The following is a 121896-nucleotide window of genomic DNA, read 5'->3' on the forward strand; positions in this document are numbered from 1 at the left end:
GAGAAGACAGTCATTGGGGCAGACCCTATTTTGAGCCCCGTGCCAGAACTGGCAAGAGATATTCCCAACCTCCAGAAACTCTCAGTCTAATTGGGAAGATAATTGCAGTATACTGTGGTGTGTGCTAGAATAGGGGTAGTTATAGCAAGGTGTGGACTCCAGAAAAGGAACTTGTCTCCCAGCCTCTGTGTGTGTGAGCATGAATGTGTGTGAGTGTGTACAATGGTGGGATGTCAGGAAAGGTCTCCCACAGAGGGTAGTAACTGAACCAAGTCTTGGGTGATGGGAAACAGTTGGCCAGGCAAAGAATAGGTGGGAGGCATTCCAGGTGGCAGGAACTGATGGTGTGAAACTACAGCCTGGCTCGTCTTCTCATTCCATTTTCTCACAGAGGAACCTTAAGGGGATTCTCCTGGAACTTGGCGCAAGCCCCACTTGTATTTTCTACCAAAGGTTGCTGTGATGGGCCCATGTGCCCAGTGGATTGTTGAGCCTGGCAGTCTCGAATATTTTTCAGGGACATTCCCCTGCTCTGATGGATGGTGTTCTAGTCACTATTGCTGAGTAACAAACCATTCTAAAACTTTACGACTTGAAATAACCATTTTATTATGTTCATGGAGTCTACGCGTCAGGAATTCAGATAGGGGCAACTTGTCTCTGCTTTACAATGACCGGGGCCTCAATGGGGTAGAAGGCTGGGTTAACACAAATGGCTGGGAGCTGGAACTATCTTGTAGCTCCTTCAGTCATATGGCTATTGCCTGGGCTGAGATGACTTGAAGGCTAGCTCAACCAGCTTGCTACATATAGGATGTCTTCCCTGTGTCTTGGGCTCTTACAGGATTGTTGCTAGGTTCTGAGAGGAAGTGTCCCTGCAGGTGATAACCAGAGAACAAGGATCTCAAGAGAGGAACCTAGATGGAAACTTCATGGCCTTGGCTGATCTAGCCTGGGATGCCATTCACTGTTACTTTCACTACATTCTATTGGTTACAAGTGAGTCATTAGGTCATCTCAGATTCAAGGAGAAACAGGACATCGATGCCACTTCTCAATGGAAGAAGAGTCGAAGAATTTGCAGACTTGTTTAAAACTGCTCTGGAAGATATCTATGGGCTACTTCTGCCCTCTACAATACACTGGAGACTTTTTTTGATGGCAATATTAAAAAAGAAATTTAAGAGTTTTTAATAGTGTCATTGATAGGTTTATTAGGGGGAAAGCCCAGATCTAAGAGTCATGGATTATTTGAATGACAGCTTGAACCACGACAGCCACTGGCAGCAAGTTTGTTCCAAAGGGAGCTTAATGCACACATCAGCTCAAATAAATGTCAGTTCCATCTGTTGGTGGGAAAAACTAATGCAAAAGGTAGTGCACATAAAGAAAGGAAGAATACTTAGAAAAAGGGGAGGGTGAGTGAGGCATTTTATTAATTAGCAAGATAAGAGAGGTGCCCCTTTTTTGAGACCCCCTTTGTAAAAGAGCCCCAGGAGGGGTCAGAAATTGTTCAGAAGTTAAGGTATGACCAACCACATGGCTTTAGACAGGTCACTTTGGTTTTCTGGCTTCTGTTCCTGTATTTGGAATGTGAGAGGGTCAGATGAAGGTCTCTGACATTACTCCTTGATTTTAAGCAAAAAAAAATGGCATCCAGTAGATCAGGGAGAGTTTGGCTAGTGCAGGGGGACATCCTTCAGTTCAGCAGGGCTTTGCCAAGCTTGCCAACATGGGCTTGGGTAGGAAACCAGCCAAGCAGAAGATTACTTGGTCCATACCCTCAAAATGCTACATGCCCAAGATGCCATTCTCAGCCAGAGTGGTCAGAGTCCCCAGGAATCTAGCACCATGGTTTCAAAGATGTGCTCTATTTATAAAGAATCACATCCCAGGGCACTGTTAAAGTTGACATTAAAAAGAAAAAAAAAAGAATTTTTCTGTACCTTCATGAAATTTAGGGAGAAAAAAAATTTGGCAATTACTTTAAGCTGGCAAAAGAACCACGTAACAGATGATTTTTTAAATCCTGAGTGTGTCCCTTAACACAATCCACATGGAATCCTGGCCAGAGGTTTCCTTCACGCCTGGATAAGCTCCCTCCTGAGTCTTCCATACAAGATTCTGCAAGGCCAACATGACCAGAGGAACAATACAGCACAGGAAACTTTCAGAGGCTTGAGGAGGAGGTAGAGTCACATGCAAAAAGGCTGGCCCCATTCCCTTAGCCTCAGGTTTCTAAGCTCCAGGTCAGGACCTAGAGGAAAGGCAGAATCTTGGCTAATGAAAAAAGCCATCACATAAAACAAATGGGGAGAGGGTGGCTCTGGCAGGGTGAGGACCAGAAGCCTGACTACTTGGCATTTGCTAAGGTCCCTCTTCAGATGCCCAGGTTTCCTCTTTGTGGAAGATGACATTTTCCAAAGATGGCTGCAACAAAAGCTCCCATTCATCCCATATGCTCTTCTACAATGTAAGGCAGAGTGGAACCTATGTCCCCTCCCTCTTGAATCTAATGGCCTGTGACTACAGCGGAAGTGACACTTTCTGATTTCTGAAGCTAAGTCATTGAAGGCCATTGAGTTTCCTCATTGTTCTCTCTTAGGATCTCTCACTCTTTAGAACCCAGTGACCACACTGTGAGGAAGCCCCAGACATAAGGCCCAGCCTACATGTAGGTGTTTTGCCAATAGCTCCCACTGAGATCCCAGTCAATAGCCAGTATAGACCCCCAAACATGTGACTGTAGGAACCTCCATTGATTTCAGCCCCCAGCCTTTGAGTCTACCCAGTTGAGACTCCAGATATTATGGAGCAGAGACAAGGTGTCCTTGTTATAACCTTTCCAAAGTCCTGATCCACAGAATCTGAGTAAAACAAAATGATTGTTGTTTTAAGCCAGTAAGTTTGGGGCTGTTTGTTACATAGTAGTAACCGATAGACCACTGAATTGGTTATAAACCAGCATTTCTTAAATTGTAGTCCTTTAATTTCCCACAACAGAATGGAGTGTGCTAAAAATGCAGGTCCTGGCAAAATTCCAGACTCGAGGGATTGGGATTTGGTGGGAAATAGTATCAGAAAATAAATATTTTAAACAACCACCTCCACATGATTCTTAGGCGTTGATGTGGTCAACTCCATTAGCACAGGGTTAGGGAAACAATTGTGATAATGACTGTTTTTGTTGTTTTGGCTCCAAGTTACAAACCAACTCTGGGTAATTTAAGCCCCAAATGAGACTTTTTGAACGGATGCAGACTTGCTTCCAACTTCTCTATGTAGCTCCTTCATTTTTCCTTTCCTTGCAGACCAATCAGCTCTCTTCCATGCCTCCTTGCATCCAGCTGTGGCCACATGACTAAATTGAGATGAATGGGGAAAAGTCATGTGACAAATTTCTGGAAGCCCTCCTTCAAAGATAACTGACACGTGTCCTTTTCCTCCTTTTCTACATTTTGCTGGCTGGAATGTGATGACGAAAATTGGAATTGGAGCAGCCATTTTGGACCAAGAAGTGATCCTGCAAACAGAGACTATGCACGATTGAATGACAAGACAGTAGGAATCTATAACTTCGAAGTGGAACAGGGCCACCATACCAACCCTAGGCTTCATTATTCTAGACTTTTGTGCATGAAAGAAATAAACTATGTTGTTTAGGCCACTGTGACTTTGGGTCATTGTTATTTGCAATTGAACATCACCTTAACTGGTACAAATAACAGAGAGAAAGTCCCCAAATGACTTGATAACTAAGGCCAAGGGCTGATTGGGGATTGACAAGGTCTCCTAGAACATGCTCTAGAAACATACCAAGAGAAGTCCGCTATCTGTTTTTAGGCTCATTCCAGAACCCACAAGGTTGTTTAATACTTTGGTAACAGACTATCTGCTGGTTCCAGGCTCCCACAAGGAGCTAGATATGGTCTATCAAAACCAGCTGGATACTAGGTGCCAAGGAGAGACTGAGGTCTCCTGGTAACAGGTGATGAGGGTCTACCTTTAAATTTAGGTTTGTGCAGAAGATCTCATTAAGGTTTAACTTTTATCTGATTACTTTAACATTTTTTTTAATAGTTGCCAGTTAATGAGCACTTTCTATATGCTAGGCAAAGTGCTAAGCACTTAGCATACATGATTTCACTTGCTCTCACAACTCTATATGAAAAAGTTTCTCCAATTAACAGTGTGAGAAAACAGGCACATAGGGATAACATGTAATGAGTCCAAGGCCAGACAGATAGCAAACAGAGGAGTTGGAACTCAGACCCAAGTTTCAGTGATTCCAAAGCTCAGGGGCTAACATTTTGGTGACCTTCTAGAAACCAGTTCTCTTTCCTTCCATCTTCCTGGAGCTACCTCTCTAAGCTGGCACTCTTCCTCTCCCCAGGGGGCAGAAACCTGGGATCCCAGCATACTTCCAAAGATCTGGCAACTTATGCCTTGGCAAGTTTCTTTATCAAGGCCATAGATGAAAGAGAACATGCTGGAACAGGCTGGGGCAGTGGATAATGCTCTGAACAGGGTTTGGAAAATATCTTTGGTCTAAGGCTCAGAGACAGTTGGAGAGAAAGTGCTATTGGCCTAATGCCACAGAAGCCACTTCTGAAAGAAAGCTGGATGTGCAATTGTGTCAAGCATAGTAGGGAGTGGATCCAGCCAGTGGTGACTGCTCAAGGGAAATTTTCAACCTTGAGAGCATCCCTACTTTCGAGTGAATGATTACTAGTTGTGCATTCTAGAAAACTAGAAGCCCCTCTTTCCTTTCACCTTAACCTTTACCCCATTCTCCACCTAAACTTCTTTACTTGGAAACCACCAATTAAGAGGCAACAGAGACTACAAGCTGCTAATTAATACTAATTAACAGGGCTACTTAAATGTTATTTTAAAAAGCCAAAAGTGTTTACCTATTATTAAATTGGAATAGTTAAATTGGAAAAGTCGTGCCAAGTTTACATGGCTGCCCAAATGTCTTTCCATTCATCACCTTTCTTTCCAGACCCTTCCTTCCCTTCTGGCCACTGTATGTGTCACACTGATGTTCTCTTCCCAAAGACAGAGACCCTACCTTTTTGATGGCTGGTGCTCAGCCACCTCTTCTACTGTGTCTGGAATAGAAGCTTTGGTGGAGGCAGAGGACATTGAAGTAAGTCTTCTGGGTATGGGAAACCTCAGAGGGTCTTCTGAAGGTGGTCTTGAGTGTCTGGGTCTTTCAGCCCAGTCTTCGCACCCTCACCCCAGAGCCTCCTATGTCCCTGAGTTTTTAAACATACAAGCAAGGCACTCCTGGAAGCTAAATCAGAGATTTCAAGTTTCTGGCTCTCCACCTTCCAGGCACATGGAAAAGTTGCATTTCTCGATCCATTGAGCTTGAGTGGGGCCATGTGACAAGTTGTGACCAATGAGCTATAAGCAGAAGATGAGCTTGCTTTCCTTCTGCCACCATGGAGCCAATATTCTAAACAGTGGCCCATCAATCTATGTCTTAAAGTGAGGGCCAAATAAAGCAGAACCCTCAGCCAACCCCAAACAGGTATATTGTATATGTGTGAGAAATAAATCTTTGTTGTGTTAAGTCACTGAGAATTTAGGGGACCATTTATTATTGCACCAGAGCCTAGCACTCATCACAGTGGTTTTTAACCTCTTGGTGTTTTGGGTCCATTTTCTAATTTGGGAATTCTTGTTAACATACTCGAAGAGATTAGAAATCTCATAGGAAACTAAACACATCAACTACTGGCGCAAGTATTCCTTACTCCAGGTTTTCAGCATCTTTGCAGGCACCCACAGCTACCACTCTTCAACTCTCAGCACGATTTGCATTGGTAAGTACTCACCCACTACAGATAATCATGATTTCCTTAGAGCTGGTTTGATGCACACCACCTCTCTTCCTCATGCTTCTAACCTTAATTCCTTAATTCCTTAATGTTCCATCTGACATGGTGCCAGGAGAGTTCCATTCTCCATCCTTACTCAATTGTCATGTGAAAACTCACCTCTATGCACTCTCAGTACACTTCCCAGGCAAGCTACCCCAGAGATCATAGGAAAGAAAGAATCACAATCCAAGATAAAGAGCTTGAATCACACAATGCAGTAAAGCAACTGGAAACACAGTGAGAAGCAGAGAGAGAGGTGGAGTATGTTCACACACATAGGACAGACTACAAGCTAGTGGAAGGAGCCTGATGCCTGAATCTTGGGGTGAGTGATGTTTTGTCTCTCTCTGTTCCCTCCATCAGCATTTCCCCTCTGAAGATATGGTTTATAAGACCACAGCTGAAGTTTGAGGTGCACAGGAGTCTGGAAGGTGCCTGGGGCCAACAGGGCACACATGCTCTATCAGAGAAATGCAGAGACAGCAGACCTGGCTGCACTTCTTCAGTTAGCCTGAGGAATAGCCACAGAGGTTATTTGCATTTTTGGGGCACAGGATACATCAGGCCAGATGAATATTACCAATGGATGGCTGAATATTAAGTGCCTCGTATGCCTCATGTATATTTAGTTTATTATGAATATTTAGTGCCTCAGGTACCTTAAATATATTTAGTGCCTCATGAATATTTTGTGTCTCTTGTATATTTAGTATCTCATGAATATTAGGAATCTCTTGCTCCTTCCATCTCTTTCTATCTATGTTCACCCATATGCTCTACTTATCTGTCCAACATTTCTCCCAGGTTACTAATTTACTCATCAATGACAAATTTCATCCATTCCACTTGTTTTCTTGTCTTCTATGGCACAATTGAATATTCTCAAACAGTACAGCAAACACACATTATGTCACTTGTAATAATAACTAACTTGGTCAGCATTTTATCACTCATTTACAGTGGTTTACAGAACACAGGATGCCTTAGCACACTGCCCTTCTCTATGCCAGGCACTTTCCAGGCATTTCTCATGTAACCTGCACAACAGCCCATCAAGGTAGGCCTTGTTATGTTTATTTTACATATCAGGACATTGAAACCCAGAGAAGTTTAGACACTTGCCAGAGGTCATGCTGCTGGTAAGAAGCACAGCCAGACCTTGAACTTAGATCTGTTTTAATGTTCTCTCCATTACATCATGCTTTTGGGCTTTCATCTCCACTGGAAGGTGGGTGATGTTATGCATCGGCTTCATGTTTCCCATCTTATCGCCTCCACAATGTCCACAATGGCCCATTCTGCCTCCCCAGCCCACTAATCCAATCTACACATGGTTTACAGAAAGACCATTTAACACAAATCTGATTACATTACACCCCACTTAAACTCTCCAATGACTTCTTATTGTTTTACAAATAAAGATCCAAACCTTTACCATGACCTATGACTTACTCCAAGACCTGCAAGGTCTGGCCCCTGCTGACCATCGCAGCTTTCCTTTCAACCTGTCCCTTTTGTTGTCTGTCTTCCAGTCACTTCTCAAATATGCCATGTTACCTCCCATCACGGTACATTTGCACAAGCGGTTTCTTCTGTCTGCAATGCTTTCCCCTCCTTTCTTCATCTACTTAATGCCTATTAATCCTGTACCTTAGCTTGTATGCCCCTTCCTCCAAAACATTCTCCTATTTTCTCTAGTCTAGGTCAGTTTCCTAGTTTACAAATTCCTACCCTGCAGAGTACTGGCATCAGCTTATAATTATATTTGCATTGGTATAATTATTGATAGCCCATTCGCTGAACTGTAAATGCTCTGAGATTAGGAACTCTGGGTTTTTGTTCCCACTATATCTCTAGTGCCTTTTCTATAAGTGTTTGTTGTTGTCAATATAGATTTTTTCCCTGAGGAAGTTGTCAGAGCCCCTGAATCAGGGACATCCTCAGCTAGTAGACCCTCTCTCAAGAGGGAGAGAAGGACTACATCTTTGTCTTACCTGGAATCAAACTGATGACCACCTGTGTAGTGTGACTTCAAGTGGTCTCAGAAACACCTTCCCTCCCATTACTTCGCTGGAAAATTTCATGACAAAATCATGCCTTTGGGATCAAGTTTTCTATGAAAATGCAAATCTCTCTGAGAGAACTTTTACATAAAGCGATAGCTCAGAATCATTTTCCAAACACATTTATTGAGCAAGTACTGTGTGCCAGAGACTGTGCTGGGCATTTACCATCCATATGGTATGCTAGTTATGTATTTCTGTATAACAAATTATCCCAAAACTTAGAGGTTAAAAACAACATACTTTTTTTTTTTTACCTCAGTTTCTGCAGTCAGGAATCCTGGCAGGACTTAACTGGGTACCTCTAGTTCAGGCTTTCATAAGGGAGGTGGACCACTTCCAAGATCACTCATGTGGTTATTGGTGGCCTCAGGTCCTCATCAGCTGTGGACTATACATATCATTTCCTCACCACATGGGCTTTCCCCAAAGCAGCTCATAACATGGCAGCTAACTTCATTCAGAGTGTTCGAGCAAGAGAGCAAGAGAGAGTAGACAAGATAAAAACCAAGTCTCTCCATAGCCTTCTGCCTTATTCTATTTCTATTCATTAAAAATGAGTCAACAGATCCTGCCCACACTCAAGGGGAGGGGATTATACAAAGGCATGAATATCAGGAGAGAGAGAACATGGGAACCATTGTGAAGGCTGCCTGCCACATATTAGTTCTCATTTTCTTCTCCCAGCAGTCTTGTAAGGAACCTTTGTCTTCATGTCAAAATAGAAAAAGCTGGTTCAAAGAAAGTAAGTTTGGTAGTTAAATTTTACGTGTCAACTTGGCTAAACTATGGTGCCCAATTGTTTGGTCAATCCCAACTCTACACGTCGCTATAAAGATATTTCGTACATGTGATTAACATCTGTAGTCAGTTGACTTTAAGGAAACCAGATTACCCTCGATAGCATAGGTCAGTGTCTTTCAATCAATTGAAGGCTTGAAGAGCAAAACTGATGTTTCCCAGTGAAGAAGGAATTCTGCCTCAAGACTAACACAGAAACCCTGCCTGAGTTTCTAGCCTGTGGTCTGTCTTAAGATTTCAGAGCCAAGACTACAACATCAGTTCTTGTCTGGGTTTCCATTCTGTTGGCCTGCCCTATGAATTTTAGACTCAAGACTGTAACATCAATTGTTACCTGGATTTCTAGCCTGCCAGCCTCCCCTACAAATTTCAGACTTGCCAGCCACCATGATTGTGTATGTCAAGTTCTTAAAACAAATCTCAATGTAAATATAAATATATATCTTATTGATTCTATTTTTTTGAGAACCTACTGATACAATAAGATTCCCAAGTCATGTAATTGGTAAATGGCAAAGCAAAGAGGTGGAGAAAGAAGTTGAGAGCACAAAGCAGTCTTTCAATCAACAAATATTTACTGAGTAATGTGGTAGATTGTGTTTACCAAAGATAGCTACCACAACATATCCAACCCACATATTCTTCTTATAATTTAATGCTGAGGCTTCTCCCATCATGAGGTGTGTCTATGTTCTCTCTCCTTGAATCTGAGTGGGCATGTAACTAACTACACAGAAGTGACACTATTTAATTTCCAAGCTTAGGTCTTAAAAGGTGATACTACTTTTGTTTACCCACCTTGAGGTGTTCACATTTGGAATTCAGCAGCCAGACTATGAGGCAGCCCAAAGGAGCCCTTGTGGAGGGAGTCCCAGGAAAGGCTATGTCTAAGGGTGCTAGCTGACAGTCCAGCTGGAGTTCCAGCCAACGGCCAGCATCAATCACCAGACAGGTGACTGCATAGGGCATCAGACAATTCCAACATCTGACTTTGAGTCTTCCCAACAGAGATCCAAGCCATTCTAGAGCACAGACAAGCTGCTCCTGCTATACTTTGTCTTGTCTGAATTTATAACATATAAAAGTCTTGAAGGATTAAAAAAAAGATAGCTACTGTTTTAAGTTGCTAAATCTAGGGGTGATTTGTTACACAGCACTAGATAACTGACCCTGCATCAGGGCTTGTTGGAGGCCCAAGGGATACACTGGTGAGCAAGAAGGACATAGCCCAATAGAGTTTTGTATTAGGCAGCTTGGGCTACTATAACAAAACACCACTGACTGGGTGGCTTAAACATTTATTTCTCCCAGTTCTGGAGCCTGGGAAGTCCAATATCGAGGATCTAGACAATTCATTTTCTGGTGAGGGCTCTCTTCCTGGCTTGCAGACAGTTGTCTTCTTGCTGTGTCCTCACATGGCAAAGAAGAGATCTCTGTGTCTCTTCTTATAAGAGTACAGCTTCTATCATTGTGGGGGCTCTATCTTCATGACCTAATCATCTCCCAAAGGTCCCACTTCCAAATAGCATCACGTTGTGGGGTAGGACTTCAACATATGAATTTGGGGAGACAGAAACATTCAGTCCATAGCAAGTTTACATACCAAATGGGAAAGACAGCTAAAAATCCCATAAACAAGTAGATAATTTACCAATGTTATTGAGAAGACACAACAAGGAGATCCGGAGGTACTGCTTGAGCTAGGGTAGTCAGAGAAGCCTTCTTTGAAGCAGTGCCATGTGAGTTAAGATGCGAATCTTGGGGAGAGGCAGACAAGCAAAGAGCAGGAGAAAGGCATTCTCACCTGAGAAAACAGCAAGTTCAAGGCTCAAATAAAGGCCAAACTTGAATGGGGTTTTTTTGAAGGATGTCAGCAACAGTGGCAGAGGGCTCTAAGGGGTCTGGTAGAAGTGGGCCCCACTGCCCAAGGCATGGATACACAATTTTATTTGTTGAGAATGAAGTGCCAGGACTCTTCTACTTGTCCCCTCACAGCCAACCTTTGTTTGGTGGTGATGGGGAGGGGGACTCATGGGTCAAATCCATAGCTCCAGGAGATTAGATCCTGGGAGGGGTCAGTGCAAGCTGCTTCAGAGTTGGTCCAGCCCCGCCCAAAGCCTGCCCTGTGCTGAGCTGACCTCTTCTCTAGGCTATGGGTAAGGGAGTGAAGGAAGGGGGGAGGATGGCGGGGCAGAGGGACTCCCACGCATATCAATGGGTTTTTTCTCTTTTCAGTAAGCTCAGCAGAACCCTGGCCTTTGTCTGGGGCCTTGCTTCCCTGGCAGATCTCATAAAGGGCTTCAAGCTGCAGGCTGGGGCTAAGGACAGGGCAATCTGGGCTGTCCTCACAATGGCAGGGTGAGGAGGTTAAAGCCCAGTGTCAGCTGCTCAGAATTTCATCCCTGGGTTTTTTTCTGCTTTTTTTGTTCCTGGTCACAGGCTTGATATTGATGGGGGCCTCTGCAGTTAGCTTCAGAAGAAACGAGTGGGGGACAGCAAGGCTGGCCTTGGCCAAGGTTACGATAGACTGGTGAACCATGGCTAGGGCTGGGGTTTCAGGACAGGGCACAGGAGAAGGATCTGAAGGCCTTGGTTGCACAGTCTTTGGGCTTTCAGACTCATCAATTTGTATCTCAGAGCCCTACTGTCTTAAGAAAGGAACCGACTGCCTCATCTGGTGGATAAGTCTCACATGGCAAGTTTAGTGGGGTGCAGTTTGAGGGAGGAAACTTGCTGTGTAAAGACACTGCTGGGAGACTGAAAAGACCACTCCTGGACTCTCTGGGAATTGTGAATACATGTGCTAAAACTACATATCCTCATCCACGGAGCAGGAAAGATAAATTGTGGTATAGTCACACAATGCAATACTATGCAGCAATAAAAAAGAACAAACTACTGAGACCTCAATAATGTTACTGAGCAAGGGCTTGTAGCTCTATGCACATAGAAGCCAATACTACACACTGGCTTTGAGGGGAAAAAAAGACTTTTATTTCAAGGTCAACTAGCAAGGAGACAAGAGGCAAGCCTCAAATCTGTCTCCCTGATCCAGAGTTCTGGGCGAGATTTAGGAAGTTTCAGCACCAGATCTTCCTGGAAAATGGACCTTTTGCAACTGAAAGGGTTCTGATGTTCAGTTTCTAGTCATGTCCCAATCCTTTGGTCTTATGGAGTGGAGTGAGGGGAGCAGTAAAGGGTTCACAAGTGTTACTCATAAGCTTTGTTTCCAGGTCTTGTTCGAAATAGACACCATGTTGTGTGCAAGAAGCCAGATGCAAATGAATGAATGTTGTTGGATCCCATTTGTAAGAAGTTAATGGACAAGCAAAACCAATCTATAATGCTAGAGTCAGAATAGTGGTTGCTCATGGGGGCATTGTCTATGAGGGGGCATAAAAGAACCTTCTGGGCCAGATGCTGGAATTGCTTTATATCTCAATCTGGGCAATGGTCATATATATCTATACACATATACAAATGCATCAAGCTAAATATTGAAGATCTATTCACTCTACCATGAGCATGTTACACTTTAAGAAAAAACTGAAAAGAAAAAATGACCTGTGCAAGAGGAGCTCTGCTTACCCCTTTCACACCTCCTGGCTACACAAGTCAAATGAAAGTGCTGGGTGTTAATTAGCCCAGGGACTATTCAAGGAACTAAATTCCAGCTGCATGAATGGAGGATTTCAAGTCGCATTCTCAAAAAGAACCTTTTGCTGGCACCTGGCCCATCATTTTGGTTCACCTCCTATCCACACTGCTCAATAGGGGGCTGCTCATGAGCACAGCAGCTGGAAAGCCCTCAGACCAATTACTAACCGTCCTTGAGGTTCTGCAACTCACATGGACAGGGCCAAGGCCAAGGCTATCTTCATGCTCCATGGCGCCACATTTACAGTGTGTTTTCTCCACTACTTCCTCCTTGTACCAAAAAGCATTCTATACCCAGAGCTTCTAAACCTTGCTAATTTGGGTTCCTGAACACATTTGCTGTTTTGATTGAATCTCTTGACTTTCTCCTCTTCATCCTTCTCAACTTGAATTATCCTCCCCTCTATAAATTCTGCCCATAGCAGACACACAGATCCAGAAACATATACATGCACGCCTCTCCAGAAGGGACTCCAGGCTGACCTTGGCAGTTTGAAGAGGTCCCTGGTGCGAAAATGTGAGTGAATGAGACAGATGACCCTCCCACTGGTCCTGCAAGCTAAAGCAGAGCTAGGAAGCACAGAACTTTTTCTAAGCTGGCCTGAAATTTACAAAGGCAATAGATATCAGTGCTCAGGCATCCTGCAGAAGGATGATGAATACAGGCAGTCTTCCTTTAGTGTTTCCTCAACATTGATCATCTCAACAGTGCAGAATTCAGTGAAAATCTGTAAATATTTTATTATGGAGAGATATATAAGAAATGCAGGACACAGTTTCTACTGCTGGAACTCCTCAATATTTATTGAATGAGAAAAAAATGGATGGAGGACTTCCAATTAATCGTGCAGTTATTGAGCATATTCACATACCTGCACTGTTTTCCCCAAAGCCCTCACTAAAATGACAGTAAGGGGAGACAGAGACAGAGAGAGAGAGAGAGAGAGAGAGAGAGAGAGAGAGAGAGAGAGAATGAGAGAGAGAGAGAATGAGAGAGAGGAAAATATAGCCATTGAAAGATGTGATTTTGGAAGCCAGAAAAAAAATGGACAAAAAGTAACTGACTTAGCAGACCAGAGAATGCTGGAAGCTAAACGCCTCTCTGCAGGTAGAAGCTGTGAGAAGCAACCCAATTCAGGCAGCAGAACCTAAGAAAGGCCAAGGAATTGGAGGCCCAGGTACTGCAGAAGGTACAGATGAGCTGAAAATGGGGCTTTTTGCACATTTGTTTAAGAAGCAGTTAGACTTCTCCACCTCTCCCAGCCAGGTCACTTCAAATCCACCCCCCATCAGAGCCTCTGCATTCACTCTAGAAATCGAACACAAAGGACTCTAGACTTAGGATACCATTCTCAGTTGACTGCAAGGGTGCATATTGAAAACATGGGTGCTGTACTGGAAACAGAGTTAATAAATGATGACTGTCATCTATAAACCACTAAGTTTGGGGGTGATTTATTACACAGCCATAGGTATTAATAAAGAAAGTAAAAGATGAAATCGGAAAACAAGGGATTTGAAAAACTGGAGATTGTACATATGGGAGAGAGATGAGGAGAATTCTTACTTGGATGCTGAGGCGAGATCCTATGGGGGTCACTGAACAGTAGGCCTGGAGAAGGACCCAGGCTGATCACAAAAGGAGCATGCAGGATTCTGGAATGTGGTATCAAAGGGGAAAAAAAGCAAGCTGAGCGGTTTGTTTGAAAGTACCCAGAAGAGATGTATACATCTTTGAAATGAATTAAGGATAGCTAAATAAACTAAAAGGGAGTGAGAGGTAAATATTAACTCTGATAAAAATAAAAATTTGTACAGTAAAGGGCATGTATTCCAAACATACCATATAACATTGCAGTGAATACATTTACATACTTATAAACACTAAATATTGGTTTAACAAAAAATCGTGCTATAATTTATTAGTACAATAGAAGCAAGATACAGTGTAGGTGTGGGAAAAAGGGGAGTTAAATTTGATTTCAAGTAAAAACCAATGGTGGATTTGTTTTTTAGGGCTGCCATAACAAATTACCATAGATTGAGTGGCTTAAACAACAAGATTGTATTGTCTCACAGTGTGGAGGCTGAAAGTCCAAGATCAATGTGTCATCAGGGTTGGTTCTTTCTGAGGGTTGTGAGGGAAGATCTGTCCAGGCCTCTCTCCTTGATTTGTAGATGGCTTTCCTCTCACTGTGTTTCTTTACATCATCTGTTTCCTGTGAGCATTTGTGTCCAAATTTCCCCTTCTTATAAGGATATCAGTCATACCGGATTAGGGCCCACCCTAATGCTCTTATCTTAATTTGATTATCCAAAATGACTCTAATTTCCAAATAAGGTCACATTCACAGGTACTGGAAGTTAGAACTTTAGCATTTTTTGGAGGGACACAATTCAACCCATAACAGATGGATAATGTCTGAGATCAATAAATCAAAAAACAATAGCATAAGCACATTATTTAGAGAAACGAAGGTAAATATAAGAATAAACATATCAGAAAGTCCAAAGAGGTTCCTTTTGGGTAGCAGAAATTGGGGTAGAGCCAAGGGGCTATGGCTTTTTCTTTCATAAGCCTGAAAGGACTGCCTGACTTGAAAACATGCACATTTCTCACCCATGTTGATTTCCACATTCATTGTCATTACTATTCAATTACTCATCTGTGGTCCACACATGACCATAAACCCCTGAAGGCTAATAATAGTCATACCAATATTTACATAATGTTTACTATGTATCCACCACTATTCTAAGCAGTTCACCAGTACTATTATTATCCACCATTTCAGATGGCAAAACTGAAGCACAGAGAAGTTAAGTGATTTGCCCAAGGTCATTGAACAGATAAACATTACTTCTATTTCTGATTCATTTTGGCATTCCTTATTCTACTGAGTATGAAATCACACCCATAGTAGGTGCACAATATGTTAGAAGTCGAAAGAAAGGCTGGAGAGGCCTCTTTGTTTGCTTAATGAGTAACCAGTTCCTCCTTATCCTGAACCAACCAAACCTTACATGACTGCACCCCTATGCTCCTCTCTTAGTGAAACTGTCTGCCATTCAAGCCCTGCCATCTGGGTAGGCATATTCTTTTCCATGTAGTCCATCCCACCTCACTGACTGCAGCTTATTGAGCTAGGGCCGGCCAATCAGAGGTTGATCTGGGAGCCATGTCATGACATGGTCTGATGAGGAAATAAAACATAACCAGTCCGGTTCTCCCCATTGGGCAATGTTTTACTTAGCTGCATATGCCTTTCAGACATGGAGAGAAGGCAGTGTCAGTTTGTCCACAGCTGTTGAAGTTGTGAGGACCAAAGAATGGCTGGTGGAGGAAGGAAAGAGAGCAGAACCACCTCACAACCTTGTGCTGCCTAACAACCAGAACTCCCTTTCTTGAGACACCTGATTCTCTTCTGGTCTTATAAACAACCTCCAATGTCTACAATGGTCTGTGTCTTGCATATGAGAAGTTATCCTTTCCAAATGTTTTCCTCTGAGTGTCTTCCCCTGTTTCTCTCTTCTCACCTTTTTATATCCCTCTCTCCTTCTTTAGTGTTCAAGCTAACCAGACATTACATTTTTAATGTACATTGTTTTTCATAAAGTCGTGGACCATCAGGACTGTGAGACACCTTTTAGATTAGCATTGTCCAATAGAACTATGCATAATAATGGAAAGTTCCATATCTGCTCTGTCCAATATGGTGGCAACCAGACACATGTCACTATTAAGCACTTTAAATGTGGCCAGTGCGACTAAAGGACTAATTTTTTATTTAATTTAATTTTAATCAATTTAAATTTAGAAAGCCACACGTAACTAATGGGTACTGGGTTGGGCAGCACAGTCGTTCGATTGATCCATTGCCTCTTTCTACAGATGAGTATCTTGTTGTGAGTATAAGAGCCTTGGATTATCTCTTTCATAACCTAGTGGCTGCCTCCTCAAGTCACTGCCCAGCACAGAGACTGGGGTGACTGGCTCCTGCTGAAAATCAAATACATAGTTGCTTCCTCATAACAGCAGACCAAGGAAGACCCTCAAAGGCAATTAATGCAAGGGCTTGTGTATAACAGGATTTGAGAAACAAGTCTGGTGATGGGGCTGAAGCAGGAGAATTTTGTAACCTCAAATTCAGATCTGCCTCTCCGATTTTACGGACTGCCTCAGAGGTTCAGCCACACTGCTTCTTGGCAGCCCAGATCTCCTATCCCCCACTCTCCAACCTCTTTTCCCAGAGGCCCCTCCATCAAGATGGTCCTGTTCTATACCCCAGTCCCTCAGAACCTCTGTCTGCAGCAGCAGATGGTAAGTCTTGAGACCAGTAATTTACAGTAGTAGATGTGTTAGCCTCTGGGACAGAAATGAGCTAGCTGCTCCTCAGACTGGTTTTCCAGACTTCATATCCCAGGTGTGGCCATGTGACCTTATTCTAGACAATAGCATGTAAGAGGAAAAGATGTACATCACATACAGATCTGGCCCATAGAAACCTTCCATGTGCTCTTTACCCTTCCACACCTTGGTATAGATGAGTCCAACAGAGCTACAATACTGAAGGAACCTACATCTATGAATCACCGCTGGAGAGGAGAGCCTCCCGTCCTTTGGAACACCTACTTTTGGATTTTATTCGGTGATAAATAATTTTTTGATGTAGTAAGCCACTGTACTTTGGAGGGTTATCTGTTAAAGCAGCCAGCATTTCCCTAATTATTACACCTCCAGGGAACATACTTCCCTCTGTAAGTGTCCTTATGTTGTAGATAGTAGGGATTAGGTTCACTCTGGCAGTGCAGTGAGGGGGATGTGGTCTTGTCAGTTGTGATCTGAGTTTCAGACCACAAGGTGAAGGCATAAATGCTTGGTGTCTGAGCTGAGCCCAAAACCGAGTCTGAATGAAGCCTTCTTACCCCTCACAGCCTGCCCTCCTTGTAGCCACAGTCTGACAGACCTTCTTAATGGAAGGTCTCTAACTGAAGTCCGCAGGAAAATGGAATCCCTCTGGAGGAGCAAAGGCTAGCAGCACAACCTCTCTAAGGAATTGACAGTCTTCGGTCTCCATGTAGATAATACATAGGCCATGTGGGGCTTCCTTCCTTCACAGTCCTTGGGCTGGACCAGTGGGCCTCAGACTGAGGGACAGGAAGCATCTTAGCTGCAAAGAGCTCACATGATTCATTCTAGTGTGAACAGCAAGGAGAAAGTCAAAGAAATTGGAATCACGATTTGAGTGAGGCCCAAGGTGGGTATTTCCTGGCAAACATATGAGGATCCTGGCCAAAACTCTCTGCCAAAATTTCTCGGCTCTGAGAGTCACAGATGAAGGGCAAAGAAACTTTCTGCCTCATTAACCAAACCAAGGAACACGAGAGGAGGGTCAGGCTTGGGAGGGGAAATACTGAGATCACTTTGAGGTATACAAAGTTCGAAGGGTTAGTGGGGTGCCCACATACATGCTTCTAACAGCTGGATGGGAATGGGGTCCTGAAAGGGCCGAATGGAGGTGCAAACTTGTGTCTGGAGAGAGGTGATGATGAAAACCACGGTCCCTAAAATCAGAGAGCGGGGGAGGGGATTGCCAAGAGAGCCAGAAAGAATGCCAAGAAGAGGCTTACGGAGGGGACAAAGTGGGACACTTGAGTCACCTAGAAAGTTAGACAAAGAGACGAATGAAGAGCAAGAAGACAGGGAGGAACAAATGCAGGAGAGGGGGTGTCAAGAGGAACCACGTGTGGGGAGAAGGTGACAGAAGAAGAAGTGGTCAGCCATGTGGATCAAGGAGAAATGTGGATCAAGGAGAAAACAGGAGGGGAAGGGACATAGAAAAGCCATTGGATCTGGTGACAGGAGTTCATTGGTAGCCTGTGAGAACAAAAGTTAACCCAGAAAGACATTCACTGGTTGACAAGGTGAAGCTAGGTGGAGATTTTAAATTTATAGCAGAGTCTGCAAAAAAAGACAAATTGCCCCTTAGGGATTGTGAACTAATTGTCATGAGGTACACCTTGGGCGGGGCCGGTCTAGCAGCACAAAACAGAAGCCCACTTGCGTAAGCCTAAGTAAAAAGGGAGAATTTATGGGAAGAACATGAGGCCATCTCAGAGATTCAAGGACAGGAAGTGCAGCTGGCCTCTGGGGACGGGAATCAGCAATTGGGATGCCAGCAGGGACCTTGGCAACTCCATCCTCTCCTTCTTTGTCTCTGCAGTTGCGAGGTCTCTAATTTCAGCTTTCCTCCAAGACTGCTTCTTTCTTCTCTCTCAGCCTTTTCTGCTGCTCTGGACACATGGTGGGAAATGGCTGCCTCGAGTGGCCCTTCTTGTCTATTACCTTCTGTCTTCCCCTGGCCCACAACTGTGCCTGGCACAAAGTGTTCAAGGAGCCAACAAAAACTGCCTAGAATCTCCAAGATGTCCCAAGGCCTAATTCGTGGGAAAGCATCTGATTGGTCCAGTCGGCTCAGATGCCCATCCCTTATCCAATCAGCTATGGCCAAGGGCAGGGTCTTGTGCCCTGGGATTGGAGGGGGGATTGAGGAGGAGCATCTTTGGGAAGGGGGCTCAAGTAGGTTTTTGAAGAAGAGAATGTGGTAGCTGTCATACTCTGATATTCCAGACAAGCTGCAGGCTCCTGATCCTTCTGGAAAAGAGAGAGACTCATGAAGTCAGGCTCCACTTTAATGATGGTCAATAAATAACTCCATGGAGGCCATTCTGAGTGAGATATGTGCATCCACAGACAAACAGCATTCCTGAAAATGAGACTTTCTTGTGCTTCCCTTCCTCTCCTCCATCCCCATCATCCCCCACGCACCCAAGGCCAGGGATACCACTCACAGAACTCATCAGGGCCTCTCGTGACATCCAGGAGATTTACCCAGCCTCAAATCTCATCTTCTTGGATGTAGCCTGACTTTTTTGTTTCCTCTGGTTATAGCCTGAAATGAGCAGAGCTGGATTGGAGGGTGCTGCAGGAGAAGGGGAAGCTTGGAGTGGTTCTAATGTGGATCAGGTAGGGACTCAACAAGAAGCAGTTAGGAGAGTTTGAGAAGTATCTATGTACAAAGGAACCATCAACAAAGATGTGAGTGTAGGGGAAACACAGGAGCAGCACAAGAAGCAGAAGCTGTTAGTAGTGGAGTTGTTCCTACCCCAGGCCCAAAGGGACAAGGAGAGATTGTGGTTACTTAAACCAAGAAGAGGGGGCAGAAGTAAGTAGGGAAGGCCACCTTAAAAGGAATAGGGACCTCCAATGAAAGGGTAAGTCAGCCCAGGTGTCTTACCTGGGTGAGTGCAGAAGGGTCAGCTTTCTGAGGCACAGGACAGGGAGGAGGGGTGGAGCATGGACCTGAAGGGACAAGTAGAAGATGTTGTGGACATCTGCTTACATAGGGGTAGTGCTCAATACTGTGGGCTCCTCCAGGGCCAGCCACTTGGCTCTTTTGCCTTTTGTTGCCAGCACCACACCCACTGCACAGCTCATGCTTTCAGCCTGTGTTTGCTGATGCCCTGAATGAATTCCATGAGCCTCTTTGTTTCTCATATTGGCAGTGTAGTGGTAGCTGATGGCATTCAGCTGAATGGGACCAGGAACTCTTCCTAACGCAAAGGTTTGGAGGATGGAAGAAGGAAAAAGGAAAGAAATCAGAAAAGCCCCAAAGATGAAGGCTAAATGATGCTGTAGCTATTCTATACTTTCTCTCCAGGAAAAGCAATAATAAGCTGTGCTGTCTTCTTTATTACAACCTTTATACTAGCAATAAAAGCCACCAAGACTGGCACATGTAGCGCTTTAAAGTTTACCAAGTGGTTTGTATGCATTATCTGGTCAGATCCCCTCAAGACCCTGTAAGATACACTGTATTATCTTCCAATTTTACAGACCAAGTTCAGAGAGTTTAGGTGACTTGCCCAAGGTCACCCAGCAGGTACTGGTGGGACCACAGCTAAGACTTCGAGTTAATTTCTATTGTCATTTGTGCTCTGCTGCTGATTATGAGAAGTCCTCTCATGCCCATTCCTTGATGGGCATGGTGTCCAGATTTGGGAACTCTGACTTTCAAAAGGTCGAACTGCAAACAGGGACCAGAATTGTCACAGAGAAACTGCGGAACACAGGGCCCCTTTGTTTTCTGCTGCCACCTCCTGGATCATTAATGTGCTTCTCTTCCTTTCACTCTTCTCTGCTTCAGATATAAGCAGAAGTAGAGGGGATGCCATCCCTACTTATTGCAAAGTTGTATAATAATGTTGAAGGTTTTAAAACTGGATTCACTTAAAAATGAAATTTTTAAACATGCTACAACGTGGATGAAATAAGCTGGTCACGAAAGGACAAATACTTTATGATTCAACTTATGTGAGGTCCCTACAATAGTAAAATTCATAAAGACAGAAGGTAGAATGGAAGTAGCCAAGGACTGGGTGGAGAGGGAGGAGTGGGGGGTTAGTGTTTTATGGGGACAGAGTTTCAGTTTTGCAAGATCAAAACAATTCTAGAGATGGATGGTGGTGATGGTTGCACAATGATGTGAATGTAATGAATGGTAAATTTTATATTATGTATATTTAACACAATTTTTTAAAACAGAATTTGGTAAACATTTGATGAGCATCTACTATGTGCTCTGCACTAAGAATTCAAAGCTATAAAGCATTAACTCTATCTTCAAGGATGGATCAGCCCGATTGGGCAAAGTGACATAAATATATTCAGTGCCATGTGGAAAGTGCCATAGTGCAGTGTGCGCAGGACTGAAGCTGGTCTATTACTGGCAGGAGATGGTGGTAATTATGGGGGGACAATAGTAAAGTCTTCCCACAGAAAGTAGTACATTAGTGGGGCTTTCCAGAAACTGAGATGATTTCATGTGTGTGAAAGTGGTTGGTAGGAAAGTGGGAGAACTGGAGACATAGAACATTCTAAGCAGAGGAAAAATAAAGAAGTGTGAAATAGCATGCTGTACAATGTGGATGAAATAAGCTGGTCACGATATTCTCCACTGATAGGTCTATGACAGTGCTTCTCAGAACATCTGTGGTGAAGAACGTGTGTGTGTGTTTGTGTGCGTGTGTGTCTGTGTGTGTATGTGTAATTTCCAGTCCATCCTAGACTGATATGTGGTCATACTGTGTATGACTTTTATGAAGTTCATGCCACATTCCACTCACTGTGGAAGTTTGACCTGATCCATAAGAGTCCACTGATGACCCACTTGAATGTCACAGCAAAGTCAAGCTACTTTCAAGGTTTCAGAATAGTCGCTCTCAATTTCTGTGGTTATCTTATTATAGACCAGCACTGGTCCACGAACAACACTATGAGTACCACTGGTCTATAAGATGGTAAGTCCCTTAAAGTGAGAAACTACTTCTTTTCATTATATTTCTTTGTGCATGCCTTCCAAATTTTAGCAAGACCACCCAAATGAAGCCCTCTCCTTGCCCAAAAAGAGATGCCCACTTGTTAATTAGCCAGTGTTTCTCCAGTGTTTTAAATACGTAAAGCTCTGCCACTATTAAATACTATTATTATTATTAGCCTCATGTCCACTATAGTGGATGTCATTTAATTAGAACTGCATAATAGGCAAATCTGCCTTAATTGGCTGGATGTGGCTAAGAAACCATTTCACATCTGTGTCTGCAACTCTCTGTTTTGTGGCCATCACATCACATTCTCTGGCAATGGGTCATTTTGGAGACCTTGGGCTGGGTTCAGGGAAGGTTATCTGGCTACTGATTAACACTTAATTAGCACCTTTTTCATGTAGCACAGCAGTGACTTTGTAAATTTAAAAATTTCAAGGGACCACTTAATGTAGAATTAAAGTACAAGTGCAATATTTAAGATGCATGAAATTGTTTTACGCATTACAGCATTAACTAGCTCTTAATTTATGCAGTGCATGCCAGCAAAGGGCAATTAAAGTGTAGCAGGGAAAAAATTATAGATCTCTACGTTGTCCTGTCTTCTTTTCTAATGATGCTTTTGAAGGCTTTTGCTATGTTTGTATCTCAACTCATGTTCTAAATTTAGGAATAAATGGTAAATTCTGAAGCTTGTTTGCCCCACAGGAACTGGCATTATCTTTAAAATGAAAGTCTTTCCAACCAATAAGTCCCTCCAGGGCCGAAAAATCCACCCAGGCCTCAGTGATTGGTCCAGGGAGAGGCACATAACCCAATGAAATATCAGGAGACACTTGCTGGAGTCTTATGGGAAAGTGATGCTGGCAGTGTTTTCCTTGGTAGCTGTTAAAAGGAGTGGTTCTCTTTGCCCCTGGTCAGTGTGATATAAGAATGTGAGGTCTGGAACCATGGCAGCCATTTTGTAAGTGGTGTGGAGACGTTGTTTGGAATTTGGGAATGACTCCAAGACTATGGGAGTCCATATGACAAGATGAAGAGAAAGCCAATCTTGGGAGATATTATGAGAGACATTAGATTGGAACTTGTCTGAAGGCAGTCTGACTTCTAGACTTTTGGATTATGTTAGAGCCTATAAATAGAGTTCACATTCCCACCTCCCTGACTCTGTTTATGCTGTTTCCTTTGACTAGAATGCTCTTTTCTCCTTTACATCCTTCCAGGCTAAGCCTAATGCCATCCATCTAAAAAGCTTGCCTTGATCTGAACCATGTTTGGGATGATTAGAACCATGATTCCCTCCTCTGGGAGGGTAATGCCCCTTACTTGAACCTCTCCTTTGGCAAGGAGCACATGCACTGCCCTGAAAAGTATAAAGCTGCTAATGTGACTCTCCATCTCCCCTATGAGGACCTAAGCTCTTGCTTCTGCCCCCAGCATTAGTATCTTACATATTGAGTCTTCAAAGTGCCACAAACCAGTTCCTAGAAAGGAATGTTAATGATATTAGGATGACAGTCAAAAGAGGAGAAAGCGCATACAAACGAGCATATGGTCTTCTTAGTTAAAGCCAAAAACTGGGTAAATGCTGCAGCTGGGTGGATTTCTTCACCCATGCAGCTGCTGAGAGCACATGAAGACTTGTGATAAGAAGGGTGAGGAGTCACAGATATGAGAGCCAGTTAGAATTCTATTTGTCTCTCTGTTTATAACTTACGTATACTGATACCGTCTCCAAGTGCAAAGCCAAGTATTAGGAAAATAAAAGTATCTTTATCACCTCCTCAACCCCACACCCATATCCTCTGTCCCAGACAGAGTTGAGCTGCTTTGATACCCCTCCAGCTGCGCAGAGTCTGATCAGCGACAGCCTCATGGTCCACCCTAGCACTTCTTGGGGTGACTCTGACCAGCTGTCAGGAGCCATCTTAAGACTAGAGGTCCGCCATTATAAATTACCAGGAAGGTCACGTAGCCGGAAAGAACTTGTTCTTCTTTTTGCATAAGTCACTCAGCACCTTCTAACTAAGCAACAGGAAGCCGCAATACCCGCAGGACAGAACGACGCTGATGCCAGCTGGCCAATCAGATCATGCCATATACTCCTCTTTCCCTAATCAGCCCTACCCCTTTCTCTTATTTCCTGTATAAAAGCAACTGCTGCTCAGAATAAAATTTGAGGCTTGATCAGAACACTGTCTTGCCTCCACTCTTTTCTCTCGTCCGTGTTACCCCTCTTTTCTTTAGGTTGGGTTCTCCTCGGTTCTCCCACCAAATAACCGGTCCCGCGGGCGGGACAAGTGGCGCCCAACGTGGGGCACGAGTGCAGAACCCTTACCCAGGCGGACTACGAAATAACAGAGGCTGCAGCTCGTTAAGGAGAAGTTTTTCAGAGAAGACTGCCTTTCACCGCTCATGGAAGGTCCTCGTCTTCGGCTCACCGGAGATCGCCGTCTTCGGTGAGTGTTCATCCGCCTTAGTTTAGTTTCAACACGGACTGCTAGGATCATAAGTAACAAATTTTAAACGGGGAAAAGAGTTGAGCATAACTCCCTCTGTCTTCTCTAGGTCCTCTTGTCTTTTCCTTTTTTTTTCAAAGGATTTGGGACCTTTCTCTCTAGCCCGCTTCTCGGCACAAGCCGTCCACCCCTGAGGTTAGAGGCTGCTTTTTCTGAGTTGGGAAAATACAGTGTGTCAGTCGACTTTAAGGCAGAAGTCGTCCACTCAGAGGGCATCCCGGTCGTAGACCTCTCCCTCCGCCCTGGAGAGAGCTGTAGGTCTGCGATTCGCCTCTTGAGAAGCCGTGTTGGCGGATTGTACCAACCGACTGCCCACGTCGAGACCTCTGATATAATCCCTCCTCTGGCGCCTCTGTAAAAGAGCCTTGTCTATGCCCAAAGGCACAGCCGGCGGGACGTCCGTAGGCATCGCACCCCAGGGGGTCCGTGTTAGCGGATTGTACTAACCGGCTGCCCACGCGGGAGAGAAGTTAAGTTCCCTTCTCCTCCTTTTTGCCTTGATACCTATGTTCACTTCCTCAGTTCCTATCCCTCTTTCTTTTTAGATAAATAAAACAAAAAGATGGGACAAACCTTGTCCAGAGAAGCACTATTCATAAAAGACTTAAAACGCTCATTCAAGGAACGAGGAATCCGAGTAAAAAAGAAGGATTTAGTCAAATTTTTTCTCTTCATTGATGAAGTCTGTCCCTGGTTCATAGTAAATGGCCCCGAAATCCATCCAAAAAAATGGCAAAAGGTAGGCAGAGACTTAAACGATAAGTTACAAAAGGAAGGCCCTGATGCCGTCCCCGTCTCTGCTTTCTCTTATTGGGGACTAATTCGAGATATTGTAGAAACCGCCTCCGATGACCCCGAAAAACGACAACTCTTGTCAGTAGCGGAGTACTGCCTTAAACCGCTGTCTCGCTCAGCATCCGTTGCTTCTCTTCCCACTGAGAAGCCCCCCTCTAGATGTCCCTCAGTCGTTATAGACATGAGCGATCCCTCTCCAACTAAAGGTATATACCCTTCTTTGCCCACAGAACATCCCCCTTCTCCTAAAAGTCCTCTTACCAATCCCTTACTAACTAAAAGACCACTCAATGACCCCTTAGATCCTGGTGATGCCGCCACCTTAGGAGATGAGGCCGTACGATATCATAACCCAGATTGGCCTTCTACTTGGCTCCCACCCTACAATCCACAGTTCTGTGCGCCTGTTCTGCCATTCCCCGCCTCCAACGGCAACAACCTTTCACAAACCAAAGATAAGCTTGCTGCACAGATGGCCGAGATAGAGAACAAACTAGCCTCCCTTCAGGCTGCTTTACAAGAGACTGTCCTTACCGCCCAACGCTTGCCCATAAAACCCTCCAAAAACCCCAAACCAAAAACCCTCACCTTCCCTGTCATCACCCGATCCCAACGACCTGAATCTCCCACCTCTAACACCGCTGATCCCCCTGATGCCCCTGAAGGTGGAGAGGACACTGCTGACAATAATGATGAAGAAGAAAGCAGTGACGACGAACTCCCTCCCCCCGCCCCGGAGCGTAGAGAGTTCCATAAATTACAGTTCAAAAACTTAAAAGAACTAAATACAGCTGTCAGGACTTATGGACCCAATGCTCCTTACACCTTATCTGTCCTCGAAACACTGTCTCGAGGGGGACACCTTCTCCCTTGTGAATGGCTCCGCATAGTCCAGGCTGTCCTCACCCGTGGCCAATATCTAACTTGGCGGGCTGATTTCTGTGACCGCTGCCAGACTATAGCTGCTAATAATCTTAAAAATCCCCGCTCTCATTCTTGGACCTTTGAAAAACTTACTGGTCAGGGGACATATGCCACTGAAGAGCGACAACGAAATCTCCCTATTGGACTCCTTTCTCAGACACATAATGCCGCTCTTGGGGCCTGGAGAACTCTTCCTAGTTCTGGCACCCCCACCACACCACTCACCAAGGTTATCCAAGGTCCCCAGGAAGATTACAGTGAATTTGTCAGTCGCCTTCTAGAGGCTGCTGAGCGCGCTTCGCAACGCCGCTAATGACAGGTTAGTCAAACAATTGGCTTTTGAAAATGCTAACGCCTCCTGCCGGGCCGTCCTCAGGGGTAAGACCCGGGACAAGACGCTCGATGAAATGCTTCGCTTGTGCCGAGACGTTGATCCATTTACTTCCAAGGTATCTCAGGCCATTCATCTAGCGGTTGGTGCTGCAATCCAGGCCAACCCTGGCCAACAAAAAAATTGTTTCAAATGCGGTCAGCCAGGGCACTTTGCCCGTCAATGCCACGGTTCCCATGACAAACCCAGGGTTCAGGGCCCTTATAATAAAGGACCTTCTCCTCCCTCGACACCTTGCCCTATTTGCAAAAAGGGCCGACACTGGGCTAGAGACTGCCGCTCCACCACCGACATACTCGGTAACTCCATCACTCGCCAGCAGGGAAACGGGCAGAGGGGCCAGCCCCGGGCCCCTCAGCCAATCCCTTTTCTCAGGGCCTCGGGGAACAGCCAGATAGAACAAACTCAGCCCCTACCCACCTTTCCCCAAAATCAGTCCATTCCCTTTACAGGGCCACCCCAGGAAGCGCAGGACTGGACCTCTGTGCCTCCTCCGACATCATATTAGAGCCCGATAGCGGGACTCAGGTGATCCCCACAGGCGTTTTTGGGCCCCCTCCCCCTAAAACATTTTTTCTTATCCTTGGAAGGGCCTCCTCTACCTTGCAGGGCATCACCATTTTTCCCTCTATTGTTGACAGTGATTATTCCGGGGAGATAAAGATATTAGCCAGTAGCTCCAGAGGCCCACTTTATATACACCAAGGTCAACGCCTTGCTCAGGCTCTACCCCTACCCCTCGACACATCTAATCCTTCCCTAGGGCCTTCCCGAGGGGCGTCTACGCCTGGTTCCTCTGATATTTTTTGGATCCAACAACTTTCTCGAGAACGCCCATACCGCACACTCAAAATCAATGGCAAAAAATTCAAAGGCATCCTTGACACGGGCGCTGACTCTACAGTGCTTGCAAAGGCCTCCTGGCCTTCCTCCTGGCCTTGCCTCCCAGGAGCCGGTTGACAGCTACAATCAAGAACCGCCCACCGCGCCTGCTGGTCTGCAGTTCTCCCTCCTCGATGAAGAAATAAACCTTCCCTGGTATAGCAAAATATGGCGCTTTATCCGTAGGACCTAGCTCCCGCCCTTCGGGGACGGCCTGGTAACTGGAGACAGGCCCGCCTCTTCCGATATAAAACAAGAGGCCTGGGCACCGAGCTGAGTGCAACGTCTAATAGTGCAAGGGAAGGTCCTTACCTGACCTGCTCCAGAATTCCCTGAGAGCATGCCTGGCTACCTAGAGGTTAGCTGACATCACTCTGCCACTCCCAGCCTTCGGGAGGAGTCAGGCCACTGCTCCCTCACTCGGTTAAAGCTCACCCCCAAGACGCAGAGGCTGGTAGTCAAAGACGGGTAAGAATCCCTCAGGGCTGGGACCAACCTAAGACAGGGCATGATTGCATGACTTTCATGTGCCGATGACGGGTAAGGCCCAGACTGGTGAGGGGTCGCCTAAGACAGGCACAGTCTATCTGCGCCTCAGCAAAAAAGGCTTTGGCATTTTAAGAAATAAAAAAGGGGGAGATGTCAGGAGCCATCTTAAGACTAGAGGTCCGCCATTATAAATTACCAGGAAGGTCACGTAGCCGGAAAGAACTTGTTCTTCTTTTTGCATAAGTCACTCAGCACCTTCTAACTAAGCAACAGGAAGCCGCAATACCCGCAGGACAGAACGACGCTGATGCCAGCTGGCCAATCAGATCATGCCATATACTCCTCTTTCCCTAATCAGCCCTACCCCTTTCTCTTATTTCCTGTATAAAAGCAACTGCTGCTCAGAATAAAATTTGAGGCTTGATCAGAACACTGTCTTGCCTCCACTCTTTTCTCTCGTCCGTGTTACCCCTCTTTTCTTTAGGTTGGGTTCTCCTCGGTTCTCCCACCAAATAACCGGTCCCGCGGGCGGGACAACCAGCAGCTGAGCAAGGCACTGGCACTCAGGGCTGATCATTTCTGCCCAACATCGGGCTGCTCTAATGGGCACCCTTTGCTCGGTGCTCCAGCTGAGTGGGCAAAAACTTTTCAGATCAGTATTGCTGCCTGTCAGCTGTACCTGTCCAGTCCTACTTCTGTACTTCTCATTTCATGGGTTCTCCTCCCAAAGAAACCCTTGGCACTCCTGACTCCCTCTCAATGCCTGCTTCCTAGAGAATCCAAGCTGTGACACCCTCCCTGGAGGTAAAAACTGCTAACTCTTGGATGTGTCTTCTTTCAGACATTTTTTTTCTATTCATTTATGTATATATACTACCTAAAGATTCTTTATTATTCATTTTGTTTTTATACAAATGAGATTGCATTGTGTATGCAAGTCATTCTACAACTTTAAAATTTTAGTACATCTCTGTGAACAGTAGATATCAGTGCACCTCGGTATGTCTTAATTTTTATTTGCTGTATACTATTCCATGGTATGGTTAGTCCATTGTTTACTTAACCATTTTTATACTGATGGGTATTTGGGTCATTTATACTTTCTGTTATTATTAATAATACTGCTAGGAATGTGCAATCAGTGGATTTCAAATAACAATCAAGCTGAACATGATTCCAGGCAGTATAAAACAAGCACAGCAAAAGGCTAAAAGAGGACCTGTATTAAGCATGCCTTTTATTTTCAGTGTTCTGATGCTTGGACATATGGGGGCCTTGCTTATTCCTGGCCAATTCCTATAGATAGTAAACAACTCAACGGTGAGCATGCTTTCAAATGCAAATCAGCCAATCCAGAGCCCTACTCCTAGCAACCTCTTCTATCAGGTCTCACCCTCCATGCCACTATCCACCTGCCCTGATCACCCTAGGGCCAGGTCACAGACAACTAGGGACAGTCCCTGTGCCCCAGAGCCCACTGAGATTTCTCCAACTAGCCAATCCAAGGCCTGCTTATCCTGCCTCACCCATTCCTTTCATGGAAACCACAAAAATGCTTTAGCTCACATTTCCTCCTCTTCCTCTGCCTCCAGACTGACCCCAGTGTTTCCCCATGTGCCCCCTGTGGACTGGCATGCCCTGTAAGTATAACCAATTACCTTTCTATGGCAGTCGTCTCCTGATCTGTTTACCTCACCATACCTGAATAATAATAAGGCCTAGATTTTAAAACAGGGTTTTGTGTTGGCAAGGTGGAACAAACATTTTCTTTTTCTCTTAAAGGTTCCATAATGTTTTTGTTTGTGAATTATTTCTGGGCAAATGTGAAGTGCTAAATGTGCTGTGTTACTTAAGTCAGATACAATAAAGAACTTCCTGAAAAACCCTATTCCTGGAGTATCTTTTAAATAGTGTCATCAATGGCAACAACACCTTCATGAGTAGATTCCCCACAGAGCAGAAGCAGCCTCTCCAGTTGGCTGAAGGCTTTGAGAATTTACCAATCACCAGGGCATGGTTCCACCTCTTGATGAAGGAGGCCATGAGGTTCCCTCCGGCCACAGTCCCTGCAGACAACTAAGGTCATCTTCACCTGTGTTGCCCTGGGGCTCTGGGCCCGATGACGTGGGGCATCTTGGCAAACGCTGGTTTGTGTTCACAGCTGCCTGCCAGGAGCCGGAGCCTGTCAACTCGAGCAGCAGCAAGGGAAGACGTTTCTGACACAAAACCTCAGGGGAATCCGCGGAGGAGCTGGGCTGTCATTACTTATTAACAATGGGCCTGATCCCCAGCCAGGCAGGCCCAGGGAAATAGCCTGTAGGGAAGCCAGCCTTCGCTGGATTAACACTTTCTGGGCAAGAGAGAGCTGTCTGGGGGCGGCGGAGGGGGGGGCAATAGTCACATTTTCACATGTAAGAGGGGCCATTCTTTCCATGTTAGATGTAAACACACTCTTTTCTTCTTCTTTCCTCCTCCTTCTTCATCCTCATTCTTTTCTTCGGTTTTCCTGCCTCCTCAGGTTTTAAGCCAGCAAACCCACAAGATATGGGAGACTGCTAGTTGGGAAAGGAAGATTTGAGAATCCACACTGCCAGAAACCTCAGTATGGTGCCCTCATAGAAGGTATGGGAAGAGGGAGAGGCAGCTGGAGCTAGGGTGTAGGAAAGGTGTGCAAACTAGATGGTCATTAAAGCTGGTTGTTGCCTCTTTTCTCTCCTCAAGGAGTCCTGGAATCCAGTGTCAGCATGTTGTGTCCCAGCTCTGCAATCTCAGCTGGGCAGAGTGACTCACCCATGACATTGCAGGTCCCATTTCCTGGGGAAGCAGATGCTGGGATGGAGATTAGCATGCAGGACATTTTCTTGGGGAGGATTTCTAGGGTCAGCACCTAGAGAAGGGAGGGGCTAGAAGCCAAGCAGGCAGAGGAAGAAACTGAACTACAATGCTAGCCCTAGAAGAGCCTCAGCTGACCCCTAAGAGCACTCTGGAGCTGGGTGACACTTCAGAGTTGTTCGGAGTAGGGCTGTCGGAGCAAGCCCTGATAGCCTTGCAGGGATCAGCCCCTGGGCATGGGCTGCTCCAGAAGCTGGCATGACCCTAGGCAGGGCAGTTTCTTTGGCCTTGAGGAAGGGCTGACAGCTGGGGATAGGCTGCAGACAGCACTCTCAGCAGTGGAAGGTGTAAGTCCTTCTTTCCTGAAGGGAAGGCCTAGCAACCAGCACTCTGCCTCCTGGGTGGGTGAACTGAGGGTTCTCCAATCAAAGGAGGACCATTCCTTAGGATTTCTGCCTCCCTACAGAGGTCATCCTGGCCTCCTTTCCTGCTGTATCTCCTCCTGTTCTCCTTTCATCATTCCTGCCGGCTCTCCTCCCACCGTCCTGCCATCCCTCCCATTCCGCTTCCCTTCCTTATTCCCTGCAGGGGTTACACAGGTTTTCAAAGTTTTAAAGGCCAATCCAATCTGGTGGGCCAGTGCAAGTTTACAAGCAAGCGGAACTGCCCTGATTGAGGTGGAAGGCCAGGGAACCCCTCCCTCTGGCCATTGTGGTCTTGCTATAAAACTTTGTAATCTGTAAAGGGTTGGCTGGCTGAACAGGGAGCATTTTTTCCCTCTAATTGGGTGGTTCCAAACTTCACTGCAGGGGATGCTAAATTGTCATAGGCATTTCTATTTCATTTGTGTCAACAGGAGCAGGAAAATGACAGTTGTGATGTGACCTGTAACGTAAAGTAAATTCCGGTGGGTCATTCGGCGTGTTGGTATGTATGTGTAAGGTTTCATCTGCTTTAGGAGAAGGCAGTGGGTCTAACTGAGGACAGACATTTAAGAATGGTTACTTAACACTTTATCCAAGTCCACGCTCCAGAGCCCTCCATAGCCTAGGCATTAACCAGCACCAGAGGTTTTGTTCATTAGCATAAAGGGCCTTAGAAAGAGTTCTCACTGGGGTTGGAGAGAGATGGACTGGATAGGAATAGGAGAGGCATCCCAGATCTTGCAGGCACAGAGTAGGAAAATGTGGCATGCCCTGCGGTTTGTTCTTGTACGAATGGCATCGTGAGTGTCTTTCCTAAGTGGTCCTACGAGCATCTGGCTGCTGATTTGGTAGATTTTTTTCTCCGTGGAGTCGAACTAGAAAGATAGAGAACCTCACTGCAAGGATTCCCTCAGGCAAACTTTTCTGCAGCAGCTGCCAGAGCTCTGAAAAGGAGAGAGGGCTGGATCTTCACAGAATTTACAGAGTTATAGGACTGCTTGGTGTAGCTTACTCAGAACTTGACCTGAAGACTTCTTTTCACAGTGACCTAGTGGCACAGTGTGGGGAGGGGTCCTCCACCTTCACCCAACTCTAATTAGTCATACCTACACAGATTTACCAAAAAGAACCTAATTGTTTTTCAAGACCAAACTAGTTTAGCTCAATTTGCAAGAGCCAAAAACCCCACCCCAGATCCTCTATAAAACCTTAATCGGCTTTGAATTCCCATCTCCCCGCATCAATTACTACCGTGTACCCCAATGTTTTCTCATGGGATTAATAGGGTTTTAATGGTTGTGTCTTCTGTCATAACAAGTTTTAAGGACTAAAAGTACCTTTTTGCTAAACACTTTCAAAACAGATTGGATCCACAAATTGAAGACTGATCTCTTGGGGTGAAGGTGGAAGGTGGGGAGGGGAGTTTTAAAAAATCAACAGTGCTCAGAAGTGTCTGCAGCTTTCCTAGTATTTGTCAACGTCACAGCAAGGAAGCCTCTGGCCTTCATTAATCAGTAGAAGCTTTTAAGGGCCGGTGTACACAGGCACTGGGACAGGCAGAGTACAAAGCGAACTGCATGGATATGTTCCCTTGTGTCTCTACATTTACAGTTCAGGCTGGATGATGACACGGTGACATTAGATTAGGAGCAGTCGCCAACCGCACACACATCCTGCACACAATTGGACAATCAATGCAAGACACATTGGCAAGGTAATTAGATTAGATACATATATCTAATGGCTTGGAATGCTGATTGCTTACCGAGGAAAAGAACTAGGGCTGTGAGTTATATTCTCGATTTGGGTTAAATCTTCTCTCCCTATAGGCTGGCCTTGAGGAGTGGAGTCGGAGTCACTGGGGACCAGAAGGTTCTCATCCAGCAGTAATGTGCTCACCCGTATGAGGTAAACCCCAATGCTTAAGACCTGAGAGCACAATATCATTTCAGAACTATTCTGATATTGGATGGCATTGTGTTCATAGAAGGTGGATTCAACCCCATAAGATGATTCATAATTACCCTAAGCCAATCATTCTTTAATGATTTAGTTTAGGGACATCCCTGTTCTGGCCAATAGAACCTAACAGAGATCCTGGTGGAACATTTCTCAGAAATAGTTTTCTTCCTGTAAAAAGAGAAATTTTTAGATTGATGTCATCATCACCCATTCACATTCTTCCTGCCTTTGAATGTTGTTGTAAGGATGTGAGATATTGAAGCAGCAGCAGCAGCAGCCATTTTATGACCATGAGGGGATGACAGAATGAATAGAAAGGTAAAAAGAGCCTGAGTCCTTGATGACCTCTTTGGCTACTGAACTCATGACCAGCTGCCTCTGGGCTTCTTGTCAGAGATGTTAATATACCCTTACTGTTTAAAATTCTTTTTGTTGGATACTCTGCTAAGAGCATCCTAATGGGTAAAAACCCCATTTAATAATTGAAAAAGCTAAGGCCCAGAGAGATTAGGTCATAAAGTTGGTTAATGAAAAAGAGAGGCCTATAATCCAGGGATTCAAATTTCATCCAGTGCACTCTTCTCTGCCTCTTAACTCAGCAGAGTCTTAGAGAACCCCTGGCCTCCTCAAGGCCAATGGTGCCAATGATTGGACTCTGTGTGCCTGCCTCCTTTCTCCACCAAATTAGAGCTGGTGGCTTTCACCTGATTGACCTTATTGGCTTCTCACTAATGTTCTGTTTAGAGAAAAAGGCTTTGAAGCTTTAAAATCTTTTACAACCACTGTCTCATCCTGCACCCTTCAATTAACAGGAGCCAGCTCTTTACCCCACTACAGGGGAAACTATAAAGAAAATGTTTTTTTCTATGAGGAAATGTGTGTGGGGGATATAATATTCTATTTCCTAACTTTAATCCTAGATATTCCAGCAAACTGCTCACTCCTGTGCTCACACACACAGACACACACATGCATGCATGCACGTACACACACACACATGCATGCACACACACACAAATGCACTTCAGGAGCACACACATGCAGACACATCACTCACTGGATTTTCATCCTATTAGGCTCTCTGGGGTTATCAGATGCAGAGACAAATTGAGGCTAGTACAGGTTCTGGGGTTTACAGAAGCCTCTGGAGGGCTGAGCACGAGCAAGAACTCCAACCTTGGTTCTGGAAACAGCCAGCAGCCATGGGTGGACTTTCCATCTGACTTTATCCTTGGCTGTTCCAGGCTCTGGGTCCACCTCCATTTTCGAGACCCAGCTTCTCTCAGCTTCTATCACTCCTTCTCAATGTATCCAGAATTGGCAACCGTCTCCAAAAGCAGATCTGATTGGGTGGCCTCCTCACCACACTGCATGGCCCCACCAGCCTAGCTCAGGCTAGACAGATTTCTCAAGCCAGGGCATCTCTGGTCTTTCCCATGGTGCAGATTCCTAATCCAATCAATGGTAACAGGATCACAGAGTTGCATTGACAACTATGCAAAATAAACATGGCTCTCCTCAAATTGGTTATGAATCTTGTAAGTGCCTGCCATTTAATCAGTCCTGTTACAGCCTTCCAAGAACAACTGGAAATTTTCTTCCTTTCTTTCCCTTCCTCCTCTATGCACTCCCTTCCTTTCTTCCTTCCTTCCATTGCTTTTTCATTCGATAAACATTTCTTCAATGCCTACTCTCCCAGTTACCTATTGCTGCATAATAAATGATCTAGGAGCTTCAAAAGAAGACCATTTTGTCATATCTCTCATTTTGGGTGTCAGAATTGGGGTGGGGGCAGGACTTGACTGGGTGATCCTTTTTCCCCTCGTAGCATCTGTTGCCATCACTCAGCAGTATTCCTTGGCAGCCTGGCTGGTGTGCAGAATCAAAATGGACCATATCTGGTGCTTCGGCAGGAAAGGCTAGAAGGTTGGGCTCCTTGGGCTGCTGTCCCTCTTCATGTTCCTTAAGGCCTCTCCACCTGGTATCTCTAGTAGGTGAGTGGGACTTCTTACATGGTGACTCTAATGGTGAGTGTTCCAAGAGACAAGGAAGTAGAAGCTGGCAGTTTCTTCAGACCTGGGCACCAAAATTAGCACAGTGTCCCTTCTTCCATATTCAATTGGTTGAAGAAATCATAGAGCCCACTCAGATTTAAGGAAGGAGGGTGCCTAGACTCCCTCCTGTCAATGGGAGGCATGTGAAAGCACTGGTAGCCATCTTTAATTTGTTACTTCTTTTGCTGGGAGTTGTGAAAGGTGCTGTTAAATAAAAGACAAAATAATAAGAATACTGCCATTTTGTTCCCTTTTTACTTCCTCTGGGCTAAGTCCATATCTGGTGTAGGCTTTCCCATATCCTTAAGTTACAGGAAAAACTCTGACATTATAATGGGAGTAGAGGAGAGATACGGGAGATAGAATCTGGGCAGGGCAGGATTGCTCTCAAGAGGTAATGTTGACTAGGGGTGAGATCCAGGAGAGAAGAAACTGAAGCTCAGACTGCTGGAGCTAAGGGGTGGGCAGAGAGGGAGGCACTGTTGTCAGTTGTTGGAGGAAGGGAGGTCCTTGAGATTGTCTTAATCTGAGAGACTTCTAAAGTCAGAGCCTAAAATGAAGATTTAGGTGCAGGTAGTTAAGTTGGGAAGTGACCCCAGGAAGCATGGGGAAGGGCTGGAGAAGTGAGATGGAGAAGGGAAGGAAACCAACAAAGGGCTTTATCACGTTGGAGCCTGGGAGACTCCAGGAGACCTACTCCAATGTTGTTGACCGAAAAGCAGTGAAGCTATACTGTTTATACACCAACTTCCTTTTCTCATTAATCAAGAGTTGATCCTAGGGTATTGAGCTCCCAGCACCTTTACCCTATTCTGCACCAGTGGCCATCCCAAGACAGTCATTTTGTCCAGGAGCTCTGCCTATTGGTGGCCTTCAGGGTGGCTAAGAGTGTCTGGGTGGGGCCCTAGAAAGTGTCTGCTGAGATGGTTTCTGATGAGAATTTTTATTCCCTTTGCAGTGGATATGCACAGGGCCTCTGTCTCACATACCTCCAGGGGGTGCCCATCACAGTCTGTCCTATATGAAAGATGCCCCCATGGATGTGCAATGTAACCTTTCTCCTCTGCCTTCCCACAAATTCATCATTATAGCCTTCATAACCCAGGAATGCTTTGGGAGCCAGCAAATTCTCTCTGATGTATTTGAAGAATGCCTAGTTGTAAGTCAAGGTCAGCTCTGGGCCAAAACAAAGACACAAGCAGGGACAAGAGGCACCTGCAGTTACCCTGTACATATTTGTCTCCTTGTAGCCCAGAGTCAGGAATAAGGGAAAAGAAGCATCTTCAGAAACATGAGGACAACCTCTGGGACTCACTCTTACGTCTTCCAAGGCTTAAGAAACAAGGAAGTACTTTGTCCACTGAGGCAAGACCAAGTTAGCAGGTTCATTCACCCTTTGTGAGATCCATTTTGTCAGCCATCTTCACAGCCCTCCCACCTCCCAACAGTGTGGGGAACAGAAGAGGCACTGGATGTCGAACCCTGCATCCCAGTTTAGAATCCCGTCTCTGCCATCCCCTAGCTGTGTGACATGGAGGAAGTAACTTGTCCCCTATAAGTTTCTGTCTCCCCATCCAGGATCATCTCTCAGGCCTCTTAAAACTTAGCAGGCTATGATTTATAAATCTGAGCAAGGAGTGAGATGACATGTATCAGTGAACACTGAGGAGTCAAAGTACTATACAAACTGAAAGCTTTCACATGATTATGGCTGCTGTGGTACTGCAGAGCACTCTGTGGAAAACAGCCTCAGCCTTGGTTTATTCTACTCACATAGGAGCCGCACCACCCACCCCAGCCCATGCACTCTCATTCTGCCTCTCTCACCCCTAGCAGCATCTCCCTGCCCTTGGTTACTCCATGAAATCTATGTTGAGAGACTCTGCTTTTCTAATGCTTTCTTCTTGACAGAGGAAGAGGGCTCCCTTAGTTCACCCATATGCCCTTAGGTGCCTCAGTGGACACACTAGGGGGGTTCACCAGTTCATGTCCACAACCATTTCTGCTCCTTACACCAGCCTCAGATCCACTGTTAAATCTGACCCAAGTATCTTGTTTTTGCCTCTTCGCTTCTTTCTGCAACTGCAAGTGCTTTATGTTTTTTATGAAATCTATTTGTATAATCTCTGCAAAGTATGAGATAAGTTCAATTAAGTTCAGTTAGGCCCATACCATGTATGGACAAACCAACCTAAATGAATTATTTAAGAGAGCCTAGGATAAGGTTATGACAAACCAGTAGTTTCTGCTCAGCTGCTTGCCTTTTTCCCTCACATCCACTCTCCTTGGGCTTAATAGGCAAATTATTGAAGGTTTGGGGTGGGGGCAGGAAGCTGTTTCTAGCCTGCAGATCTTGCCTTTTAGATAAGGTGGGGATAAGTCAGTCAGAGCTATCAGATAATGGGCCTCTTCCAGAGACAAGGGAGTGATGGATTTCTCCCATTCTTTGATATCAATGCTTTGATTAGTTTGCATTTTACAGTGCCTTTCCTCTCAGCAACTCAAGGCCTTTTGCAGAATCTTATGTAATGGAAAATAATTCTGCAAAGTAGGCAGATAGGCAAGGCCAGAATCCAGAAACCTCATTCCTCATAGACACACACAGCAATCCTGATGGGACCCATCTGCATTGGGGCAGAAGAATTCGTGGTACTTTGAGGCAGTAAGAGAGCCCAGAGACAAAGTTTACACAATTGCCTTTGTTGAGCTCAAAGGAGGCCCCTCTCCCTGTGCTTGGGTGACTGGCTGTTAAATAAGAAAAGGTGGGACTAAGAGAAGTAAGAGAGGGAGGAATGTGGCAATTATTAAAAGGAAGAAGTCAATAAGTGCATGAACGGGTGATCAACAACCTTGGTCACTCAGGAAATGTAAATTCGAACCATTATGACCAACAGAATGACTAATACATCAAAACAAATCAAAACTAATACTAAGTGCCAGTCAGGATGTGAAGCAACTGGAACTTCATATGCTGTTGGTAGAATATAAGATTTAGCATAGCCATTATGGAAAACTGCACAATAACCACTAAAGTTAAACAAATGCTCACTCTATAACCCAGCAACTCCCTTTCAAGGTAAATACCTATAGATAACACATATGTTCACCAAAAGACCTGTAAAATAATTTCCATCATACTATTCAATTTGCCAAAAACTAGGGACAAACCAAATGTTCATCAGAAGTAAATAAATAAATTCCGGTGCATTTATATTGTGGAATATTATGAAGCAATGAAAAAGAACAAGCGACTTACTTATACAACATATAGAAAACTCTCATGTACAGAATGTGGATTAAAAGAAGGAAGACACAAAAGAGTGTGTTCTGTATAATATGTAAAGTCCAAAATCAGGCTAAAGTAATCAATGGTGATAGAAGTCAGAAAAGTGGTTACCTTTTGATTGGAAGGCAGAAAGGTACCATTTGGGGAGCTGGTAATGGTCCATATCTTGATCTCAGTGCTGGATACACATGAGTTTACTTTGTAAAAATTCACTGAGTTGTACATTCATGATGTGTGTACTTTACTATATGTATGTTACACTTCAAAAAAGGTTTGCAATTAGGAGGGAAAGGGAGTAAGGGAAACACAGACATTCTCAATTTGTGAACAGGTTGGATTCTGACTATCCTTGAATCCATTTGTTCATTAATTCAGAGGGATCACCACCCATTCTACCTGTTAGTGGCAGCAGAGTTAATGTCCATTCTTTTCTGGTGCTTAACTTTCCATCAAATTTTGTGAGCCAAAATATCATAACTACAGAAGCTTCTATTTAGAGTAAGGCCAAACGCATTAGAGATTTATGACCTTATTCATTCACTCATTCATTAATTTAACCATTAAAACCAGGAAAAATTATTATGTGATTCTAGAAATCTCTAGCCAGAATAATTCATTTTTAAATGTTCTCTTATTGGCAATAAGACATTTAAGGCCATGTGGGGAAGAAGTCAAAGCTGGGTTGGGGACCACCACTGCTATAAAAACTGCCTTCACTTCCTTTCCCCTAGATTCCTGGATTGGGGGTACTAATATCTGCTAGAATGGAAGGTGACAATGTAGTGATAGCCTTGACAGAGGGTGTATTAGTTTCCCAGGGCTGCCATAAAGTACCATAAACTGGGTGGCATAAACAATAGAAATGTATTATTTAACAGTTCTGGGAGCTAGAAGTCCAAGATAAGGTATCGAGAGGGTTGGTTCCTATTGAGGGCTGTGAGGGAGAATCTGTTCCAGGCCTCTCTCCTATCTTCTAGTGGTTTGTTGGCAACCTTTGGCGGCCCTTGGCTTGTAAAAACATCACCTCAGTCTCTGCCTTCACCTTCCTGTGGCATTTTCCCTGCATGTCTGTCTCCAAATTTCCCCCTTTTTTATAGAAATTAATTTTTCAATTATAGTTGAGACACAATATTATATTAGTTTCAGGTGTCCAGCATAGTGATTAGACACATATACTTTATGATAAGTCTAGATCCATCTGACACCATACACAGTTATTACAATGTTATTAATTATATTCTTTATGCTGTACTTTACATCCCTGTGACTATCTTTATAACTGGCAATTTGTACATTTTAATCCCTTCGCCTTTTTTACCCAGCCCACCAAACTCCTCCCATCTGGCAACCATCAGTTTGTTCTCTGTATCTATGAGTTTGTTTCTTTTTGTTTGTTTTGTTTTTTAGATTCCATAATAAGTGAATTCATAGGGTATTTGTCTTTCTCTGTCTGACTTTCTTCATTTAACATAATACCCTCTTGGTTCATCCATCACAAATAGTAAGATTTCATTCTTTTTATGAGTGAGTAATATTCCATTGTATATTTGTACCACATCTTCTTTATCCATTTATCCATCCATGGATAGCAAATTTCTCCCTTCTATAAGGATACCAATCATATTGGATTAGCGCCCACCCTAATGATCTCATTTTAACTTGATGACCTCTATAAAGACCCTATCTCCAAATAAGGTCACATTCCGAGGTACTGGAGGGTTAGAACTTCAACATATATTTTTGGGGCATGCAATTTAGTCCAATACCAGAGGGGAATGACCACTCCACCATCACCACCACTGTGTCTGAGGCACATCAGCTGGAAAAGGCTGATGAGAGGCCAGCAGCTTCTGAAACATATGGAGAGGAAAAAGCAGTTGACCTGAAGAATAATTAAAGGTTTCCACCTCCAGAGGCACCAGCAGACATTTCATTCAAAACTGACTTCTTCCTGAATCTCTCTGCCTGAGCATGCTCTCTGGCCAAGGAGATGCTAGCTGGCAAGCTACACCAGCCAGAAGAGCCAGGAAAGGAATCCCCCTCAACCAATGAGTGGCTGAAGTTGGCAGATAAATACTCCAGCTTCCCTGTCCCTTGATGGCATGATCCTGAGGCATGTTTCACACAGGCTCTTCATGGGTCCCCATGGGACTGAGCCCCAGTTGCCTATAGTAGGAACCCGGTCACTGACATAGCCTTTATTGGCCTCCTTCTTGCCCTATCTCACTTCCCTCTTCCCTCACTGTGTATCCTGGATCACCTCCCAAAGAATGACTTGCACTTAGATTCTTATCTCAAGGTCTGCTTTGGGGGAAACCCAACTAAGAGTAAGACCATACAGTCACACACCGGTCTGCACTGAACCTTTTATTAGCCAGCGGTATGGCTTATAGGTCTTTTCCTATCATCGACACATATTGAAAGACTGTTTATTATTCCACAGTCTGTGTACACCATACTAAATTTAGCCAGTCCCCTTCTGGTGGACATTTATGTTGCTTCCAGGTTTTTTTCTGTTATGAACAATGTAGCAAGGAGCAGCCCTGTACACATGTCAATTTGCAAATGGGCCAATAGATCAGGAGAACTTTCCAGAAGTCCAATTGCTGGGTCAAAAGCTAAGGGAAAAGTTTTGATTAGGACCCACCCAGGGGTGGCTCTGGAGCTCAAGATATGAGGTGACAAGAGTATAGTGGCTTGCGTCTGTGAACACTGTTCGTAATGAGGAGCTAGCATGCCTGAAGAGTGCCTGCCCACCCAGAAATTGTAACCATGGCTCTCCGAATTAGAGGGGACCTTCTGTATGCTCTGACTGTGTGCTGGGCAGAAGACCCCCTACAGCAGAAGGGCCTTCCCCCAGAGTCATTGTCTTCAAGTAGAACCCCCACTATCCTTTTTCACATGCCCATACCCCACAGCCATGTTTGTGCCATAGGTAATTCTTTTTCAAGCAAAAGTCTTCAGTTTTCAGATGAAAAATGACTTGTTTTGAGAATATGCACTCCTGAGATCTTTAGGCTCCTCCTTCTGTCTGAATATTGAGAAGAAATTAATTTTTAGGGTAGAAGGAATTGATGAGGAAGCTGAGAACTGGTCCACAGTGTGCACAAAACAGTGTCATATATAATTTGGTCACTCTACTCACTCATGAATACTTACAGTGTTTACCTGCTCATCAGCCCATGCAGAAAATAAATTTTAAAAGTATTAAAATACTTATTTATTCCTCTCTAGAGTTATTTGTTGCCTGTGGGCTGCTTACTTGATATCACTTTAAGATTCAGAGAAAGGTGCCCAGACCTTGCTCTTGGGACTTGAACTAGTGAGATGAGATGACAAAGTCTGGAAGCAGCAATGGTGGCAACCAGAAAGTCAAGGCTGTTGATGGAGAGGAGGGAAGGGATTCTTCTTTCCTTGTATTTTCCTTTGTCCTCTTTCTCTTGTTTTTCCTTTTCATCTTGTATTTCCTTTGTCATTGGAGATAGGGATCAGGGTAAAAATAACACACATACACACACACACACACACACACACACACACACAGAGGAAAGCAGCAATTCAGGACCCGAACCCTGGGAAGAGTCTGATGCCCACACCCACCTAACTCCAACTTCAAGGTCACCATCGGTGTCAAGCCAGGAAAAGCAGGACAGTTAATCACCTCAGCAACCACAGTTATGAAGGGTGGCTTATGGAAAGGTCTATCCTCCTTTGCCCTTGTGGAGGGCCCAAGACTCACCTGGACTCTAAGGATATTCCCTAGGCTGCATGGAGATGATCCCCATTCTGGAGGTGTGAGTTATGGGGTCTGGAGAGAGATGTGGCAAAGGGAGCTGGTCCTCCCAGGCATCCCAGCAAAAGTAGGAAGTTGACCGCTGACTTTATTGCCAAAGGTGTGCAGTTCAAAGGAGGGGTACAGTCAGAAGCAATTAGGAGGAGTAGTGATGCTGACCAGCATTCTTATTTAATGAGCATTTACCCCATGCCATGCCAAGGTACAGATAACCCCAAGTTCTCTTTCTTCATATGCAGGGGAGACCCCTGTGCCTGAAGAATGCATCTAAGGATTCTTAGATATGCATGGTCTCCAGGTAACTGTAAATAACCTCTTTTTCCAGCTCCTATTGGCTCCATCCCCTCAGCATCTCCTATCTCCTATTCATCCTTCACATTCTTGCCTCCCCATTGTAGAGAAGCAGCATAGCAGAGTAGCTGTGAGCGGGGACTCTGGAGCCAGGTGGCATAGGCTAAAATTCCAGCACTCCCAGTGGCCAGCTCTGAGACCTTGGACAAGTCACTCAATTGTTCTGTGCTTCAGTTTCCTGATCTGGTTGTTGTGAGTGTCAATATTAGGAAAGTGATTCTAGCAGTGCCCGGCACATGGTCAGCACTGAATTGGTGTTTGTTAAATAGAAATGATTGCAAGGCTTTTTGCCTATGGAAGGTAGCAGGCTTTTGCAGAAGGTTTGGAGGTAGATAATTATAGTCAGTGAAAGACAAGAAGTAACTTCAGGATGCTGTTCAAGACAGCAACATAGGAAGATCCTGAACTCACTTCCTCCTATGGACACACTGAATCTATATCCACATGGAACAATTTCCTCTGAAAAAGACCTGGAAACTAGCTGAGCAGCACCTTCACATCTACAAATGAGAAAAGAGCCACATTGGGGCAGGAAAGAGAGAGTGAGGACCGTCTTTTCATAAACCCCACCTCCCAGCATAGTAATCCACAGTCAGAAGGGAACAAAAAATCATGAGCTTCTCCCTGAGGAGCAAAGTGCCACATTGGGCACCCTAACATTTAAGACCTGTGCCTGAGAGACCTGTGGCAGGCTGACCTTACCTGACCATTTCTTGTTCGAACAAGTTAGCTCCTGACTGCGCTCCCCACCCTTTCCAGGACTCTCCAACTGACATGATCAGTTCCTGAGGTAATCTGAGTACTCTACCTTTGTTAGAGGAAACCATGACCTCTCAGTTACATAGGGCAGAGGGTGAAATGTGTTTGGTGTGTGACTGCATGTGATTGAGATGTGGCCTTCCTATGAAGCGAGAGTTGAGCCCCCATCTGCAATTCCATGGTGAGCCTCATACAGCTTAGGGTGGTGTCACTGGATCTCCGTGAGGAGTCTTCTCCAGTGACCCACCAATTGCTAAGATGTGCCTGAAAGATCCCCTCAAGGGGAATGGCCAGAGACAGGTGAGCAAATCTCTGAGTGCGTGTGTGACACCAACCACGGGTGGAAAGATGGGTGGACAACAGAGTAAACAGACACCTTTAGGTTGTATGCTTAAGAACTTCAGAAAGGGTTTTTCAGGAGATTATAGAGTTAAACTCACCCTACAGAAACACCACATCTTTTGTGAGATTAACTGGCCCTCTTTTGGCATTGGGTGGCCAGCAGAGGGGGCTCTCTATAGGGAAGTCATTGCAAAGGTCTCAAGTTATTACCAGTCAACCCTGCCACCCAGACAAATTCCCTTACATCAATTCTTGGGAGACAATAGTTTGCACCCGACCCCCTTTGTTGAGAGTCTGCCTAAAAGAGAACTGTAGGGTCCTCAGAGCCTGAGACTTGGCGCCCTCCTGAGGTCAGTTGAAGGAAAGAAAACGTGTGTTGCCAGTAGATTCAGAAGTCAGCCAATCTTTGCCTTCCAATGGGAAAGCCTTGAAAGCAGAGACAAGGGCCAGTTGACATGGACACGGCTGCCTCAGGGGTTCAAGAGCTCCCCAACCATCTAGCCTCAAATTTAAAGGCCTTCTCAGCAAACCAACACAGCTGTATGTTACTCCAGTATGTGGATGGCCTCCTCTTAGCAAGAAAGACCTATGAGGAATGCATGTAAGTAACGCATCTACTCCTCAATATCCTCTGGGAAGCAGATTACAAGGTCTCTAAAAGGAAGGCTCAAATCTGCCAAGAAAGTGTCAAATACCTCTGTTTCCCCCTGTCGCAGGGACAACGCCAACTTGGCCCAGCAAGGAAACAAATAATCTGATCAGTTCCCATCCCTACCACCCAGCGATAAGTCTGCAAATTCCTCAGAATGGCTGGCTTCTGCAAAATCTAGATACCTAATTTCTCCATCCTGGCCAAACCTCTCTATGAATCCACAAAGTGAGGAGACCGGGAGCCCCTGCTCTGGGAATGTACACAACAGAAGGCCTTTGAGGAAATCAAATGGGCACTCACTAACGCCCCCGGACTAGGACTTTCAGACTTAATCAAATCTTTCTTTCTGTACCTTCATGAGTGCATGGGTGTTGCAGTAGGGGTCTTAACCCAACTGCTAGGATCTTGGCACCATCCCATGGCTTATCTCTCCAAACAGCTTGACTCTGTCGCGCAGAGCTGGCCACCCTGCTTGTGAGCACTCACAGCCATGGCCCTCCTTGTGTCAGGGGCAGACAAATTGGCTATGGGGCAAGGACTGACAGTCAAGTATCACATTCAGTAATAACATTACTGGAGTACAAGAGACAATATTGGCTAAGTAATGCCCGGATGGTCAGATACCAAGGAATGCTGTGTGAGAATCCACACATCCACCTAGAGGTAGTACGAACCTTGAACCCAGCCACCTTGCTACCCATAGGGCCTGGCCAGCCAGACCACGATTGCATTGAAGTCATGGATGAAGTGTTTTCCAGCTGACCCAACTTGACAGATCAGCCCCTCAAGGACCCTGATGTAGAATATTACATTGATGGTGGCAGCTTTGTGAGGGGAGGAGAACACCTTGTAGGATATGCTGTGGTGACCCTACATTCCACCACTGAGGCAAAACCTCTACCTAAGTGAACCTCAGCACAGAAGGCAGAGCCCATCGCCTTGACCTGCACTCTTCAGCTGGCAGCACGACTGTGTGCTAATGTATATACTGACTCTAAGTATGCCTTCACCACCCTCCATGTACACAGAGCCTTGTACAAAGAGAAGGGTCTAATCAATTCAGGGGGAAAATAACATAAAACATGGAAAGGAAATCCTAGAACTCTTAGGTGCTGCATGGGCCCCCAAGAAAGTAGCAGTCGTGCACTGCATAGGACATCAAAAAGGGGACGCCATGATGGCCCGGGGCAACCACAGGGCGGACCATGTTGCCAAACTGGCCGTGGCCAAGGAGACGGCCAGTCCTACAGCTCTAACTGCTTCCTCGTTTCCCTGTCCATTAGCTGAATGGGACCCAAGTGCTCGCATCAAGAAGAAGCCTGGTTTGAGACTGAAGAGGGGAGCCTCCTCCCCAGTGAATGGTGGAAGTTCAAGGATGGGAGAATTGCATTTCCTGGGACCCTAGCCCCAGTCTTTGTCAAGCAATTTCACCAAAGGACTCACTTTGGTCTCACTGCCCTAGAAACCACTCTAGGCTGGTACTTCTATATCCCTCAGCTCTATAGCATCTCCTGAGTGGTGTCTGAACAGTGCGAAGTCTGTGCCTGCAACAATCCCAGGCAAGGGCTATGTGCCCTGCTGGGGCTCCAAAGTGTTGGTGGCACCCCCTTTGAGGAAACTTGACATAGACTTCACTGAAAGGTCTCAATCACAGGGCCTCAAGTATCTCTTGGTCTTTGTATGCGCCTCTTCCATTTGGGTAGAGGCTTATCCCACCTGGACTGAGAAGGCCCAAGTAGCCGGACTACTCCTCCAAGAAATTGTTCCATGATTTGGCCTACCAATTACCACTGGCTCAGATAATAGGCAGCCTTTGTAGCAGAAATAGTGCAGCCACTAGCCAAGAATTTAAATATTAAATGGAAATTGCATACTGCCTATTGACCACAGAGTTTGGGACAGGTGGAACACATGAACAGGACCCTTAAGACTCAGTTGGGAAAACTACATCAGGAGACACATCTACATTGGGAGTAAGTCCTCACATGGCACTATTAAGAATCAGGTCAGCCCCAACCAAGAAGACAAGGAAATAGGTGAATTGACTCTGAGACAACAGCTTCAGGCCCTAGAGACCACCTTCCGGACTCTCAACCAATGGGTTAGGGAAAGGCTTCCTGTCAGTTTAACCACTGAAGTTCATTCCTTTAAGCCAGGAGACTCTGTCTGGGTAAAGGAATGGGAACATTCAGCCCCTAAAACCATGGGGAGGGGCCCCTTTACTGTCATCTTATCTACCCTCACTTCAGTTAAGGTTGCTGAAACAATGCCCTGGATACATCATGGCAGACTTAAACATGCAGCTGCAGAGTGGGAATGTGTTCCAAACTCTTTTGAGCCCCTCACGGCAACCTTCCATAAGAAAACACTGACTATGCCGACAGACCAAGGGTAAGATGTCGGCCCTACTTTGGTCACACTGGAAGCTGACCAATCTACGTGCGGCAGAAGCCTGAAGACAACATCTCGTCAGGATGGGACCCTAGCAACCTTTTTAGAGGCTGGTTCTTCACTTTCGGTGGCTTTAAGAACTTAGTTTGGGATAGTACTCCTCCTCCTCCCATGCCTATTGCCTCTTGTTGTCTGGTCAACGACCTCCTTCACAGAAGCTATAGTAAAAGGAAAAACTGCAGCAAAAATCCTCATGCTATGGAGGTACCAGCCCCTGCATCAAAAATTAGAAGAAGGAGATGATGCTCTCTGACCTAGTCCTGGGTCCGAGCATCAAAGGGGGAAATGTGGCAGGGTGACCCTGCCTGACCATTTCCTGCTCACATGAGTTAGTTCCTGACTGCACTCCACACCCTTTCCAGGACTCTTTGACTGACTCGGCAGTCTGAAAACTTGCTTAAAAGATTAAGCCAGTTTCCTTATAGTTTGGCAACCAATCAGTGTTCTCCTTATGTTCTCCTTCCTTATATGGAATATCTATAGTTGTGTAGGAATGCAGAAGTACAAGATTGTATAAAACTGCCTGCCATGTTACAATCGGGGCTCAGCCTTTAGATAAGAATCTGCTGAGCCGGTGCCGGCATCAATAAACGCTGCTTCCTGCTTATAGCCTCGGTGTCCCATCTCTCTATTTGAGAATCCCTCAACACCCTCAAACATCTGGCTTTGAAAACTAACAGGGTTTGTGTCCAGAAGACCCAAAGGGCTATAGCGAACTGAGAAATGACATCTAAAGGTCTTGTGGGAAGAAGCAGTTACAAATTAAACTTCTTACAATTTTCTGGCTGATTCCTCTCACTGGGCATCCTTTTCTGGCCTTCTCTCGTCTAAGCCTCCAGGAGCCACCATTTTGTATTTTTCTTCCTCTCCTTTTGAGACCTTTCTCCTTTCAATTTTCTTGCCCCAGTCTGGGGGAGTCTCAGCCTGCCTGTGGAAAACTCAAAATTCTTACTGCTTTGTTCCCAGAACAAGTTATCACCCTTTGTTGTTCCAACCTCTTCATTCTGAAGGCTGCCCTGCATGATCCTTCTTCATGAAAACACTGATGTGTTTTCCTGAACAAAAGAACCGTCTACCCTGGGTCTCTATCCTTAGTGACCTATACATGATCTTATTTAATCTGTATGACAGCCCTGTAAGCTGAGTACTGCTAGTTCCCCATTCATAGTTGAGTAGGTAATGGCCTAAAGATATTGTCACAAACCAGCTGGTCATGGAGCTGAGATTCAAATCCAGCTCTAACTGCTCCTAATTACTACCCCATACTGCCTTCACATACAAAAAAAAACTATTTTAAAGGAGACCAGAATTGCTGTACCTTACTCTCTAAGTGACCCTGCTCTAGGTTAGGCTAAAACACTATTGTTTCCATCACTACGGAAAACAGTAGGGACCTTCCTCAAAAAATTAAAATTAGAACTATGGTATGATCTAGCAATTCCACTTCTGGGTATTTATTCAAAAGAGTTGAAAGCAGAGACTCAGAGCTCTTTTTCACACCCATGTTCACAGCAGCATTGTTCATGGTCACCAAGAAGTAGAAGCAACCTAAATGCTCATCTGTGGATGAACAAAATATGGTGTATACATTGAATGGAACATTATTCAGCCTTAGAAAAAAAGGAAATTCTGGCTACAACATAGATGGACCTTGAGGACATTATGTTAAGTGAACTAAGCCAGTCACAAAAAGACAAATACTGCCTGATTCCACTTATATGAAGTCCCTAGAGTAGTCAGATTCATAGAGACAGAAAGTAGAAGGGTGGTTGCCAGGGGTTGTGGGGAGGGGGAAAAGAGGAATTGTTCAATGAGTATAGAGTTTCAGTTTTTCAAGACGAAAAGTTCTTATGATCTATTGCACAACAATGTGAACATATTTAACCACTAAATTATACACTTAAAATGGTTAAGATGGTTATATGTTGTGTGTTTTTTACAATTTAAAAGTTGTAAAAATTAAAAAAAAATTAAGACACTATTGCTTCTGAAATGCTTGATGTTTAACCCACTCTGACCTTGCATGTTTTGAAGTTTTGTTTGCAGAACACAAGTCCTGGACTGGTAGATTTGACTCCACCAGGAAATCGCTAAAGCTTCCCCAAGCCATCTCCAAGCAAGATGTTTCTTTATACCTCCTCTCCCCAATCATGTCGAGTTCAGAGACTCTTAATGTTTTAGGGGTCTGAAAATGCTTTTTAGAATCTGATAGAAGTTGCCATGCACTCTCCACCTCCACATCTCAAACGCATAGATGCATTGACACAGATCACTTTCAGAGGATTCTTAGATACCCTGGATCCTCTCTATGGTCTTCCAAGGACCCCTTAATGACATTCTATATAGATCTTACATAGAAGAACTCCCCCAGATTGGCTCGTAAATTTGTTGTTAATCATCTGCTTTCCCTCCCAGTGAAATCAAGGAAAGGAGAACTTCTTACAAAAAGGCCACGTGTGGCATCTCATACTACCAGAGAGTGTATTATCTGTGTGACAATTCACTCTAAAACATCTCTGTATGTACAGAGTGGTGTGTGTGTGTGTGTGTGTGTGTGTGTGTGTGTGTGTGTGTGTGTCTAAGTACTTACCTGAGGGGCAGTTAGCATTGGAAGAACATAATCAGGAACCCACACTCCAAAACTGGTTACTCAAGTGTTTCAAATATCCTCACCTAAATTTACATCAAAGGGCCTCTTAATGAGCATTAGTATCTTAGAAATATTAAGATATATGATTTAAGATTGCAGGCTTCTTGTCTAGGTGGAAATGAAGCTAGCGTAGCCACCTGGCACCCTCATAGCAACACTAAGCTGGAGTTTCATCTGGTCCTCTATCATCTCGCCATTTTCTGAGGACTGTGGTGCCTAATATCCACAGAATTTGGCTGACCCTATCAAGAGAACATTATTGCATCTCAAAGCAAACCCTGCAAGTAAAATGCCTCAGGAGGGCCTGAGGACAGAATGGGAGACTACCAAGCCTACAGGAACGGGTTATATCACCGTTCTTGTACCTGTTTCCTAAGAAATGATCATATGATTGGTTGAATTCCATCTGATGTTTGCTTTCATTCTAATATGCCATTTGAATTCCATTTGACAGTTGGTGGTGGGGAAGTACAAGTAGAGTCCCAACCTATCTCCCTGGCAGCAGGATCAGCTAGGTATACCCACATGCTATCCAAGTTAGATGAGGCTTTGCAGTATTCAGGAATTAAACTGTGTCATTTGGACTCAGTTTCTTCCTCTATCTCTCTTCCTAGCTCTGGCTTCATTCTTAGGCTCCCTGGTATTAGGAAGAAGGCAGCAGTATCACCTCATATTCACTCTGGTTCAGGTTTGGCATGGAAGGTAAAGATCATATTTTCCTGAGTGCTCTAACAAAATGTTCCCAAAGTAAGCCTAATTGCCATTTTGGCCTGACTTGGATCATGTAACCATCTCTGATCAATCACTGATGCTGGGAAAAGATGTTCTGATATGTCGGGCATGGGCCACATGCCACTCCAGGAAGAAGTGTAGTTAGAGGTGAGTGGTGGATTAAAGATGGCCACAAAATCTTTGCCACTATTCCCATTGAGAAATAGAGTTCATTTCTCCTCCCCGTTGAATCTAGGCCAGCATTGTGCCTTATTTTGACAAAAAAAAAAATACAGTAGATATGACACCATAAATTTCAAAGCTGTAGATTCTGCTTTTGTGTGCTTGAAACACAAACAAACCCTCATGGAATGCTGAGGAAGCTCAAGCAGCCATGTGGAGAAGCCAATGTGGGGGAGAATCAAGGAGCCCTGACCAATACCCTCAGCTCATCTCCCAGCAGGCACCCAGCACTATTTGCTAGCTATGTAGGTGGAGCCACCTTGGACAGTTCAGACCAGCTGGGCCTCCTGACACCAGGAAGAGCAGAGGAATCACCCACCTGAGCCTGGTCAACTCACAGAACCATGAGAAATAATGTATTGTTACTGTTTGAAGTCATAAAGTTTGGGGATAGTTTGTTCAACAGCCATAGATAGCTGATACAGAGTGGTTCCCAAATGGAAATCAGATTTTCCTGGAAATTAAATAAATGAATGCTAGATGGACAATAAACAGGATTTACCACAACTATCCACTTTGTGTAGTCAACTCTTCCTGGCAACTGATGGGTTCAAGAAGACATGGAATATTCTGTAGTAACATTTCCGTGACAACTTACCAGTTTTGCCAGTGAAAGCTTCCTGATTCCAGGCTAACAGCTACAGCAATTTTTAATCACAGCTGCTCCATTGGTGGTTCCTGGCCTTCCTGCATGTAGCAAAGATGGTGGCTCCCCTGGTGGGCCAGTCCTGCAGAGTTCTGGGAGTTATTGCTGGAGACTCAGCCTAGAATTTTCACAACAGTCCTTTAGTAGTGGGTTGAGTGGTAGCCCCCAAAGCTATGTCCACATCCTAATCCCTGTAACCTGTACGTGGAACCTTATTTGGCAAAAGGGTCTTTACAGATGTAAGTAATTTAAAGATCTTGAGATGAGGTCATTCTGGATTGCCTACGTGGGCCCTAAATCCAATCACAGGTGTTCTTATAACAGACAGAAAAGGAGAAAACAAAGAAGACCATATGAAGACAGAGGCAGAGGCTGGAGTAATGCAGCCACAAACAGTACTGACAGTCATTGAAAGCTGGAAGAGTCAAAGAATTCTCCAGTGGGAGCATGGCCTGACCTTGATTTCAGACTTATAGCCTCCAGAATGATAAAAGAATCCACTTATGTTTTTTTTAAGCCACCTAGCCTATGGTCATTAGTTATGGTGGCTTCAGGGAACAAATACACCTTCTAATGATTCTTTAAGCACCGACTTCCCTGTATTAAATCCCTTTCTGCTTAAAATACCTGGAGCAATTTGTTTCTTGCACTGAGCCCTGAGTGGTATAACTTCTTTCCCATCCTGGAAATGGAAGACTAGTCAAGCCAGAATACATATTGTGAGTAGGACCCAGGGACATACTCATATTTGAGGCTCATAAAATGGTGCCATCTGTGGTTCTGCTGTCAGCCTCACAGGCAGGTACATTTCTCCCAGTTAGGCAGAAGCATTGGTCCTGATAGAGTTTTCTTCTTACTGCCAGTGTGGCAGCAAGAGTTAATTCTTACTTTAAATTATTCTGCAGCCAGTACCCTGGCTCACCTCTGCTAAGAGCCCACTAGCTCCACAGCCTGGGAACATGGAGCCAGGTAGGGACCACTGATGTCCGCCTTTTGTTCCTTTATTCCACAGAATTTTAAAAAAAGAGCCGGAAATCACCAGACAGGATTGAGTCTTTATCCCAATAACAAGAAGAGGCTCTAGTCACAGTCACTTCTGAAAAAAGCAGGTTGTCTTGGTCATCTTTTTTACTCCAAACCAGAACTCTATATTTTCATGGAGATGTAGGTGGTTTGTGTACATGGTTATCCCTGAATCCATGTGTCTGTGTTTCTGTGTGTGTGTTTGTGTGTGCATTTCTGCGAGTTTGTGTTTGGTGTTTGGATGTATGTGTGTTTCTGTGTATGTGTGTGCAATTAATTGTGTATGTATATTTTTGTGTGCACAAGTATTTATATGTGTGTGGAGAGAGGATGTCAGCAGAAAAGTAGCTGTGGTTACTGTTAATACCATAAACTTGAGCTATTGTTTTCATAAATGAGAAGCTAGAGATGGTCTTTTGCTGCTCTTACCACCCTGCTGTTGAAATGATATTGCTGTGGAAGAATCCTTCCTTCTTTCTGCAAGCATTAATGTATCCACATAAAACAGGATGCGCGAATTCCACTCCATTGAAATCCAGGTGTGATCTGCTTCCTAAGCCCAAGCACTATAGCACTTCATGGCCTTTGTGTTTGAAATCAAAATCAAAACCATAGAAATCTCTACTAGTAAAGGTGACATCAGCACAATGCTTCTCGATAAATTCCCAGTGATGTCTATGTTGGTGGTTATTTATTAAGCACACCTTAAGTGCCTGGAGCTATTCCAGCCACTGGCTTTATTGAGAGAAGTCCATCCTAATTTGAACCCTTAGGAAACTCTTGACCTGGTGTAGCATGATCAACACTGGGCGAGCAGGGGGCGCAGGGAGTCATGAAGCTGCTGGTGGCTCAGGCCAGCTCTGTCCCTCCTAACTTGAGCCCAGGTCTCTGAAAATGGGTCTTCATGACCAAGCCCCTACCTTGAGCCCCGGAAAAAAATCTGCTTAACTCCCAGCTACTTCTAAAGAGACAGGAGGAGTATCATATTAATTTCTGCATTCCTTTAGAATCCTGACCCTGGATCCCCCTCATCAGGCCTGGAACCCTGCTGCCATACACCCTTCTACATTCCCAGCAGCATGCCCCTTCGTTGACCAGGCCACACCAGTCCTCTGACATCTGCCCATCTGGCTTTCCCTATACTCACTGCTAAGCTGGTGGCTGGAAGTGTCTGGAGCTTTGGGCCCGGCCATGTTCACTGTCCCATATGAATATTTCCCAGGACTGGTTCTGACAGCAGCACTAGCAGAGGCTCAGACTCCCTCAAAGCCCTGCCCACTAGCCAGACTGCTCTCAAAAGGGCAGCGTCGCCTGGAAACCAGCCCCGTGACCCCTAAACATTGCTCAGGACTGGGTGAACACCATGACCCTGGAGCTCAGTCAGGGGATTCTTCAAGTGGATTCAGAAGAACAAAAAGCAAAGAATAGAAGCCAAAGCCTGGGGTGGGGGACTGAGGAAAGTGGGAGAAGGACGTCTGAGCACCCACAGCACCAAATCCTCCAGAACCTTACCTTCTGCAGGAGGGACAATTAGTGGCAGTGTCTCAGTGCTCACCATGTACTAAGTACAGGATATGCAGCTTCACACCAAGCCTCACAACAGCATGAATTACTCCTGCCTGTGAAGTGAGGAAACAGAAACACAGCTTGTGTGACCTGCTCACAGTTAGAAAATGTGGTCTGATTCCCATGTGTTTCCCTCAGGTCACCATGCTGACACTCTGCTGTAGATGTCTCAGACCTGATGGTGGTGCAGGTCCCCCACCTGAGTCTGAACTGATGGAGTGTGGGGAGAAGGACAGATGGCTCTACCCCTTCTCCACCACAGCTGTCTCCCTTCAGTAGCACCTGGATTCTGGCCCCTTCTTTCTTCCTTCCTTGAGTCTCAAAACATTAAAGTCACCATCAGAGCCAGGGCTCCCGGCAGCCTCTGTGCTGATTCCCGGCAGCCTCTGCGTTGATTCCTTTCCCATTCATTAAGGGGTCTCTCTTGGATGTCTGTGTTGAGAAACAAATGTTCTCCTCTTTTAGTAAATTATGTGAAACATCACACACAGGGACAGTTGGTTAGAACACAAACCACTGCTTTCCTACAAGGTGAGGACACTGAAGGCACAAAACATATGCAGGGCTGCACATGCACAGTGCCCAGCCTGCCTGCTCAACATATCCTGGTTTCCTTGCATGGGCTCCTCTGCTTCAGTCTCCAGGTCAGCTGGGTACTATGTCTCCCTCCCTAATCCTTGAGGCAACAAGGTCGTCTTTCCAGCTGGTTACCTGGGCACAGGCAGGTTGGGCAGACACAACTCCTCCAGGTGCCTCCCCAACATCTCAGCTTGCTTGGCCTCTCCTTTCTGGTTCTTGAAACCAGAAATCTCACCAATGTGGCTCCTGCGTCAGAATAGGGAAAGGTGGGGAGAGTGGTGGATAAAGCAACATTGGGCTATAAACTAAGCACGTTATTGCACTCTTTTATAACCCCTGCCCTTTGGGGGGCTCTTTCTTCTTTGCCTTCAGGCTCCTAGACCCAGGCTCCCATCCTAAAAAAACCCTACTCTTCGGAATAAATCTTGTGTCAGCCATTTACACCTTAGCATGAATTTAAGTCAATGAAATAATTCTCTCTCCCAGGGAGATTTACATTTAAATTTTTTTAATGGAAATCATTATACAATGAGAGATTTGTCCCCATTAAGAGTCTTTTGGCTCACAATCCCCTAAAGCAGAGAAGCATTTTAGGAGGTACAATGCTTCCACAGACTGGAAATCCTACAACTTCATTCACCTGTCTTCTTTGCAAACTGTCTATCATAAGTCAACTTCTTCCCTCTATGCTCTCTTACTCTCTCCAGCCCAAATTGATTCTGGAGTTTGAAAGTTTTTGTTGACTGCCTTTATGATTCATAAAGTATCAAGATTTCAAGTCTGGTGGGAACTCGGAGATCAAATAATGCAAGTTTCTAGATGAAGAAACAGAAATTCAGAGAGGGAGAGAGAGAGAGAAAGTGAGATGCCCAAGATCCCACAGCAAGTTACAGCAAAGCTGGGACCAAACCCCAGATTTCCTGGCTCTTTGCAGAGCATGGGCCTGTACCAGGGGTCTGCCTTTCCAGGATTAATGACACAGGTAGCCTATGTGCAGCTTGGGAGGAATGTTTCCAGAAGCATTTGATCTAGAAAAAGAGGCCCATGGAGCTCCTTTTGTGACTACAAGGTCTACTAGGTATACAGGCTGGAGAGATCTGAGCAAAGCTCCCTGTTTTCATCGTCCAGACAAATACCTCTCCTGAATTTTGCAACAAAAGGCTTTAGTTTTGTGTTCTTATCAGCCAAAGCCCCTCATCTTACAAAAGTTGACCACCAAGTCAACTTTCTCAGTTGCTTACCTCCCCAGCCCACCCATGGGCCTCTCATCTATTTGAGATTAGCCCTCATCTAAATTTGATCTGAATTTATCCCAGAAGTATAGGCCAAAAGCAGAGGGCCAGAATCAATATGTGGTCTAGTGTATTAACAGGCACTGGAAACATACCGCCTGGGTTCAAATCTCATCTCTGCTATCTCCTAGATCTCTGTCTTTGAGCTGTTTACATAATGTCTCTGGGCCTCAGAACCCTCATTTGTCAGATAGGGATAACTCTGGTACCAGCCTCCAGGTCTGTTGCGACAGTTAAATGAAGTCTATACATGGAAAACACTTGGAAAGGTGCCTGCACATAGTAAGTGCTCACTTAAAGTTACTCATAATGCCATTGGTGCCTCCTTTCAGAACCTCCCAAATGTCTCTTCACTTTTCCCCTGAAACTAAGCACTATGAGCTTTGGTTTAAAAGGGGGATACATTAAAAGGACCCTGTGTGGAAATTTCTGAAATTTATCTGAGAAACTGAAATATACGAGCTATACTCACTTTGCCTTGACTAAACCAAACCAAGGAAACTAATAAGATAAAGTCTTGATGAGATGTGGAATGTGTATGTGTTTGTGTGTGCATGCACGTGCGTGTGTCAGATGGAGTTGTGGGATTTTCCCACTTGCTTGAAATTAGCATTATCCTATATCAGGTCATTATTACATAATCTTTTTTTGCCATGTTCTTTGCTTCTAATGTACAGGTTAGTGATGAGAAATAAAATAATGAGGAAAAGAAGGTAGCATGCTCCAGGGGAGCCTACGCTACATAAATATTTTAACTTTCAAACAAACTTGAATTTTGTGCACACCACTCTCTTCATTCTCTGCATTCTATACTATAAAGCACTGAAGCTATGTAGTTCTGAGCTGGCCACCAGCGTGGCCCAGAAACATCACCTCCTCCCCTTCTTCAGCCTCTGGGTACTGATTCTCAGTAAAGGCTGGGGAATCACTGTGCGGAAGCTGCTGTTCAGGCTGCTTTTAGAGCACCAGCAGCCATAGTTTGGTGTTTATAGGCTCAGGGTAGACTGAACAGCCAGCTGTCTATAGCAGGAAAGTCCCTTGGCTGAAAAATATATCCCCTACTGGCCTGTGGTAAATGCCTGAAATTCCACCATTAGCAATGCATTCCTTTGGTTATGCCACGCCATTCTCAGGCCACAATTTTCAAGTGAAAATGCCCCTTAAGGGAGTAACATGTGAAGACCATGACACTTATGATGAATGAGTGTTTCAGATCATTCCTGAGAAAGAAGGTAAGCATCAGCTGGGGGCAGGGGAGAAGGAGTATGGAAGAAGAGGTGAGGACATGGAAGGCTGAAGGCAAACTTGGACAGCTGGGTCATTATGACGGTTATAAAATATGGCTTTAATTTTCTGATACTCCTTACAATAAAAGGTGGGGTTTATGGCCTCTCCCCTTAAATCTGAGTGAGCTTGTGAATACTTCAACTAATAGAGGATGGATGAAGTACCTGATGTAACCTCTGAGGCTTTATGATCATAAAGGGCCATACAGCATCCCTCTGCTTCTCTGGGACACTCACTTTTAGGGCCCTGGATCATCATGTGAGAAAGTCCAACTACTCCAAGACTACATGCTAGAAAGACTACTCTGAACCTCGCCTGCCAGCCATCCCTGCCAAGGTTCTAGACATGTGAGTGAAGCCACCAGAACAATTTATCTGCCAGTGGGATACCACTAAGAGACTTTCCTCAATTCCTGTAGGAACAGAAGAGTTGTAGAATCAAATCCTGTCCAAATTCCTTACCTATGAAATTGTAAAATATAATAAAACAGTTGTTCTAGGCCACTCAAGAATGGGGTTTATTATGCAAAAATAGATAACTGGAATAGCCATGCACGCAGAACTGGCCTAACAGAGTCAGCTTCACAAACAGCTCATATAAATGCTTCTGGAAATTGGGGTGGGGGGATATCTAAACTCCCAAATAGAGCAAGCCGATTTATCAGAAAAATACTACCTCAAGTCTCTGGAAATAATGTCCAGCCCACACTTGGAGCTTGCGCCCCTGACCTACTACAGGTCATTTATTTGCCAGCCCACAAAACCCTCTGCATATCCATGGTTGGAAGCAGAAGACTTTGGGGAGTCTTGCTCACCTTCCATTAGAAGAAGATGTTGAGTTTCCGAGATGAAACTTGCAGCTCCTCTAGTGTCTAGGACAGGACCTGGTGTCCTACTCTTCAGATCCCTAGAGGAGCAGTGTGAGATTTTATGTGAAAATCATGGGCATAGACTCAGAAGCTGGCAAAGCCTGGGATCAAGAAGTAGCTTCTTCACTTCTTGTTCTTGTTGACTTTGGTCAAATGACTCAGTTTCCTCATCTGTGAAATGGGACAACAGATTCCAGTTCACAGGGTTAATGTGAGAGTTATTTGAGATGGTATATGGGACAGCTCTGGCACAGACAAGATTCACCCTCATCCCATCTCTTTTGCCCACTCCATGGCCCTTTCCACCTCACCACACAGGATCCTCTCCAGAAAGAGCCCTCTCAGTCTCCTTCCCTCATCCTTCCTCACCTTCTGGGCTGTTGCTATGATTGGGAGGTGGAATGAAGAGGTCTCTGGGAACACCGAAAATGAGGCTATTACCCTTCTGAGTACTCCCTGTGGTCCATGAGCCTCTTCTTGCTCATTCCCTAGGCCAGACCAGCTCCCTCAAAGTGCCCTCTTATCATAGAAGGCCACGGGGTATAGGCCTCTTATCTGCAGAATTAGCGGGTTTGGTTTTCCATTTTTACCCTGGGCCACCTCTGAAACAGTTGTCAGATGGGACTAGGACAGGAAATAAAGTAAATCAATCAAAAGTTCTCCAAACTAAGTACAGCCAATCCCGATGGTGGCCCCTTCAAATCTGTCCTCCAGATGGCTGAAGACCACAAATCAGCAAAGGCTCCTCTTGCACGAGGAATCTAAAAATTCCAGATCTATGAGATGGTGGAGGGTTGGGGGGAGTGAGGAGGGGACTGAACCACAGGGAAGGACCTATCTCCCAAGCCTGCTGGGTGCCCACCTCATCCCAGACCCAGCCCAGGGGGACCAGCGGCACATGGTAGCCAGAGACACTTTCCAGGCTCTGCTGGGCTGGGCAGGGTGGAGTTGGGTGGGCCCGCCCGGAGGCCTGCTGTCATCAGGAAATCTTTTCACTCACAGATGGGTAAATTCTATTAGTACACTATTCCTCCTCATGAAAAAGAGAGACTGTTCTTAAGGGAGAAAGGGTGGAGTTGGGAGGTTGCTGTCTTTTTTTTAAGGAGATTTGACAGACAGGAACATACTTTTTTTCTTATGTAAGTGGTAGCCACCAGGTTTATGCTCCTCCTGGAGCATTTTCCACACTCTCCCTTCCTTGCTTCCCCAGATCCTCCTTTCTATTCTGACTTCGTTTGTGCTCCCTCAGAAGTAGACTCTGAGAAAAAAAATTTGGGCATAACTGGTTTATATGGAGAAAATGCAGAGGAGTAGGGGAGGCAAAATGGGAAAAGAAAGGAAACGTTATTAAGAAGGTTACCCTTTGAAGTCTGATGAAGATGGTGGGCTAGGTAAAAGCAGAGTTTGCCTCCTCCCAGGTCTGCATTGAAATTACAACCAAATTATAAAATAATCAGTGTGGAGAATCACCTGAAGTCCAGCTGCTCATAACATGTACATCTGATAATATAAAGGAACCACATTGAAGCTGAAAGGAGGGGCAAAGTCACAAATCGAGCTGGACCTGCAACTGCAGGTGTTGGAGGAACTCTGGGAGGGAAAGCAAGGCTACAGAAGCTCCTCTGAAGGAGAGAGAGGTCCTAGCCTCATTCTGGGTCTCCCCAGCCCAGGGAAGAGGAGCTCCCAAAAATTTTGACTGTAAAAATCAGAGGGGATTCTGGGTGAGAAAGAAAGAGACTGAAACTCTAGACACCCCTTTGAAGGACCCATGCACAGGCTCTCTCACCTGTGGACACTCATCTGGGACACCAGTTGTGGGTCAGAGATTCAGGCAAAATTCATACATGGAAAGACTGCATGACCTAGCTCCAGAACAAGAGCTGGATGGGTAGCCACCATTGTACCCTAGTCAGGCCCCTCTACGAGGCAATCTACAGACTTTGCCAGCTTGCCCATGCAGATAACTCTCACAGGACCATAAGGAAGTGCTGGCCCACTCCACCCAACCTGCAGATTGCCCAAGACAGCTTGTTGCTGGGCCACTGCTAAGCCTTGCCTCCTATCAGGGTCAAATATTCATAGCAGGCAGCCAGTGCTGTAAGTGTACATTCTGGGGACAGTTTCAGGTAGATGCTGCCAACATGAACTTGGGTGGATCTCAGGGATCTGTGGGCCAATCACAGACAGCAGCTGGTCTTGCTGTGATCTGTGACTTTTGTGGGAACGCGAGAACGGTTACCAAAGTTGCAGCATGACTAAAGCTGTATTGACCTGACGGCCATTGTCTCCCTGAGACACCGCCTCACCCAACCCACAAATTGCCCCAGGCAGCCTATTGACAGACAACTGCCACCACCCTGCCCCTCCCCCACGTCTTCCAATCTGCACAGACAACAGACTTTGGCTAGCACTGGGAGGGCATTGCATGGAAATCAGTTGCAGGTAGGCCTTTGCTGCCTGCAAGAGTGAAAATATTTTGTCTGGGGAGCACAGGGGTCTATGGGACCGCCCCAGATGGCAGCTGGTCTCATTGTGATCTGTGACTACAGCAGGAACGCTCGGGCACAGAAGTTGCAGCAAATCTGAGGTTATATTGGCCTCATGGCCCTTGACTCTCTGAGATCCTGCCCCATTTAATACACAAAGTGCCTGCTGCACATTGATAGGCAGCTGCCTATGCCCTGGGGTGGAGCATTCTGTGAGGTCAACAGATCTCAGCCAGTGAAGTGAGCAAAGTTCAGGGACTACAGTGACAGGAAGATTCTGCTTCCAGCATGAGATAAAGTGTCACTTAGGCAAATCTCAGGGGTTTGTGGGCCCATCACATATGACAGTAGGTCATGCAGTGATATCTGACTTTGATGGGAGCCTGCAGTCCCAGCACTGGCAGCAAATCTGGTGCTGTATAGGCCTGATAGCATTGAGCTTCACGGAGACAGTGCCCCATCTAACTCGCAAATTACCTGTGGCAAGCCTGCTCCCAGACAACCAAGTCCCATCCTGTGCTTTCCTTGGGTCACGAATTCAACAGCAAACAACGGCATTCAGTTTGTGCAGCCCACGCAAAGCCCGACCATCCAGGAACAACTTTTGGTGGCGAGCCACAAACTCACACCAACAAGCTTTGGTAATTCTTTTTGTTTTTAAATAATTTATTTATTTTAATAAATTTCAGGTATACAGTACATTGGTTAGACATCTATATAGTTCATAAAACGATCTCCCCAATTGTTCCCTCTCTCTCCTGGCCCTCTATCTACCCTACATATTAATGGTAACTGCATTTGGTAATTCTTACACAGAGCTTGGGTGTGTGCAGGCTCGAGGTGAGCAGCAGCTGGCCTTGTTACAATCTGAACCTTGTACAGTGAGCCACAGAGACAGCGCTGGCATGTAAACTTACGCTGCAGAGGCAGGGAGAAATTTGCTCAATAGATCCAGGAAACCCCCAGGGTCCCTGCACCACCCCACATGCATATCATCCAGAGGCTCTTTCAGTTCCAGAGACTTATGAATAACTGACAGGAACTGTCAGACCTGGAGGAGCACTGGTTCCTCTGCTAAACTGCCTTAGGTCAGGGACGAGGGATAACCAGACCACTGCCTACAGCGTTTTCTCTTCCATTTACCTATAAATCCAGCATATGCAACAACCATCTGCGGATCGCTTTGCAGCTCCCACCAGGTAGCTCTAAGCAATCAAAAGTAGTGGTTGACCGTGGCCTATGGGGGAGCCCCTCACAAGGGACCACAAAACCAATGCACCCGGAGTCTGTCACCAGATCACAACAGAGCAACTCCTGACTAGTCCCGTAAGCAATATACACAAAGGGTGGTCTCAACAAGTATACAAGCCTACTAGGGCAAATCTCACTTAGTGAGGTCAGCCCCCACACAGTAACTCATCCCTGAGGGGACAGGCAATTCCCAGTTAGTCAACCTGAACACTAATTCCATCCACTGAGGTACTAACACCAATAAATACCTAGCTACAACAGAAAATCACATAGAACACACACAAAGATCATGTCCGGAGCCCCCAGCACAGGTGATAAGGGGAGTGTATGACTGGACCATACAGGACACCTTCCAGATAAGGCCATCTAGCCAAGGCTGAGAGATGAAATAAATATTCCTAACACATAAAAATGAATGCAAAGAGGCTATAAAATGAGAAAACAAAGAAATATGCCACAAATGAAACAATAGGAGAAAATCCCAGAAAATAAGCTAAATGAAATGGAGGCAAGCAACCTACCAGAGTTAGAGTTCAAAATAATAGTTATAAGGATGCTCAATGATCTAAGGGAGAGAATGGATGAGCTCAATGAGAACCTCAACATAGAGATAGTAAATATAAAAAGGACATAGAAATTATAAAAAAGAGCCAGACAGAAATGAAGAATACAATAACTGAAATGAAGAATACATTAGAAGGATTCAACAGTAGATTGGACAAAGCCGAAGATCAAATCAGCGAAATGAAAGGCAAAGTAGCAGAATACACCCAATCAGAACAACAAAAAGAAAAAAGAATTTTAAAAAATGAAGATAGTTTAAGAGACCTCTGGGACAACATGAAGCATAACAATATCCTCATCATAGGAGTACCGAAAGGAGAAGAGAGCAAGGGACTGAGAATCTATTTGGAGAAATAATGACAGAAAACAGGCCTAAAAGGGAAATTTATAACAATACAGGCCTACCTCAAGAAACAAGAATAAGCTCAAATAAACAATCTAACCTTACATTTAAAAGAACTAGAAAAAGAACAGCAAAAAAAAAAGTCCAAAGTGAATAGAAGGGAAGAAATAATAAAGATCAGAGCAGAAATAAATGAAATGGAATCTAGAAAACAATACAAAAGATTAATGAAGCCAAGAGCTGGTTCTTTGAAAGGATAAACAAAATTGACAAACCCTTAACCAGACTCATCAAGAAAAAAAAAAGAGAGGACTCAAATAAATAAAATCAGAAATAAAAGGGGAGAAATAACTACGGACTCCACAGAAATACAAAGGATCATAAGAAAATACTACAAGCAATTATATTCAACAAACTAGACAATTTAGAAGAAGTAGATGCATTCCTAGAAACATACAATCTCCCAAGATTGAGTCAAGAAGAAACAAAAAATCTGAACCAACTAATTACCACCAATGAAATCGAATCAGTAGTCAAAAACTTCCCAGGAAACAAAAGTCCTGGACCAGATGGCTTCATAGGCAAATTTTACCAAACATTCAAAGAGAATCAACACCTATTCTTCTCAGACTATTCCAAAAAATTCAAGAAGAGGGAAGACTCCCTAACTCCTTCTGAGGTACCATTACCTCGATTCCAAAACCAGACAAAGACATTACAAAAAAGAAAACTATAGGCTGATATCTCTTATGAACATTGATGCAAAAATGCACAACAAAATATTAGCAAAGTGAATTCAGCAAGACATTAAAAATGTCATATATCATGATCAAGTTGGATTTATTCCTGGGATGCAAGGTTGGTACAATATCTGCAAATCAATTAATGTGATACACCACATTAACAAGTCGAAAGATAAAAATCATATGATCGTATCAATAGATGTAGAAAAAGTGTTTGACAAAATCCAGCATCCATTTATGATAAAAACCCTCAGCAAAGTGGGAATAGAGGGAACATACCTCAACATAATAAAAGCCATATATGACAAACCTACAGCTAACATCATACTCAATGGAGAAAGGCTAAAAGCGTTTTTCTTAAGATCAGGAACAAGACAAGGATGTTCATGTTCACCATTCCTCTTCAACATTATATTGGAAGTCTTAGCCGCAGCAGTAAGACAGGAAAGAGAAATAAAAGGCATCCAAATTGGAAAGGAAGAAGTGCAACTCTCATTATTTGCCAATGACATGATACTAATAGAGAGAACCCTAAAGAGTCCACCAAAAAACTGTTAGAACTGATCAATGAATTCAGTAAAGTAGCAGGTTATAAAATAAATATTCAGAAGTCAGTGACATTTTTATACACCAATGATGAACTTTTAGAAAGAGAAATTCGGAAAACAATCCCTATTGTGTCGAAAACTATAAAATATCTGGGAATCAAATTAGCCAAGAAGGTAGAATACCTGTTTTCAGAAAATTATAAGTCATTTAAAAAAGAAATTGAAGAAGATACAAATAAATGGGTAGGAAGAATCAACATTGTTAAAATGGTCATACTACCCAAAGCAATCTATAGATTCAATGTAATCCCTATCAAAATACCAATGGCATTTTTCAGAAAGCTAGAACAAATAATCCTAAGATTTATATGGAACCAGAAAAGACCCCAAACAGCCATAGTAATCTTGAGAAAGAACAAAGTTGGTGGTATCACACTACCTGACATCAAACTATACAACAAGGCTACAGTAAGCAAAAAATCATGATACTGACATAAAAACAGATACATTGATCAATGGAACAGAATAGAGAGCCCAGAAATAAGTCCACATCTAAATGCTCACGTAATATATGACAAAGGAGGCAAGAATATACAATGGGGTAAAGACAGTCTCTTCAATAAATGGTGTTGGGAAAATTGGACAGATACATGCAAAAAAAAAAGTTGGACCACCTTCTTATACCGTATACAAGAATAAGCTCAAAATGGATTAAAGAATTAAATGTAACATCTAAAAGCATAAAACTTATAGAAGGAAACATAGGCAGTAATCTCTCTGATATTGCTACTAGTTATTTATTTTTCAGACATATCTCCTCAGCAAGAGAAACAAAAGAAAAAATAAACAAATGGGACTACATCAAACTAAAAAGTTTTTGCACAGCAAAGAACACCATCAACAAAACAAAAGACAACTGACTGAATGGGAAAAGATATTCGCTTATGATACATCTGATAAGAGGTTAATATCCAAAATACATAACGAACTCATTCAAATGAACAACAAAACAAACAATCCATTTAAAAAATGGGCAGAAGATCTGAACAGATATTTCTACAAAGAGGAAATATGGATGGCTAATAGACATATGCAAAGATGCTCAAGGTCACTAATCATCAGAGAAATGCAAATTAAAACCACAGTGAGATATCACCTCACACCTGTCAGAATAGCTATCATCAATAAATCAAAGAACAAGTGTTAGCAAGAACATGGAGAAAAAGGAACCTTCATATACTGTTGGTGGGACTACAAATTGGTACAGCCACTATGGAAAATAGTTTGGAGGTTTCTCAAAAAATTAAAAATGGATATACCTTTTGACACAGCAATTGCATTTCTGGGTATTTATCCAAAGAAAACCAAAACAATAATTCGTAGAGATCTATGCACCCCTATGTTCGTGGCTGCACAATTTACAATAGCCAAGATATGGAAGCAACCTAAATGCTCATCAACAGGTGACTGGATAAAGACGTTATGGTTCATTTATACAATGGAATATTACTCAGTCATTTAAAAAAATGAAATCCTACCATTCGCAATGACGTGGATGGACCTAAAAGTTTTTATGCTGAGTGAAATAAGTCAGACAGAGAAAGATAAATACAATATGATTTCACTTATATGCAGAAACTAAGAAACAAAAAGAACAAACTAATCAAAAACAGACTCACAAATACAGAAGACAATCTGGTAACAGCCAGGGGGAGGGGGTTGGGGAGCTAGGATAAAGGAGTGAAGGGTTAAAGAAGTACAAATTAGTAGTTGATAGATAGTCATGAGGCTGGGGAGCACGGCATAGGGAATGCAGTAAGCAGCAATGTAATGGCTAGGTAGAGAGCAAGAGGAGAGAAAGAGCAATCAGAGGGATCATGTCCTAAACTATATAAATGCCTAACCAATGTTCTGTATACTTGAAACTAATAGGAAAAGAAAATGTTAAAAAAGAAAGTTAGCTCCCATCATGCCTGCTTCAGTCTCCTACCTGAGGGTATGGGAGCAGAGATAATTATCTTCTAACATATGCTGTCTCTGGCTGAACTCTGGTCTTCATGGAGGCCGCTAGTGCGCCCTCTGGCAGAGGTCACCTGGGCTCACAGTTGGACGTCTCAGGCACGGATAGAAGCTGGGAATGCCAGAAACATCTGGGCAGGGCAACACCTGAGTCTGCTGCAGATTCCCTCCCTTCAAACCTGTTTCTCTGCCTTCTCTCTCGACTCTTTTATTCACACATGATCAGCTGAGTCACTTGCCACGATCTCTACGTCCATTTCTCAAGAACCTCAAATTGAGCAAAAGTTGCCATAATCCCCCAGATTCTCCTTTTGAGTTGCTGATAAGAAAGAAATGAAATCAGGCTCCCTGCCTTGGAAAAAGCAGAAACAGCTTGGAGAAGGGCAGACTGTTCCCTCGTGTGTGTGGACAGGACTGCCCTCTCTCTCTAGTTTCAGCCTTTAGAGGAGGCAGGCCCTGGCCACAAGTTGCCCTTGGCCGTCTTTCTAGAATGTCCCTGTCCCATTCTGTGTTCTCCCTAAATGCTCCAGAGCCCAAGGGTGAGCTTGGCATTCCCTCGGCCTTTTTTTTGGCATGTCCCGGACCTCACCTCACTTTGTTAAACTTCCACGCTCTGCTGAGGTGGGCCCAGCTGTCATTACTGTGGCCAAACCTTGACACAGAGTGGTGAGGTTTGTTTATATTTTTCATTTCCAAGGCTCCTTCACTCCCAGGAGCAGGAGGTACTGGGGAAGCTGTAATTTGCTAAACAGGCATTAATCTTCACATCAATCTCTAGAGGCAGGTAGAGCTTTTCGGTCAAAACACACAGGGTTGTGATTAGATGAGGCTAGCAGGAGAATGGCCAGGGATTTGCACATCCCCATCCAAGCTGTGGCTCCCCCGGCCCCACTGGCAGAGCTGCCTAATCTCACCCCAGGCTGTGGCCCACACAAAACGGTTTCTTTGTGGAAAAGCAAGAGAGACAGGTGTTAAGGGCAATTCCACTGCTTCCTCTGCCACCTCAGCCTCACCCCAGCCCTCCTCTCTTGGATGGGGTCAAGAGAAAGTGGCACAGCCTTGGAGGAAGATAGACCTGGGTTCAAATCCTGCTGTCACTTTTTTCCATTCAACTAATATGAATGAGTCCTTATTATGTTCCTGGCACTTTTCATTTCTGGGATACAGTGATAAATGTTGGAGTTTCAGGAAGGTCAATTAATAACACTTTCTTCTCCTTCCAACCAATTTAGAAATAGATATAGAAGTACAAAAAGTAAAGTTCAAAATGGCCTTTATTACAGAAGAGGTTATATTGGTGGATGTGGCTTGAGATCTGTCACAATTGTCTTGCTGACACTTGCCTCAGTGCTGATCTGAGCCACTCAGGTACAGGAAGAGCTGAAGACCACAGGGAGCTGAGATGATGTGGTTTTTGGAGGGGTTGCCTCCCAGAAAGTGCTGAGCCCCTTAGGTCCAAATTCTTTGCCCCAGCTCATGGGATAAGTCATTTGCTTCATTTGGGTCCCCAAAGATAATCAACAGAAGCATGTGAATGCAGGGGGGGTGCATTTGAGAGGGGATCCCAGAAAACATGAGCCAAGAATCACAGAGCCTGGCAGGTACTAGGCACTTAGTAAACAATCATTCTCACTTACCTGTATTCTGCAGGCAGTTATGGGTGAACCCAGGGAGTGGCAGTTAGGCTGCTCCACCAGCCTTGAGGGGTGGGTGAGCAACGGAGATGCCAACACTTCGATGCCCACATCTCTGACCAACAATGACATGGAAAACATAAGAGTAGGAAGGACAAAGTTGAGGTGACCAGGAAGAAGCAGCCCCTGCTTATGACTCAAGGAGGAAATAGAGATACTAAATGACTCTAGGATTCTACACTCCAAAGTTTACCTATAGTTCCTAGGCTGAGAAAGTTCTGACTGCAGTCCAAAATTAGTCTTCCCTCAGCACCAGAGATTTTATAGTGGAGATGGGGACACACATGCACACACAAATACAGATACATGCCAACATATATGTATACACACAAATATGTCTGCACATAACACAAATTACCCATATTCACACATATGCAACACATTCTCACATACACACACAGGCACACATACTGACATGTACACATACTCATTTACCCACACAAACTTCTGCTGAGTTCTGTGGTCTCATCAGGCAGTAAATGTCTTAAAGGGCAGCCCTGGGAATGTGACCTCTTCAAAAGCAATCACCCCTTGTCTGTGTGAGGGTCTGTACCCTCCCTTCTACCCATGTCTCCCACCTTCACACCTCCAAGAGCTAGTCAGGAGACTTCACACTGGCTTCTGCCATTTATGCCACAAATTTGCAGCTCAGGAGGCATTCAAAGTGAGGGTCTTTCTCCTGGAACAGGACCTGGTGACCCAGTGGTGGTAGCAGTCCTTCTCCCCTAGGTCAGGGAAGCTCCCCTTATGAGAGAAAGGTGAGAACAAAGCTCAGGGTCGGGCCTCTTCTGGGCAGGGCTCATGCTTCAGACTCCAGGACAGTGCTCACCAACTAGCTCTACACTTCCATATAGGACACTCAGAGGTAAACATGTCTGTCCACCAGACATAGCAAGAGCCATCTGCTGTCCCTGCATGGTGGCTATGGTTTCAGCACAAGCAAATGGTGCCAGGTACACGCCTTATCCAATGGGCAGTCAGCTTTGCTCAGAAAGGACCTGCGGCCCTTATTGCTAATTTGGCTGCAGCCAAAAAAATAAGCATTCTGGGGGCTAGCAGTTCTGTGGACGGCTAAAGGTAAAAGGGAGAGAGACATATTGCAGTCAATGACAGAAAGGGAGGCAAAGGACACTTGCTTTTACGACCCTGGATACTTCTGTCTCATAAGTGAGAAAGGAAGTGGCCTTTTTTTCTAGATACAACTGTCTTAGGTTTCCTCCTATTGAATGGCTGCAATGGGGAAGCACACTGGGTTTTTCAGACTGGCAGCATATAGAAAGTACAGATAAAGCCTAGAATGTGCCAGATTGGGCCAACGTGGGGGAAATTTCCATCATGCTGGCAGGAACGGAAGCCACCAATCAGTGCACTGGTCCAATACCCAACTGACTACCAAGGTGGGGGATCTACTCCATTGCTTGCATTAAACTCAACCCCTGGGGAGGCCTCTCCATCCATTAAAATGAACTTACAATCTGGAGACTGACCTCAAATTAGAAACAACAAGATCAAAGCTTTTTGAGTTTTATTCATTAGTCCCATACTCAAAAAAAAAAAAACAAAAAAAACAATGGGAGTGGAAAGGTAACTTAGTTTTGCTGGCAGAGCATCAAAGTCCATGTTGGAACTTGTTCTAGGCTGGGAAGAAGCAGGACGATAAAGCACAAGTAGCCCCACCAGAAGCTCAGGTGGGGGCTCCTCATGGGGACTACTAAAAGCTGGGACAGTGTGTCAGTTAATTTTGGTTGTGAAACAAAACAAGCCAAAACTTAGTGGCTTAGAACAACCACCATCTGTTTAACTCATGCAACTACGATAGTTTATTTGGGCTGAACTCAGGGAGAGGGGGAATGAGCTCTTACTAAACATGTAGTACAAGTCAGGCTCTGTGACTCTTGGCCTGTGGGCTTTCTCTAGCCTCAGGGCTTGAATTAGGCTGATGGTGAGTTGACATCCCCTAGGAGTAGTCCTCAATGAAGAACTGAAAGCAGTTGAGGGACAATTCAGCAGCTTCTGGACCTCTTAGGGGGATAACTCTGAAGCATGAGGTCCTTGCTGTCCCCCAGGGTCCCTGGCAGAATTGGGCCCCAAGTGCCCCCAGTGGGGATCTGCTCAATGATGTCTCCTTTATTGACTGTTTTCCATCCCTGGCCCACAGCCCATGGTCAGCCAGGAAGCTCTGATTCTAGGTATTGGCTATCGGGTGGCGCAGAGGGCTAACAGGGCCACAGCTATCATTCTCCAGCAGGCTGGCCTGAGCTTGGTCACCTGGTGGCCAAAGATTCCAAGAACAACTAGCAGACGAGCACCATCATGTAAGCAACTTTTCAAGCCTTAGGTTATGACTTGCCAAAGCAAGTCAATGGCCAAGTACGAGGTCTCTGTGGGAAAATGTGACCAAAGGGCAAAGACAAATTTAGAACAAATTTGTAGTCCACTAAAGGCAGTGTGGCAGTCATTGCCATCCCACTTATTGAGGAAGGGCTCTGAGCAGGTTGTGGGCTGATAAGAGACAGAGCTGTTGGCACTTATATCCCCAGCCCCAGATCCAAGCACTGGGTAGCCATATCAAAGAGGCTTGTCGAGTATGTGGATGGACATTGAACACACATCACTTCTGGCAGCAAGATAGGCAACAAAAAGATTTTAGCTTCATCCTGACTCTCCAAAGCCCTCTGTGTTCTTGTGGTCCTCATCAGGTGTCCTTGTTCCAGATTGGAGACACCGGAGCTTATGCCGACAAATGATTGTTTTTACTGTTTTTTTTTTGAACAATGGCCCATGTTTAAGGATTCATAAAACTATGGAATGCATTGCTAGGCCTATAATGCTGTGAGAGGCCCATGTAGAGAAAAACTTAAAAAGAAAATTCATCAAACTAATTACTTCTTCCCCCACCCCCGCCCCCACCCAGCCTCTCTTTCCATTTCCCCTGTTCAGAAAGATGTACAGCCTCAAAGGCTAGGCTGTTTTGAAGCCAAACCTCTGAGGCCTGCTTGTGTGGGAGGGGCATGAAATACCCTGGGCCTCCATCTTTCTCTGGATTTCGGGGCAGACAAGAGTTTCCTGCTGATTCATTTATTCCAGAGGCTGAGGCAAGACCAGGGTACCTTAAGGAGTTGGAGGAAGTAGGGAAGAGAGGGAAATATTGGGACACAGTAAAGCTCTCTGTTATCCATCTCTCTGAGGAAGATTCTATACAACCTCATGTGCTACCTCATGCCATGTCCCCTGAACCCATTTCTGGGTTCACCTACAGCAGTAGCCTGCTGACTGCTTCCCATATAAAGTGACTACCTCTCCTTTTCTGGCTTCCTGCCTGGGGTTTTCTGTGGATGCACAGGAGCTTGCTTGGTAAAGAGCCAGGCTCAGTGCTAGGGTTTGCCACAGCCACAGGCAACCCCAGCCTATGAGGGATGAGAGTCTGTGGAAAAACATTTCGGCTTCACATCTGTCATGGGTTGAATGGTGGCCCCCAAAAGATATGTTAATCCAGAAACTGAATAGGACCTTATTTGGAATAAAGGTTTTAGATCCATAATCAAGTAAAGTATCACAAGATGAGATCATTCTGGATTATCCAAGTAGACCCAATGACAAGTGTCCATAAAAGAGAAGAGAGGGGGAGAAGACACACAGAGGTGACATGAAGATGGAGGCAGATTGGAATGATGTGTCTACAGCCAAGGAATACCAAGGATTGTCAACAGTCATAAGAAGCAGAGAGAGAAGCATGGAATGGATTTTCCCTCAGAGTCTTCAGAAGGAAGCCACCCTGCTGACACCTGGATTTTAGACTCCCAGCCTCCAGACCTGTGAGGCAATACATTCTGTTGTTGTAAGGCATCCAGTTTCTAATACTTTGTTACAGCAGCCCTAGGACACTAGGACAGCTACCCTCAGTAGGATGATTCACAGACATGTTCAAAACAATTCCTAAGAGGATAGATCCCCAGTTGCTCACAGGGACAAACCAGCTCACTTATACTTCTTTATTAGCTTTTCCCCCTTCCCTGTCTCACTTACCCACTGCCCTGCCGCAGATTCCTAGGATCAATTCTAAATAAACCACCTACACCCAAGTCCTTGTCCTCTTTTGGGAGCACCCAAACTAAGAGCACACTCTTCCATACCACTCATTCTTTCATTAATTCATCCCATTACCATTTATAAGGGAGGCAGCACAGGGAGTGGCTATAGTAGACCAAATGATGGGCCCCAAAGATATCCTCATATTAATTCTCAGAACTTGAAAGTGGCACCTTATATGGCAAAAGGGACTTTGCAGATGTGATAAAGTTAAGGATCTTGAGATGGGGAGATCATTCTGTCTTATCCAAGTGAGCCTAGTGTAATCACCAGAGTCCTTCTAAGAGGAAGGCAGGAGGTCAGAGTAGTAGGAGGTCATGTGATCACGGAAGCAGAGATTGGAGGAATGCAGCCACAAGCCAAGGAATACCAGCAGCCTCTAGAAGCTGGGGGGAGCAAAGAATGGATTCTACGTTGGGACCTCCAGAAGGAACCAGTCCTGCCAACACCTTGATTATAGTCCCATAAGATTCATTTCAGATTCTGACTGCCAAAACTGTAAGATGATAAGCTTCTGTTGTTTTAAGCCACTAATTTGTGGTAATTTGTTATAACAGACATAGAAAACTCATACAGCAGTTAAGAATATAAGTGTTGGAATTGGGCATAACCAGGTTGAAGTCTAGGTTCTGCTACTCATTGCTATAGGCCTTGGGCAAGTTACTTATCCTCTCTAAGCATTAGTTTGCTCAGTCGTCAATTGAGGATAGTCATGATGTAGCTTCCTGGTGCTGCTGTCACATGCACCACAGTAGGAAGTACAGGGGATCAGTGGTCAAGTAGATAGTGATAATTCATCAAACAATTACTATCAGCCAGTGACTATGCTCCACCTGTTGGAACATCAGGTCAAATAAAACACAATTCTTGCCTTTGTAAATAAATACAATGCTGGTTTTAAAGAGATTGTAGCCTAGAAGCATGGATGAGACAAACAATGCCTGCTAAGAGGGGATTCCTGAGCCACTGCCCCAAACAGAACAAAGGTACTCCTTGGTGCTTAGATCATAGCAATTAGAGCTTCAGAACTGCACTTCCTCCACATTCCCCCCACTTGGCACAAAGCCTCAGTAGTAACAGTTGTCACAGTTGTAATAGCAGTGGTAATAGTAATAATGGTTACTACTATCACAGCTCTGACATCACCAATGCCCCATCCTTTAGGCTCCAGTATGCTGGTGGATGCTCAGCATCTCAGAAACCCTCCTCACTCTCCAGAAGTCACTTAGAATGGCAGCTATTTTGGGTTCCTGAACCCAATTCCAATGTGTGTATGAGAGGTGGGTCTCCCACATCACCAACATGCTGCAGACACCAGCTGAGTATCCTACAACTCAACTCAATTCTGACACTATCTACTCAGAGATAGCTTCAGATCCCACAGGTTAAGGGCTTAGTCTACTACGCTGCCTCCCCCCCAACCCCCACTTCAGAGATCAGTTGCAAACCCTGTGCTTCTGACCAATGGTTATAAATCAGTGGTTTCCACAACCTTCTTCTTCCTTTGTTTTGATTAATTTGCTAGAGTAGCTCACAAAACTCAGAGAAACATTTGCTTACTAGATCATCAACTTATTATGAAAGGATATAATTCAGGAACATCCAGATGGAAAAGATGCTTAGTGCAAGGTGTGAAGAAAGGCTGAAGAGCTTCAATGCCCTCTATAGGAGGACACTCTCCTAGAATCTCCATGAGTTCATCAACCCAGAAGTTCTTTGAACCTTGTCCTTTTGGGTTTTTAAGGAGGCTTCATGACATAGGTATGTCAATCAGATCATTGGCCCTTGGATATTGATTCAATCTCCATCCCCTCTCCCCTCGCTGAAGGTTGAGGAGTGAAGCTAAATGTTCCAACACTTTAATGGTGTGGTTGGTTCCCCTGAAAACCAGCCCCCAAAGTTAGGTTACCTAAGGGCTTTCCAAAAGTCATCTCACTAATTTAACAAAAGATACATTTATCACCCTATCACAGGAAATTTCCAGGGTTGTAGGAACTCTGTGCCAAGACCAAATATATATTTCTTATTATAAATCACAATATCATAGCAGCCATGCTCACTGCAAAGGTGGGCTCCCTAGAGTCCTAGAAACTCTGCCTCATCTGGGATAAGCCCTATGTGTAGTGTTGGGGATACATAGAAGGTTCCAGATGGACCTTAGAACTGTTCCTTCTCTCTCCTTTTTCCTTCTCTGAGTCAGATACCCACATCCTCCCTGCCCAATGAGTCTTCAGTGTAGGCCTTCGGTACACAGTGACACTTGCCTTTGATAAATGAAATGCAGTTGTCACCTTAAGAGATAGATCACTCTAGAAGCAAGAATAAGATAACCACACCAATGTAAAAGGGGGTTCCCAGGCCCCAGGCCAAAGGGACCCTTTCTATCTGGAATCAGGGAAGGCTTTGTGAAGGAAGTGGCCTTCACGCTAAGGACATTCAGGAATGGTAGCGGGATGATCTGAGGACAAATCACAAAAACAAAGACAGAGGCAGGAAAGGATTTGCAGAGCCCCAGCAAGGAACTGTCCCAGGTGATCTCCCTGTGTCTGGTCACAGAAAGAGGTCCCTTGTTACTGGTCCAAAGTCCACGTGCTTGATGTTTCTAAAGGCCAAAATTCAAAACCTTAGAGATTGGAGTAAAGAAAAGTTGATCAATCTGAGAAGGCGCCAACTGAAAAGATGGGAACCCTAGTAGTATCTCAAATCCATCTTACCAAAGCACAGAGTTCAGGCTACTTTTATGTTAAGGGTAGAGGAAATGGGAGGGGCAAGAGATGACTGACCAATGGCAAATATCTAGGAGCCAGCAGGGGTCCAAGGAAGATTGTACTGGCTGATGTGAGTCTGATCACAAGGTTCCTGCAAACCTTTGATAAACAAAACCTACTTCCCTTATCTCCTCAAGCTGCAAGCAGAATTTCTCGAATGATTAGCATGTCTATATGCAAGACTAAGCAGAAGCTATTAGCTTGAAGGTCATGGGAACAATGCAAGCTTGAACAAGATGGAGTCAGAGAGACCAAGCGTTTCCCTCTATTACACCCTAAGCCCATCCCCAGTTCTGGCCTTGCACACCCAAAGCTCTGGCTACCTTTCGCATGGCAGCAAAGACCTTTCACAGGCCAGCAGCCAGCCAGGAGGAGGAAATTACTCCAGGTAGCCAGCTCCATTTTGCTTGGGGCTGGTCTGGTTTGCAGGGGCCAGCCATGGAGGTCTTCAGGAAGGTGATACAGTTACTAGAGGAAAGAGAGGAGACTGGAGGTGTGCCTGCTGCCCATGATTTCTTTCTGGAGGGCAATTTAGCCATGGTTCAAAAGCTTTCAGATTGACCCAAAAATTGTCAAAGTCCTCATAGTTGATCATAGTTGACACAAGTGAGCTCATCATAGTGTAGATTATAATAGTAAAAACTTGCAAATGACCTAATTGAATCATAGGAGGTACACTTAATAAGTGATAATGTTTTCATACAACAGAAAACTGGACAGTCATTAAAAAACTCAATGTAGATTTTTATTTAGGAAAATATAATCCATTGTTAAGTGAGTAAAGCAGTTTCTGAATTAGTTCATATGGCATGCCTTAATTTTGTTTAAATAAATATGTTTATATGTATATTTGCAGAGATGAAAGTTTGATGACATTAAAGGGGAGCAGAGTTTGCCACCCCAAAATATGCCTCTTTGAGATATTATTTTAGGCTGGTTAATTTTAAGAAACAGCAGACCTGGGAGAAGCTCTGAAAATGGAGTAGTAGTTACCTTCTGTAAAAGAACATTTACATTTATAAGGAAAATCTTCATCTATAAGAGTGTTTCCCTTACTGTACCAGGCCTGCCTACGCTATCAATGGAGAAAGCTTGGGCTTAAATCCGCATAACAATCTTACTCTTGTCTACTGTGCTTTTTCTTGGTCACCTCCCATAACTGATTTTAGCTGAAGATGGTATTTAAGGTGATGGCTTCTACCATTTTGGTGAGTTAGTCTGTTCCTGGGTTTCTCCCATGTATACAGGAGGTATACATGTTATTAAACTTTAATGTTTTTCTCCTGCTAATCTGTCTCATGTCAATTTGTTTATTGGACCAGCCAGAAGAACTTAGAAAAGTGGGAGGAAAATTATTTTAACACCCCAACATTAATATGTCATTATTAATATGTCTTTAACATGTCATTTTAAAAGGTAAAGGTTTCTACTTGTATTTTCTCACCCATGATGGTATTTGGATTCTCCTATCTGGGCCTGCATGAGCTCCCAGGGAGAAATGCCCACAATGGGGACCCTGAGAGTCCTGAGTTGACAAGGTTTTGGGTCAGGATGGCCCACAGAGGCCATGAGACAGTATCAGCTGTAATAAAAGAGAGCCATGGCAGTTATTACCATCCGAGGGGCAAGTCCATGTTAAAATAGCACATAAGTCACAATGACCAGCTTAAAACTGGTTCTGCTCCCTTAAAACAGATTGATGATTAATACAGTGCTTGAAATATTTTACAGAGACAGCACTGAGCATATGTCACCTTTGTTCTCTAGTTGCACCTGAAACCAAAGTCTTGCCCCTCCCACGGAACCAAAAGATCTCAACATGATCAGAACGTGAACACCGGAACTCTTTCTAAAGCAAAGGGTCTGTTGTGCAGGAAGATTTGATGCTGAAGCCCCTTAACATAAATGGCCAAGTTCCAAGGTCCTCCAGTTAAAACTTGCCCTGCGAGCGCTTCCACATACTTGTTCCCTCTAACTCTTTGAAACCCTCTGATTATAAGCCATTGAGGAGTTCAGATTTTAAGTGATACAGCTTCCTATTCTTGTTTAGCACTCTGAAACTAAAGTGACTCTAATTTCTCCACTGTAAAACTCGGCGTTCAGTGTTTGGAGGACAAACTCTCTACTTGTTGAGTCACAAGGCCATAAACTCAGAGGGAGGCCCCAGGACAGAAGGCAGAGACTGGAAGGAAGGGTAGGGGGCCTGAGGTTGTGACCAGCAGTGAGGGACAGAGGTTTCCATATTGTGCCTAGGTTACCTGGGTGCTGGGGCCTTAAAGCAACCACACAGGCCTGGGCACAAAGAGCTGCTCCATGCTGTTTAAGCTTGGCACCCTCCATAACTCTAGAGTGAGAAAGAAGGAGTTAACATCCAGAATCATCCAGTGGAAGCAGCTCAGAGCGCGAAGCGTGTTTATGAAAAATGGGCTCAATTTGATATTTGGAGAGCAATGAAATTGAAATCATTTCAAATTTTAAATGCCCAACATATTGACTCCCACCCTCTGATAGATCATCCAAATTAGTTTGCAAGTTCTCCATGCCTAGCTCTATAAGGCGATTCACTTCTTTGCCAAAAATGTTCCTCTCCTTGAGTTGGAAAACAAGAGGCTTCAGTTTGGCGGGTCTCCCTGATCCCCAGCCCTGGGTGTGCTGCTGTGCATCTTCTGCACATGGCTGGAGGAGGAATGTGTTTTTCTTTCTCTCTTAGGTAATGAATTTGATCTAATGGAGCTGTCTAAATGCCCAGATACTATAGTGATAGGCACCCCGTAAACACAGAGATAAACAGGTAGAGAGATATATGGAGGTGAACATAATTTGCTTCTAAGTGCCTTTTCACTAGTGTAAATAAAGCAAGAGAATAAAGTTGTTGGAGGCACTCACAATACGAATGTAAGAAGGAAATTAAGTGTTAATTATAACATTAAGGATAAATGGAAAGCCCCATGCAGGTGTGTGTGTGTGTGTGTGTGTGTGTGTGTGTTTAGGAAGCAGGAGTGGGAGAGGTTAGAGGAAAGGTACTGGGGCCTGTATAGCTGTACCTATCTCCACAAGCTCAACCCAGGAAGTCATCTGCAGACAGTTTGTCTATGGTTTCCTGTGTCTTTCTGCCAGAAGGCATTCCTTAGCCCAGAGGATACACTTGGGGGTGGCTTGGAGCACAGAGGGTAGGTTGGGTGTTAATGCCCCAGGAATCAGGAGTGACTCTCAACCAATGAGGAATGGAAGTTGAAGAATAAATATCCGCAATTTCCTGGCTTCTCGGAAGGATGATTCCAGTTTCTTCTGAGAGGGTCCAGGGAGCACCACACTCCAGGTACCCACGGGGTAATCCACCCATTAAGAGACCTGAATGGGCTTTCCCCATTTCCCTTTCTCACTTCTAACAACTCACAACTTGCACCTACATCCTTCTCTCAGGGCTCCTCTTTTTTGAGGGTAACTTGAACCAAGACAGGCAGTTTTATACCAGCTGACTGATCTGGAAGTACAGCCTGAAGCTGGTGGACAACGTCACCAAAACACAGAGCCCCCCTCTCAGAAGGGGCCCATACTTGGTTTAACGTTCTGCTGTCTCCATTTGTAAGTTCTTCATAATTTTATATTTGAACCTGTGTTTCATAAGTGACATGGTAGGACAATGGAGCATGCGTGTGAACAGCACAGATATGCTGGATGACAGTTCCAGCTCTGGAGACAGCACAGCCCAAGTGATTCCCTGGCAACCCAGGGTGCACATGCAAGCTTGGGACAGTAGAAGCACAGTGGAGCCCCAAGGCCAAGTTTGGTGGTGGCGATGGGTGAAAGAAGTAGCAGTTGAGGCTGAGGAGAGAGGAGTGGCTTCACAGAGCCTTAGAGCTGGGATCCACTGTGGGAGGACAGCTTGACCACGAATGCCTGGACCCCATTCCTGCAACATCTGCACAAATATTAACTGTACAGCCTGAGCACCTAGACAGAAACTGCTGGAGCTCAGATGGTAAACTTTGTTAGTAAATTAGTTAAAAATCAAAGCGTACACATGGATGTTGCAATAAAGCATATCAGGGAGTTGGTAGAACTTCTCAGAGTTTAGATCTTAGGTTTTGAAAAACACAGAAACACTGCATGATAAATATCCACAGGCTTAGAAATAGAAATTAAACTTAAAGATCATCAAATTCAACTGAAAAGAACACTATTTTCATCAGAAGTTTCAGATGAACCAATTATTAACAAAGAAGACAATTTTTTAAATTGATTTTTTCCTTGTAATTGAAGATACAGTAATAGAATGCATAAATGGGCATTTTGATTACATATAAATCATGAAGCCACTTGAAATTTCTTCTCTGACCTCAACAAGTTACAGGAAATGTCAGAGAAAATATTTAAATGCCATTGTATAAATTTACATTTAAAAATAAATTCAGACTTATGTGAAACTGATTTGCATAGTTAAATTTTTTAAAATTGTTTTGTGAGAATCATTAGCTCCAGATATATTACAATTTTTAAATTTCAAAACATAATATATTTTAAAATAATCTATTAGATATTTATCCCAATGTTATCACAGCATATAAAAATACTCTTAACAGTTCTAGTAACAATTGCATCAGCAGAAAGATCCTTTTCAAAGTTAAACATTATCAAAGTTACCTGTAATCTTGCATTTTCCAAGAATAACTGATGTTGCTTTCCATTTATATTGATTGAAAATGATATTGTTAAAAGCATAAATTTTTTTAGATGAGGCAACCCTTGGTTGACCTCACAAATTGCAAGGACCTCGTCAGTTTACAATCCCTTATTTAATTTAATTTAATTTTATTTTGTTTTTACTCCTACAGCATCTGGTCTTCCTAGGTGGTCTCGCATCCAAGTACTAACCAGGCCCGACCCTGCTTAGCTTCCGAGATCAGATGGGATCAGGCTTGTTCAGAGTGACAGATGAATTTGTAGATCAGTGAGCCAGAAAAATATGACCAATCAAGATATCACAATAATAAAGTATTATTTATGGTATTACATAAAATTATGACAAAAATAATTGTTTTACAATTTGTAAATTTCTGTTTAATTTATGTATCGCTATTATTATTGTTTTAGAAGTCATAAAACATTTTTAAAAGAAAAATCTTTATATTTTAGTACCTTTAACATCGCTTTCTTCCTGCTTTTTGAACGAGGAGCCCTACATTTTCATTTTGTACTGAGCCCCACAATTTAGTTATACAGGCAGCCCCGTCTGCTGAGTTTGCTTACCAAGTTTTCCAAGATAGATAGTTTAGCCCTATGGCCTCTGGGCCGGACACTGACTTTCTGTCTTCTTTATCCAGCTGCAGCACTCCCTCCATCCTTGCTCATATGATTGACAGTAGTAATTGCAAGAGGTAAACTGTGAAGACTGAAGAGAAAGTTCTTGGACCTGAGACCTTCCTTAACTTCTGTTTCACAAACTAGGTCTTTGTCATCAGATCACTGGTCATTCAATCATTGACTGGATGGCACCCAAGTCCTTGTTATCCAGTCATTGGCTGCAGGAGCATAACTTTGAACAAGGAAGCTCACTGTAGCTGAGGACAATTCCCATTAAGGGACATAACTCATAACTGTGAGCCATCAGTAGCTGGGGGCTGTGTAAGTTGGCCCTAAAGAGGGATATGGGCAGAATATGACAGTATCTACTACAGTTCACCCCTTATACCATTTCGTTCATTTCCTTTGTTCCTGGGTCCACATATCCTCCTATCAGGGCTACTACACTATATGATCATTATTGATTTAGAGTATGTACAATGTCCTAGAGGATGGCATCCCATCTTTATAGAATATTATCTCCAAGCTGGTGTATCAGTGGCACTATTAATAGGCAGTTTCTCTACTTTATCATGTCAACAACTCCTGGGTGGTACAGTATGTAACAGAATCAGAGCATCCTGTGGTCATGTGCCTGCTCTCATGTCTCATTTGCTATAAAGAGGACCCTTCTGTTTGAGGCAATGTTATGTGAGATCCTATGTTAGTGAACCACATGCTCTGTAAGCCTTCAGGGAGTGGTGCTAGCTGAGGCCCGGCAGACAGGAAAGGTAAACCCATATCATAAGTATGTACTGATACTAGTCAAGATGAATCATTACCCTTTCCTTGGTAGAAATCAACTTGCTGCCAAGTAGACAACTGGTCTCCTTGAGAAATGGTGACATATTGGGAGTTTAATATCAGTTTCTGTTAATGACAGGTTGGATGTTCATCAGTGCCAGTATCTAGGTCATTTTTAATGAGGGAGATCCCATGCAGTTGGACTCATGAGTAATCTCCTTCACTACCACTGTGATACTTCATTTATGCAGCTATTATGCCACTGTGGCAGTATTGGGGTGGCCAATGACAGAGGATGGCTGATGTCAACTGGCAGAGTTGTTTTGGCTAGGTGGTAGGTCCTAGAGTCCCAGCTCATGATGGGTAGTATGATCACATCGTCACTTGATACCCCATATTTAGATGTGCCATGCAGGGAGCTGCTTTCTGAATAGTATGGCATGACCTTGCTACAAAAGCTAGATACATACAGCTACATTGTGATTCTTCTATTCGCATTAAAGTTTACTATAAACTCCATCCAGTGTCTTAACCCACTACAATTATTTCAAGTATTAGGCCATATAGCCCAAGCCACAGGGCCGCTGGCACCACAGCCTGGACTTGCTGCAGAGTTACTGCCCCACTCAGAGAAGCAAGCCTTCTGTATCACCCAGTTAACGGATATCCCCAAGTGCAGCACATGCTACCCCAGACTCTGAGGAGGCTTGCCAAACCTGGCAGTCCTCTCTTAGTAGTGAGATGAAATGCAATAAGTTGTCTTTTATTTTATAGATGTCCCAGCATGCCCCAGTCCACTGGGTCTCTCAAATCTTCACTGATGTGGTTGGTCCTAATTTTAATAGGTTTATCTCCTACTCTCTGGAGTTCATTTGTCTTGTCAAGACCTCTACATATGTACCACTTTTTGCTCATCTGCTCTGATTAACATTACATCATCGACAGGGTGCATCCACATGATATTTTGCAGAATGCCCAGATAGTCCAGAGCCCTTCAGATTATGAGAGAGGGTGGGAATGTTAATGTAGGCGTGGAGCAAGACTATCCATGTTTACCATTGTCCAGCCCACACATATGCAGACCATTAGAGATGGAAAAGAATGTATTTGCCAGATCTATAGCCATAGACCATGTGCCAGAAGTAAAGGTGTCATATTGGGCAAAGCAGATGCAAGTGAGGGTTTTGCTTGACTAAGTGATCTACTTTTATTTACCACGATCTATCCAGTTTTTTAAGGGCCAGACTGGTGAGTTAAATTGGGATATGTTGGGGACCACCAACTCTGCATTCTTTACATCATTGAGGGTGGCCCTAATCTCTGTCACCCCCCCCCCAGGACATGATACTGCTTAAGATTTATCCTCTTGGCTTGCCGTATGGCAAGAGTATTTCAAAGGCTTCTACTTCATCTTCTTTGTTGTGGTAGCCCTTACTTCATAGGCCAAGGAACCAATATGGATGGGAGTTCTGTTAACCACTGAGTATGTTAATTCCAGTTAGACATTCAGGGACCAGAGAAATGATTAGTGGGTAAGTTCATGGACCCAAAGGAACCACCACTATTTATTACCTGGCCCCCATGTGCTTCCCATTCTAATAAGGGGCCCATGATGGGGGTTTGTGTCTCTGGTGTCAATGTATATACAAACAATCCTTGAAAAATCTGCATAGTCTCATTTTTCTAAGGCTCTCTTACCCAAGTAAATGGCCATAGGACTCTTTGGAATAGGAATGAACCTCAATAAACAAGAGGTAGGAATTGATGATGGCTAAGTACCCCCAGTTTCCTTGCTCATTTGGGAGAACAATTCTGCTCCATAGTGTCTTCTGGAGAGTCCCTAGTGCAATTGTGCCCAAGTTGCCCACAAAGGTTACCTGCTGTTGAGTTCACCCTTGATTGATCTTCTTCCTTGTCCTGGCTCACTTCCCCAGTTCATCAGCATGCTTCTTGGGACCTTCTTTCAAGTGAACTACTTGTACCCACATTTTTGTCTCAGGGTCTGTGTTTCTGGGAACCACACTAAGACAACAGTGCAGACATAAGGTGACCTTAGAAGTCATCTCATCTCTTCTTGACCTTTAGGCACTTCCAGTCTATTTGCAAAGCTATGTGAAAAGGTTCCAGCATCCTCAGTGGCAACCCAGTATAACTCAATTCTCATTGTCACACCTTTGTATTTTATTCTCAACCCTCAATCCCTCCTGTTGGAATTTAAAACCACTTTATCATCTTATGATTTTTTTTTCCTTTTTCTTAGAGATAGAGAATAGCTGACCATCAACTTCAGTGTGAGAACCCCTTATATACTTGAGTGTGGGTGTCAATCTTTACTTCTCCATGCTGAATAATCCAGGTTCTTCTAAAGAGTGTCAGTCCTGTTTTCCAGGCTGTATGCTGTCACCCCCAGCTACTCACCATAGGCAAGCCTGCAGGGTTTGGAAACCACTAGATGCATGTTTTAACCTGAAGAAGTTCACAGAAAGAGGGGTGTCCCAGATACTGTAAATCACCCTCTCCCTTGCCTCCTCCCCAAAGCCAGAGAGAACAAGCCCCAGATTGCTGTTGAAGGCCATAAAACTTCTCCTCTTTAAAGCACCCCTTTGTCAGGAATGTTCATTGTAGCAGGCGTGCAAGTTCACCGAGGGCCCATAAAACTTTCCCAGGCTTTGTGAAGATGACCCCACAGTCCTGCGCCTTAGCAATCCCACTCTTGAGTCCACAATGAAATTGTTGCTGGGTTCACCCAGAAACAGACTGTACTCAATTCGCCTTGTGATTTGTTTGTTAGCTTTACAAATGGCTTTGAGGGTAGACAACCCCTCCTAACCCTGACTACTTGAGCAGTGGAAGCTCAGGGACTTCCTAGGGAACTGTGGGGGCTTTCGGGTCTCCATGGAAATTACAAAACAGTTTATCTTAGTGGGAAAATTGTTGCTGCCCTTGAAGGGTGAGCCAGCATTCAGATGGGACTGGGCTGTCCTGTCTCTGGTGGGCAAAGGTGGTTCGCCTCTTGCCCTCATCAGCATGCTCCAGGATCCACTCCCTGAGAAGCTACAAGGCCCTTGCCTGGTCATTGATGATGAATCTACTCCAGCAATCCTACCTGCCTTGGTAAGCCACATCTACACAACACCAATCAGCAGGAGGATGATATTGATCTCCTACATAGAGTAGTGGTTAAGAGCATAGGCTTCAATCAACCTAAAAGTCCATCCACAGTAGGATGGATATTCATACAACTGGATATAAAAGAACAAAGCAGAAGCATAGATCTTAAAAGTTCTCATCACACACAAAAAAAATTTTGTTAACTAGACTTAATGTGGTGATCATTTTATAATATATACAAATACCAAATCACTATGTTGTATACCTGAAATAAACATAATGTTGTGTCAATTATATACTTTTTTATATATCATAAATTATATATTTTAATATTAATATTTTAAATATTTTAAAAAGAACAAAGCATGACTACACACAACCACATGGACTAATCATACATTCTGCCAAGTGAAAGAAGCCAGATATATAAGAGTAAATAGTATACACTTCCATTTATATAAAGCTTAAAAACGGGCAAAACTTAATCTATGGTAGTAAAAGTAACAATAGCAGTTACCTCTCAGAGGCAAAGGGAATGGTACTGACTGGAAAGGGACACAAGAAAGCTCTCTAGGGGTGATAGAAATGTTCCATATCTTGCTTTGTGTGCTGGTCACATAGGTATACACACATAGAAAAAAATGTAATTGTGCTATCTACTTAAGCTGTGCTCTTTCCTACATGTAAATTATAAGTTAGCATGATATTAGGGGGAAAGCCCCAATTTCTGACCTACAGAACTATGACCAATAAACGGCTATTGTTTTAAGCTGCCAAACTTGTGGTAATCTGTTACATAGCCATAGTAAACTAATACAACTTGGTTCTAACTTTGGTCCTGCCTTTGGAGTTAAACAATTGTAGGTTAAAACCCTTGCTCTGCCACTCATTAGCCATCTTTTAATTGGGTTATTCAATCTTATTGAGACTTATTGTCCTGGGAATACAAATATGTACCTCATAATGTTGTGATCCTCAAATATCACAGTGCCTGGCACAGAATAAGGGCTCAATATATAATACTAAGTACAGGTGTTACTGGGCCTGGAGGGCAGCTGGTTCAGATTGAGACAAATCAGAAGCACCAGAAGAGAAATTTCTCCCTAGATGAAATTGATCGAATACTTGACTTGTCTGAATGTCTTCAGAGGAAATTTAGATACCTGGCAAGTTTAAAGCTTGTGTTACTGATAAGTATGTAGAAAACTAAGAAAACCAGAAGCTAAACAACTATTAACTCCAGAGGAAGGATTGTGCAAGGCAAAAAGTAAAAAAATAAAAAAATAACCATAATTCACTACATGGATCAGTTGTATAAAATATTTACAAAACATTTAAACATTTACTAAGACAAACACTGAATTGTGATGTAATCAAAAGAACAGTATAACTGTTCGGAGCATGAGGATAGGGAGAGAAAGGCACACATATGTGAAAAAAAGCAGGAGGAGAAATGAAAAAATTTAAGGAAAAAAATAGATTGATAGATTAACTATTATGCTCTAATTTGGTCATCATAAGTGAAAGATATTTTAGTCCTTTAATGATTTTAACTTGCGAAAAAAAGGTATAATGATAATATTTTAGGAGGGCAGCAATCAAGATTTGGGGCTAGTTCAGAGTCATCTGGACAAAAAAACATATTTTTCTGCAGGGTTCTAGAAAGCATAGAACTTTCTAGCTAGTGAAAAATAAAATTCCTATGTATTTTACTTTAGAAAGGTAAAAAAATAGCAGTAAATAAATGTGAAGGCATCTGCCTGTGTCAAATTTGTGATAGACAAAATGTTATGCAGGTGGCAGTGTTTAGAAGGAGTGTATTTGACATCACTCATTCCCCAAACTCTCCAGATCTGTGCTGAACATGTCCACATCCAGCTGACATTATGGCTCCGAGGGCCTATAACATAATAGGAGCTTATCAGCCCTGGGTTGGTTGATTCAAAATCATTTCCTGTGGTCAAAGTTGGGAGGCTATTTTTAATATGACAATAATAAACTTCCATTTATAATCCACTTTATAACTTTCCAAGTGATTTCACATACATTTACTGATTTGATTTTCACATGAATGAGTTATTGTTTTCATTAACTTTGGCAGATGAAGCTCAGAGAGGTTAAGTGACATATCCTCGGTCACACAGCAAATTGGAGGCAGGGCCATTGTTAGAACCGAGTCGTATTAGTTTTCTATGGCTATGTAACAGATTACCACAGTTCCATAGGTTAGGAGTTATGGCCCTGCATGCCTGGATTCTCAGCTCAGGTTCTCCCACGGCTAAAATCAAGGTGTCAGCCAAGGCTGAAATCTCACCTGGAGCTCAGAATTCCCTTTCAGCCTCATTCAGGCTATTGTCAGTATTCAGTTCCTTGCCATTACAGGATTGAGGTGTTCGTTTTCTTGCTGGCTTTCGGTCAGGGGTCACTGTCAGCTCCTAGAGACCACTTTCAGGTCCTTGCCACTTGGCCCCCACTATTTAAAGCCAGGAATAAAGAATCTCCGACACCAAATGTCTTTCAGATGTTGGATCCTTCTCATTAGGTGGAGCCCAGTCCCTTTTAAATACTTGCCTGATTAGGTCAGGCCCACCTAGGATAATCTCCCTTTCCTAAAGTCAACTGTGCAATACGGCATAACCTAATCACAGGATTGTCATGCCACCATATTTATAAGTTCCTCTCACATTCAAAGAGAGGGGATTCTATAAATCATTGACCCCTGGGGGCCATCCAGAATTCTGCCTACTGCAGGAGGTGTGCTGGAAATAGCATTCTCCCCACTGTAGCCAAGGCTTCCTTGACCACTCATTTTGAGAGTTCCATGCTCACCTCAGATTATTTTAAAAAAAAGACATATCATTATTAAAAGTCTGCTTAAAGGGATGCCTCTAAGCTGATGCATTATAGTGAGGCTGTTGAGATTGTGGAATGTGTCTGCTTCAGCTCATTACATCAAAGATTTATAATATATTCCAGGGTCCTATCTGGTCAATGCAAATTTTGATAGCCTGAGTTTCTTAAAAGAATCATTTGCAAGAAATAAGCCAGTCGCAGAAAGACAAATACTGTATGATTCCACTTATATGAGTGGTCATTGATACTAGAGTAGTCAAATTCACAGAAACAGGAAATTGAATGTTGGGCGCCAGGGCCTGGGAGGAGGGGTAATGTGAAATTATCATTTAATAGAAATGGAGTTTCAGTTTTTCAAGATGAAAATGTTCTAGAGCTCTCTTGCATAACGCTGAATATACTTAGCACTACTGAACTGTACACTTAAAAATGGTTAAGATAGTAAACTTTACGTTATGTGACTTTTTTAGTACAGTTAAAAATAAAAATCAATTTAAAAATAAAAAAGGAATCACTTACCAAAGCTTTTTGTGATCTGAAGTACAAAAGAGCTCTTCAAACAGCCTCAGGGGCAGGAAGTTACTAAAATATTGTAGTGGATGTGGAGGATTTGCTCTCTTGATAGCAATTCTACCCTCCTTCTTTGTGCTTTCTTATACTAGGGAGCCTGGAAAGCTAGGGTTCTGAGTTCTAATTAGATTGTACCAATCAGATGCTCTTATGGGTGACTCAGAGTGTAGGAGTAAGGCTGAAGCCTCTTGCCATTAACGAGATGGTTCCTGCAGCAGTTTGCCAGTGCCCAACACTAGTCTCACAGGTGTCAATTGGCAGTTGCAGCAACAGCGTAAGAGTTTTCCTGATCCCTGGATCACAGCTAAAGCAGCAGGCTCTGATGCCATCAGTCTCTGTAGAGCCTTCTAGTCTCCTACATTCCTGGTTAAGGTAGTGGTAGATTAACTGCCCTTGGCAGGCTGGTAGTTCTGTGGTATCATTCTGAGAGTCATTCCTGGAGGGCCAGCCCAAAGCCTGATCCTCTTTTCCTTACAATAATTTTGCAAACATTCTAAATACCTTTCTACTTGAAATAGCTAAACTTTTCTTTCTCCTGCAACCCAGCCCTGAGTGTTAGTTGCGGGTGATGGTCAGGCCAATAGATGCATTAGAATTTGATCATTCCATCATATTAGGGTTTGGTGACACTTGGTAGAGACCAACCTCTGACTTTTTCTAGGACTGTGCTTGGTATCTACTGTGTAAATGGAGAATTTAGCAATTCTCCACATCTGCCCACTTTCGCCCTGCCCCCTTACGCTGAGCCTTGTACCCAACTGGACCCCTACTGCCACTGGGCAGTGTTCTCTCCTTTCCCTTTCATAGCTTTTTGAAAACCTTTTTCCCTCTACTTGAATTCTCTATCTGACTGTAACAGACCCTAGAGCTGTCTACCCAAGGCATCCCCCCATCTCTTTCCTGCTAACAGAACCCAATTTTGCTTGGGTATTAGACAAAGATCTCTTAATTTTAGTTAATATGTTCTATGATGGGTTTGTGACCCAGTCCTAGCTAATAAGGGAGCCTCTTAAGGAGCTTCTGAAAGAATTTTTCTTCCTGAGAAGAGGTGAGAGTGGGGGAATTTTCTTATTGCCTGTCTATGATTTCTTCTAAAATAGCTACTTGATGCCAAAACCTACAGCAGCCATTTTAACACCATGAGGTGACAAGAATGGGAAGAAAAAGCCAATAGCTAAGGATGGCAGGGCAGAGTGGCTGACAGAACCAGGTCCTCCATGCAATTAATGAATCATAGACAAATCCTGGAACGACCTACCTCCAGACTTCTTGCTAGCTAAGCAGTAAATGTCCTTAAGATTTAAACCACTATTACTTGGATTTGGGGGTACTCAAGGCAAAAAAGACTTCCTAACTAACATATCTAGCCCATTCCTGATAACTCTCAGCAGATGCCTTTGCCTTTAATTTTGCAGAGAAAATGGAGTCCACTTCCTGCTCATCGCTTCCCCAACACACAAGCATTTCTTCTGCCCCTCTTGTCTCATAGCCAAGGGCCTCTTATCTGTTCATAGGCTAAGCTCTCCTTTGTGCTCTAGATACCAGCCCTGCCACTCTGCAGGGAACTCAGAAATCATATCCTTTCTCTCTTCCATCTTCTACTTTCTGGCAGCCCCTTTCTGACTATGGTCTTGAGTTAGTACCCAAGACTGTGTGTACTGCACTGAGTGGACATGTCTCATCCTAATCACCAGGTAGCTGCTTCTCAAGAGTCCCTTCCTAGTGCCCTGGGCAAGCTCCCAGAGGTGAAAGAAGCAAGAGGTTAAGGTCTTGGAACTGTTCCCCGATTCCAGAGTAACTGGTTGCCTAAGACTGTGTATGTACCATGAGTACTCATACCAATGCCTGCTTTCCACTGCGAGGCTTACTTTCCTTCTGAGTTTCTTCTTATTTTTATTGAGAGAATATTCTCTTTATCTTTAAGGCTTTTATAGTTTTGTATCTCTGCCTTATTTTAGTATATTCTGTTGTTATGATTTATGCTACTTTTACTGGCTCTTTATCCTAGCACATAAACATGTTTAAGTTTGCCACAGCTTAAAAAAAAATAAAAATCCTTTCTTTGACCCTGCATTCTCACTGAGTTTCAGCATTCTCTTTCTCTCTCTCTTCTCTTCATCGTGAGCTCTTTGGAATTTGTCTGCACTCACGGTATTTCTTCACACCCACTCAATCCTGAACCCTCCAGAAGTTCAGCCCAGCTTCACTTTAGCAAAGCAGGGATTTTATTGGCAGGATGCTGGGAATATCACCTGACTGTGGGAAGAAAAGAAGAAAGGGGATGCAACTTGGCCACCAGGACCCCTCAGACTTTTTTCTTGTGGCCCCCATACTCTCTCTTCTCCTAGATTCTCTCTTTGGAGTGATGTCATTCTTCCCTCCAAACGACTTCCAACTGCTCTAGAGCATTCTACCCAACGGTTCCCCTTAGCTCCCATTTGAAAATTACATGGAAGGATTGGTCCAGCCTGGGTCAGGTATCTTCCCATGGATCAATCAGTCATGGCTCTAAGATGCAAAGCCACATAGCCAAGACAAAACCTCAGAGAGAGGAGTAATGAGCCAGCTTCTCAGCTGGCTTCCTCCTCACCAATAGCACTTGCTTGAAACTACTTTCATTCACCTGTTAGTCCCCTTTTCCCCTGCATGGCTCAGGCCTGACCTCTTTCTGTGTGCTTGCTTCTTCCAAATGCTGACACCTGCCTGAAGCCATGGAGGTGTACTCTGCCCATATATAAAGGAGATCAACAATTCCAAGAGATTACTGCACCTCCAGTTGACTTCAACCATGACTCTTGGGTGTATATATAGCCCAGCTTCCTCAGCCTTCAAGAGGATGAGTGTGGTGGCCAGAGATGTGTCCCCAGGTCCCTTTCAAGGAGGAACTTTTTGCTCCAGTATCATCAGACAGCCTTCAATTGCCGAAAACCACCTCGCCCCAAGGACACATAGGCTTCAGCGTTCCCCAGGGGGTTAGTCCAGGCTTTGCAGGCCAGCTTTGCAGTTCGAGCTCTCTCTCTCTGCCCAGTCCCATTTCCTCCCCCTCCTTTTGCAGATGTTTTCCCTAATAACTATTTCACGTGCCAAACCCCATTTCAGTTTTTGCTTCTAGAGAACCTAACCTGTGACAGATGCCCCTCAGCTGTGTGTCCCACACCATCTCCCAGAGGTCCCTGTAAGATAGAGCTCCAGTTGCCCACAGTAGGAACAAGCTTGGTAATGCTCCCTCTATTGGCTGCCTTCCTTCCCTATATCACTTCCCCATTCCCATTATTCTCCGAATCTCTTAAAATGTACTTGCTCTCAAGTCATTTTCTTGTGAACAACCCAAACTCAGACACCAGGATTATGTGAGAGAGGGAGAAATTTTCCTCTACACCTTCTAGGTTTTCAGCTGGTCTAATAATTAAACCAACATGAAACAGATTACCAAGAGAAAATAACCAAATCAAATTACATACATATATATGGGAACCTCACATACATGAGAGAGTCAGAAACCCCAAATATATAAGAAGTTCAGAGACAGAGGGAAAATGAAGCACATATGACATTCTGAGCTAAGAATAAGATAAGGTACCTTGGGACTTCAGAGGAGAGGAAAGTTATTTGCAGGATGATAAGAGCAGAAGTTCAGTAATTAGATGTTTGCCCTATCATATAGATAGGTCATAAAAAGTTGTTTCTAGTAATAACTCTTATTATGGGCAAGGCCCCCAATTTGAATTCTTTAAGAGAGGTAAAATTTTCTCTTGAGCCCACAGGGTCTCAATTGTGTTCTGCTCAAAATAATCCACATGCCAAACTAGCATATCTTGGAGAGGTCTATTTTGAACTCCTTCAATTATGACTTTGTTAAATCAAGTCCCACCCTTTATCTTCAACATGTACTGCAGTGACCATGAGCTCTTCATGAAATGCTTTCTTCTCTCAGCTAGCTGGATTTCCTGCTACTTTACTGCTCACTGTTTTACCTGCCCTTCTTTCTTTGCCCACTCCCAGGATTACAACTCAGCTTCCTCCTACATCCAACACATCACAGGGGATCTCAGTCAGTCCCCCTGGAGTCGACCACCACTACACAGGGATAACCCACACTGTTTGTCTCCAACCCAGCTACCTCTCTCTTGAGCTCTGGACTCAGATACCCAACTGCCTCCTGGCTATCTCTATATGTATATCCCACATATGCTTCAAGTGAACGTGGCAGGGCTGAACTCATCACCTTTTTCTAAGCCAGCTTCCCCTCCTACATTCCCCTTCTCAGCAAATAGTATCACTATATTTGTTGTCTCCAAATTCAGTTCTCTGAGAGTCAGCCAACCTCCTACTCATCTCCCCACTGCCCCATTAGTACTTTCTTGTCCTGGCGCAAACCTACCCTCCACCTCCAATTCGTTTCCCCACTCCCAGGCTCTGCCCTCAATTAACTATGTGATTTTGGATAATTCACCAAATCTCTTTCAGCCTCTGTTTCTATATCTGTAAAATGGGCTGTTAATAGAGTTGCTGTGAGGTTTAAAAGATTTGCACATGTAAAATACTTAGAAAAGTGTATGGCACATAGTAAGTACTCAATGATTGTTAGCTTTTTATAGTTGTTTGTTGTTATTTATTTTTATCCTTCTTAAGGCCCTCATCAATTTCCATCTTGTACTATAGCGGCTTAGATGCCATCTTTAAATGCTCTGCTAGTCTGCAAGATTTTGAGGACAGTGCTATATCTTACTCATCTATCTATCTGTCTATGACCAGTGTCCTTCCATACCTAATTACTTTCAGCCATACTTCCCCTCTGGTAGCATTGGAGTAGCTGGGGAATTTTTTTTTATATTCAGCTAAGGGGAAGTTGAGTTAGAGATATATTCAATTTGAGTTTAGTGGGATATTTTGTATATGTTTGTAAGATGTTGCTAACCATTCCAGTGTAAGAATAGCTTCTAAAAATACTCTCACACCCACTGGGCTGACTCCTCAGGTTGTATAACATGAAGATTCAGACCCAGAGGTTGTATCTCAATGGATACATGTCTTATGGTACCCAGAACCAGCAGCATATGGGTAGTGGAGGAGGAACAAGGTTTGAAAGGTATGGAGTCAGAAGCTACTCTGTGGAAAATTCTTCCAATCTAATCATCAGACATGAAAAATTATAAACAGAGGTTTAGTTCTTATTCGCCCTTAGACAAAGGAAATTATCTTCTGTCAGGAATATATTCAGCAATGCAATGTATATGATGATTATTAATGCACCATATATTTTTTTCCTTTCTCATGGAATGTATGTGGAGCAGAATTTATCAGAATTCCTGGTTTGTAGGACACAAACCTATAACAGTATAACCAACAGTGAGTAGGTCTGTCTGTGAAGTCACATGTTTTATCCACCCCAGTGAATTGCACCATATCTTAGCGTATCTGATGCCTCTTGTTCTGATGAAGTCTGGCAGTTCCAGACAAAACGACAGGCAAAATTGCCACTGACACAGTAAAATACCCTGAAGAACCATATTTATCAATGAGTCAATTTTTATCCCATAAGAGTAATTCGATTACATAATTATGTAGCCCAGTACCATGTAGTGGCAATTTAAGAAGGCATTTGAATTGCTCTCATATGCCCTAATTTCAGATTAACTTTATATATTTTTTCAGAATTATTGATCAAACCAAAAGTCAATCGCTGAGTATGCAGCCAAAAGTTGTAAGATGAAAAGTACTAGAGAGATGTGTTAGGTAGTTAAAATATGTTATGCTACCTTGTCTGGATTCTGTGAGGTTTAGGTATTTGTCAACTCTTTAAAATTCAGAATGTCTTATAATTTCTCATCATACCTAATTTTATACCTATAATCTTATATTCTCTTACTTAAAAAGGAGGCCTCAAAATTGTATAAGTTTCAGGCTTACAAAGCCCAGATCTTCCTCTGATATCACCTCACAACTTGACACATGTGTGTGCCCTCATCATCCCTGTTCTGGTACCCACCACACCCCCTACACATTCCCATGGCCAGGCATGCTGGGAGGTGGCTCTTGACAGAGGAAAGAAAGGGACAAGTAAAAATGCATGGTTCTATCATGTAATAGAGCTGGGACTTGGAAATCACAGAGGTGAAATGGTGGGGCAAATTCAATCAACCAACTCTCACTTTGGGGATTGAGGCACAGGGATGTTTGGCAAATAGAAAAAGGGGGAAAGAAAAGACCCAACATAGGTTGCAGTTCTGTATTTAACCACAAGATGGAGGTAAAAGAGTGATCCCTCCATTTAGCCAAAAACTCATTAAGAGCTAATCAAGGTAAAGCGGGTTTTTCATGTTTCCTGCCCTTGCCTTCTCCCCTTTGTCAAGCCTCAGTGCACTTACTATTGTTCCATTCTTTTTGGTTAAAGTCGTCACAAATCTGCATTTTTGTTTGTTAACTCAGCTGTAGCCCGCAGTTTGTCTTCTAGATGACTTTCTCTGCTTCTTATGGTTAAGGATTATGTTCTTATTAACTATTATTACAAGAATTTTCTGACTCAGAAGTTTCAGGACTTAAAGCTATAGTCTTAGCTCAATAATTGCCTGATTATTTGCTGCTGTGCTTGGAAATTTCATTACCTGGTTTCTATTTCACGTTCATTTCTCCATACCCCTCAGTTGGGACTCTACACAGAGCACTATCAGAGACACCAGCCCCCATCTGTCTAAGAGAGATATGGTTCCATCTAGTTTTACTGGGCCCTGCAAAGGCTGAATTACTCCTATGTTAACCATAAGAAACCGGAGCAACTCGCCTAAGACAGACAATGATCAAAATAGACTGTCAGACTTCCTGGATCCAATCCTCCATTTTCCAAGCTGACTTTGGACACTATCACCCTTCTCCCCTCCCCCACAAGATTTTGGCAGGCCTTAAGCCCTTTAAGCCAAAACCATTAGCTCAGAACACTTTGCAAAGAAAGCATGGTACAGTGAGCAGAACTGACCACCTTCTTGACCTCTTTTGAGAGCTTTGCCTGTCACTGAGAGCCCTTCACCCAGACATGTACTTGGCACATTGAAGGGGGCTCTTGCCAGAAAACCATGCTAGCAATAAAAGGGCAAAGAGCACAGCCCAAGAGCCACCATGCTGCTACCCTGAGTGCTCAGACGCATGAGGTCCTGCCTCTCCAGCGATCAAGACTACAGTGTTTGTCTTTGATAAGTGTAAGCTTTTCTTAAAGTGATGACACTACTGGCTGAGGCTGGAAATTACAGCTGTGTAAGACGACATGGCAAAGCTGACTGACCCATAATCACAGCAGCTCTTAGCTGCACCCTTAGTAAAATCTCCCTGTTCCTTGACTGCTCCAGCATTGACATATCCCATGGGACAATAGGTACTTCTTCAAAGCAGGTGGAGGTAGCAGAATCAGAAACATCATGAGTTGTTTCTCCTGCAGAGAGTCTGTCTGGCTCCAGATCCTCGTTATTCTGTCTTGCTTTGTAGAAGTATCCCACTCTGGATAGCAGCTTGGGTTCTCTGGTTGAGCAGAACAGGAGAACCAGTACTGGACAAGGAATTAGGAGACCTAGATTCAGATGCCAGCTAGGTGATTGTGGCATCTCCCTTCTTCTCCCCAGCTGCAGGAAGTGACACCAGCAGACAACCCCCAACTATCAAGCCCAACAGGTAAGCCACACCTTTTCTCAAGGTAACCACCCCCAAATACTGACAGACAAAGGGGTATTAAAGCCAAGCCCTTTCTCCCCACCTTGAGACAGCTCCAACAGTCAGTCATTCTATCTTTCAAACTCCCAGAGTTGGCTAAGGCTTTCCTGAAAACTGCATTGCAGCTCACCTTCTTCCTCTGCTCACTCTTGTGTTCTCAACTCCCTTCCTTGGGGTGGACCCCTAAGGGATCTCCCTAATAAACCTCACACATGCTAAACTCCATTTCAGAGGCTTCTTAGGAAACCCAGCATGAGACAGTGACCTTAGAAATGTAAATATCCTTTCTGAATCATGTCAGGAGTCTGTCCAAAGCCATGGAGCTAGGTTTAATGCCACCCCTTGTGCCCCCTTTGGGTTCATTTTTTGCAGCTGCCTGCTACAGATCCTATCAGCTCTTAGGAACTAAACACACCAAAGAACCCAATGTGTCAGAAGCCTGAAAACCAGTCACAAATGTGCTCACACAGAGAAGAAGCTGCTCACCAAGGCAGGCTAGAGAGCAGTACTGGGATTCTGTAGCTCTCAACCCCAATTCAAACTGCACTGCTGTATTTGGTTTTTGAGCCCTCCTGCCATTTAATTCTAAGGAACAATTTCCCCACTCAATCCCTCTACCATGAAGACAAGCCAAGGAGGTTGTCCACTCCCATTAGAGGTTGTCCAATATTGATCAATCTTTTCTATCTCTTTTCCTATAGGGCAACCCTGTCCAATAGAAATAAAATTCAAGTCACATGTGTAGTCTTAGATTGTCTAGTAGCCACAAAGTGAAAAGAAACAGGTGAAATTGATTGCAATAATATACTTAATTAACCCAATATATGCAAAATATTATTATCTCAACATGTAATCAATACAAAAATCATAAATTAGGTATTTTAAATTCTTTTTGTTCATAATAAGCCTTGAACTCTGGTGTGTATCTGACATAGCACCTCTCAACTTGGACTAGTCACACTGCAAGCATCCAGTAGCCACTGTAGTGACCATATTGGACAGTGCAGGCACAGATTCTAAGTAAAGAGAGTTGCAGAAGAAGGCACATGAGAATCTGGGATACTGAAGTTGAGTACTTCTGCTTCTAGGGCTGATGAATTTAAGCCTGAACTCAAAAGTTTTTGCTGGCCCTCACCTCTAATTTCTCTATAAATTAGGGGTAATGCTGTATCAGCCTCATAATGCAGGTGTGAGACTATAACAAGATAATATCGCTAAAGCACCTGAGATACCTGTAGGTTTTCCAAAAGCAATGGCTTTCTTACTGTCCCCTCAACCCCACCAATAGTTAGCAACATCAGCCATATCTGAGGCTTATGATGTTTGAAAGCATTACCAAAGACATCTTTATTTCAAGTTGCATGCGTGTGCCTCATACAAATTCTTGACTAATTTTCTAATCCCAATCAGGAAAGGAAGTGTTTTGAGAGAGGTATAATGCTACGTGTTCCTTTAGGATGTAAAATGTTTAATTAGATGCCAAGGATTGAAAATCTTGATTCAGAGCCTGAAATGGCTAATAAGGTTTTATTGTTGCTATTACTTAGAGTTTTTATAGAACTTTAGGCTGGCAGAGTGCTTTTCAATCACTTGAGAAAATCTAACTTTGTTAACAGTGAGATGAGAAAAATGTTCTATTCATCAGGAGAGACAACATACATAATATTTTAAGTATTTAAGAATTATGGCCCTGCTGTGAGAACTACTGAAATTACCTTGTACGTGGATGCAAAAGATTCTCATTACAGGCACAGGACATTAATGCAGACACCAATGTTATTACCCTGCTGAGTGTGCAGGGGTGAACTTCTGCAAGTCAGGAAATAGGCAAGTTTCTAAAACAAATATTAGCTGGCCCTAGTCACACATATGGGGCTTTTTGCCCATACGTGATTTTTGAACATTTTTCTAAAGGAACTCTTAAGGTTTTATGGGTGATTGTATAATAAAATCATACATAGTTCCAATACAGTTTTATTTATGACTGCCCTGGGTCACCAAAATCTCCCAGGATTCTGCTGTTGGGGCTGCTGCAATTGAAGACAAATTTGCACCAATTCCTCTATAAATATTATCAGTAGGCAGCATTGGCTGGAAAGCATGTGAAAAATGGATTTCCCTTCCCATATGCACCAAAGGCAAATTCAGGCCCTCTAGCTTTTGGGATATATCAATTAGTTTCTGCTGCAACAATACTGCTTAACAACCAAGTCAAAGCTCTATTGGCATACAACAATAAGTACCTATGCATCTGGATGGTTGGCTTGGTGGCTCTGATGATCTCATCTGGACTCACAGCTGGTTGGTGGCTGATCTAGGTTGGCCTCAGCTCCAGTATACTCCACGTGTCTCTCATGGTCCAGCAGGCTAGCCCAGGCATAGTACAGTGGATATGGCAGATGCCCAAGAGAGAGCAAGCTCCAATGCACAAGGCATTCTGAGCCTGTCATACCTACTAATAATGGCCCGTTGGCCAAAGCCAGTCATGTGGCCAAACCAGCAACCACAGCTGAGGTAGATCAACTCACCCACTGTGGAAAGGCACTACAAAGTCATATGGGCAAGGACACAGAAGAAAGGAAGGGTGAGAATTATGGCCATCTGTGTGAGCTATCACAGACGAGAATGAATTCAAATAACTTTTTTGAAAAGGAAAGGCAAAAACAATAAATTTCATCAATGTATGTATCTACTTTGACTGAGAAAAAGGTTTTCAACTGGCAATACCAAGCTAATGTCAACCCACTTCCTATCCTCACCTCTTGGAACAGTTCCTAGGCCAAAAGTCATGGGAAATTTTTGACTGAGCTCCAATGGGCACATTTTGACAGAGTGTGAAGCAAGAATACTTTTTTAAGCATACCCCTTTATAAACAACACATAGGAGAGTAGCCCACAGCACACTCCTGCCTGTCTCCTTATAGTAACCTCCACTTACGGCCTGAAGAACTGTGCAGAATTCTACTCATAAAGCAGAAAGACAGAAGTTACAGGTCCCTGTGGTCCCATCTTGTCCAGGTTTGGGTGGTGGCTACGCATTCTGAGAGAGACTCTGCTCTCTGCCATTAGGCCAAGCATCAGCTGGCCCTATGCCAGGCTAGCATTCGTGCCCATCTGTCAGGGTGGCACCTGGCCCTCTTCTAGAAGCAGATGGTTTCAATTGATCTTTCCTTGCCAGTCTTTCCTGCATTAACACTCCAAACCTGCTCTGCTTCATCCTGGAACTTAATGGAATCCTCACATGCTCTAGTTTCCTGTATCTTTTCCCTGGCAGCCAAATTCTTTTTCATCTTCCTTTTTCTCTCTTTTTTAAGTTTTTAGTTTTCTGCAATAGTAGGGTTATAAATGGATTTGTATATATAGAGAGAAAAATCAATAGCCTGTATTTTCTAGGGTAAAATATAACCTACAAAGCACTGACAATTATAAAAAATCATTTATTTCTCCATTTCACTGATCTTGACATACAGCTCACTTCATATTCCTCGACCAAACTGACTTTGACCTTCCTGGATAGATACAGGAGACTTGGCCTAACAAAACCTCTCATTGTAAGACAGAAAATATGAAAACCAGTACCACCATACCCTAAGCCTCAGGCTGACAATTTAGTGGCAAAGAAGACAATACAGATTTAAAAGTTATTTTGTTTTTAAAGGAAAAGCATGAGATAGGGCAGCTAAATATTATGGCTATTCCAAAGGCAAGATTGCACCTCAGCCCTGAGGCTCCAGCAGGGGAGGGAACAGGTGGCCCTGGTGACCTCTGGCCCAAGGACAGCAGGGCACCTCTCCTTCCCGCATCTCCATGCTCTGGCCTGCTGATCTTTGCCTGCAAACCAACCTATGGAGGTTTAGCTTTGCTCAGAGGGGCTGCCCAGCAGCACCCAGCAATGTACAAATCATAGCCCTGGTTGAGTGTTTCTCCTGCTATATGCCTGAGATGCCACCATTAGGGTGAATTAAAGAAGGAAAAAAGACCTAAAAGCGAACACTTCAATATGCATGAAATAGCTCTGGCCAATACAAACATAGTGCAAGCCACAGATGTAATTCAAAATTTTCTAGTAACAATGTTTAAAAATAAGAATAAACAGGTAAAATTAATTTAAATAAGTTATTTTATTTAACCCAATATATCAAAATATTATTGTTTCAGTATATGATCCATAGGAATGGTTATTAATGAGACATTTTACATTCCATTTTGTGTACTAAGTCTTTGAAACCCAGTGTGTCTGTTACACTTACAGCACATTTCAGTTCAGAATGGCCACATTTCAAGTGCTCAACAATCACATGTAGCTAGTGGCCACCATATTAGTGCAGGCCTAAGGTATTTCCAGAAGGGAATCCTTAAAACATTTAACAGGGGTTGCCCCTCAGGAAGAGAACTAAGGGACTGGGGGATATGGATGACAACCTTATTTTAACCATAAACACTTTCGTATTGCTTGAGTTATGTATCAAGTATGTGGATTACATATTCAAAAAGAAAAAAACTGCATACCCTGATATTTTTTGAGCTGCCGGTGGGAGTGTATGCCCACACCACTGTTCCCGAGGGAATTGGCACTGCTCTATTAGTCAGGGTTCTCCAGAGAAACAGAGCCAATAGGATAATATTCTTATAAATTACATTAAAATGTGTTTTTACTATATCAGCACTGTGCTAATTGCTTTTAATCTTCACAAAAATCTCAAAATGGAAAGTATTGTGGGCTCCGTTTTACAATATGGAAACCAAGACTCTGAGAGGTTAAGAAACCGGCCAGCTAGTAAGAGGTGGTACTTGAGTTTGAGCTGATTCTGTCTGACTTCAAACCTAACAGATAAAGATAAGGAGAATGAACACAGATGGTCCAATAAAAGAGATTTATTATAAGGAATTGGCTAATGTGATTCTGGAGTTTAAGTCTCACGATCTGCTGTCTGCAAGCTAGGGACCCAGGAGAGTGGTGGTGCAAGTCCCAATCCAAGGGAAGAAAACCAGTGTTCCAACCCAACAGTCAGGCAGAGAACAAATTTTCCCTTCCGCCTCAACAGATTGGATGAGGCCCACCTACATGGGGCAGGGAGGCAAACTGCTTTACTCAGTCCACTGATTTTAATGTGAATCTCATTCAGAAACACCCTCACAGACACACCCAGAAATCATATTTAATCAAATATCTGGGCACCAAAGGGCCCAGTAAAGTTGACACATAAAATTAACTGTCACATCTACTTCTAGAAATCTATCCTAAATAAATGACTAGACAAGAGACCTAGTGTGTTATGGACAAAGATATTTGTTTCATCATCTTCGTTCTTACTGGAAAATTGAAAACATCCTAAATGTTGTAAACAGATGTGCAGTGAAACTGCACCCTCTGGAGGGGGTGGCTTCTAAAAACAGGCAGTAAGAAGAAATCACCAGCAGTCAAATTGCCCTTAAAAATAATTTAGACAGCAACATTTTGGAAGCACAGCACTAAATTCTACCCAGCAAGGTCATTATTTCTGGGGGTGAGCCCCTGATGAAGTAGTTCACTTGCATTTAGAAACCTCACTGTGTGAAAAATGTATACCCTAGACATTATTAGTATCACCTGGCAAGATGGAAAAGCATTTGAATTGAAAGCAACTGAGGAAATAGAAGATTTGTGGCTTCCATCTCATGCTCATTCTTTGAGTAAATTAGTGGACAGAATCACCCCTGTTATTTAAATTGTTTTCGCTTGCTCTGCAAAGTGTAGACAGTTCAATCGACATACTTTAAAGGGGTTTATGGTGTGACTATGCTATATATTGACATGTGCATAGAAAGAATAAAGTACGTAATGGTATGCCACAAAATGTTATGTTTTTATCTCTAGTCAGGATAATGGATTACTTTTTTCCTATGTCTTCTTTACTTGTGTTTGTGTATGCACATGTTTATCTGTACTTTTTACATTTTTCCCCAGTGGATAGCCTGAAGGTGAATTTTGCATTACTTCTGGAATATAAAAATAATAATTTTTAAGCCAGTGCTAGCCCACCATGAAGTAACCTACCCAGGCCAGAAGAGTTGCAAGCCTATCTGGATCCCACCCGCCCCACCCCCACCCCAACCCCCACCAAGGCATCCTAAAAAGAGAAAATGCCTTCAGGAACAGGTGCATTCTCTTTGCCACACATTTAAAGGGATTAAGGAAGTGTTAGAGATGGTGCTGGTACTCATAGAAAGCTGAGGTCCTGCTGGGGCCCCCTGAGGACAGCAGCTCCCCCAGACAGCTCATCTGCCCAAACTCAGTGCCACTACCCCCTGGGGCTCAAAAAAATTAGAAATGTTTCCTGCAGAGATGACCCCTGCTGGAGGACCCAGCTTCCCTGCCCCTTCCCTTTAGAGATGCAGTGGGGCTTCTGTGGCCACCCCGTAGATTGTCACGCCACATACTGAGCTAGCATAGCTGAACTACCAGCCTTGGCACAGCAGGAGGGATTCCAGCAGACACAGCACACATTTCAGAGGGAAAAGCATGGCCTGGCAGCACTCAGCAAGGCGCAGGTTTAAAGCATGAAACGATCCCATACAGCAACTTGCTGTCATTTCAGTCAGTAAGCTCCAGCCTGTAAACATACTAATGAGAATCACTCCCATGTCCTGGTGGCTCACCCTAGACAGGACTGTATGGACAAGCTCTCATTTCATTTGCATCACAAGCCTCTGGGAAGATGTTGCCACAACTACCACACAGATGAAGGAAGGCAGGCACAGGGAGGCAAATTAATTCACCTAAGTGTTCCCTGGGACAACTCCGAGGCAGAGGTGAGCACACAGGATGTTTATTAAGTCCCCTTGGAAAGGAGGAGAAGGAAGCAGGAAAGGGAGGGCAGAGGGCAAAGTCAGCTGTGATGCAGGCTCAATGACAGCCTTGGCCACCCCCACTAGAAGCTCTGGAGCAAGGATGGCCCTTCGGAGTTGTTCTGAGTTGCACCTAGATGGCCAGATTTTTATACTTCGGCAGCTACTGGTCAATGGATGTGTCCACCCCAGAAGGCTGTGACTGTGGTGAGGTGCACTCTGGAGCAAAGGCAGACCCAGAAGAGGCCGAGAGCTGAGGGCTGTCTGCCAATCATACTGCTGATAATATCGCAATTTCCTGCCATCCCCTTCCCCTGCATCTTGCAGTTAAGCAAGCCCATGTGATCAGTTCAGCCCACTGAGTTGTGAGCTGAAATGACAAGTGTCACTCCCCAGCCCAGTGTCAGTGTGGGAGGGACAACACAAAGGCATGAATATGAGGGGGCGAGATTCACTAGACATCACCAAATGGAAGCCTACCACAGTGATCAAACAATCATTCATTTATTCCATGCATTCGTTCATCCATTAAATCTTTTTTAAGCATCTTGCATGAGCCCAGCACTGTGCTAGGCTCTGGGGATTAAAAGATGAATAAGTAGGGTCGTTGCCCTCAAGGTGCTCCACATGTCACGGGGGAGGTAGGTGCAAGCAAATAATTGCAATATTCTGTCTTCATTTCTATAGGAGAAGAGAGCACTGTCTAGAGGAATCCAGAGAGGCTTCCTAGAGGAGGTGACACATGAGCTAGCTCTAAAAGGGCAAGTAAGTGACTACCAAGCAGATTGGGGGGAGAAGACCCTTGCAGGCAGAGGATGTAACACCTCCAAAGATTTCAAATGTTGTCGTTGGGGTTGTGGAGAGCGGTTCAAAGTGACTGAAGCATGGGGTGTGTGGTATGTGAATGCCAGGCTAAGGTGTTTCGATTTGATGCTAAAACCTGAGGAATCAAAGGAGATTTACCTGCAAAGAAGTAGTCTGAAATGAAGTCTTTCTAGGAGATAACTTGGAAAGGTGGAAGATAAAGTGGCAAAGAAAAAATTAGAGGAAGACCAGGTAGAAGGCCACTGCACGAGTTCTGGAAAGGAATGACGAGGCTCAAACTAAGATATAGGGTTAAGGATTGAGGCCAGAGAGCAGATTCAAGCAGAATTTCTAGGGTTTAAGGACTAGATATTGGGATGGGGGCCTGAGGATGACTAATTCTAGATGATTGGCCTGAGTTTTTTTAGACAGAGGCCTGGAGTGAAGATGACCAGTCTATCAGGCCTTTGTAGCTTGAAAGAAATTTGTTCTAATACTCTGCTTAACAGTTTTCTGGTCTATAGTTTGGTCTCTGGAGGAGATTGATGTTCCCAGAAGAATGTCCTGTGCAGATCAAAGGCTTATGTTTAGGATCCAGAGAGGCATATCTAGTCAAAAAACACAGGCTTCTCTTACCTCTTTCTCTGCTGTTAAGGAATTAGGTCTCATTTTCACATTTTGGCTAACGTTCTTCCTTCAGGAACATATGGGTGCATTTTCTCCTCTACATATAAGGATAGAGATGACATCACTTGCTGATAGATTGAACATAGGGTGTGAAGGAATGAACAAAGGTGAAGATAACACCAGGCTTTGGGGCTGAGCGACTGGAAAAATGGAGTTACAATTTATTGAGATGGGGAAGGCTGTGGGAGGAGCAGGTTAGGGGAGGTAGGAGTTTAATTTTAGACATGCTATAGATGAGATGCTATTAGGCATGCAGGTGCAAAAATGGAGAAAGTGGTTGAATATATTAATACAAAGTTCCAAAACATTACCCAGAATGTGGCAAAGAAGGAAAGATGAAAAATATAAAAGAAAGGTTCATAGATATGGAAGATAGAATGAGATTGTCTAATAAATGTTTGATTGGCATCTAAGAAGTAAAAAAATGGAAGAAAGGCAATATTTGAGGAGATAATGGTTGACAATTTTCCAAAATTAATGAAATATATGAATCTTCAGATCCAGAGCCCAACAAATTCAAACAGGATAGAAAGAAATCCACATTGAGACACATCACAGTGAAACTGTATAAATTAAAGAAAAAGCAAAAATTCAAAAGCAGCTGGTGGGGAGGAGAGTATAATTACCTACAAAAGAGTGACAGAATGTCAGCATAGTTTCCAACAGCAACAGTAGAAACCAGAAGACAGTCAAATGTTCTTTTTAAATATATATATTTCATATATGCAATATATTCTTTTAAAGTGTGTAATTAAGTGGTTTTTCATATATTCACAAAATTGTGCAACATTACCACCACCTAATTTTGGAACATTTTCATCATCCCAGAAAGAAGCCCACTACCAATTGGCAGTCACTCCCTATTCTCCTCTCCCCCCAACCCCTTGTAAGCACTAATCTACTTTTTATTTCTATAGATTTTCCAATTCTGAACATTTCATATAAATAGATACATACAATATGTGGTCCTTTGTGACTGGCTTCTTTTACTTAGCATAATATTTTCTGGGTTTATCCACATTGTAGTGTGTACCAGTGTTTCATTCTTTTTTATGGACAAATAATATTTCATTGTATGGATATACCACATTATGTTTATCCATTTGTCAGTTGGTGGGCATTTGGGTTATTTCTATTTTTTGGCTATTAGAAATAGTGCTAATACAAACATTCGTATACAAGTTTTGTATGGACATATGTTTTTATTTCTCTTAGGTGTATACCTAAGAGTAGAATTGCTGGGTCATATAGTAACTCTATGTTTAACATTTTGAGGAACTATTAAACTGTTTTCCAGAGGAGATGTACCATTTTACATTCTCACCAGCAATATATGAAGGTTCTAATTTCTCTATATCCTTGATAACACATTATTATTTATCTGTCTTTTTTATTATAGCCACCCTCGTGGGTGTGAAGTAGTATTTCATTGTGGCTCTGACTTGTATTTCCCTGATGAATAATGATGTTGAGCATCTTTTCATGTGCTTATTGGCCATTTGTACATATTCTTTAGAGAAATATCTGGCCAAATCCTTTGCCCACTTTTTAAATTGGATTGTCTTTTTATTATTGAATTGTAAGAGTTCTTTTTATATACTTGATACTAGACCCTTATCAGATATATGTTTCTCAAATATTTTATCCCTTTCTATGTTTTGCCTTTTCGTTTCATTGATGATATTCTCTGAAGCGCAAAATTTTTAAATTTTGACAGTTCAATTTATCTATTTTTTCTTTTGTTGTTCATGATTTGGTGTCATATCAAAGAATCCATTGCCAAATGCAAAGCCATGCAGACTTACTCCTGTATTTTACTCTAAGAGTTTTATAGTTTTAACACTGCTGGTTAGGTTTTTATTTATTTTGAGGTAATTTTTGTATATGGTAGGATACGGGAGTCCAACTTCATTCTTTTACATATTGATATACAGTTGTCTCAGCACTATTTGTTGAAAAAGCTATTCTTCCCTCATTGAACGGTCTTGGCACCAAATGCTACCTTGAAAGTGCTGGGAGAAAATATCTATCAACTCAGAATTTTATGCCGAGATAAATTGTATTTCAAGTAAAAGAGTGAAAAAATAACATTTTCAGAAAACAAAAACTAAGAGGTTTTACCAGCACCTGACCCTCACTTAAGGAACTCCTTAAAGGATATACTTCCAGAAGAAGGAAGGGAAGTCTGGAATGCAAGAAGGAACATTTTAGCGGCAGCATCTATCTATCATGCTAAAAAAAACAACCCACATCAGCAGACATAGCATCATGCAGCCCACCAGGAAGTCACCCCAAGAGTCAGGTTCTCTGTGGCAAGGTGGAGGCTCTCTTTAGGGCTGCACGTATTCCTGGATAATAACAGAAGTCTGCCAAAGATCAGCTGCCAAAACACTTACCTCCAGGGAGGCAAGAGAAATGGATCAACCAGAATCCTACAGTCAGATGAATGGTGGGTGGCATCTCTTTCTTCTCCAAGCTGTCCTCGTGTGCTTAGAATCAAGTCCCAGTTCTACTTCTGGTTGGTGAGACACTGTCAGCACAAACTGTGTGTATGTCACTCTCTCTCTTCCCATCCCTTCCTCTTTCTTTTCCTGTTTTTGTACTTGTTTATATTCGACGCTAAACCTACTCTAATTGATCACAGACTTATTCACACACCTTTCTAAACTATTTTCCATGAAATCCAATAGTATTTAATACCAGTAGAATAGACCTTATGTATTATGATCACAAATCAGACAAAACCATGTGAGATTTCCAGAATCTAGTTGAATATCATTTTAATATCTGTAAGTATTGAGTGGTCCTGAGACCATGAAAAAATGCAGACTTCCTGTAAAGTTCAAAGGTCTTTAAACCTAGACAGGAAGATATGTACAGTGCCTTTTAAGAATCAAAGAAATAAGAAATCATTTGTCTGGAAGGAGACAAAGCTTGGGGTGGTGAGCACGCAATAGAGGATACAGATATCATATTATCAAGTTGTATACCTGAAATTTATATAATGTAAATAACCAGTGTTACCCCAATAAATTAAAAAAGAAAGAAGAATGGATAAAATAAATTTTTCAAAAAAATCAATTAGCCTGTGGGGCTTGCAGACTTAAGTGAGAAGACAAAAGAATTAGTTAATGTCAGGGGCCTATAACCACCCCTTGAAATCACAGAAGCATTGACATAGCAACTCCAAATATCCATGTGGGTTCTTTTTGCAACCTCAAGCATGCTGAGAAGATGATATAATGGTTTTCTGGGAGTAAGAGGAATTGCCCAGCTCTCTGCAGCTCCAGAGCTCGTCTGTGGCCAAAATTTCTGGTCAAAAGTAACTTGATTTTGCTGGGATGATAACCATGTTCTTTAGTGGATAACATCTTTTGACCCAGGGAAGATTTCTAATCAAATTTAGAAATGCTTAAGAGTAGCCCATATTTTCTTGTAAAGAAGCTAAGAAAATCAGGCATTTTATGTACTTGTAATGTTTAAGAAGATCTAACCTATTTGAGAAACAGCCATTTGACTCTACTTTAAATCTGTAACTGAAATAGACCTAGGGTTTTAAGTTTAAATTGTACTGTCTGTGTATGGTACCAAAATATTTGGAAGAATTTTAAGTTCACTGGATTTAAAAGTTTAATTTAATTTAAATCTATTAATACTTGAGAGAGTTTTGTTCATTCAAACAGATGAAGTATTTTTTTAAAAAAGGGAATATATTACATTTTGCTGCAGGTGGCAATGTCTCAAGTGGCAGGTTATGGAAGACATTACTGGACCCTTTCCCCACAGCCATCTCTTACTTACAAAACCCAGATTTTTTTCAGTTATGAAGGGCTTTGTTGACTCAGGAGAGGCTGAGCCCTTACCTAGCCCAGGGGTGAAGCCTGGGGTAAATTCTGATGAATCAAAGCCAATTGCAATAATTTCATTCCTCTTGCCAGTGATTGGTTCAGGAAAGGAAGTGTGAAGTTTTGACCAAGGATTAAGTTAAGAAGTCTGCTGGGAGGCTTTCAAGGAACATTTTCCTCTCAAAAAAGGAGCACAAGGAAAGAGATATGACTCCTCCTTCTGACCTTGGGATGTTATGTGAGGATGTGATGCCTGGAGCTGATGCAGCCATATTGTGAGTATGAATGGGCACTGACAACTGATGATGGCAGAGCAAGCAGAAATGTATAAAGAAGCTGTATCACTGATCCTCCAAATTAACCAACCATCATAGAGTTTTAAAATAATACATTCTCCTATTGTCTTTTTTTAAAGTTTTCATACAATCCATGTATTAGTGCTCTTCTCTCTATTTTAAGGATTCCACTTTGGTCATCATTAAATTAATCTTGCATCTTCTCCTTCCCAGAGTTGCTTGTTCTTATTGATTTATTTGAGGGAAATAATATTTTCAAGCCTCCAAAAGTATACAGTTATATGAGCTATTTGTTTTGTTACTTTCCAATTTTACTATATTATGGTCAGATAATATGGCTTATATGATACCTTTTTTGGAATATATTCAAATTTTCCTTGAATGCTAAGCCTTGGTTAATTTTTATAAATTTTCCACTATTGTTTAAATAGAATATGTGTTCCCTGTTGAGTACAACATTTTATATATTTTCTATTAAAGGCTGGGGCTAGGGACAGCTTAAAAGCCTTTTCACTTATATATTCAATGCCTGGGATGAGAAGACTCAGCACAGTTGACAGCTGGTATGGCTGAGCTCCTCAGGTGTCCCTTTATCTCTATATGGTCTCTCTGCATGGTGACTTCAGGGTACTTGTACTTCTTATATGGGGCTCAGGGCTCTAAAGACATGTGTTCCAAAAGGGATAGAGTAAGGCAGAAGTCATATTGCCTTTTGTGATCTAGCCTTGAAAGTTATGCATCACTACCACCATATTCTATTCATTAGAAGTAAATCTCTAAGGCCATCCCATGTTCAATGAAGAGGAATTAGACTCCATCTCTTGACGTGTCGAAGGATTTGCAAACCTGTTTTAAAACCACCACACCAGCCTAACATGTCCCTATCTCTAATTCCTTGGCTTTTCCTTGTAATCTCTACTTCCCAGCATCTCTCAAGCTTCCATGTTCCTTCTGTAGCTAACTCTGTCCTCATTCCAAAATTTTGCCCCTTTATAGTCATGCTCGTATTCTCTAACCCTCCTATTAACTCCCTTTTGCTGAGTCCTGTTAACCATCAGGGATAATAACAAAACGATCACTGTTATTTTAAATTACTAAGTTTTAAGATGATTTGATAGGCAGTAATAGGTCATTGAAAACCATTTCCTTATTTTGAAGACTGATTTCCTAGCACAAAGGTCAAAGTAGGGATGCTACCCTAGTCATTCAGAAGGGATAAGGTCCCAAGCTTGTGGGTGTGGATGAGTTGCCAGAGAGCTCAGAGCATCAGCGACCAGGTTCTTGTCTTATGCTGAGAGAAAAAATTCAAAGGCAAGATGAACGGCAAGCTGGAAAGTGTAAAGTTGTTAAAGTGAAAGTACACATTCAAGTGGGGAATGCGTACAAACTCAGAGGGAGAGAGAGGAGAGGAGAGGAGAGGAGAGGAGAGGAGAGGAGAGGAGAGGAGAGGAGAGGAGAGGAGAGGGGAAGGGAGGGGAGGGGAATGGAGGGGAGGAAAGGGGAGGAGGCTAGGAAGGAGAGGGAGGGGAAAGACAAGAGGGGAGGAGAAGAGAGGAGAGGATGTCTCAATTCCGGGCATTTGTTCCTCTTGAAGGTAGTGCCTAGAAAGGTGTTACTGAGTAGCCTCACTGTCTCCTCCCCATAGGCAGGGAACCCGGTTTCCCAATCTTTCTTCCTTATATGGTGTTTCCAGAACTATCAGGTGCGTGATGGAAGCTGCAGCATTTGCAATGTGGATGAGATTATGATATTATAATTAGCTAATTGTCGTGCCTTAGCCAAAGATGGTGTCTAAGCTGGAAAAGACCGCTTTTGGCTTATCTCCCCTATGAGGGGGCTAAAACAGGGACAGGTCTGAAGGAAGAAAAAATTTCCAAGCCATATCCTGGAGGGGGAGGGAGCATTCCTGGGCTATCTATCCTGCCTCAGCTGGGAGGGTTGGAAGGTCATCTGGGAAAGATAATATAGGATTTTGAAAACAGTCTAGTGGATGCCAAGTGCCAGTGTATCTTCAGTACTGAGAGCTATACTGGGGCTACTATATTGTGGAGGCATAAAAAAATAATTTTCCTCCACGCATTAAGTTCTTCTAGCTGGGCTAATAATCAAATTAACGAACAGATTAACAGGAGAAAATGTACAAAGTTTTTTACAAATGTACATGCCAGAGGTGTCATAGATATGAGTGCATTGGGTATTTGAGGCTTGTATGCCATACTGGACAAAGGAGAAAGGGGGATTTTGAAGGGGAAATAGGCAATTCACAGATAGCTAAGAAAGAGCAGAATATATGGCAAACAAATTCCTGCTGGGCAACCCAGAAACAATGGGACAGAGAAGGAAGCAGGCATTGCTAGATTTCTTCCTGTCCATATGTGCTGAAATGAATGCTCTAAGATGATTATGCTAAGGTTCCCTTCCTGAGGCAGATTTTCTATCTGAAGCTCTTTAGGCAGGAAAGGGGAAGAGTCAATGGTTCTTTCTGAGTCTTTTTGTCCTTAATAACCACCTTAAAATTGTAGACAGAAAAAGGGGGCCACATACTAAACCTGATGAGGTCAGGGGAGGCCTGCCTGAGAGGATTTAGAAACTCAGAGACTGAAAGTAATCACATAGGATGTTGTGAACATAAAAATTCCTAAGTAAAAGTGGGTCATGATGGGTAGTCACATCCTAGGCCTGTAGTTTCCGATGTTTACCTTAAGTGAGCCTGTCTATTGTATTTTTTGCATCTAAGATAACATACCCTTGAAATGTCAGGGTAATCTCCTTTTCCAGACCCCTGAGAGCACACCCACCAGAGCACAAGACCACAGAACCCCTCATTGTTTTCTTGTTCCCCAACTACCATCTCTATTTGCTGTTATTAACTATCCTGTACCCACCAATGTAAAATAAATATGTGCCTGCCCCACCCTACTTTACTTTCTCCTGCCCCATTAATCTACCACCAATGGATTTCATGCACATTTTGGGATGGCAAAACTTTGACCCCCTCAATAACTATTGGTCTCCAAGTTTAACTAATATGATTCAGCCCCAGCAACAGCATCACTCTGGGTAAACTAATATCACACTCACGGGGTCTAAAGTTGAGGCCTGACCCACTCCAGCCACTCCACCTAACTTCACCAGGGATGGATGGCTCCCTGTGACACTGTGCATTTCTCTAGCTGCAACATTTTTACCAAGACTAAGAAACCTTATGTTTGTGAAAGTATTTTAATTAGCTCAACACTTCTTTGGTACTTACTGCTTACTGCGAAACTTAAGAACAGACAGACTCTTTCTGGAAGCTTTAAATTTGAGGGTTTTTTTTTAAAAAAAGTGGTAAGAACACATAACATGAGATGTACCACTCAACAAAACTTGAAGTGCACAATATAGTATTGCTATTTATAGGTACAATGTCATACAGCAGGTCTCTAGAATTTATCTTATATAACGGAAACTTTATACCCATTGATGAACAATTCCCCATTTTCCCCCTACCCTCAAGGTTGAGTCTTAATTGAATTAATTTTTTTAAATTAAAAAAGCATAGAAGAAAAATATATCCCCATTTTTATGTTTAACAAGTATGTAATCTTCTCAAAAATAAATTAACTGAAAATATAAACTTCACATTTCTCATTAAGAAATCCTCGAAGTTTTAGATTATAGAATACCAAAAAGTACATGCTTTGTTTATTTTTTATTTTTTTATTTTATTGTTTAATAAATTTTCAGAATGAATTCTCCTGGATGCTCATTATTATTTTAAATGAGACCTCAAACTAAATATAAGTTAAATTACAAAGAAGATGACAAATATTAACTAATTTCAAAGTTTTCTTAGAAAACTATGGACCATAGAAAACTTTGAATACGTTTTTAAAATAAGACAAATTATAAATTATGAATTTTATAATAATACTGTCACACACCTTTATTTATCCAGGCAGTCATATTCAATAAATACTCTGAGTGCCTAATATTAATAATAATAATCATTTTTGAGCCTTTTTATATATCAGATACTATATATCACCTTGTTTAATCCTTTTAACAGTCATTCGGGTATATTATTTTCTTAATTCCTGTTGCACAGATGAGGAAACTAAGGCAGAGAGAAGCTGAGTAACTTGCCCATTTACTAAGTGGCCACACTCAGATGTGAGCTCCAGCCATTGTGTATCCTTCCTTTTAACCACTATCCTCTGCTGCCTCCATGTGCCCTGCAAGAAACTCAGGCATTGAGATGGAGAGATGTTTAAGACAAGCTCTTCACTTTAAGGAGTTGACACTTGAGTTGAAAAGATCAACAGAGCCCAGAAACAAATAGCACTTGGTAGAACTTTTTTTTTTTAACATTTTTTTAACATTTAATGTTTTCAGACTTACACAAAAGGAGAGTAGTCTAATGAACCCCCATGTACCCATCACCCAATGTAACTAGTATTGATTAATGGCCAATCTCAGTTCATCTATACCCCACCCACTTTTTCTTTCCCCCACCTCTTCCCTACTGATTATTTGAAACCAGCCATCATATTCATTTATGCACAAATACTTGTTTTATGTATCTTTTAAAGAGAAGGAATCCTTGTAAACTTAACTGCAATACCAATATCACCTCCAAAATAATTAACAATGTTATTTTAATATCATTTGGTCTGTAAGAAAGGGAAAATAATCTTCCCTACACTCTTCTAGGTTCTTGGCTGAGACCGCCATCTCCTCCCTGTAATAAAAGGCAACCAAAAGAAAAACAAACAGAAGTTTAATAACATTTATACCTCCAGTATACAAGGGAGAGACCCAGGAAAACTGGAGTGAGGTTATCACTCAAAGCACTGCAAACAAGGATAAAATTGTTAAGCATATTTAGGTCGTTGCCTTCTCTACAGATAAGAGTTTCTAGAGACTGAGTCATCCTCCTCTTCCAGGTACAGAGAGGAAGACACTCTTACAAATGATATTTCCCTTATAAATGTAAATATCCCTTATTAAAGGGTAACTTCTACTCAGTTTTCAGAGCTTTTCCTACGTCTGCTATTTCTTAAAAATAATCAGCCTAAAATAATCCTATGCCAGAGACATATTTTGGGGTGGCAAATTCTGCTCCACTTCAAATTGACTGCTTGAGGGTCCACATATTCAGATTAATAAAAAATTAAATTAAATTAAATTTTAAAAAGCCTAGTTTCTCTCTTAGGACCCCTGGCCCTCTCCAGGTAAATTATCCAAGATGCCAATCCAATTCCATCCTAGTTCTGCTTCCAAACACCTGGAGGAGAAAGAACTAGAGCATCTGAAGTCTCCCAACAGGTACCCTCTTTTTTTGCTGCCGTGACTGCCCCTGAGTTTTGCTGATGAAAACCAGTGTTTTCTGTCCAACCACTCTAATTCACCATTAGTCCAGCTCTTGTCCAGTCCTCGGTGGCTCTCCAAAGAATGCCAACCCCCTCCATCTGAGGAGCCCTGAGATAAGGTGCCAAGAGCTGGGATCCCAAGTGTGTGGCTCTTTACTTTGCCCTGAAACAGCCCCTGTTTCTACAACATACCTGAGGAAAGGAAGGGTTTGCAGGCCCAGTTCCACCCCTAGCCAGAATTCACCTTCCTTAACAGTCCATCCCAAGATGTTGAGCCAAGCTTCTTCCTTCTAGGTGCATTTACCCCAAGGGTTCCCATGTCACCTCTCCAGCCAGCAGACCCCCACCAAGACCCTCTCAATAATCAGAGAAAGGAAAATCCTCAAAAGTGAAGGACTCGGGCCCAGTTCCCTGTCACTGCACACCACAGCCTACTGGGAGAGGCAAGCCACATCCAGCCACAAAGGAAGACCTTGTTATATCCCTCCCTTGCACTGTCAGTCACTGTGTATTTACAAAGCTAAGAGAGGTGGCCCAAGGACCTCTTAGAACCAAGATCAACTCCTAGGTAACCTGCTGCCTCCTCTTAAACAGGCTGTTTCCTTATTTTGCCTTCCTTCTGTTTGTTGTTTAATTTTCATTTTTGTTCATTTTATTTTTTTAACAGGCAATATATTTGTATGATTCAAAATTCAAAAGATACCAAGGGATATATAAAGTCTCCCTTCTGCCCAGATCCTCTCCCTGAAAGCAATCAATTTTATCAATTTCTTGTGTTTCCTTAAGAAATATTTTATCTACATAAGCCAATACACATATATCTACATATATTCCCTTCATTTTACATAAATGGTAGCATATAATACACAGTGTTCTGCTCCTTTATTTATTTTTTATTTATGAGTATATCTTTACAAACATAGGGCTTTCTGTTCTAATTACAGTTGTAGAGTACTCCAAAGTATGAATGGGCTATAAATCATTTAACTAAAAGTCTTCTGTTCATGGACTTTCAGGTTGTTTGAAAACTTTTCCAATTACAAATAACACTTCACTGGATAAACTTATAAACAGGACCCATATGGATTTTAACAAGCAACTTCTCTTGCCTAAAAACAAATTAAAATTCCAACTAAGGAGGCACCCTGCCGTATAATATAAAGAATTATAAAGTATTCTGGAGGATCGGAAAAGGTAGAAGTTACTTTTGGCTGGTTGGGAGCAAAGAGAAGAGATATATGGAGTGAGAAAGACTGAATCTACAGGAGGGGAAATCACAGATGAATTCATTTAGAAAGAATTAAATTACATTGAACTATATATAGAATATACATTAGGGAGGGGGTGAGTCATTTCAATTAAAAAAAAATCCTCGAACTTAAAACTCCAGTATTAAAATGGCATTATGTATACAGCTTGCCTAGGAATGTAAATATCAAGTACTCCAAAATAAATTACAGATATAAGGCAAAATCTGACCCAGTTCTTAGGAACACAGACTATAAAACACTATAATGAAGGCAAAAATCTACATCGAAATCTCCACTGTCTCAGAAGATGGAATTTAAAGAAGTTTTTCCCTGGTCAGTGGTATTATCACTGGTAAATTAGAATAATACTCTTCCTGCCCCTTGTTATTAATGTATACTTGCCCCTTCTTGGCAAATGTCTCTGGTTTGCTTTTTGGTTGGTGGGTGAAAAGTGAGTGTAATGCAGTTAAGGTAGCAAATTTTCCCTCGCACAGGCAGTGGAGACATAATATCTTCCCACACTGTATTTGGTGCTCTGAATTATGAATTAAAACATTAAATATATTGCTTAGTGCATGAGATTATATTTAACTTCATATACTGACCATCTGAGCTTGGCGCCTTCCTGGGTTTGAAAATTAAATTTGTAACAACAGGATTTCCTACGTTTGTTCAGAAAATTATACCCGCAAAAGGGTGGAGAATCATTTTAAGCTGACCTAGAAAGGTGAAAAGTTGATGGAGGTCTGGTATGAATTCCCAACCAAACAAGAACTGGGAAAAGAGCGACATCCACAACTAACTCCTGGAATTTTGACTCCCAGGTTCAAGCTTCCAAAAAATTCTGTCTAGAAGTATTACAAAAGACTTGGGGTTTGGCCTCAACCGACCTAGATTCAAATCTAGATTCTGCCGTAACTGAAGATACAAAAATAGAGAATTAGGTTAATAAATTAGGGTATATCTATACAATGAAATATTATACAATTATTTAAAAGATTTATGCAAGCATTTTGTGAAATGGATAGTACCACAGCATTTCATGTAAAGGCAAAACATTTCAAACATTTTAAATGTCTGTTGAAACGGGTTTGGAAAGTTAAATTATGATACATTCATAATGCTCACAAACTGACCAAGGCCAGTTTGATCAAATAGTCTTATGAGGCCGTCTGGTAGCTGCAATTAGTCTTAGTTTAGGTGGGGCCTACTTATTCCCTATGTTGATGCCAGCACATTATAACAAAAGCAGGTCTCAGGTGCAAGTCAGCCTATCAACAGTGATACAACCTCTTCTATGCATGCAAAGGAGTCTGAACTCTGTCCTTGCATGTAAGGTTCATTTGAGGAGAAGGTTATAATATTCCAGATTCAGGATCTCATTAACCTTGTGGGCAGCATTGGGCAACCAGAATATCCAAATTCATGGCTGGACAGAGCTCCACTTGAGATCTAGCCCCAGGTACCACTAAGCACAGGTTATATATCTGTCTAGATTCAATCATCCTGTTTATGCAAGTGTGAAAAGTATCCTTAGAATAATTCAGCCAATTCATATACCTTTAATACTTCTCAATTAAATAATAAGAACCCATTTTTAATGTGTTGTGTAAGTTCACTTGAACGATCATTATGCTATTTAGTAAAACATTGAAGATAAAAGTAGATGGCGTGCTTGAAGGGTGCCTTTTCTGATCAAAACTAACTGACCACTCCAGGAGCATGAATTCCTATAAATGCCAAAAGTGTGGCTTAAACTAAATAACGTACACATTTCTAACTCACTGCTCATCTTTAAAGTAAATTACAGACATCATAACACAGACAACAGAATACTATGCACCTATTAAAAAGGGTATGGCACATCTCTACCTCCTGCCACAGCAAGATAGTTGAGCCATTTTAAAGTAAAATAAGCAAGAATATATAACATGAAAAATAAAACATATAAAAATATAACATGAAAATATATAAGATAAAAAATCAGATAAAATCATGTATATGATTGAATAGATACATATAGAGGGAAGTCTAGACAGATATGGAACTTATTGTTAGCCCTAGAGAGTCTAATTAGAGGAAAGAGAAGGGAGAATACTTTTTTCTTTATGTGTTTCTATATTTTAATTTTTTTAACAATGAGTGCATATTACTTTGATAACATAAATTTTAAAAATTAACACTTTAAAAGGATGTTGCAGAGGAATAATTATATGGAAAAATGTGTACAATATATTTTTGCATAAAAATATATTCTTGGGTAAAATATACTATATGGTATTATATTAGATATAACAACCATTATTTCCTCATCTGTATGCCCTGTGGCAGAATGTATTTTCCAAAGATGACCACTCCAATAAATATCTTAACCCACAGGCTCTTCTTCCAATGTGACCTTGACAGGTCTCCATTAACAGGTTGGAGGTCTCTATTCCCTCCCCTTGAACCTGGGCAGAACTGTCTATCTGCCTTGAGCAAGCAAGTGATGTGATGAGCAAGTGAGTAAGGACGTGATGATCACTGACCTTCTCAGGCTAGGTCATAAAGGGTTATATGGTTTCATCTGGCTTTCTCTCCCTCTTGGGACACACACTTGAGCCTTTGGAGTCCTGTACTGCCATGTGAGATGTCTGGTTACCCTGAAGCTGTCATGTTGGATGTCCATGTGGAGAGACCATATATAAATATATACATATGTAGAGAGATGCCCAATTTACCCCAGGTATTCCAGCCCCCAGCTATTTGAGTCTTCCTAACCCAGGTGCCAGACAAGTGCAGAAGTCTTCAAGATGATGCCACCTCCAGCCACCATCTGACTGCAACTAAACAGCGTGAGAGACTCCAAGCATGGACCACCCAGCTGAGTCACTCCCAAACTCCTGACACAGAGAAACCCTGAGAGATAATAAATGATTGCTGTTGTTTAAAGCCCCTAAGTTTGGGGGTGATTTGTAGTGCCTTAATAGATGACTACTATACCCTCTTGTGAGAGAACCAGCTTCTTCCTCAGCCTGGGAGGGGAAGCCCTAGAAATTGTTAGTTCCACATACACATCAACAGTGATGGGACCACTGGAGGTTGCCTGACACCAGAGGGCCTTCTCTGTTTCTTCCAGAAATTTGGAATGTGAACATCAACACTGAGTCTCCTAGCTTGGAGGCAATAGACACTTCAGTTTCATTTTTTTCCTACTCTGTGTCCAGCCTGCAGAGGACAGAAGAAGAAATCAAACATTCAGAGAAAAGCAAGAGAGAGACCCCAAAGCCTTAAATGAAGACAACAGGGAACTTCTTTCCTGTTTTTCTATCCTGTTTCTGATGCTCTTCCCTACCCCTCGGTTCCACCTCGAAATACTCTTATAATCATCATCATTATCATAATAGCTAAGGATAACTGAGTGCTCACTATGCCATCCACTGTTCTAAGTTCTCTATGTATATTAACTTTAATCCTCACGTGATCTAAGGGCCGACACCTCTATTATCATTATCCCCATTTCACAGATGAAGAAGAAACTGAGCCCTTAAGGGTAAAGTAACTTGTCCAAGGTCACACAGATAGTTGGTTAACCTAGTCAGAGCTCTTATGCACTCTCTAGCCAGCACTGTTGTTATATACCTTTAGGTCCTGCCAATAAAGTATCCCTGTTTTTGTTAAGGTCTTAAGGTGAGCAAATGAGTCACTTGCAATCAAATTGTTTCTGATTAAGCCAGAAATTATTTCTGATTATTCCAGTTTGGTAAAAATTAATACAAATAGACTTAACATGAGTATGAGAGGGAAAAATAGAATTGTTGTAAGAAACACTGTGATAGCTCCAGGTACAAGTGGTGGGTCAGAACTGCAGGTAACTGGGGCTTCCAGGGTTGAGAGGCTTGCCTGCTGGTACTGCCACTCCTGAGAGTAGGGCTAAAGCAGAGAGAACTGGGTGCAGGGGTGGAAGAGAACGAGGGTCCTCAGGTGGAGAGCATCATGCCAGGCCAAGGCAAGTTTAGGAGCAGAGGAAGGAAATGAATCAAAACTCCAGGTGGATTAGGTAAAAACTGAGGGAATATGAATAAAATATGGGCTTTAGTTAATAATGATGTATTACTATTAGTTCATTAGTTGTGACAAATATATATACAAACATAAGATGTTAAAAGAGGAAGCTCTGGGGTATGTGGGAACTTTCTACTGTTTTCACAACTTGTCTGTATACCTAAAACTATTTATTCTAAACTAAAAAGTGTGTTCCAATGAGCAAACAAACAAACTACAAGTGGAAGGCTGATCTGGGCACCAAGAGACAGTCTGATAGTGGACAAAAGAGAGAGCACAAATTCAGACCAGACATTTGAACACTGGGTCAGTTAGGAACAGGAGGATAAGTCTGTTCCACCCTTTTCTCCCCAACCCTGGGTTCAGGGTGTGGGGCGGGAGGTGGCATACATAAGGCCAGTGACAATGCAAATCCAGGCTCAGATGCTCCCCATTCTGCTCTCACTAATCTCACTAATGGCTGAGTATGGGCCAGCACAAGTCACCTCTACAGGCTGCTGTGTGCAGGGTTCCTGGTGTGACCCTCCCAACAGTCAGGGAGGGTACCTGGAGATGGGAGATTTATCATTCATAATGAAGAAGTATTTGCCAGAGGTGATGAGAGAAGAGGGAGCACAACTGGTTTCCCAATGCTAGTAATGGTTTGGTAATAACCAATTCAGCTCCAGAGTCTAGACTCTTTACCCTTAGGGTCAGCAAGATGGATGCCAACAGCTGGCTGGAACTATAAGTGTAGTCTCCCAAAGGGGAAGGGGCAGATAAGGCCTTGAAGACAGTGCTGGAAGCTTTAAATGGCTGTGGAGGCAGTGGAAGAAAGGAGGAGGTAGTGACTAGGTCAGGAGAAAGGGTGGTCTGGCAGGTTTGAGGGCCCAGCTGAGAGCCAACCCCCTGCGGGGTAATTTCCACAGCAGCAATCAGCAGCCCACTACAAGAAGAGAAGGTGGGCAGCCACATGGTTACAACTATATCCAGGAGAAGACCTGAAAGAAAAAGGAATAACGGTGGGGCTAAGAGAAGGAGTTGGTAGGCCATGGGTCCTAAGTGGGATGGGGAAGGCAGAAAAGACAGAAGGGGAGTTGATGGGGAAAATGTAGGACCAAGGGTCTGCTCAAGTGGACTCTCTTAAAAACAGTTTTGGCAGAGGCTTGGTCTTGCTCTGTTCTTGACTTTGTAATTATCTGGAAATTGAACTTACTATGATCACATGAGCAGTTCCCTCCATTTCGTTCTTCATGTATGAATAGCCATCATTTGTTAATTTGTTCATTCATTCATTCACTCATGTATTGAATGATGCGTGTTTACAATGTGCTCTGTGATCATGGGTCCCTGCTAACTTGGAGGTGAACCATATGAAAAGAAATCTTTCCCCTCTTTCTCCTTTCAGATGCAACATGAATTCTCAGCTATTTCTTCAAGGTTCAGCTCCAAGTTAGCAGGGCCCAGAGTTTACAGAGCACATTGTAAACACATTAACACTGGATACATAAATGAGTATATGAGGAAGTGAATGAACAAAACACATAATGGCTAATATTCTTGTTAGTTTAGATATGTTCATCCAAGAAGTACAAACTAGAAATACCCTATTTTATGGCTGGAGGCATCACTCTGCCCAACTTCAAATTATACTACAAAGCAACAGTAATCAAAACAGCATGGTATTGGCAGCAAAAGAGACACACGGACCAGTGAAACAGAATCAAGACTCCAGAAGTAAACTCATATTTATATGGGCAAATAATTTTCGACATTTTAAAAAGCCAAAAACAAACGGTGGAGAAAGGAATGCCTCTTCAATAAATGGTGTTGGGAAACTGGAAAGCCACCTGCAAAAGAATTAAACTAGACTATTGTCTATCACCACATACCAAAATTAACTCAAAATGGATTAAGAACCTGAATATAAGACCTGAAACAATAAAATGCATAGAAGAAAACATGGAAACTAAATTCAAGGACCTTGGACTTACAGAGGATTTTATGGATGACCTCAAAAGCAAGGGAAGTAAAAGCTAAAATAAATGAATGGGACTATGTCAAACTAAAAAGCTTCAGCAAAAGAAATCGTCAACGAGGTAAAGAGACAACCATCTGAATGGGAGAATATATTTGCAAGCAATGCCTCCAATAAGGGCATAATACCCAAAATATACAAAGAACTCATACAACTCAATAACAACCAAAAAAGATCCAATCACAAAATGGGCAGAGGCACTGAACGGACACTTCACCCCAGAGGACATATAAATGGCCAACAAATATTTGAAAAGATGCTCAGCATTGCTAGCTATTAAGGAAATGCAAATCAAAACCACAATGAGATACCATCTCACACCTGTTAGAATAGCTATAATCAACAGGACAAGTAATAACAAATGTTGGAGAGGATGTGGAGACAAAGGAACCCTCATACACGGCTGGCGGGACTGCAAATTGGTACAGCCACTATGGAAAACAGTATAGAGTTTCCTCAAAAAACTAAGAATTGATCTACCATGCGATCCAGCAGTCTGAATATTAACCTCAAAGACTTGAAAACCCATATCCAAAAGATATTTGCACACCAATGTTCATAGCAACATTATTCACAGTGGCCAGGACATGGAAGCAACTGAAGTGTCCTATGATAGATGATTGGATAAAGAAGATATTGTACGTATATACAATGGAATATTACTCAGCCGTAAGAGATGAATTACTGCCATTTGCGACAACATGGATGGACCTCAAGATAATCATGCTAAGCAAAATAAGCCAGACTGAAAAAGTTGAAAATCACATGATATCACTTATATGTGAGATATAAACCCAAAAGCAACAAACGAACAGGACAAACAAACAGAGACTCATGGACATGGACTATAGACTAGTGGTTACCAGAGGGTAGGGGGTGGGAGAGGAGGGAGTAGGTATCGGTATAAAGGGGGTCAAATATAGAGGGGTAGGGGGAGGGTGAAGTGTGTTAAGGGGATCAAATATGTAGTAGCTGAAGAAAACTGGATTTGGGGTGGTAAACACACAATAGAATACACAGATGTCAAATTATAATGTACATCTGAAAATTACATAATTGTATTAACCAATGTTACCCCAATAAACTTAATTAATTAATTAATTGATTAAATTTTAATTTGAAAATAAATACTAATACCTTATTTTAAAAACTTTTTAGGTATAAGTCGCATATGGTAAAATGAACAGATTTTAAGTGAGAAGCTTGTGTTTTCTTCTGTGTATATCTCCCATGTAACCACCATCCAGATCAAGATACAGACCGTTTCCACCATCCCAGAAAGTCCCTTTGTGCCCCTTCTCAGTTTACCTCCCTTATCCTCAGAAATAACGAATATTCTATCAACATTGATTCAGAGGACACCATGATTTTGATTAGGTTTTTCAGAGAGGTTGGAGAAAACTATCCCAAAGTCACAGAAGTCAGTATCCAGTGGCTCAATGAGATGAAGTGCCCACTAAACCTTAGAAACAAGATTGCCCTCTGTCTCACTCAGGGTTTAATCAGGAAAACAACATGACAAGAATCATGGAAGGCTGGGAAGCTCTCACAAATGGAGAGGTATAGTTTGTGAAGTCACCTCAAAAAGGCGGCTTATTCCAGTCCCCTGTCTGTCTGACATAAATATCCATCTGTCCGGGGTGGAGAGCAGGGAGGATAGTTCTAGTTGTGGTGCTGGGTACAACAGAGGTTAGTGCATTAAATTTTTTCTCTGATTGTATACTCACCAAGTTGATTTTGAGTAAGTAAGATTCCTGTGTTACTTGTATTTTGGGAGAGAATACCCTGACCTGGTTGACATGGGTATGTAAACTACCACATACTTACATAGCTTGCCGTAAATTAACAAAATACTCTTTGCAACGTTAAGATCTTATGAGTTTATTATTTGGGGTTAATGTCACAGAGTCAGAGTCCCTCTGGCACACTGATGGACCTGGGGATCTCAGGCTGGAAGACTGAGGCCTGAATTGGGCCCTGTGGTGAATTCCCATGGTAGAGACCATGTCTAAGGTCTCTTGGAAGACAGCTATTAACATGCCAACCACAACATTGGCCTTTGGACACATTCACACTCACTGAAGACGTGTTTTGTAAACATAAGATTCTCCAAACATAAATTGAAATCGCATGCAAATAACTCCTACCAAGTCAAACAGAGATATGCCTTCTTAAGATTCAAAAAAGCAAACTAGATTTTAAAAAATCTTATTGTAACACACAATGAACATCCAATATCAATGTTCAGAATATGGGTAATTATGAAATGAACACCAGTGTAACAATCATCCCCTACATTAAGAAATGACCAGCATGTCCAAATCTTTCTGCATGTCCCTTTTGGACACATCCCGCTCTCCACCACCCTGGATGTGACCA

General features: G+C 43.0%; 3 long non-coding RNA genes across 3 annotated transcripts; 1 reads left to right on the forward strand and 2 right to left on the reverse strand.

The window, feature by feature from the left end:
• Window positions 1–32696: 32696 nt before the first annotated feature.
• LOC118607841 lies at window positions 32697–54084 on the reverse strand. Its single transcript, XR_004952874.1, has 3 exons — window positions 53489–54084; window positions 50906–51071; window positions 32697–35273 (listed from the first exon to the last, which is right to left on the reverse strand). It is a non-coding gene; the product is annotated as an uncharacterized LOC118607841 (long non-coding RNA).
• A 3429-nt stretch (window positions 54085–57513) lies between these two features.
• On the reverse strand, window positions 57514–105350 carry LOC107516652. The gene is made up of 3 exons (XR_001598346.2): window positions 105108–105350; window positions 67160–67271; window positions 57514–57606 (listed from the first exon to the last, which is right to left on the reverse strand). It is a non-coding gene; the product is annotated as an uncharacterized LOC107516652 (long non-coding RNA).
• Window positions 83141–107106, forward strand: LOC107516651. The gene is made up of 4 exons (XR_001598345.2): window positions 83141–83274; window positions 94305–94353; window positions 101908–101985; window positions 106650–107106. It is a non-coding gene; the product is annotated as an uncharacterized LOC107516651 (long non-coding RNA).
• Window positions 107107–121896: the final 14790 nt, after the last annotated feature.

The sequence above is a fragment of the Rousettus aegyptiacus genome, unplaced genomic scaffold (genome assembly GCF_014176215.1).
Source record: "Rousettus aegyptiacus isolate mRouAeg1 unplaced genomic scaffold, mRouAeg1.p scaffold_m13_p_9, whole genome shotgun sequence".
NCBI classification, from domain to species: domain Eukaryota; kingdom Metazoa; phylum Chordata; class Mammalia; order Chiroptera; family Pteropodidae; genus Rousettus; species Rousettus aegyptiacus.